At 45.0% G+C, this 120,274-nt stretch overlaps 2 protein-coding genes and 2 long non-coding RNA genes across 4 annotated transcripts; 2 read left to right on the top strand and 2 right to left on the bottom strand.

Annotated features, from left to right (window-relative positions):
• Nucleotides 1-4,541: 4,541 nt before the first annotated feature.
• Nucleotides 4,542-33,523, bottom strand: TIGAR (TP53 induced glycolysis regulatory phosphatase). Its single transcript, XM_045781249.2, has 6 exons — nt 33,353-33,523; nt 23,983-24,020; nt 20,079-20,197; nt 11,137-11,214; nt 7,501-7,611; nt 4,542-6,615 (listed from the first exon to the last, which is right to left on the bottom strand). The coding sequence occupies exons 1-6, from the start codon at nt 33,382-33,384 to the stop codon at nt 6,184-6,186; spliced, it is 810 nt and encodes a 269-aa protein (XP_045637205.1). The 5' UTR covers nt 33,385-33,523; the 3' UTR covers nt 4,542-6,183.
• Nucleotides 33,471-55,017, top strand: LOC148107746 (uncharacterized). The gene is made up of 3 exons (XR_015721592.1): nt 33,471-33,608; nt 44,399-44,494; nt 54,893-55,017. It is a non-coding gene; the product is annotated as an uncharacterized LOC148107746 (long non-coding RNA).
• Nucleotides 47,340-76,739, bottom strand: CCND2 (cyclin D2). The gene is made up of 5 exons (XM_045781158.2): nt 76,254-76,739; nt 74,226-74,441; nt 71,432-71,591; nt 62,114-62,262; nt 47,340-52,742 (listed from the first exon to the last, which is right to left on the bottom strand). Exons 1-5 carry the CDS (start codon nt 76,446-76,448, stop codon nt 52,593-52,595), a joined length of 870 nt encoding a protein of 289 aa, XP_045637114.1. The 5' UTR covers nt 76,449-76,739; the 3' UTR covers nt 47,340-52,592.
• LOC148107745 (uncharacterized) lies at nt 74,985-103,121 on the top strand. The gene is made up of 2 exons (XR_015721591.1): nt 74,985-75,149; nt 102,424-103,121. It is a non-coding gene; the product is annotated as an uncharacterized LOC148107745 (long non-coding RNA).
• Nucleotides 103,122-120,274: the final 17,153 nt, after the last annotated feature.

The following is a 120,274-nucleotide window of genomic DNA, read 5'->3' as shown; positions in this document are numbered from 1 at the left end:
AGCACACCAGCAATTGCACTCCTAGGTGGTTATCCAAGAGGAATGAAAACATATGTCCACAAAAGACTTGTAAAAAAAAAAAAAAAGTATTCTTAGCAGCATTTTCATAATAGCCCCCAAGCTGGAAATGGTCCATGTGCTCAACAACAGAATAGACTGTGGTACATTCCCACACTGGAATTCAATGCAGTAATAACAAGGAAGACCAAGGGACGCCTGGGTGGCTCAGCTGATTAAGCGTCTGCCTTCGGCTCAGCTCATGATCCCAGGAGAATCGGGCTCCTTGCTCAGCGGAGAGTCGGCTTCTCCCTCTCCCTCTGCCTCTCCCTCTGCCTGCCACTCTCGCTCACTCTCTGACAAATAAATAAATAATCTTTAAAAACAAACAAACAAGGAAGACCGAGATTAGCAATGAGCACACCTGGGCATCCAGAGCTTGGTTTCTAAACACTATTTCCACTAAAAGGAAGGAGGGTTTTGGAGAAAAAGCAGATTCCCAGGACTGGGACTGGGAAAGAATAATCTGCATCGGGAGCACCTTGCTATGCCAGAAAGTAAAGCAGTGCTTAGAGAACCATGGGAAGAAATCAACAGAGCACAAGAAACATCTTGAAAGGGCCCCCACAGGACAAATTTGGGACAATCTGAGCACAATAGAACAGTAGTACTGGATTCTGAGTCACTGAATACCCCTGAGTTCACAGTGCTATAAATAAATAGGTAGGGAAGAAGGAAACGTTCTCACTGTAGAATACCGACTAATAAATACGGAAACAAAAACAGAGTTAGAAAATAATCAGTGGAGACTAAGAGAGAGGGCAGAAATGCAACAAGGAACCACATAAATAGCAACTTCGTGGCAGACAGACTAGGAGATACATCATGGACTTCATGATGAGACAGACTCACGAAGGACACATCCTTTCTAGGGTAATTTGGACAAAAACATAACCTGAATCTAATAATAATGAGAAGCATCAGGAAAAAACAGTAAGTATATATATAATTTTTTTTTTTTAATAACAAGGTCAAGAAAGACAGGCTAAGAAACGATTCCCCATCAGAGCAGAAGGAAGAGACCTGACAGTTAAATGCAGCACGTGGTCGTAGGCTGGATGCTGGACTAGGGAAAAATTAGCCATAAGGAACATCAATGGAATAATTGGAAACATTTAGATATGGTCTGTGGATTAGATAATAGATTGTATCAATATCAAACTCTCTGATTTTGGTATTTATTCTGTGGCTTCTTATGAGAACATCTTTGCTCTTAGGAAACACACAAAGAGCACGACATCTCCACCTTACTCTCAGGTTTCAGGGGGAAAACACACACACACAGAGGGAATGACAAAGCGAATTTGATGAAAGGTAAGCAACTCGGGAATTTTGGTAAAGGATATATGGGAAGCCCTTGTATTATTCTTGCCACTTATCTGTAGGTTTGACCCATTAAGCCAAAAGGTTAGGAAACACACACACACATACATACATTACTAGAACTATTCTCCATTTAGGGTGAGCAAACAGCAGCTCAGGGGTATTGTATTAAGAGACCTGTTGAGGCACAAAACTACTACGAGCCAGGCCTAGAACTTGCACACAGGTCTTCTGACCACAAATCTTTCCTGGGTCACTGACTGCTCCCATCAGACAATGATCAATCAACAAACACTCTCCATAATCCTTATTGTAGGCCACAGGGCCACCCCACCTCCCCATCCCCTGAGCCCTTCTCTGCTACCACTCTCCCAACTCCCACTGCAGGTCAAACATGCAAAACAAGATCCCTCCCTCAGGGTTCTGCATTCTCTTGACTCCCTGCCTGGGTTGCTCTTCTCCCAGAGATCAGCAGAGCTTACTCCCACCCTTCAGAACTCTGAGAACACCTTAGAAAGCACTCTTGCACTTACCCTAAATAAAGCGGCATCCTCCCTCCTGTCTCAATTCCCCTTACCTTGCTCCATTTCTTTCTCCCACTGACCACACTCTGACATGTTACGTCTTTATCTGTCTTCCTTGACAGACTTCAGGTTCCACAAGGATGGAGACTTGGACTATTTTTTTGTTCATTGCTATATGTTTGCAGCTCTTATAATAGTTCTAATAGTTCTAATAATAGCCTGACATGTGGGTGCCATGCTTGGAAAGTATGTATTGAGTGACCAGATAAATTAACAAATGCATGGGATTCCAAATAAATTTGCAACTGAATTTTTCTGTAAACTGATTCTAAAATGTATATGGAAGACTAAAGGAGCACAAAATTAGCTAGGACAACTATAAAAATGAAACAGGAAAAATGGCACAAAAGTAGCCACATAGATCAATGCAACGGAATGGAGTCCAGAAATCAACCCACATATATATGGTCAATTAATCTACAACAAAGGAGGCAAGAACATGCCACAGGAAAAAGACAGTGTCTTCGACACATGGTGCTGGGAAAACTGCACAGCTACATGCAAAGGAAGGAAACTGCTTTCTTACACCACACACAGAAACAAACCCGAAATGGACTGAAGACCTCAAGTGAGACCTGAAGCCATAAAACTCCTAGAAGAAAATATAGGCAGTATTTTCTTTGACATCAGCCATAGAAACATTTTTCTAGATAGGCCTCCTCAGGCAAGAGAAACAAAAGAAAAATTAAACTACGGGGATATAGCAAAATAAAAAGTTTTTGCAAAGCAAAGAAACCATCAACAGAATGATAAGGCAACCTACCGAGTGGGAGAAGATATCTGCAAATGATATATCTGATAAGGGGTGAATATCTAAGATATAAAGAACTTATACAACCGGACACCAAAAAAATAAATAATCCAATTAAAAATTGGGCAGAAAACCTCAATAGATGTTTTTCCAAAGAAGACATACAAATGGCCAACAGACACATGAAAAGATGTTCAGCATCGCTAATCATTAGGAAAATACAAATCAAAATCACGATGAGGTATCACACCTGTGAGAATGGCTAAAATAAAAAAACACAGAAAACGACAAGTGTTAGTAAGGATATAGAGAAAAAGGAACCTCTGTGCATTGTTGGTAGGGATGCAAACTGATGCAGCCACCGTGGAAAACAATTTGGAGCTTCCTCAAAAAATGAAAAGTAGAATTACCATATGATCCAGTAATTCCACTACTGGGTATTTACCCAAAGAATATGAAAACACTAAATCAAAAAGATATATGCACCCCTATGTTTACTGCAGCATTATTTACAACAGCCAAGACATGGAAGCAGCCCAAGTGTCCATCGACAGATGAATGGATAAGAAGATGCTGTATATATATACACAATGGAATACTACTCAGCCATAGAAAAAGAGATCTTGCCATTTGCAACAACATGGATGGACCTAGAGGGTATAATGCTAAGTGAACTAAGTCAGACAAAGACAAATACCATATGATTTCACTCATATGTGAAATTCAAGAAACAAAACAAATGAACAAAGAAAAAAGAGACAAACAAAAAAACAGACTCTTAAGTATAGAGAACAAACAGATGGTTACCAGAGGGGAGGTGGGTGGGGGGATGGGGGAAATAGGTAAAGGGGATTATGAGTACACTTATCATGCTGAACACTGAGTAACTGTTGAATCACTATACTGTATACCTGAAACTAATAAAATACTATTATACTTCCATTTAAAAAAAAAAGAAAAAAGAAAATGAAACAAGAGGAGTTATGTACTCTACAGGATACCCAGTTACAAAGCTACAACTAAGTATGATACTGTTATGGGAATACATAGCTCACTAAAACAGAACCAAGCCCACCCACTCCAGCAAATATGGGCCCATGGAGGTATGAAGAGAGTAGAATCACAAATCAGTTGGAGAGACTCCTAATAATGACATTGGGGTAACTTTTTTACCACAAGGAAAAAATAAACAAAATTGAATTCTGATTGTATACCATACAAAAATAATCTCCAGATAATCTAAAGATCTAGCATTCAAAAAATAGTTTAAAAATATAAGAAAGTAGGAAGCCATTTTATGACCTCCTAGTAGGACATGATGATGGACACAATACAATGATCTGACTTAACAACGAAAAACATTTATATGGAAAAAATGCTTAATAAACATCATGTAAAAAGGCAAAACAAACTGGAAGATATTTGCAATGTTACCTCTGCAGCTCACTAAGGAAAAGCTAGAGTCCAACAGAAAAGCAGGCAAAGAGCATATACCAGTGATTCACCAGTGAGGGGATCCTGTCAATACACATGAGAAAAATGCCCAGACTCGTCAGGAATCACGTACAAGCTCATTAAAACAATGACATTACACTTTTCACTCATCAGGTTCACATAATGTCATCAGACAGCATCAAGTGTTGACAGAAATGTAAAAATAGGAACTTTAGAATATTGCTAGTGAGACCGAAAACCAGGCCGGCGACTTTGAAAATCCATTTGACTCTTGTCAAACTGGAGATGCACATTTTTTATGCCACGCTACCAAGAGAGATACAGAAGGCTGTTCCCTGAATATACCCAAATGTCTACTACAGGAGACCAAATGAACAAATGTGCCACATTTATTTAATAGAATACAGTGATAGTAAGTACATCCATACATAGCAACATAGATAGAACCCCATGATAGAGTACGTGAAAATACAGAATACAGATTGGTGGTATTTATGTACATTTGAAAAAACACCGAAGCAATACCGCTTCCTTAGGATCCTAGGAAATGGCCAGGAACGGATGAAAGTACGCACAGACGCACGCACGCCGTGGTGGCCTCTGAGAGTACAAGAGGGCACGGCACTGCGGGGGCTGGATAAAGGAACTGCACTTACATCTCAGTGTGTTACTTCTTAAAAGAGTAAAAAGGAAGAAGGGGGAAGTCAGGACTCCTGGATGGTGAGAATGCGGACATTTGTTATTATTCGTCCTTTCGATTGCCTTTTCAAGTTCTCACTTGTGGAGTCCTCCTTCTAGTGCTCAACCGCGTGCCCTCTTCCAACCTGGCAGGAGAGGAGCAGGGATGGACCCAATGAGAACACTGTTAACACTGAACTTTACACAGGACTTAACAAGCTGTCCACAGTAAATTTGGACTATATGTGATTTTGGCCTTAAACTGACAAACTTTAGTATTAATACTCTTGTAAGGGGAGATTCACAGCGTTCACCAGCATTATAACTTAAAAGCAAACCACATGGAAAACACTCATTCTGGTGAGGATTTTTGAGGGACCAATCTTGTGTACAAAATTCAGTTAACCCAAATCCCTTTGCTCCAGTGCCATCTGGTGGAAAAAAGAGGCAACTGTACCTTCCACAAAACCCCACAGTTGCGGTTACCCGAGCAACATTCTTTCCAAGAAAGCATCCCCCTTCCTTCTGAGGTTACTGTGTAGTATGCTAGGAACCATTTACACTCATCAGAGCCTTCCCCAAACTAAATTCTTCAGCCTGTAAGTTAGATGAGAAAGACCTGCTCTTCTATCTTCTTTTGCTCAGAGATTCCTTCTTCAATGTTTCTTAGTCAAGTGATGCTTTCCATTCTTCCTCACCAATCTGCAACCATAATCTCCATTCATCCACATTTCAAACCCTCTACCATAAAAAATTCTAACAGTTGATTCCTATATTTAAAAATTTTAGTGTCATTTTGCTTTATAGAAAACTGAGGATGGTTAAGAATTTTTAATTTAAAGGACTTTCAAAACACCATTATGTTCTCACTATAAATATGCAATAGGAATTATAAACAGCTCCTTCTTTTAAGCACTGGATGATATAGTAAAAAACATAGAGTATCTTACCAAGAGCCAATAAAACAAGCTGGATTTTTCAGATATTAAAGAAAAATAACAACATAAATGAAAAACAACAACATGGTTACAAGGTCATGAATCCCTCAATTTGCAATACTGAATTCCTTGATTCATTTACAATCCAGAGATGTAACGGAACAGGGTGGTAAATTACTTTGGAAAACGCCAACTGTACTCAAGACAAAAATAAGTCAATCCTAAATGCTTTTCCATTAGTGTTCTCTGGGGCCATGATTCCATTCAAGCTTTATACCCTACTGTAACAGCTTTTTAACTGTTTCCAAATCAGCACTAGCAGAGGATGGAAACAAATAAAGCCAAAGGCACTCCCTCAGAAGTTCAAAATCACTAGATTTTGATGTAGATTTAAATTTTAGCGAGTTTCAGTCCCTCCATTCAGATGATCCTGAAGGTACATACAAACACACTGAATTGTTGGCTTCACTTCTCTTCCTTTCTCAAAGTTTACGATAAAGAGACTAATCCCTGTGTTGGGACTGACTGACATAAATTCGGATTTGTTCAGAGTTGAGGGTAAGGAACACTTCAGGTCAGTCAGAAAATAATTGAACAGGCTTTTCATGTAAGCACCATGACTCACAACTAAGACACTGGCGACTAATCCTGGTATGCCGCTGTCTGAATTCGATTCAGAGCCACAGGTTTTTCCTAAAGGAAATATCTCAGCCAGAGAAGTTTCCAGACAGTTGCTTGGAGCTCCTTGGGAAAACTGTTCATTCTGACCTGCTTCTTGCAGGATCAGCTGACAAAGAATATCAAAAAAGTCTTTCCCACGCATTTTCACCTACAGGAAAAGAAATTAAAATATTAAGCGGCATTAATAATTGTCTTAAACATAATATAAAATATTTGACTGATTGGATTTTTCTACTATGTCAACATAAGTATTACACAAGCAGATGAAACTCTCTTTCTATTCATTTGACCAGCAGTAAATGCCTACCATACTTCTGGAATGATGGAAGCACAATGTCACCGTAAGCTATAATTTCTAATGCCTTACTTCCAAGCGCTTACAATCTAGTCAGGGCGATTTACAAGTAAAAACAAACCCAGGCAAGTGTTACCTAGGGAACTACATCTACAGCACATCGGTTCGGTTAAAGCAACCACCAACAAGGACACAAAATCTTGCCTTTACTAAACTAGTAGAAAGTCTTTCCAAGAAAATTATGAAAACAAAAAAAATAGGGGAAACTCCCCCCATAATGCCATTCAAAAGCGGAACACTCCAAAGAAAGGCAAGCGCAATGATGGGGTCACTTACAGGGCTAGAGACGCAGGAGGAGAGGCTTGAGGATTGCGAGCCTTGAATTATTTTGCCTCGACTGTTTCGCCTACCACTCGCCTTGAACAGCACTGCACTTGCTCTCCTGCCTACTACTACCACTGCTGAAGTTACTGGTGCAGGTTCAAAGACTTTTCTTCAAGTACCATCTAATAACACACGTCCTTTAAATCCAGTGTTGGCAATGACTGTCAACAGTATATAAGAAACACAGCTTAAAAAGGAAAAACAAACACTGCGCAGAGTTGTTTTATGAACCAAACAACTTTCAAACTGCTTAGCTAAGATTTAAAGACATCTCATTTACAAAAGAAACCCAATTTTAGCTACTTTGATGCTGGCAAGTTCATCCACGTGGGAACCTGTCCCAGGGCTACGTACCTGGTCTAAGGTCTCTCCTCCGGGTGGTGTGAACATAGGGCATTCTTCCCCAGCTGCTTTGGCCATTGCCCTTAGCTCACTTAGGGCCCGGCCTTCTGCAACCCCATATTTCTGCAATGGTCCAATAGACAAAAATGCCTCAAATGAATTTGTGATACAATGATTAAATACATGCTTGCAGCAAACTTGGAACAATCATTCTGCCAAGAAGTTTGGTTTCCTTCCACTTACTTTATTATATCTTTTAAACTGATAATGCGAACATACTCAGCAGAGGCTGCAAACCCTAGAACATACAGTTGACACCTTGAATGGGTTACATGGAACAACACACTCAAGGAAACAGTGGGGCTTTACTGGACAAATAGAGACTTGCACAGAGTCCAGGCCAAGAGACTAACATATGAGGTGCACCAAGTCAGCCACCTCACATCCACACGTACTTTCTCATTTGAGCCTAATAATAGCACTAGGAGATGGGTACTTTCATCTCCATATTATAAAGCTGAGTTTCAGAAAGGTTAAGCAACTGGCCTGTATTCCCACAGCCAATAATCAGCAAAGCTGAAATTCAAACACAGATCTGTGTGTTTTCAAAGGTCATTAGCTCTTTAGATTTGTAAAGAAGGAGCCGTATCAAAGGACAAAGAAGTCACAAAAGAAAGACAAATGACCAAGAAACACAGGAGATCTACCTCACCAGGAATCCATAATGTAAAAATTAAAATGGCACCTTTCAGAAGCAATTAAATTAGGACACCAAATGGACTACCAATTGCCAGTGTTTATGTAAGAAAAACTTTCTCCTACATCATTCATGGAAGTATAAACTGGCACAGCTTTTCTAGAAGGAAATTTAGCAATATGTATAAAAAGGCTTTAAAAAAAGTACACCCTCAACAATTCCACTCCTAGGAAATGTATTAGGTATGTGTATAAAGAACTACAAAGAGGTTTATTTTAACATTATTTACATCAGTGGAAAATCTAGTCACAACCTAGATGTCCACCAGCAGTAGCTATGCAATATCCGTATATTGGAATAATATAGTCACTAATTAGATGATCATATCCATGTGCATTTATTAGCACTGAAAAACAGGGAGAAAAGCTAGCTAAAAAACAACACATATAGGGGCACCTGGGTTGAGCATCTGACCCTTGATTTCCGCTCAGGTCATGATCTCAGGGTCATGAGACAAAGTAAGCCCCGTGTGAGGCTCCCCACTCAGTGGTGAGTCTGCTTTGAGATTCTCTCCCTCTCCCTCTTGCTCTGCCCCTCCCTCCACTTGCGCTCACTCCCCATCTCTCTAAAATAAATAAATAAATAAATCTTTAAAAAAAAAAAAACACCACATACAGTAGGGATACATTTAGAAAAATGCATACACGATCGGATAGACTGACAGACAAACACGAAAAAAAGTCAAGAGCACACATACCAAAATGTTCACAGTATTTGCGCATGGTAGAAATTTGTATTTGGAAAACTGTATTTTCCCCCCAAACTGTTCTTACTTTTAATTCCCTACAATGATAACACATTACTTGCATAATAAAATATTTAATAAAAAATTTAGAGATAAATCACTGTTTATGGTTTACACTGATGATGCCCAAAAACTCTAACATCACCATCAGACAGAAGTCCAACAACTAAATGTTCTTTTTTTATAAGACCATATGCACAATTGTCAGGTGCTCTTCAAATTCCCAAGTTCAAATTCTTACAACCTCAATTATAACTGGAACAACCTCTATTACAAAGGAGAACATTAAGAATCATTACTTGGTTTGTTTTTTCAAGAATGGGAACATCCACTCATTAAATATTCCAAATGCTATGCTGAAAAATGTCAGGCAATGAGGCCAGAGTGGTGAAAAGACCAGGAGGGACACACAGCTCCCCGCTCCTGCTGAGACTGCACTGTGGTGGGGTACTGAGCTAGAACAGTAGGGGGACAGCGCCATGATGGAAGGAACTACCGGACGCGGACACACCCAGCAGAGATGGCTAAGCTGCATTTGCGGGGCTGCAGATGGCCAAAGCCTTGGGGTGAATGGAAGTTGGCCAGGTTTGGAGAGCATGTATCCCAGGCAGAGGGGAGTACAGATTCAGAAGTTCAGTGAGGAAAGAGCACAGGATGTCTGGACAATGCTGAGAAGATCCACTAGAGGCCTATCACCACTGGTCCAGAACATGGAATCCAGGGCCAGGTGGCCTCAATTTGAATCTGAGCTGTGCTACACACACGCTCTATGACACTGGGCACAGACTTGACCTCTGTGCGCCTTGCTTTCTGCAACTGTAAAAATGAGGTTTTCAAATCTTCACAACATGGGAGTGTTGTGAAGATTAACAAACCTGCAGGGCTTGGAGCAGGGCCAGAGTGTGGGGAGCACCACGCAAATGCTCGCTAATATTATGAAGGCTGGGCACAGAGCACAGGGAAGAGGAAGGAGGCAGATGGAGGCAACAGATCATATCCTACAGCACGCTGACAAGCCAGGCTGCAGCTTGGACGGCCTCCCAAAGGTACAACAGAAACAGTGAACTGTTCTACACAGGTGCGCAGCAACCACGTTTTCCAGACTACTCTGGCTACAGCATGGAGGCTAGCTTAGAAAAGCGAACGCAAGTCGGAAGACAGGAGAGTCGCTGTTCCCGGTGAGCTAGGAGACGGAGGACGCTGCATGCAGCAGAACGGCAGCAGTGGGTTCGAACAGGGATGAGGCACTCCGGAGCTACTACACAGCAGAACTGACACGATGACAGTAGGATGTGCATGTGGGAGGCAAGTTCAAGTCAAGAACGTGTGGTAAAGCAGGGGCCGGGTAGAGAAAAGCAGTGCATTCCACTGAGCTGTGGGGCACACACTCAGGAGGAGAGGAGAGACTGAGAAGAGACAGCCCAGCCTATGATCACGCTCTCCCTACTGTGGGATGACAGGAGGCCTCACTCAGCGTTCCACTGAACTCACAATGCTTGTTTAGCACTGGGGCGCGGGTTCTCAGGCACAGAGCGAGCCTTTCCAAGCAGTAGCTCTGAGGAAGTTCCAGTGTATATTTTGGACGAGAACAGAGAACACACGCAAGTTATGAAAAGTAATTCTTTAGAGATGCCTCAGCCATTCAACATTTCTGTCCAGGTACAGAAGACATCACAAGGCTGCCAGGGACACTGGCCTGCTTACAGGCCTGTTATTAAAGAGCAAAAATTGCTGCTCTAGGAGATGTGGGGTCAAATCTCAGATCTGAAACTGAGGTGTGGCTTTAGCTAAATCACCACTGCAGCAAGATTCATTTCTGGTATAGAAAAGGGCATAAGAGAGTCTATTGAAGCTGGAAATTGGGAAGCAGGATGGGTAGGCTGAGAAGAGAACTTTGCCCTTTTACCTCAAACTCTTCTGTTCTAGTTCTTATGAGCAGACTTTGCTTTCATAATATAGGATGCCTACCTCACACAAATTTAATATTTAAATAAGATACTACGTATGAGCGTATGTAACAGCCACGGTCACACAGCAGGTTCTTAACATATGTTAGCTGATTCCACATCCCCATCAAGAATGCATCAGATAAACTCAGGTGGTTTACTGATAATTTATGGTGAAGAACAATATGTAAGTTACTTACTCTTTCTCGAAGTCTTGAATCATACTTTACTGTCAAATCTTTGCAAACTTTGCTCTTCTCCAAAATGCCATGCACCGTCTGAAAATGGAAAAACAACACTTGCTTTTCTCATAGAAACAGTCATTCTGGCCAAAATGTCAAAGTACATCATAGTAAAATCAAAAAGAATTAGAGAGGCTCCTGGGGGCTCAGTTGGTTAATTGACTGCTTTCAGCTCAGGTCATGATCTTAGGGTCCTGGGATCAAGCCCCACATCGGGCTCCCTGCTCAGCAGGGAGTCTGCTTCTCCCTATCCCTCTGCCCTCTCTCTCCCTCAGTCTCCCTCTCAAATAAATAAATAAAATCTTTAAAAAAAATAAAAGAACTAGAAATAATTATCCTTTGTGAAAGTTGCCTCTCTTCTGTACTGCTCACCCTTCGTCTCTTCACACAAATCTGGATATTTCCTTCTGAGCGATCTTCTAGTTCAGAGGTCAGCAAACTATAGCCCAAATCTAGACTGCGGCTTGTTGCTGTGAATGAAGACCTACAGAACACAACCACTTACATGTTGTCTGTGGCTGCTCTCACAGTACAACAGCAGAGTTGAACAGGTGTGACAGAGAGCATACAGCCCATAAAACTTAATATGTACTATCTGCCCCTTTATGGAAAAGGTTCCAGTTTATTAATTCTCCATTCAGGTGTGCCTAAATTGCTGTTAAACCCATCTACTGAGTCTTAATTTCAGTTACATTTTCGGTTCTAGAATTCTCAGCTTGGTTCTTGTACATCGTTTCCAGTTCTCTGCTGAAATTCTCAATGTCATTTTTTGGTCTGTGCATTCAATGGTTAAAGTCTATGTCTGGTAACCAGTTATCAAAGAAGTCCTGCAGCTGTTTCTGTTGTCTTTTGTTTGGGTTCAAGTTTGTTCACATTCCTTTCTCTCCTGGTGTGCCTGGTCATTTTTGATCGACAAGACAAGACATTGTATTTGCAAAACAAATTTAAATCCACAACCTGCCTTTTTAGTCCCCTCCCCACAAATTAAACATTGTCATCATTATGGTTCTATATTATCAATATTTGTTTACCTTTACCTTTACCAATGTCTTTGCTCACCAATCTTTTCTGAAACTCAGACCTCCCTTCTGGCATTTTCCTTCTTCAATTACCCTTTCAAAGTTTCTTGATAGCCGAAATGTCTTCATTATCACCTACTCTAGAAAACGTTTTACTGGGTATAAAACTCTAAATTAGTCTTTATTATCACTCAGTGCATTAAAAAAAAATTATTACTGACACAACTTTATTGATAGTCTAATACTGGCCATTAGTGGATGATGTCTGTCCTTCTTATTCTTTGGAGTTTTGTAATTTTGTTATTGTAAGCGTAGATATGGGTTTCTTTTTATTTATCTTGACTAGAATTTGTCACACTTTCTAGGTCTGTTATTTTTCAACAGTTCTATAAAACTATCAACTTGTGACTCCTTTGACCCCTTTCCCATTTTAATACCTCCTTCTGAAAGACACTAGACCTCATCATGTTCTTGATTTCCTATAAACTCTCGTATTTTTAATCTGTTTACTACATTGTGCTACATTTCAGTTACTATCTTACATTTATCTATGAGCTCATGATTATTTCACCCATGTTTAATCTATAATTTAGTACATCCACTGCGGTTCTCATTTTTTATTTATTAACTTGCTCTCTATTTGTAAACCAATTTTATTGAGATAATTTACAACAAAAAATATACCTATTTCTAAGTGTACAGTTCACTGAGTTTTAAAAAATGTATACACCTTTCTCAATACCACCAAAATCAAGATATGGAAGAATTCTGTCACCCGAAAAGATTCCTTTGTGTCCTTCCTAGTCAATTCCTCCCACTCCTGGCCCCTGGCAACCATGGATCTGTTTTATGTAACTGAAGATTAGATCTGTCTTTTCTAGAGTCTCCCATAAATGGAATCCTACAATATGTACTCTTCTGTGCTTCTTTTGTTCAGCATGTTTTTTTGGGACTCTTCCACGTTGTTGCTGAGCTGTTCCACCGTGTGAATGCATCACTGCTCATTTATCCATTCACCTACTGATGAACACAGGTGATCGATTCTTTGCTTATTATAAACAAAGGTGTTAAAAAAATTATATACAAGGCTTTCTGTAAACATATGTCATTTCTCTTAGATAAATTCTTAGGACGGAAATTGCTGGATCATATAATTAATGTATGGTAAACTTCAACTGTTTTCCAAAGTAGCTGTTCCAATTTACATTCTCACTAGCAATGTAGGAGTTCTAGTTGTTCCACATTCTGTTATCTTTTTTTTTAAGATGTTTTATTTATTTATTTATTTGAGAGAGAGAGAGAGAGAGAGAGAGAGAGAGAACATGAGAGGGGAGGGTCAGAGGGAGAAGCAGACTCCCTGCTGGGACTCCAGGATCATGACCTGAGCCTAAGGGCAGTTGCTTAACCAACTGAGCCACCCAGGGGCCCCTACATTCTTTTGTCTTTTTAATTTTTGGCGGTTTCAAATGTTTGTGTAGTAGTAGCTTAGCGTGGTTTTAATTTGCATTTCCATTAAGATCATTTCTGCTAAGCATCTTTTCATCTGCTTCCTGATCTTCCATATTCTCTTCTTTTGTAAAGTGCCTAGTCAAATTCAAATCTTCTGCTCATTTTGAAGTGGGTGTTAGTCTAATTACTAAGTTGAAAAAAATTTAGATAAATAATCCAGAGAATTTGCCAGATATATACACACACATACATTATATATGTAATATACACATTTATAATCTTCTCCCAATCTGCATCTTGTTTATGCTTTGTACTAAGAAACCTTTATGAAGACTTTTCTCTGTGTTTTCTAATAGAAGATATATAGATTTAGCTTTTAGATTTGTGCTAAGATCAACTATAAGTTAATTTTTGTGTTACAGGAGGTAAAGGCCAAAGTTCATGTTTTTCCATATGGATAGCCCATTGTTTCAGCACATTTTATTGAAAGGAATACCTTTCAAGTGCTGAATAACCTGGGCACCTTTGTCAAAACCCAATTGATTAAAAAAAAAAAATCTGACTTTCAAGGAAGATGGTAGAGTAGGAGGGACCTAACTAGGCTCACCTCCTCCCACGGATACAACTAGGTAACATTCACATCAGTTTAAGTAACCCAGAAAATGACCGAAAGACTGGCAGAACAAAATCACCAACAAAAGGTAGGGAAGGGGCCACACTGAGACGGGAGGAAGGGCAGAGACATGATGGGGAGTTAATCCGACCCACCCACGGGCCACCCACAGGAGGGAGAGAGCCAAAGGCCTGGAGAAGGAAGAGAAACAGTCACATCTGGAAGCCCACATGGGGAAGACAAATCCCTCATAACATTTGGCTTTGAAAACCAGAGGGTCCGAATTCTGTGAGTTCTTACAACCAGTGGGACTTAAAACCTGGAATTTTAAAAATCAACAGGATGGGCTCTGGGAGAACGCAGAGGGCAAGAGGAAGCTGAATCCAAGCCTTTAAAGAGAGAGCACAACAAACTGCCCAACCAGATAAAGCACAGAAGCAGCAGTTTGAAAACCGTCTGGGGCATACAGGCAGGGGAGTTATTTACTAATCTCAGAACAAGTCCAGAGGGGCAGCAGTCACAAGGAGACACCTCCAGGAACAAAGGAGCTGACATGCACCATCTCCCTCCCCTGCCCTGCAGCATACACACATGGCTGCCTGTGGGAACCAGCGAGGCAGATACTCACTACTTAACTTGCTAACATGGCCACCTCACCCTCCAGCACCTTATGGATCCACCACCTCCAGTACACTGTTGGCCCAGCCCATCCAGGGTGGTGCCACAGGCCTGTCAGTGTGTAAGTAGCCCCTACAGTGGCCAGCACCACTCCAAAGTGACTCCTGCCCTGTGGAGAGGGAAAGATAACCGCACACACCAGTCAGACTCTGGTCCCAGGAGTGGGCTGAAGGCAGACAACTAGTCTGACTGCAGGCCCTGCCCACCAATGAAAGCTTCTTGGAGGACAACACAGGGAAAGCACCCTGCAGCCTGGTGCTACCACAGCTCTGGCAAATGCCTGGTCTGACTCAGCTCAAGCCCACGGCAGCCCCGACTGGCCCACCAACAACACAAGGACCGAACCCTGCCCACAACAGACAAAGGGAACCTCTGCACATGACTGCACCGAAAGCAAAGGCGGCTCAGCCACCACAGCAGGGTGCCCACAGCACATAGGAGACACCCCTGAAGTGCCAGATGCTGGGCAACAGGGGATGTTGCACTACAGGGTACGACAGGACTCCTTTATAAGGCCACTACTTTCCACAGCAGGAGACATAGCTGACTTTCCTAACACATAGAAACAGACACAGAGAGTTACACAAAATGAAGAGACAGGGATGTGCCCCAAATGAAAGAAATCACAGCAAGAGACCTAGGTGAGATGGAGATAAGTAATATGCCTGATAGAGAATTTAAAATAATGCTCATAGAGATACTAACTGGAGTTGAGAAAAAAGTGGAGGACATCAGTAAGACCCTTAACACAGAGATAAAAAAAGAACCAATCAGAAATGAAGAACACACAAAATGAACTACTGGGACTTCATCAAAAAAACTTCTGCAAAGCAAAGGAAACAGTCAACAAAACTAAAAGGGAGCCTACAAAATGGGAGAAGAGATTTGCAAATGACATATCTGATAAACGGTTAGGATCCAAAATCTATAAAGAACTTATCAAACTCAACACCCAAAAAACAACCCAGTTAAGAAAAGGGCAAAAGCATGAACAGACACTTTTCCAAAAAAGACATGCAGATGGCCAAGAGAACACAAAAAGATGCTCATCATCACTCATCATCCGGGAACTACAAAGCAAAACCATGATGAGACACCATCTCACACACATTAGGATAGCTAAAATTAACATTAGAAACAAGTGTTGGTGAAGATGCAGAGAAAGGGGAACCCTCTTGCACTGTTGGTGGAAATGCAAACTGGTGCAGCCACTCTGGAGAAGAATATGGAGGTTCCTCAAAATGTTAAAAATAGAACTACCCTATGATCCAGCAATTGTACTACTAGGTACTTACCCAGAGGATACAAAAATACAGATTCAAAGGGGTACATGCACCCCAGTATAGCAGCATTATCCATAACAGCCAAATTATGAAGAGAGCCCAAATGTCCACTGACTGAAGAATGGACAAAGAAGATGTGGTATATACAATATAGATATTACTCAGCCATCAAAAAGAATGAAATCTTGACATTTGCAATGAAACCGATGGAGCTACAGTGTACTATGCTAAGTGAAATAAATCAGTCAGAGAAAGACAAATATCATATGATCTCACTCATATGTGGATAATTAAAGAAAGAAAACAGATAAACATATGGCAAGGGAGGAAAGAAAAAAGGAAAGAGAGAAACAAGCCATAAAGGACTCTTAAAGAGGGATGCCTGGGTGGCTCAGTCAGTTAAACATCTGCCTTCAGCTCAGGTCATGATCTCAGGGTCCTGGGATGGAGCCCTGCATCAGGCTCCCTGCTCATGGGGAGTCTGCTTCTCCCTCGCCTTCTGACCCTCCTCCCTGCTTGTGTTCTCTCTCAAATAAATAAAATCTTTAAGAGAGAACAAACTGAGGGTTTATGGAGGAAGGTGGGCAGGGATGGGCTAGATGGGTGATGAGTATAGGGCACTTGTTGTGAGGAGCACTGGGTGTTGTATATAAGTGATGAATCACTGAATTCTACTCCAGAAACCAATATTGCACTGTATGTTAACTACCTAAAATTTTTTAAAAAGAAAAAAATGAAGAACACAATAAATGAAATTTAAAATACACTAGATGGAATAAATAGTAGGCTAGAGGAAGCAGAAGAACAAATCAGTGACCTGGAAGACAGAGTAATGGAAAGTAATCGAGCTGAGCAGGTGAGAGAAAAAAATACACAAAATGAGAACAGACTTGGGGAACTCAGTGACACCATCAAGCATAATAACATTTGCATTATAATGCCAGAAGGAGATGAGAGAGAAAGGGGGTTAGAAAATGTATTTGAAGAAACAATAGCTGAAAACTTCCTGAATCTGGGGAAGGAAACAGAAATCCAGATCCAAGAGGCACAGAGATGTCCCCACCAATATTAACCCAAGGAAGGCCACACCAAGATACACAGTAATTAAAATGGCAAAAAGTACTGACAAGAGAGAAACTTAAAAGCAGCAAGGAAAGCAGTTACTTACAAGGGAAATCCCATAAGGCTATCAGCTGACTCTTTAGCAGAAAGTTTACAGGTCAGAAGAGAGTGGCATGATATATTCAAAGTGCTGAAATGAAAAAAATCTGCATCCAAGAATCTCTATCCATCAAGACTATCATTCAGAATAGAAGGAGAGATAAAGAGATTCCTAGAAAAACAAAAGTTAAAGGAATACATGATCATTTTACCAGCCCTATGAGAAATGTTGAAGGGGACTCAGAGTGGAAAGGATAGACCATAAGTAAGAGTAAGAAAAGTAGGAAGCACAGCAGCAGTAAAAATAAGTATATCTACAAAAATCAGTCAAGGGATTCACAAAATGAAAGGATACAAAGTATGATACCATACACCCAAAACATGGGGAGGAGAGGAGTAAAGAATGGGTTCAAACTTAAGTGACCATCAAGTTAATATGGACTGCTACATGCAGAAGATGTTATATACAAACCTAATGGTAACCACACATCAAAAACCAGTAACAGCTATGCAAAAAATAAAGAGAAAGGAATTCAAGTAAATCCTACAGAAAGTCAACTAATCATAAGAGAAGAGAAAGGGAAGAAAGGACCACCAAAACAAACATAAAACAAGTAACAAACTGGCAATATCTATCAATAATTACCTATCAGTAATTATTTATCAATAATTAGTTTGAAAGTAAACAGACTAAATGCTCCAATCAAAAGAAATATGGTGACAGAATACATAAAAAAACAAAACCCATCTATAAGCTGCCCACAAGAGACTCATTTCAGATGTAAAGACACATGCAGTTTGGAAGTGAGGGGATGGAGAAACATTTATCATGCAAATAGATGTCAAAAGAAAGCTGGAGTGCATACTTACATTGGACAAAATAGACTTTGAAACAAAAACTGTAACAAGAGACAAAGAAGAATACTATATAATAATAAACAGAACAATCCAATGGGAAGATATAACTATTGTAAATATTTAGGCACCCAACATGGGAGCACCCAAATACATAAAGGAGTTAATAGCAAACATAAAGGAAATAATTGATAGGAATACAATAATAGCTGGGGACTTTAACATACCACTTACATCAATGCACAGAGCTTCTAAACAGAAAATCAACAAGGAAACAGTGGCTTTGAATGACACACTGGACCAGATGGATTTAACAGATATATTCACAACATTTTATCCTAAAACAGCAGACTACACATCCTTTTCAAGTGTACATGGAACTCTCTCCAGAAAAGATCACATATTAGGGCACAAAACCAGTCTCGACAAATTCAGAAAGATCAAAGTCCTAATCCCTGCTGAGTGTGGTGCCTGACATGGGGCTCAATCCCACGACCCATGAGATCATGACCTGAACCCAAATCATGAGTCAGACACTTAACCAACTGAGCTACCCAGGCGCCCCCATTTTTCCGTTTTTAGTCTTTCTTCCTTAATTTTGGAATGTTCTGTTTCTATGACTTCATGTTCACTGACCTCTTCTTTAACAGTGTCTAAACTTCTAGTAATCCCCTCCTGTGAAATTTTCATTTCAGAATATTGTATTTTTTTTATCTCAAAAAGATGAATTTGGTTCTTTTTTTATCTTCTATTTCCTTCCTCATTATGTTCCTCTGAGCACAGATCAGCCTCACTATTAAGGTGTGATCTTTCTGAAGTTTCCACTATATGCTTGATGTATTTAACAAAATCTCTCCACTCTGGGTGGTAGGAACTCAAATCATTCCCAACCTGTGGGAGCTCTTGACATTGTCTGGCTTCTGGCTCCCCAGCAACTGTTCTCTCCCTAGCAGTTATGTTTTACACCAGGCCTCATACAATTTCACCTACGCACATGCAGACTCTAGTCCACCAAGGATTTCAGGGAATCCCTACCCATATTTCTAGAGTTCTTTCTCCGTGCAGCTCCCTCTTCCAGTACTCCGCCCCACAATCTTAGTTATTTAATATCCCCAAATTCCAAGCATTGTCTCCTCAACTCACTGAGGCCACTGGCTCTATCTGGATTCTCCTACCAGCATCGGTAAATTGCGTCAGGTGGAACACCAGGACAATCCAAGCACCCACCTCATTTGTTTCACTTCATTTGGGGATCACAGGCCCATACTGTCTGAAGTCCAATGTCTGCAAACAGCTGCTTCACAAATTTTATCCTGTTTCTCTAGTTGCTTATGCAGGGAGACTATATTCCAACCCTGTTATTCCCTCATGGGGAATTACTGCCTCCATGGAGTCCTTAGACATTTATTTGGTTCCTTTTTAATTCTCTGGGTTCATTTTTATAGTAATCTGTTCCCTAAAGATATTCCAATCATGTCTTTTATTTCTTTACAGTAACATAGTTGTTTTCTTTTTTAACTGTGTCTGGATTCCAATATTTGATGTCTTTGTGGGTTAAATTCTCCCGTCTGGTGTTTCTGCTGGCTCTCTCTCATAAACCCTGTCTTTTTAAAGATATTTTGTTAGACATTTTCCCCAACCTACTTTAACTTAAAAATTACCAAAATAAAATATAGTACAAAAGTAAAATAAAAAGAAAGAAGTTCTGTTGGTGGGGGAAGCAGAGGATTGGGGATGGTATCTGCGTGTGACTGAATTCCCTACAGACTCCCGAAGCAGTTTTCAAGGTTGTAATTATTGAGACTCTTGACTCATCAGGCTAAACCTTGACTTTAAACTTACCTGTTTTGTCCTCATGAGGTCACTGGAGAAAACATGAGTAAACTTCACATTATTAAGAAATACACCAGCAGCAGCTGCTTGTTTAAATCCAGTTTCTGAAAGAGGCTCATCTACTTGTCCTGTGGTAGTCAGAGGAGGAACAATAACATTCAAATATAAATATAACAGATGTAAATAAATCACATGTAAGAAAACATAAACAGAATTTATCTACATTTTATTAAAAGATTTCCTTGGGTACTTTTCTATATAACTTTTCAGAGAACGAAAAAAGCAAGTAAAATTAAGCTATAATCCAATAAAGGCTCACATATTCAAATGTTTCCCGAAAGAATGTCTGCCTAATGGGAATCAGATGATGATGAGAATTCAGTTGTCTCTAGTTCTCCCCTCTCTCATGTCTGCCCATCACTTCGTTAGCTGTATTTTATTAATGCTGGGTCTGATCTTATGTTCTCAACCCAGTTGTATTTGAAAGGTAGGACCCTCCCCTAAAAAGTTTCCCTTCTTTACCTTCACTGCCCAAATGTTCAATATTGTATTATTTCCTCTCACCCTTGTTCCCTTCCTCCTTCCTTCCTTCCTTTTCCTTTAAAAAAAACTTTGGAAACTTCATTTCCAGGAGATGGGCTGATTAAACACTCTGAAGGGTCCTCCTACTGCAAAAGAACTAAATGGGTGTGTGTGTGTGTGTGTGTGTGTGTATGTGTGCGTGTGCTGCTCACAGGATCTAAGGAAAATCTCTAAAAGGAAATGCAAAGCAACCAAAATACCCTGAGCTGAAATCTGAATATTAACATTAGGATATCAGCACAAGCAAGGGGGGCAGCTGGGGGACGGAGCCTGCTGCATGGCACAGAAAGGTAGGAGGACTGAACTCAGCATTCCTGGAAGCCAGAGATCCTACAAGGAAGCTAGTGTAGTCTCAGGTCAATAGTTAAATCAAATGCAAATACGCCTCAGAGCAAATCTGACTGAATAAAGGCTAACAAGTTTCCTACTAAGTTAGAGCAAATAATAGTTCAGTCAATAACTTAACATACAAGAAAATAATCCATCATGACTGAAAGCAGAAACAACAAAAAACAGAATCAGAATCATTTATACTTCGGACATTGAAATCAGCAGATATAGACTACAAACTGTGAATAAAACATAAAGACGTGAATCACAAAAATAAGCAAGTAACAGAAGCCATCAAAAACAACCAGACAGCTTTCCAAAAGAACCAGACAGATCTTTTAATACTGAAAAATATTATGAATTGCTGAGGAGGGAAACAATCCTTCAATGGATAAAGGGAGATTCAGTAACAGAAAGGCTTAATGAACTCAAAGACAGTGCTGAGGTATGACCCCACATGCAGGACAGACAAAGGACATGAAACACATCTCACATCTATTAGAGACATGAAGGGCAGAATGATATCCCCTAACATATATCTGACTGGAACTCCAGAAAGAAAATGGAAGAGAGAAAATATGAAGAGATAATGGCTGTGAATTTTCCAGAAATGACAGAAAACATAAATCTACAGATAAAGGAAACACAAAGCAGGATAAATTAAAAGAAAAAAAAATCCCCCCTAGATATATTAAGGGAAACTACAGAATACCAAAATCAAACAAAACATTTTAAAAGCAGTTGCAGAGAAAGACTGATTGCCTACTATGGAATATGATTTGGCTGAGAAAGACTTCTTAACAGGAGCAATGGAAGCCAAAAAAACCAGCACAATAATATCTTCTAAGCGCTAAGAGAACTGTGAGTCTAAATTATCTAGGCTAAGAAAGGTTGAATAGAATAAAAATAGAATTGTCTGGAATAGAAACAATTAAAACTATCTTTACCACCAACCAATCTGCCTAGGGGACCTTTCAAAGAAGATACTTCAGGGATGAAGGTCTGAGATGCAAAAGAAATGAGGAGGAGCGAAACTGGTAAATATATATGTAAATCTAAACAAACATTGTCTAAATAACAAATCAAATAATAATGCCTATGTTGTGCGATTAAACAAGGATAGGACTAAGATACTAAGCAATAGTCATATAAGTTCCTTATATTTTAGGGGGAAAGGAGATATTGATACTATACGTCATTAGATATGAATGGTAAAAATTTAAAGGTAACCATTGAAAGAATGGAAATAGTTTATCATTCCAAAGCCCGTAGGGAAGAAATGGAGGTGGAGGGAACAGAACCAAAATCACCTACATAGTATTTATGAGGTAACACTTAAGACATCAGCACCCAGAAAGGCTGAAAGGAAAGCAAGAGAAAAACATATACCGGGCAAATTCCAAACCCAAAACAGCTGGAGAAACTACATTACACTCTGAAATGCAAGACTTTATGACAAAAGTCTTAGGATTGTAAGGATACTATAAATAATCAATGATCCAATTCACTAGGAAGAAAGAACAATTTTTAAACTTGTATATGTGCCTAATAAAATAGTCTCTAACTAAATAAGAGCAGAACACATAAAGCACAAATTGACAGCATGTCAGGTACTAAATTATAAGTTGGCCATCACAATGGGAAATTCCACTCACCCATAAATTGGTATTTTGGTCATGCAGGCAAATTAGTAAATTTACAAATTAGCAAAGCATAGGAGATTTGAACAACAAAACAGAGGTTAATCATTTGACATATAACTCCAAACCCAACAATCAGAAAACACAGATTTTTCTCAAGCATACAATGGTGGGTTTATAAACACTGAGCATGTTAACAGATTTCAAAGAAGTATCATCAAATAAGCCATCTTGTCAGAATACAAAATGTAATTGGAAGCCAATCATAAAAGATGAAGAGCAAAAACAAAAGGCCCAGTCATCTGGAAATTTGCAAAATAGTTCTAAATAATTCATGGGTCACTGAAGAAATCATAGTGGAAATTTAAGACACCTGGTGCTGAATACCTATGAAATGACTACATATCAAAACTATAGTTATGCAACAAAAATGGTACTTGGAAATATATAAGCCTTGAATGCTTTAACTTAAAGAACCTAATAAGCATCGAACTGACACAAAACAAATGTCAAAACCAGGTGTGATCACAAAAACTTGCATTCCTGCTCCATTGTCAGCGTCTAATGAAATAAGACAGGTGAGCAGTACTAAAGGACAGGGTGGTAAGGGACAGAAGTACAGAGGCTAATTTGGGTGGGGCACATGTCACTGGAAAACAAAGGTTCATTTAATTATCAGACTAGTTTTCAGAAGAGGGAGTGGGGCCCACTGGGTATGAAAATCAGGTTCTGCAAACTCCAGATGTCCCTAACCAAAAAAATAAAACTAAATGCTTTTATAATCACAGCACAGAAATAGCCCGTCTGGCTAAGAGTTTACCCAAGATATTCTTTAAAAGCTAGACTTGCTGGATCATAGGGAGATTAAAAGATCTGAACCCAAATTAGCAGAACAAGGGAGGAAGAATCTGTTCAGAATAAAGTAACAATCCTGTGTGAGAACAGGAATTCTCATTTTAAACCTCTTCTTTGTTACCACTAAAAATAATATGACTATCTTAGCAGAAAAATACCATTAACACCAGCCAGCAAACTTCATGTTTCCAAATATGAAATCATTTTAAATCACAGCAGTTATATTTTAAGACCACTAGACTCAACATAACTCCTGAATCAGCTGACTGGGCCACTTGAAACTATCTATAAACAACTTAGGATCCTATTCTTTACGTTGGGTTCACTTAAGAGACTTATTCCTCTTGGTGACCATCTGCTCTGATCATATTTCTATGGCTATGACACTTTCTCTAATGCTATTCACAATACAGAGCTGCCCCCTGTCTACCCTTCCCCTCCCAAATCGGATTAACTCACATATCACATTAACACTAAAGGAGACAGCTAAAATAGAGTATACTAACCTTGAATTATTTTCTCCTTGTTAAATCTTGTTTCTCCACTAAAATAGAGAGGGTAGGGGGGAAAAAATAAACCTTTATTACCAAATTAGGTTATTTTTGAAATGAGAAAAAAAATCATCAATGAAAGGTAATGATATTCACCAACGTAGCATATAAACCCTGTAGTGTACTTCATAATCTAACCTGTAAACATAAAACTCGTTCTAAACTGCTATTTGCAATGGTCTACTCTAACGTATCTAGTTGATGAGCTCAGAACTTCATACTACCCCAAATTAAAACGTATATTAAGTCATGACCCAATCATAAGTAAACTGTAAGTAGAAAATTCTATTAAAATACATACACAATTTTTATTAAATTATCTTGTGAAAATAAATATGTTGACTAAAGCTCTTTTTACAAGTAGTAGGAGGAAACCCTGAGTCCGTCTGTGGCTTGACGGAATAAGCAAGTGCAAGGGAACCTGAATTCAGTGGGAAAGAGGTCCCCAAGCCTTCAGACACGCTGGCTTCTCCCAGTTCCTAGATCTCAAGCTGTTCCTTCTTGTAATGCTGACAACTATCTTGCAGACCATGCTGAAAAACTGAGGTTTGGGTACTATGCTTTGAAGAATTCAAAAACCAAACCAAACCAATTTTGAAGCCACCAGAAGAGGGAATGGACTGGGAACTTTATCACAAAATAACCACCAATTGAGGCTGAAGGGGAAAGAAAGTGGAGGGGGGTGTGCTGCCTGGACCAGACCGGATGGCAGGGTATATCCGAAACAAAAGCAAACAAATACATGAAAAGCTATCAAGAACTGAGTGGAAGGGGTGCCTGGGTGGCTCAGTCATTAAGCGTCTGCCTTCGGCTCAGGGCATGATCCTGGTGTTCTGGGATCGAGCCCATGTCAGGCTCTTCCGCTGGGAGCCTGCTTCTTCCTCTCCCACTCCCCCTGTGTTCCCTCTCTCGCTGGCTGTCTCTCTGTCTGTCGAAGGAATAAATAAAATCCTAAAAAAAAAAAAAAAAAAGAACTGAGTGGAAGATTCTTTGAGGCCTTTTTAGGTGCTAAGTACAGAGCCAGGCACTGGAAAAAGAGACACAAAGGACCGGTGGCAGACTGGGAGAGAGGAGTTGGCTTATTCTGTGTGGACACTGGACACAGAATTGGAAATGGTAGGTAAAAACAGTAGGTTTCTTCAGATCAAGCTGTTTCCTCATTTGGTATCAAATGCCCACATATTTATATATTTCAATGCCAATGAGAGGTGAAAGTCTTTTAAAGTAAACCTCATTGCCATATAGCAGGCTGAGGAACAAAACCACTCTGGCTGTATCCTCAGGAGCTTGAGTGCCTCTGTTCTTTGTCTGTAAAATGGGGACGATAAGAGCCCTATTTAAACAGGACTCTAGGGGGATCTGGGTGGCTCTGTTGGTTAAGTGTCCAACTCTTGATTTTGGCTCAGATCATCTCAGGGTTGTGGCATCAAGCCCACACTGGGCTCCCACTCAGGGGGTTGTCTGTTTGAGATTCTCTCTCTCCCTCTGCCCCTCCCTGCCCTCCTCACCTGTGTGCATGCTCTATGTCTCTCTCTAAAAATAAATAAATAAATCTTTAAACAGGACTCTTGGGGTAACTGAATGAATACAGGCCAGACAAACTGTTTATCGCAGGTAAAGTGTTCAAACACTGCTCAGCTTTTAGTAAGCACTCAACAGTTCTGTTTATAGGTCATTCTTGGACAGAGCTACACAGAAATCAAAGATTCAACAACACATTTTAAATCTTGTAAAAATTGTGAAATAAACAAATAACATACCATAAAGCCAACATTCAGGAGACCCCACCCAAGGTAAAAGATCACCGCCAGCCTCCTAGACCTTGTCTCTTTCTGATCACAATGTCCTCCCACCCCCAGTGGATCCACTACCTGGACATTTAGATCCCCACTTGCTTCGCCTTTCTTCACAGCTTTCCCAGCCATGTATAGCATAGATTAGTTCCCCTGTCATTGACCTTTATAATGAATTGCTTCTTACTGTATGTAGCCCTCTGTGTTGCTTCTGTTCTTTAACACTGTTTGCTAGATACATCAATGTTGTTGAGGGTGGCATACTTCTTACATTCTCATTATTGTGTAATATGCTTAAGAGCTTACCACAATGTATTTTTATGTTCTACTGTTGATATTTACATTGTTTCCAGTTTAGAGCTAAGCTGCTGTGAATATCTTTGTACAGAGTGCATCAAATTCTCTAGGGCAGTGGTTCTCAAAGTGTGGCCTCTGGATCAGCATCACTGGCATTGCCTGCAGATTTCTGGAAATGCAAATTCACAGGCCCCACCCCAGACCCCTGAATCAGAAACTCAGAGGTTGGGGTCCAGTTAATCTGTGTTTTAATAAATCCACCAGGTGATTCTGATGCACATTCATGTTTGAGAACCACTCAAGGACAGAAATGACTCTTTTTGTAAACAGTTATATTGGAATACAGTCACCCATGTGTTTCTATGTTGTTTATGGCTTCTTGCACACTATAATAGTAGGATTGGGCAGTTCAGACAGAGTGCATGGCTTGTAAAGCCTAAACTACTTCCTACCCTTTAATTAAAAGTTTGCTAACCCACACCTAGTGATATAGGCCTAGCATTAGAACTGCTGAGCCACAGAGTATGCAAACATTCAGCTTTACTAGGTATTACCAAAGTGGTCAGAGCAATTTACATCCCCCAGCAGCGTTCCACATCCTCTCCAACATTTAGTAATGTCAGAGTTTCCCATTTGTGCCAATTTGGCACTAGAACAGTTTATCTCAGTTTGATCTGAATTTGTATTTCCCTGATTACTGTGAAGGCTCATCACCCTTGTTCTTTTTTTTTTAAATAAGGCACTAGTTAAAAAACAAAACAAAACAAAAGCCCTCACATAGGGTTGATTTACACAAATCCAGAAAGCAACTCCATCAGACCTTAGAGTCAGAATCACAAACCCAGGCCTCTGCCTGGAACCCTGTCCCTTGTTTACAAAAACAGTTGTTTGCCAACCTCCGCCTAGAGCAGTGGTTTTCAAACTTGATCATGTATCAGAATCCCCAGGAGAGCTTATTAAAACATAGACTGCTGGACCAGGCCAATACGTTCTCATTCTTCAAGACCAAACACAGAGAGCCAGCTCTCTGTGGGAGCCTTCCCTTCCCAGCACATTTCCCCACCTACCTATTCCATTTAAACACCCCAATGCTATACTTCTATTTTACCCAGGACCCTTGTAAGTTACCACCTGTATGCTAATTAACTTTTTTAGTTGTGTGTCTACCCTGGTTCCAGCTCCTTAAAGGCACAGCCAGAGGTTGCCTCGCCCTAACATACTCATGACCTGGAGAAAGTCCTGGGAAATAACAGAACCTCAGTGTATGTACTCTGCCGATGGAAGGCCAGCCATCTGGAAATACCTATCAAAACAACAAATCTGGGGCGCCTGGATGGCACAGGGGATAAGCGTCTGCCTTCGGCTCAGGGCGTGATCCCGGCGTTATGGGATCGAGCCCCACATCGGGCTCCTCTGCTGTGAGCCTGCTTCTTCCTCTCCCACTCCCCCTGCTTGCGTTCCCTCTCTCGCTGGCTGTCTCTATCTCTGTCGAATAAATAAATAAAATCTTTAAAAAAACAAAACAAAACAAATCTGTTTGCCCTTTGATCCAGCAACCCTGTTACTGGGAATACTTGCATTCATTTTAAAACACTACCTGCCACAATATTATTTCTAATTCAAAAGATGGTAAATAACCTAAACGTCCGTTAATAGGGAACTGGTTACATTAACAAATAAATGGTGGTATAGCTACATAATGGAATACTATGTAACTGTGTCCCCTAAAAAGAGTGTGATTTATGTAAAGATATGGAAAAATCTCCAAAATACATTAAGAAGAAAAAGCAAGGTGCAGGTTAATAAAAAAAAAAATGTTACCTTTTTAGAAAGGCGGGAAATAAGAATAAACATTTGGACCTGCACACACAAAACAAAGAAAACACTGGAAGGATACATAAGAAATGACTAAATATGGGGCGCCTGGGTGGCACAGCAGTTAAGCGTCTGCCTTCGGCTCAGGGCGTGATCCTGGCGTTCTGGGATCGAGCCCCACATCAGGTTCCTCCGCTAGGAGCCTGCTTCTTCCTCTCCCGCTCCCCTGCTTGTGTTCCCACTCTCGTTGGCTGTCTCTATCTCTGTCGAATAAATAAATAAAATCTTAAAAAAAAAAAAAAGAAATGACTAAACATGATCATCTAAGGGGTGAAAGAAGAACAGGTTAAGAGTAGGGAGAATTGTTTTGATTTCTAAATATATGGATGCAGCTTTAAAAAAACGTATGACAGAGGTGCCTGGGTGGCTCGGTTGGTTGTGTCTGCGTTGGGCTCAGGTCGTGATCTCCAGGTCCTTGGATAGAGACCTACATCAGGCTCCCTCTCCCCCACCCCTGCTCATGCTCTCTCGCTCTCTCTCTCTCTCAAAAATATAAAATCTTTTTTTAAAAAAGTATGACAAATAAATGAAATTTCTCATAACTATTTACCAATTTGCCATTATTATCATTGCTGTGGTTAATATTAATGTCTTATACTCCAAAATTTATTCAGAATCACACAAAATCAATGTGAAAGAGGATATTATCTCTACCATTCAGACAGATAAAGCATCCAGGGCGAGGATGAAGAATTTGTTATTTTAATACAGAAAATGGTTGCCAGGGGCGCCTGGGTGGCTCAGTCATTAAGCATCTGCCTTCAGCTCAGGATCCCAGGGTCCTGGGATCGAGCCCCACATCAGGCTCCTCCACTGGGAGCCTGCTTCTTCCTCTCCCACTCCCCCTACTTGTGCTCCCTCTCGCTGCCTGTCTGTCTCTCTGTCAAATACATAAATAAAATCTTTAAAAAAAAAAAAAAAGAAAATGGTTCCCAAACATTGGATTCACTCAGCCTCATAATCTTGCTGACATCAAGAATAATAAAAGAACTGTTGTTATATACAAGTAATATCCTCTTAAGACAGTAGCTTTATAGCCAATTCAATTTCCAGCAAAATTCAAAGAACCCTTCCTATGCCATGTCTACTTCTATACAGGAACCTCAAAAGCTTTTGCCTACTTTATGCCAATCACAAGCTCTCCTGCTCATTTTATAAATTTAAAATCAAGGATGAGGAGAAATTTAATAATTTTGCTAGTCCAGGTTTTTACAAATCATACAAATTCAGCAGATGATAACTTTTTGTATGCTTGCTAAAAAGACAGCTCATGATTTTAGTTCAATCTCAATAGCTGATTTGATAAGATGCAGAATAATATAAAAGATTCTATTATCAAAATGTCATACTTTTAAAAAAATGGAATCTCAGTACTTCCTGACAGTTTTGTAATGGTACTGCCACACCATCCAACTATTTCTGACAAAGGGAGAAGAAAATAGCAATGATATAATGAAGGATTTTATTTAGCTGTAAGTCAACAGAGACTGCTGCTGACATTAATTATTGTATATTTACAATCACTGGCATTCTGCTGGGCATTTTTTGCCTTTAAATCACTTTATAAAAATTACAGAGCAGGAAACCTAGAAATAGAATTTTTTCCCCAAAACTTTCATAAATATTTAGTTTTACAGCTTTTACCAGCTTTATCAAGAGGTTTGTATAAATCCTGAAGGCAACTGTTTAAAGTCTGTTTTGGGAGTGGGAAAGAAAAGTAGATGGCTAAAATAGTTTTACTATTAATCTACTTCCCTTAACTAAAGTTTGGCTTGTGATAGCAGTACAGAAGGTAGAGGAAGCTGAAAGGTCAGTGGGATATATTTTGAAGGAGTCAGGATAACACCACTCATTTTCAAAATCTGCGGTGTGATCCATTTCCAAAACGGAACACCCGACTCTGCAAGAATCCAAATCCTTATGCCAAGAAGTTAAGTCTTATGACTGGCCATTTATAGGCCCTACAAATATGCATCATTCATTTTGTAGGTTATTACACTATTCTTCACTTCAAAAGATATCTTATTTTGTTAGCTCTGGTTTAGATTCTCTGGCATTTCTTTAGAAGTCATTTATAAAGCTTAATTTCCCAATCATATCCTTTAAATAATTCAAATTCAATCAACAAGTACTGTTTGCCACAAGACGGAGACAAATCATAGGAAATTGGTACAGTCGGGGGCCTATTTTCAAAATAGGTATGCTTTAGTGTACATGGAAATGCAAAGCCTCAGCTGATATTTAATCATGAATACAGCTTTATCTAATTCCTCTCTACCAATTAATCCATTCAAAAATATGGAAGATTTCAAGGGCTAACATAACACAGAGACTTTCACTAGATAAGTTGAGGGGAAAAAATGTAACACACCCAACTCATGATATGTTCTTGTTTATAAAGAAGCTAGTCTTAGTTGTAAACACTCTCCCAAATGATCAACCGTGTTCTCAGAAAAAAAATACCACAGTAACATGACAATCACATAGATGTTTATAAAAGCTTACAGGTGACCTAATATTTATTGTGCTTGCTTTATTAATGACCAGAACAATTACTGGCATTCAACAAAAAGTAACTGCCAATAGAGGTAGCGTAAGAAAAACAAACCGGTTCTGCTATCAATAACTTCACTAATTTATCATCTTTAAGTCAATAAAAGTAAATTTAATTTAGTTTGTAAAAAATTTTTTTTTTTTATTTCAAGAGCTAGCTAAAAATGGAAATAAAATGGGATGGTTTTGCCGGCAACTAATTGCAAACACACACAAATAATATTTCAAGGGAACTGGGGCCTTTCAATGGGTCGTGTAGGTGATGGAAATGCCAACCTACATATATTGGGGTTTTCAACAATGCTGTGCTACAAGATCATAAGAAGTTACAGTTTAATAATATTAAAAGACTTCAAATTTGAAATCTTGGATATTCTATTCCAAAAATGATACATACCCATAAGTATGATGAAGACAAACACACATGTAGTAACAGCACAAGATTCATAAAGGATTTGGTTGAACTTAAAGAAATTGCATTTCAAAAGATTTCTGGCATTATCTGAAGAGGCACCGTTCAATAACATCATCCATCTCCTAAAAAACACTGATCATGCCATCAGTTTCAAAGCATTTGACTATCTTAGTTATACAGCATCAGGTAACAGAAAAGGCTAGTGCTATTCCCAATAGTATGCTAAATGACCCCATCTTTGTGGATTCCAATAAGAGTCATCGTATTTCACTATGGTGACTATTATTAACCAAGTTTGAAATTGTTTCTTTTCCTGAAAGAATCTTCAATTCTTAGCTTGGAGAACTCAGAAGGGGAAAGAGGGATGATCCAAACAGAGTTAACCATAACCCTACCAATTATTTCAACACTTTAACTCCACTTTCCTACAAACAAAACAGAACAAAGCAAACTATTCTTATCACTCTTCACAATTATATTAGCGGAAATAAAAAGCAGCCACTAAAACGGTTGGTGATATTTCAGCAATCTACAAACACGAGGTTTTAACTCAATAAAATAGAAGGCAGAAAAGTACAGTGGTTGAGAGGATGGGCTGCAGAGTCATGCTCCTTTGGTTCAAAGGACCCCCATCTAGCCATTTGACGTCAAGCAAGTTACATGCCCTCTGCATCCCTTCTTCCCTCACCTGCTAAGTGAGGGGCAGTCCTCTCCTCACTGGATTGTTGTCAGAACTTAATTACAACAGTGCCTAGCACATAGTAATTTATAAAGACTTATTTCTAAATTGATTCTTCATTGGATTTAAGGCATCAATTTTTAAAATCAAGCCCTTTTTAAGAAGCAGGGAAGGGACAAAATCCAAATTCATATAACTACTGTCCAATAAGAATCAAAGGAGACATCACCTTACTTTTCAAGGGATGGTTTAATTCAGATTTCCTACAACTTCTGTCAGGCACTGTGCTGCCTGAATCAAGGCATCCAGAAAGTGTTGTAACACTGGAAAAATGAGGGCTCTATTTCCTGCTCTTCTACCAGTAAGCTATATGGCCTTAAGTAGGTCATAAAATGGTCATAAAGCATTCTATAAAATGGAGGGGTGGAGAAAGAAGAGACAGAGAGAAACTCGACTTCTGGTTTAGTCATCAAAATCCTGTGAGTCCTAAAGGGATAATTCTGAATTACTCACAAGATTATCCTCCTATAAAGGAAGAACAGGACCAAAAAAAAAAAAAAAAAAGATAGCAGTCAAAGTCAGCTTGACCAAGTTAAGTCCTATCAGTATTCCTTTTGAGCTCTGGAAAGTTAAAAATGGTATCTTATTTATCTGTATAACCCAGCATACTGGCACGCAGTGTTCAAAATGCTATACATAAAATCATACAAAACTATACAAAACATAAATATTGAGGATTAACTACATTTTTATTAGAGATGTCCTTAGAGAATCAGAAGTTATCTAATTCTTGAAATATATTTCTTCCCCTCCTGTGCGCTACACACTTTGCCTTCGACTCATTTAATTCTTACACTAGCCCAGTGAGGTAGGTATTACCATTACCCCATTTCATATATCAGGAAATTGAGGTCGTAAAGATTACGTCGGTTAACGGAAGCCCTGGTTACAAGGCTCCTCCTAGCCAGAGCCCGGATTCTAACCCAGGTCTATCTTGCTTGAAAAATCTGTGCCCTTAATCACCCTGAACTGCACGTCCATTAACACCCGGCCAACGAGCGTTCAGAAGGAAAAAGATAAGAGACATAAAGACATATCTGCCTTTAGCTCCACCATGTAATGTTATGATAAAAATATTTGTTCGGGGTGATGCGGTCGGCAGAGACGAGGGCGGAGGCCCTCTTCCTCTGCCAGCAATGTAATCTCCGGAGGGAAGAAATAAATCTCAGATCTGTGCCTGCGGCTGCCCTGGCAAGCGAAGGGGAACAGCAGATACGGAGAGAGTGGACAGCGGAAGGCAGCCGGCACAAAAATATCTGCCTTGGACGAGCCATCCCGCGAATTGTTTAGAATCCGCTGGGGAGCAGAAAGCGGCGCACAGCGACGTCCAGAGTCAAGGCTGTCTTTCTTCAGTTTTAACTCCGCCAAGTGGCTGCGAACCTTGACCGTTGACTCCTCCAGACCTCAGTGTGCTCATATGTAACGCGGGACTCACGACACTTAGGACCCGCCTTCCTCGCTCAGCGGTGCTAGCGGGGGAAGAGGGGACCAAGGGAGACGGCCCAGGACAAAACACCTACGAAACAGCCGGGTCCAAGCCAGCCCTCCGACGGTACAGCAAGCAGGGGAGCGGGGGGGAGACAGATCAGCGGGCTCTTCATCACTCCAGAACTCACTGACCAGAAGGCAAGAAGGGCGCCCTGCCATACTCACTGCCGGACAACGGTCAGAGCGAAGCGCGTCATCTTCCCGGCGCCCGGAGGGAAGGAAAGTGGTGGCCCCAGCTCGGCTCGCGCGCCCAGCAGCCTCCGGCGCGCCGCTTCTCCGCACTGCGGGACACCTCGCCCACACCACTTCCGCCAAGCCCCGCCGGCCGGCCGGCTCCGCCGCCATAGGCCGAGGCGGCCGTATACGTCATCCCTGGAAGGCCAGTCACGGCGGCGGGACGCCGGCAGGACCGCGGAGACTGGTAAGCGATGAGGCCCCGCCCAGGGCCGTGGCGCTTGCGCCCCTGCGCGCAGGCCTGCGATTGGCGCGAGGCAGGTGCGTGCGGGGCCCGCCCAGGAGTCCGTAGTGGAGGCGATTCTTGCCCGGGCAAGTTTGGATCCCGGAGATTCCGGGTAGATAAGGGAACCAGCGCAAGGTTTTGGGGCTGATTTCATTTGAAGCTGTAATGCAGCTAGTAGTCTTATCTCAGCGGTGTACAGCGTCAGACACATTGGGTCCTATGAGGTTTTACTGTTAACCCCTAACCCTGGGGATGTAGGGTCAGCAAAGGCTGGGGACTTAGACCCACCCAATTTCGGTCCGCGCGCGCGCCTTGAGAGACACACGCCGGTAGCAAACTTTAGTCAGGTTTGTTTTGAGCGCATTTCTAGACCAGGCCTCATTCTTGGCCTGCTGAGCCCGGTTTCACCAAAGACCCCTGCGGAGCTAATTTATCGAGAACCCCCTCACCTTTCCTTATCTAATCAAGCTCCTCTTCCTCTACCCTTATTTAATGGAGCTCCCCTTCCTCCATTCTTGGTTTCAAGTTCCTCTTCCCCCTCTCCTTTGACACCTAACTAACTTCCTCTTAGTTTCCATTCCCTCCCCTCACCCAGCCCCCTGTCTGTAAACCTCCGTTGGTCTCTGCCGTATTTGGAGTTGAATTCAGCCTTTCCTCCACATTGCAATAGTCTTGAGCCCAGTTGCAATTGACTTAAATAAAGTCTTCCCCCCGCCATTTTTTAAGGAGCATCTGGTGAATAATGTTTCTTTAACAGCTTTCAGGGCCTTGAGAGAGTTAATTAACCTCTCTGTAACATGATAAGTAAAATGGGGTAACAGGTGAAGCTTACTCGTGCTAACTTTACAATGACAGAGCTTGATAATGTTAACCTTTACATTGTTTTCCATCCATTTTTACTTAAATTCTCCTATTTGATAACGCATCCCCCCATTATATATGCCAAGACGGCTTTAGAGAAGTCAAGTGATGCATGGGATTTATAGGCACTCATTTCAAAACAGCTTCACATGTGTGATCACATTTGGCCCTCAGAACAAGTCTGAGGTAGACAGGTATCTTCACTTAAGATACGAAGAATCTGGCCTAGAGAGAAACTAAGCAATTACTCTAGGCTCACAGCTGGTCTGTGATGACGCAGGACTGGTTCAGTGATTCTCAAACCTACCCACACATTGGAACCATCTAGGACCTTTTGAGTGCCAGGCCACACCTCAGAAAAATTAAATCTGAATCTCTGCAGGAGGGATCCAGACATCAGTAATTTTTTTTTAATCCCCAGCTCTTTCCAATGCACGGTCAGCTTTGAGAACTAGAGGCTTATAAGGCAGTGCTTCTCCAACTTGAACAGGTGTACAAATCAGTTGGGGATCTAGTCAAAGTGATTCTGATTTAGTAGATCAGGAGTGGGGGCCAAATTCAGCATCTCTAACAAGCATCCAGGGAAACAGGCATTTTCGGAATGACGGTGGAGGGATAATTCAGAGGGTTCTAAAAGGAGGCCCAAATTACCATGGGAGTACAGTGCCTACACATAGTAGATAGTTCATATAAATATTTTGAACGCCTGAATGAATCAGTCCAATAGATTCTCCTGGAAGTTTGAACTGGAAAGGGGAAATTAATTAGGTAGTTATATGTGAGGGCTAAAGAGAAAAAGCATCAAGAGAAACCGTAAGATCGAGCAATGAGGAGCATGCAGACTGAAGCTGTGAAGAAACAGAAACCACAAATAATATAAGCTTGAGAACAGATTTACAGAGTAGGGAGTAAGAACAAGCAAAGATAATGTAAGGAATCAATAAATACACAGAAAGAAGCAGACACAAGTGTGTAATACAGAGACTACCCGGTCCCTAGTCCCTCCAGGTGCCATAATACCAGATACTTTGTAGGTTCTGTTTTACAATAAATCCTCTTTCTCTCTAAGGTAGTCTGAGTACATTTCTAAAGCTTAACTAAAAACAGACTTCCGCTTTGTCTCATTTAACACTCACAATAACTCTGCAAGGTATGAATTATTATTTTAATTTTATTTTTTTAAGATTTTATTTATTTGAGAGAGAGACAGAGAGAGAGATGGAGCATGATCAGTGGAGAGGGGCAGAGGGAGAGGGAGAGGCAGACTCCCCACTGAGCAGGGAACCCCATGTGGGGCTCCATCCCAAGACTCTGGGATCATGACCTAAGCTGAAGACAGCCGCTTAACCAACTGAACCACCCTGGCTCCCCTATTTTTATTTTACAGTTGAAGAAATAAAGGCACTGAACAGCTAACTAATTTCCCATCTCTCAAGATCTCAAAACTGAGTTTGACCCCAGGTAAGTATGCTCCAGGTGGTATCAAAACTTTAACTATGAAGAAAAGTACTGGCTCTGTTTCATTATTTCCCTGGCTCCTATCAAAATGTTTAAAAAACAGTAGGGACTCAATTAAAATTTGTTAAATGCATGAATGAGGAATATTTGTTATGATCAATTTCTCAAATGAATCAACATCTAAAAACTTATCTGATAAAATGGGAGATTATTAATTTAGGAGAAATTTAGAAAATTATAAAGCACCAGTATTAACTTAAAGAATTATGCAAGAAATATGTATAAAAAGAGTGTTTTCGGGGCGCCTGGGTGGCACAGCGGTTAAGCGTCTGCCTTCGGCTCAGGGCGTGATCCCGGTGTTATGGGATCGAGCCCCACATCAGGCTCCTCCGCTATGAGCCTGCTTCTTCCTCTCCCACTCCCCCTGCTTGTGTTCCCTCTCTCGCTGGCTGTCTCTGTCTCTGTCGAATAAATAAATAAAATCTTTAAAAAAAAAAAAGGAGTGTTTTCATTAACTTTAAGAATAAAAAAGAAAACCAGTTGAGAAATGAAGGATCTTTGAAAGAATGGACATAATCTTGCATTATTCACTCAACAGTTCCAAGATTGCTCTTCAGCTTCTAAAATGAACAGGGAGTTGGTTTAAACTTTGTTTAGATAGAAGCTAGGAATAACCACTGATAGACTTTTGTTGACAACCTATCAAATCACATATGCCCTTTTTTTAAAAAATGAAGAATAGTGCTTTGTTGTGGTATGCCATATGATAGAATTCTGAATTAGTTAGGATGGGCCAAGTTATGCTGAGGTAACAAATTAACCCTGAAGTTTTCCACAGCTTAACACATAAAAGTTTCTCTCTCGTGTAACATGTCTGACACGGATCAGAAAGGGGCTTTGCTCAGGGATTAGGGTTGACAGACATATCAACTGAAACACATAGATTCATGATTCCTGAGGCAGGAGAGGAGAACAATTGAATGTCTGGAACCAGTTCTTGGGGGCTTCCTCCATGCATTGTCCAGAGCTATTGGCATGGCCCTATTTAACTGCAAATGTAATGGGAAACATGGGCAACACATACATGTTTAGTGAATGGACAATGCCATATGGTGCATTTTGGAGTATCCTAGGATTCTGCCCTTAGCTCTCTTCTTCACTTCATGCATTCACCTAGGTGATCCTATCCAGTGTATAGATGTTTATATTGCCAGTCCACAATTTTCTAATCTCCTCTTTCATTTGTCCAGTTACCTACCCAGCATCTTCACTTGGATCTCCAGTGAGCATCCCAGGCTAACTTTGTCCACACAAAATCTTTTATTTTTACCTCGTAAGACTGCTCACTCCTCCTCAAGTCTTTCTCATCTCATGGCAATACCTCCTACCTAGTTGCCCACGTAATCCTAGATTCTTTACCTTAACCCAATGCTCTTCATCAGATTCGTCACAAATTTCTGTAGGCTAAATAATGCAGTGAGTGCTGGACTTTTAGTCATGTTTTCAAATAAAGGTTTAATTATAGTCTTCACTGAAAATGAGCCAAGGGTGAAAATGCTTGATCTACTCAGGATGTGGGATCAGGGAGGAGAGCGTGGGTTGGCATCAATTTCCAAATACTTTCAACAATAGCATTAAGGGTGAAATTAATTGGTACCAAATGCTGGCCTGCTGGTTAATTGGAGTTAGTGAAATTTCTATCCTTGTTTATAATTTTTTTTCACTATAGAGGTTTTTTTCTTATTCTGAGATTAAGACTGAAATAGTAATAGACTTAAATCTATAGGACTTCAAAGATCTTTAAATATATACATCTTTGAAATTTGTGGATATTCATTTTGTCAACTCATCCATGGTTGTTTTGTATAAATGCCTCATGTGTGCTTGGGAAGAATGTAGGTTCAGAACTCTATGTATGTCTGAATTGAGCTTATTTATTATGTTGTTCAAATCTTCATCAATCAATCAATAAATCTAAAAGCTAAAAAAATTTTTTTTTCTGGGTGCTGTATCACCGAGTTATGTGTTGAGTCCATCACTCTTCCTTGTGACCTTACTAGCTCCTATCCTAAGCTCCATCATCTTGTCTGGATGACTGTGGGAGTCTGTGCTCTTGTACACTATACACCGTCTCCTACTCAGCTACCAAGGAATATCTTTATAATCACATTGTGCCAGCCCCTTGCTGGAAGATTCTCTAATGGAGTCTCACAGCCACCAGAATAAATTCCCAACTCCTTACCCAGCTCCTACAAGGCCTACGTGACTTGGGCCCCCTGTAGGTCTCCAGTCTCTTTTCTCTGTTCACTCCCCTTCTTCACTAAGCCCTAGCTATAATGCTTCTTTCTTTTCCTAGACCATGACATGCTCATTCCTGTCTCAGGGTCTTTGCATTTTTTGTTCCTTCTGCTTACAAAGCCCTTTCCCAAGACCTTTGAGTGGTTATGTCCTTCTCAGCTTTCAGATCCTAACTCAAGGAACCTCCTCAAGAGGTCTTCCCTCAAGCAAAGTAGCCTGCCCAGTCACCATCTATCATCCTATTTTATCTGAAACTACACCACTTATTTACTGTTTTTACAGGTTTATCACCCATCTCTGCTAGAATGTAAATTCCTTGAGGCTAAGGATGACCTTGTTCTCTTTCATGTCTTCAGTGCCTAGAATAGTGCCAGACGCTTCGTAGGAACTCACTCAGTATTTGCCACCATTGGAAATCATGTTCCTAAAAAATATCTAATGATGTGGTAACATGATACAAGATTAAATAGGGGGAAAAAAAGGTAGGATAGAAAACTATTCACTGTAAGCCTGATATTATAAGAAAAAATACAGACATTTGAAAAAAGACAAGAAGAAACATGTTATTTGTGTCAAAGATTTCTGTAGGCAATATTTATAATGTTAAAAATGTTTATGCTGTTTGTATTACTAAAGGACTTTTTCCATAAATATATGCAAGATGCCTTTCACAAAGAAAACTATTCAGAGAGTAGATGAGAGAGAATGTATATAGTGTTCTCTGTGCAGCCACTCGCACATGCTAAGGCAAGCCAACTTAGTATTATTACCATTTAATACAGTAGAACTGAATATTCAAAAAGAAATCTGAGTTGATGAGTATGTGCATTCTCAGTATTCTGTTTACTTTTACGGAGTTTGACTCTGATTATGCCACTTTATGATTCTAAGATAAAGCTCTATAAGACCAGAATGGAGACAAGAACATTTTAAGACTAAATATGGACAGACGAAACTGACAGCAGATACCGGTACAAACTGAGAGACCCCAGGGCCAACTAAGAATTGTGGTTTTGCGACTACCCAAGTTATTTCTAACAACACGACTTTGCTTTTTCCCCTCTATTGCTCTTAAGTTGGAAATTATAGTGGCTTATGCAAATTTAATAATAAAAGAGAAAGTCTCGGACTTTTACTGGCAGGGATTTCCTTGCCCCACCCACTGTCATAATTGATTACATGCTGTACCCTGATGGAAAAACAGAATTTCTAGGCCAAAAGAAAATCACAAATACATGGTAAACCATCTGCTTTGTCCGGTGACTGAGAAATAATAATGTGACCGATGATCCGCACGAGAAGGGGCTGCCAGTCCAACTGTGCCCAGTCCTCCATCAGCTTGCTGTCTGAAGGTGGAGGGAGATTTGTTTTGGCAGCCACTCTGCCAACATCTGACATCTGTCATCCATGGTTCTCCATTATTGCTCGTTCCAAAAAAATCATATCTGTCCGTCAAATAGCTTTTCTACTGATGGACAGTCGAAGGATGCCTTCTCAGCCTGACGTGCTTCTGGGGAACTCCCCTTTATGTGAATACATGTATCCACTAATCCCTTTTCATGCCTTGCCTTTGAGCCTGCCACTTAGTGGGAAAAAGAACTCTCCCCAAGCCCCAGTTCATTGCTGTTTGGAAGAATGGCAGCAGCATGGAGAGGCTACTATGAAAGTTTTAAATGCTTACGGTTTTACTGCCATGGTATCAAGAGTGGTCTCCTCCATCAGGATCCACAGAGAAACGACATCCCCTTCCACCCCCGGCCTTTTGGGACATTAACATGTGCATATATAACACCTTTAAAAACAATCCATACAGCATTGACATGTTTGCGTGTATTCAGATTGGCTGATTCTTGTTCTTCCTATGTAGTACACTTGACATAGACTACCTCACTTAATCCTCGTAATCCAGCAAGGTTTCCCATTTTATAGAAGAACAAGCGAACTCAGAGCTCTCACTGCTCATCAGTGGAAGCCCTGGGATTCAAACGCAGATCTTCTTGCTTCAGTGAGACCCCTTCCGCTACAGCACCCAGACTCTCCCTGTCACAATACCTGTGACAGCTTTTATGAAACATACAAATGTATGGTACAGTCCGTAATACTCCAGGCAGATAGCAAGCACTGGGGGGTAGCGAGTGGGAAGGCCTAGGTTCTTGCTTTTGCCACAGCCCTGACAGAATGCTAAGGAAAAAAGAAGACCTTTAGGACCCTAAAATCTTGGCCTCTTGGCCCTAGGATCTGGAAAGACTTAGAGTATGAAGCAAGGAAGGCAGTAAGAAATGCCATATCAAAGCAAATCTTCCATAATGGCTTCATTTTGATTTTATGGAGACATATGGAAAATATAAGTGAATGATTGCTCTTGCTTTTTTTTCCAAAAAAAAAAAAAATGTTGTAACTTCTACATCCAATGTGGGGCTCTAACTCATGACCTGAGATCAAGAGTCACATGCTCTTCCAACTGAGCCACCCAGGCGTCCCTGAATGATTGCTTTGAGGCTATCTAAGGCATCAAGACTTCCCAGGAACTAAGCCATGAATGGAAAGCTGCAGAAACACTAGTTCTCAGACCACCTCAATGTCTCCACTGCGGGGCGATCCTAACCTCAGAATGGCATGCACTCTTGTAGGGCTGCTGGCTACTGCATTCCTGGTAGGGTAATACTTTTTGAAATAGTACTCAGTGTTTTTGCTCCAGTATTTTTCCCCCGTATTTTTTGGTCCTGTATCCTGTGTCTCCTTTTTCAGGGAAGGGAATGTGACAAGGAAGAGCCTAGGAAAAGAATCTCTGTCCCTGGAGGATAATGAAAGTAATCTTGACATAAACCAAGTCTTAAGTGACTGCTGAGAAGGCTCCTGCCCTGGATTAGAAAGGTTCTCCTAGCTGAGGGGAAGGGAGGGAGTATCAGGGGGTCCCCGAGAAACAAGGACAAACTAGTGATGCAGTTTTTTTTAAATGACATAAATTTTGGGGTTTGGGGAGGAGAGAGGAGGGGCTTCTCGTGGAGGTGAAGAGACCCCAGAAGAGGAGCAGCTGTGTAGCGCCCTGGACAGTCTTTTGGTTCCCATCCCCCAGCTTGGTGTGGGAACAGCAAAATATTTCTTTTACATTCCAGAGTAGCAGAAACGTCACCGAGAAAGGCCCAGTAGCAATGTTGGCAATTTTCTTGAAATCTTTCAGAATATGCAGCCTCTGCTGGTGATTCACATAAGCTAAGACCCAAATGCTACAAGCGTTCTTAGTTGGCTCCAGCTGCTAAAACAGGATACCATCGTCAGCTTAAACAGCTGACATTTGTTTCTCACAGGTCTGGAGGCTACAAGTCCAGGACTGGGTGCCAGCACAGTCAGGTGCTGGTGAGAGCCCTCTTCCGGGTGGCCGACTGCCCGCTTCTCTTCATATCCTCACGAGGTGGACAGAGAGAGCTGGCTAGCCCTCTGGCTTCTTCTTGTAAGGGCCCTAATCCTATTAGTGACCCAGTCACCTCCCAAAGTCCCCACCTCCAAATGGGATTACGTTTCAACCAATGAACTGGGGGCAGGGGGGGCACACAAACATTCAGGCCATAACACGTCCCAAATCAAGGATGAACAATCTAAGGGTGGTCCAGAGGTGTCCTAATCAGTAGAACCATAATCCACAAGAACTTCAGTTACCTGTATCTCAATTGATCACCAATACTTAGTTTCCTGAATTTCAGAAATGAGGATGTATTGGTGAAAATAGCAGTCTGTCAGTTATAACAATGCAAGTTAGTTCTGGGCCTCATTGAAATCGTGATAGGTATTTGGCTTACTGAAGCCATCTCAGAGACACTCCTCACCTCTGAATAAACAGGGGTACTGGCCTGCACCTCCTATCTTAAACAGCCCTGGGTCTGGCCATAGGATTAGGAGGCCTGTTGACTGCTTGTTGCTGACTCTAAAGATAAGAGACTCCTACCTTTGGAATATTTACCTGGAGGAATAAAAGCTTCATGCAGGTGGTAGAGACAGAGCCCTGTGCTGTTACAGCACTGGGGGGACAGAAGGTGTGAAGCATTTAGGGCCTGCTGTGTCTGCAACAGTCTGTATGGATGAGCTGCAAAATTTAGTCCAAGCTTTGCTTTCAATGTAAGTTGATGGCAAGGTTGCGAGGGAGTGGCCAATGCTCACACACTTCAAATTTTTTAGTGGCTACAAATATCAACCAAGAGACTTTAAGAATGTACTTACATCAGTATGCAAAGTCATTGATCCCAAAGGGGCTCTGCAGGCTTGAACTGGAGGCCTGAGGATCACATTTCCACCCCGCCCCTCCATCCCGCCCTGAATGCTGGGGCTAGGCAAACCTGATGGAGAATGGCCTGAGAGGCAGATTCTTCCAGTCAAAACTAGTTTTAGGGGAAAACAATTGCATTCCTGCATGTGTGAGTTCGGGCTGACAATCATAGTGGCTCCACATTCACAAACCACATATACTGAGAGGAACCTACCTGAACAGAACCACTGCCTCTCCATTGAGAGGCAAGGCAAAAATGCTGGGAAAGAAAATGCCACTTCCAGAGTATAAATCCACCAAAAACTTCTCCTTAGACTTCAGGCCCTTTTCTTTCTTCTTGGACTTTCCATCTGGTGATTTCAACCAGCAGCATCATCCAACCCACCCCACCCCAGCTGAAAGTCTCACTCTCTCAGCTCAATCCTCAGGAAATACAAATACATCAAGCAGCCCAGCGCGGCGGGAAATACCTAACACACCTGGGTTCCAGTCCTACTCTGATAATTTCCGGTGAGCTGTACGACCCTGCAGTCACTTAGCTACAAGACCAAGTATCCGATGCGTAGCGGGTTGTGCGCATTACATAGGGCACATGGGAAGCGCTCTTTCAAAACCACAAAATGCACTCAGCTGCTAACGATCTAAAACGTCTCCCTTAGCTCAGTGCCTAAGCTGGCTGGGTTGAGTAGCTAAACAACTGGTACCTGTCGGCGACGTTCATTTTTAAAAAGACGGAATTAGGTGCCTATCTCCCATGCCACCTCAGCCTGAGGACCGCTACCGTTCATCAGGCTCTGGCTGTGTGCCAGGCACACGGAAGTGCTCCAATGAATTCACTCAGGAGGTACTACTATCATTTCACCCCATTTCAGAGATGAAGGAACTGGCTCACTAAGGGGAGAAGTGACGTGGCCCAGGCCACAAAGCTAGTGGGTGGACTGACGGGGATTCCAGGGCAGGCAGCCCACGAGAGCACTGTGTTCTTTGCCACCATACTCAGTAGCAGGCGTCCTGTGACTTGTCTGTTTCTGCCATTAGCCACTGAGACCAAGCAGAGCAGGGACGTCATCGTTCCTGGAAAAGCAGGTGCTGAAGAAACAATTGTTGAAGGAGGTGTTTGGTGCAGAATGCCTGGCATCTGACCAGCCCTAGATGGTCTGTCGGAAGAACGAGCAGGGCCCAGGAGCCCTACGTGTCATTTTAATGGACGGGCTCACTGAAACAGCCATGTTGTACTTTGTCAACAGATCTCAAAATCTCACAGGTGCATCTTCTCGTGGGGACACTGAGGTACCATGAGAACAACAAGTGGCTACAAAAAAAACAGAAAGCTTATCTTGAACCCTGTCCGCTGGCCCACCTGCAGATCTCAGTGTGGACTGAGCACTGGGGTCTCGAAGGAATTTCAAAAATTTGGCCCGGCCCCCAGGTGTCTGATAACTAAAAACCCATCAAGAGAGAAAGGGGCTTATGAAGCCTCAGGAGCAGCAGGGGTCTCTCTTTGGGGCAGAAAAGTGGAGGGAGAGTCCCAGGCCTGTTCTGCTCCACCTGAGGCATACAGGGGTCCTACTTCACAGCAGACAGGTAAGGCAGACGCATTTCTGCAGCCGAGCTGCAGATGCAATAGGCGACATGCAGGTGGCGTCAAGGAGTGAATCTGGTTCAGTGGGTGCTGGGGGGCAGAGAAGGGGTCAGACCACCCTCAGCTGCAGCCCCGACTGCCCCTCAGGCTTGTGGTTGCCAGGACGCGGATTTACCAAGAGTAGTGAAAATCCCGACTTTAATGTGAAAGCTCTCATCTCACATTGGCAAGTAAGTCCAAGGCAATTTAAATCCTGGTGGGAGTTCAACTAAATATTAAATATGTCTGCAGGCTGCCAGTTTGCCATCACAGAGAAGAATCAGAAGTCATGAATCCCACCAGCCACTCCCAGATGGAGTCAGAATGTAACAGTAACCGATACAACTGGTAAGGGGTTATTCTCTCTCTCTCTCTCTCTCTCTCTCTCTCTCTCTTTTTTTTTTTTGCCTTTTCATTTTGTTGGTTTCCTTCACTGTGCAAATCCTTTTTTGGGTTGATGTAGTCTCATTTGTTTATTTTCACTTTTGTTGCCCTTTCCTGAAGAAACAGATCAAAAAAATATATTGTTAAGACCGCGAGAGTAGTAGTAGTAACCAAGAGAGAAGCAGGTGAGGGAACTGCTGGTCCCTCTGGTGGCCAGAGAGAGGGGTTCGTTCTGGGCAAGTCATTCTACACCTGGCTGCCGAAGGGTCTTTTTGGACGTTGTTCCCGTCTGTGGTGTTAGCGCCACCTAGTGGACTTCCCAGGAAGCACCTCATGTTTAGACCTCTAAGTTGACTCCTGACTCCTACGATGGCCAGCGGGTAGCCAGGGCTGGGGGTGACAAGTAAAAGCCAGAACCAAAGCTAAAGCAAATCACCACAAATGAAATGGAAGCCATGTTTTGGATAAAGCAGAAACTCAAGGCTCCAGTGGGATGCTGAGGTGGGTTTAGAGGGGACAGCAGAGGTCTTGTCTTGCTGTCCTCCCAGGCCACCCAGTGCTGCTTGACTGAGCCTGCAGTCAGAGCTGATCGACTCTGCTCCTCCTCCACGCGGGGGAGGCCCCCAGAGCCCAGAGTGTGAAAGCCACCAGTCATCATCTCGAAAGTGCCAGCCTTAGTTCTTTGAGTCTAGGAGAAATTAGGTAGGTGGGAATCCCAAATTAGTGTTCGTGGCTGAGTTCATCCTGTTTCATGAGGATGATGTCTGTCTGTGTTTATGGCATTTCAAATTCATTATATCATGTGTGTTCCTCAAGCTATTTGAATATTTTCCCTTCATTTTTAATTTGCATTACCCATTCACTTCCCACCCCTTTATTTTTGGAAAAGGTCAAACTGTTTCCACCGTAGTTTCCCAACTGTGCTGCATCTTACGGAAATGCTTTCCTAAAACCCATTTGCTTAAGAAAACCTGTCCTCTGTCTCCTCAGAAAGTGTCCCCTCCCACCCTTGGGTATCAGTTTACTCCATAGGCGTTGGCATTTGCTGTTAGAGCTCCATGCAATCTTGTAGGCGGTGTGCTTTGTTTCCCCCATTGAAAGCTCCTTAACCACGGGACACAGGTTTTGTCTTTTTGGCTTTTCCTTGAAGGCCCAGCATAGACCCTGCACACACGGGTGTTGGCTGTGGATGCCCAGCTTTTCCTGATAGGCTGAACCCTCACATCTATGGTCCCAAGCACTTTTGCTGTCGTTATTGCTATAAGAGCAGGGGAGGAAAAAAATCTGGTGCAATATTCAGTTTTGAATACTCGCTTCATGGCAGCATGTTGGGAATATTACTAAGCCAACTGGAACGTTGTGTTGGTGTTACCTCTGTGTGCTGCATAACAGTTCCAGATCTTTGGGAAGCCGTAAGAAATAGAAAAGTAGTCACTAGGAGCACAAAAGACCTGGGATTTCTAGTTCTTCACTCCATCATTAACTTCCACTTTCAGAAAGGGCGCTTTTGTCTCGGGTTTGAGATTTCGAGTGTAGGATGAGATGGCTCTGAGAGCACGTAAGGGGGCCCTTAGATTATCACCGGTCAGCTGTGTGGCATGGAGCGCCTGCTGTGAGCTCTCCCTTCCCACCCTTAAGCACCCGCAGTTCTGAATGGCAGAAGCCTGTGGTGTTACTGGATGGCATTTGGAAAAAGGAGCGGTGTTGCAGTGTTAGTAACAGATAGGCACCGATACTGCAGGGCAGATGGGGAGTAGGGGGGAGGCAGGGACCCGGCTGTACAACAGGTCATGCAGAAGAGCATTCCAAGGATGGTTAAGAGTGGCAACCAGGGCCCTTGGAAACTCCCAAGAGGCCTCACAGACTCCACTAGGCAGAAACCCAAGAAAAAAAGCTATCCCTGCTTCTCTCCAAGAATGGTGACTGTCAGTGGGGGGGGGGGGGGGGGGGTGGAGACAAAGGGAAATTTCTAGGGTCCTTGTAAGATTAGAAATCCTGTTAAGTGGAATTAGTTGAGAGTAACAGGCAATGTCTTAATCTGGATTTTCCCAATGACCAGTATTAATCTTACCGTTGCAGCTCAGGTCAGAATTAAACTAGGAAACAGCCTCCAGTGGCTTTGAGAGAGACAAGGAACGATAGAGAGCACGAATGTTTATAGCAACATCAAAATGGCTGTGAAGCCATTGCCCTTTGCATTATCCAACGCTTTTGTGAAAGAGGCTGGTCTGAGGAGCTGAGGCCCAGAAGCAGCTAGGACAAGGGCCTGGCAATTCATTTAAGTGTGGACTCTTCCACCCCTTCCTAGGCTCTGCCTCACCACCCCTCCCCAAGGGTAGTTATGGCCCAGTCCTCACAGGAGAGTTATAGACGGGGTCAGGAATCAGGTGGGAGCTGAGAGGAGCAGCAGACTGGAGCCAAGACACCTACAGAGGTGGAGTTCTCCAGAGACTGGAGATGGCACCCAGGGCCTCTGGCATCTCCCAAGGCAGGAGATACAACAAGAGTGAATAGCTGGCAATAATCAGGAACCAATAAGCCCAGTCACGATAGCAGGGACTTGCCCACGTCAGGAAGTTGGGCTGACGCTTCTGGTTTAATAGATGGCTCCCCGGGGGACCCAAAAGGGAGAAAAAAAGTCATCAACTATTGGTATTGTAATAACACAGATACACACGTAGAGTACCTTTCGGGTTAGGATTTGTGTTTTATGCCACTACCAATTGTTGCCTACAGAGTTCTGACATGAGAAAGACGCGTTCTATTCTGGGGGATGCTGGTCTATAAATAAGTCAAAGTGGCCAGAGGATTTAGGTCAAGGTGAGTTTATTGTCCAAATAGCATAACCTAATTGCATCCAAAACCATTTGCAAATCCATCTTTAAGCTGGTCAGAATAACAGGCCATTATTTTTTAAAATCACTTAACACTGAACAGACAGGACCTCTTAAAAGGCAGCTGACTATACCATGTCACCATCATAACCAATAAAACATTTTTTCCATACTTCCTAAAAACCTTTTGTTTATACTGATCATGCTACTTTAGCACTTGCTAGCATCCCGACCAAATAAACACCCACACCTCTTATAGAGTACATGGTGAGAGAATAACATGGGCTCGATATGGCATCACACTCATTTTAAAGCAAAAAAAAATTATAATAATAATAAAAGAAGTCCAAGACGAGAAACTGTAACTGAGAGAGAAAGAGATCTGAGGTACATGGTACAAGGGAAACATAATGGAAAAAATCCAATGGCCCAGTGATTTGCTGGGGACTTAAGAGTTGGCCAACAGTGAGAAACAAACCAATCAAAAAAACAAAACGAAAACTTTTTTTTTCTTTTTTTTTTTTTTAAGGACAGGCACCTGTCAAAATACATTGGATACTGTAATGGCTACAGTCAGTAAGGCACTTTTTTCCCCAAAGTAGGCTGCAGGCAAAGGAATCAACGTTGCAGCTACAGCGTGCATGTGTACATTTGCTGATGGCTTCTTGAAACCTGAGCCAAGAATCGGGTCTGATAGTCCAGCCAAGTCTAAAAGCAGAGACACACAAATGTAGGAGAATAGCTTCTGGCTGAAAGGACTGTTCTGGGTTGTTTAGAATCCAGAATCATGAAAAGCCACGTGGTATGAGAAAGTCATAAACCTCCTCCTGAATCTTCCTGCCCTATTTTGTACAAACGGACGACAGCATGAGCGGCTCTTCGAAACTGCTCCGAGCCCACGCCGATAGAAGCCTGCGCTCGTTCTATAGCTACAGTTTGTCGGCTGAAGGGGACTTTACTGTCTCAGCACTAATTTCCCTTTTAAAGCTATTCTCAGGGTTGGACTGTCTCAAAGATAAACAAAGAGGAATCCTTTTGGCTTAGAAGCCAACTGGCTTACTCAGACTTCCTCCCCATTCCTACCTCCCATTCCCACACTACCAATATTATCTTCTTGAACTAGAAAATCATTATTTACAGGATATAAGGTGCAAGTCTATTTCTTCTCCCAGCCCTGCCCTCTGCGGCCCATGGAGAGAAACTTCCCCCGCCCTCTTGTGAGCAATCATCCAGTCCTGCCTCATGCTCTTCACCTCTGTCCATCCTAGAGCTCCCCCGGGGCAGTGTGGAAAGGCCCGGAGGGTGCCAGACCACAGGAAAGCTACAACTGCTTCTGAAGAGAAGCCCATCCTGCTGGCAAAGGGCAGCCTCCTCTGAGCCACGCACGGCCCTGACCTGCCTGGGAAAAGCACAAGAGCCTCCTGTACAGAGCGTGTAGACCAAAGGGGATCTGGCTGCTGAGACCCAGTGAGCTCTTCAGTGGGGTCCTGGGGCAGTTCCAGAATAAAGCCTCCTCTGAGACAAGCCCCTTTCTCTGAGGAGCCCTCCTCTCAACACAGGAAGACATTCTACGGAGGGACCTGTCCCCTGCTCCCACCTGCAGGCTTCTTGGCTAATAGGAACCTGCATGGAATTGAATTATGCTTAGCATATATTTTTGGCATACTAGGACTTTCCCCCCTGGGATTTGGCCAAAATAGGGGAAGGAATAAAATTTGGCAGGCTTAGGGGAACAATTTAGCCCCCACTGATGGAGAAAAACAGTAACAACAATGACCCAAAAAACCAAAAACCAAAAACACAGAGAGGAGGAAGAACAGAGAGACAACAAAGTAGAAAAAGACCAGAGTAAGTCTGGAACCCCATTTGGGGGAGGTGAGACAAAGAAAAAATCCGTGGGGGGAGAGCTGAACTCCCTCTCACACAAGAACTCCTACCAAGGAAACCAAGATCTAAGGAGAGGGCATCAGCTACTCTAACCAATCCAAGCTTCCTTCTTTTAAGGAGGGAGTAGGCAGAAAAGCCAAACAACCTAGCACCTTCCCCATCAGCAACACCACACCTCCCATCACACCAGGCCCCGAGGACAAGAAGGAGAAAAGGTCAGAAGGCACCCAGGGCTCCAAGAAAACTGGGAAGTTACAGACTGCAGGGAGAGCCTGTAGGCCTGTTCCCTTCCTTTTCCGTCAGGTTCTGTTTGAGCTTAGGGACAGTCACTGTTAAGTGACTTTGGACCTTGCTTTCTTCAGGCTCCAAGACTCCCAAGGACTTAGGGACCACACCTCCTTCCATTCCGTGCTACTCCTCAAGGGCCTGAGAGAGTGTCCTATGCAAAGTGAGCTCTTGACAAAACCCTGGCTGCTCAGCTTTCCTCTCCAAAACTCCAGAATTCACCACCCACTGTCCTACCAGAAACTCCCTAGAATTTTAGGGTTGTGCTAACTCACCAAATCCTGAACCCTTCCAAACATACTTCAAGAGAGACTGACTCATCCGGAATGGCATCCCTGCAGAGCTGCAGCCTCTCCACCTCCCTCCCACTCCCACTCCAGTACTCATCTGACCTATTTTCCCCATCATGCCAATTCAATGCCATTTAAAACCTGAAAACCACTGAGTGCCGCTTAGCAGAGGGGCTGGCCCGCCGCGGTCCGAGACAGGTGGGAGAAAGCACCCTTGTGATCCCGCGTGCTGCAGATTCATATGCCCAGATTCAGATGTAGAAAAGCCTCTGAGATGCTCTTAAACTGGGGATGGCCATGTCAGGGAAGGGGAAAGAGAGACAAGCAGATGAAAGCCCTGCTTTAAGAAAGAACCACAAGATGAGGGTCTCCAAATAGCCTGCCGGAATTCTTTCCAATCTGTCTCCTGATACCTGGTACCTAAGTGCAAATTATGACTTCCTAGTTCACTGCGTAAATGTTTGTGCTGAACGTCTGCCCTGGGGGGGTGGGGGGAGGGGAAATCCCTTGGTTCAATTGTATTTTTTCCATCATGGTGAGGATACCGGAGTCAAAATGGAAGCCTAATGACCTTCATGACTGAAAAGGTCCTTGGGTGTCAGACCCAAGGGCGAAACCCACCCCACCCTCCACCTGAGAGGGGCTTGTGGCCTCCTCACCAACTTCTCCTTTCCCCGCACTAACGGCTCCCAAGCAGAAACTATGTGGTTGTGAGGTATTATGAAAACAAAAATGTGAAACGTTTTCTTTTGTAGCTATTGATTTTGTCCAGTAAACCTGAGGTAAAGAATGCTCTGTCTTTGAAGAATGTGATGGGGGGGGGGGGGGGAGAAAAAAAACCAAAAGGAAAAAACAAAAAACAAAACAAAACAAAAAAAAAAACCCATGAATACGCTACCAGAAGAAAAACTATGGAAGGGCTTTTCCAGTACGAAGAACTCCTATCTCAACCATCTACTTCAGGACTTGGAATTTAAGCAGTAAAATAATATATTATAAAAATGTTTATAAAATAGCAGCACACTCTGTGAAACATTACAGCTAGGTACTGTTAATGTGAATAGGATGAATGATCTTAGCTTCTTAGCAGCGCAAAAAAAAAATAATCATAAAAAACTGAACACAATAAAATGAAAAATAAGAGACCCTTAGATTTTTCTCCATCTTCAACCCTCATACTACGAAACAAGGCAGAATCTGTGTATAAAATAATTCTTCAAAGCAGCCCTGTTCTGGTTTTTCTAACTTAAAAAGGCAAATATTTTAATAGCTTCATTACCTGTCAATTATAATTGTGCAAAAAAAAAAAAAGTTGTTGCTCCAACCTCTTTGCTAACTGAATGCCTCTAAGAAGTGGAGAGGAAAAAAATTCAAGTACGCTGAATACAACTTTGCAATGAAATTAACGAAAAACGGAAAAGGGAACAAAATGCCACACTCTGATATTCAGCTGTCTGTCTGCACCAGCAATAACTTTTGTTTCCATGTCCAAAGGAGAAGTATAGAGGTGGGAATTAAGATCGTTCTTTGCCATCAAAATGGTAACAGATCTTTGTCTGTAGGCTTTTTGGAGGAATGTTGTGATGGGAATGTCAGTGGAAAGGGGTGTCTCTTGAGTCCTGGTAGGGATACCAGAACTGTGTACCAAAGAATGTCAGATACCAGAAGTGAATAGTCACCCGACGTGGGGCAGGAAGGGAGGAGCACAGGAGAAGAAGGGAGGAGTCTATTCAGCATGACTTGCATAAACCATCCCATCTATCCCTCGGGAACAATTTTTCAAAGTGCTTTTCGAATGGAATGGTTTATAACAATGCTAAACTGTGGACCAGACATGCCAATCAGCACCAAAAATCAGTTTTTTAATAAAGGATGCCAAGGTCACATTACCCTCTTGAATACATTAAGAGAAAAGATTCCATTCCAGATCCCACCCTTGGTCTCCATCTGCCTCCATTTCATATGAGTTTTGGTTATGGCCCAAAGCTAGATTGCCCCTTTTGATAAAAATATGGTGGTGTCTGCAATGAACCATGTTTGGAAGAAGAAGCAAAATGTCAAAAACACATGAAACCCAGAATCCAATCACCTGTGTCCAACTGGCAAAATAAAACATCTCTTTTAGGTAGCAGCTACTGTAGACAGCAAGAGTTCATAACTAGAGATTCAGCTATGCTCCGGACTGAGTAACAAACAGGTGGTCGAGAGCAAAGGTGCTTCTACATCCAAAATGGTTCAATCAGGTTGAGAGATTGTTTTGTACTCCCTCCCCATCATGTCCCTTATTTCTAATTCTTTCTTGAGTTCATTGCTTTGCAATCTAATTATGCCATAAATGGCATACGCAAGTTCCTTGAAATTATCCTACAAGGGGTGTGTACATGCTAGTTCATAACATGAAAAAAAAAAAGCCTCCTCTAATTTGTTCCCGTATTTGCAGGCGTACATTTTCTCTAGCTACTCTGCAAGTTTTCCTGTAAGCATTTTACTATTACTTTTAACATAACCAAACAATAACTGTTCGCATATACAAGGGATTCCCTTCTGTTGTACTTCAAATAGGCACCAAACGCTTTTAGTTATCCCGTTTTTATAGGACCTTTTTCTCTCACTTCTAAAAGATCTTTCAATATGATCTAGGTGGGGGCAGAATTTTTTTTTGTTTGTTTTTAAAGTTTCATCCTAAAACATAAAGAACAAAACACAACCAGAGAGAAGGAGAGAGCAGATGTGAACGCGTCTCTCCCATTCGGCCCGACTGCGTCCTCACAGGTCAATATCCCGCACGTCCGTAGGGGTGCTGGCCTGGTCCAGTTCATCCTCCGACTTGGACCCGTCCCCCTGGTCCTGACGGAACTGCTGCAGGCTGTTGAGCAGCACCACCTCAATCTGCTCCTGGCAGGCTTTGAGGCAGTCCTAGAAGGAGAACGGGTCAGACCAGAGCTGTTAGCAAGATCAACAGTGTGCAGAGCATCGATGAAGAAAATATACGCGATTTCAGCCTCGCGGGCTACGTGTGGGTTTCCCAGTAGAAAGATGTGCTCTGGCAGTGCCGTGGGACCACACTGCTCTAAGTGGGCACCCCCTGGTTGAAAAGGCAGAATCCCGGCCCATTCCAGATCAGTCGAAACAGAATCAGTACTTTAGCAGCAGCCCAGCTGAGACGAATGCACATGAGAATCTGGCCAAGACGCTGAGCCGTTTACGGACACGCAGCACCAGGTAATCAAAGTGCCAACTGGGGGCTTTCTGCTTTGGACACTGGGAGGTGACAGAGAAAAAGCGAAGGCCAGCACCACAGACAGAGCTACAAAGCCAGGCAAGTGTAGACCTGAGGGATGGATAAGAAGAGAATGCATTGACGTGTACTCACAGAAACTGCCTAAGTTCTTAACAAGAAAAACTCCCATTTTTCGGCTTATCACCCTCAATTCTCGCAGAACTACAACACGGAATGTTGACAGAACTCTGGACGTTTGAGCTGTCCAATTTGGAATAAGTAAGAATTTGCAGCATTGTCTGATAGCCTATATTTGGTAGGGAAAATTCAGAGTAAGTTGGCCCCAGGCAGAAGCTTCTGTTAGCGGGGCGCCATGGAATGCACAGCAATTCACGGGTGTCGCTAGGGAGGGGCTGGCTCCTAGCAGCAAGGGGGTTGCGGGCTAGGGCTAAAGAAAATGGCTCGTAGCAGATATGCTCCCCCTGCCACCTCTGCAAGGCTACGTTTCTACACTCAAGCGGCATACACATGTGGAAAGTATGTTAAATCGACTCGGCTGCGGTCTTCCCACAGCTTAACCTAGGCTTCCCTTTTGTTTGTTTCACGGTGCAATTTTCACTGCCTGGAGGCTACCGTTCGCCAAGCACAAAAGCATCACCTCTATTTTCCGAAGATCTGAAGTGAAGCTGGACTAACTACTCAGGGACACAGTTTCCACGCCCCCAAATGTTCTATTCCTTCCATTCCACGTTTCAAACTACAGCTTTCTACAAAGCTGAAGATTAGGAACCACAGCTGCCCGATGGCTAAGGGTAGAGACGGAGCATCCCCCAGAATGTAAGACACATGAAAAAAGGGAGGGTAGTATTTGCGACCGGCCCACCCTACTTACAGGCAGCAATGAAGTGAGTTTCCTCCACTTCTCGGAACTGTCCCCCAACTTGTAAAATAAGGATGAGTAACACCCATAGGGCAAAGGTCAACTCTTGACCTGAGATAATATATATAAGGTGCTAAATTCAATAAATGAATGCCATTTCTTGTGAATAACAATAAACCCATCCTGGAGTCTGAAAGAATTCTTTCGGTTTCTTTAAGATGAGGTATGGATAAGCATTTGTTCCCAATTGGTGAAGGCAGCACTGTGCATCTGGCTGGGGGGGGGGGCGGGGGGGGTTGGAGCATGGAATAAGACAGACAGAACCCAGCCACAGGGATCTCCCCGCCACCTGGAGCAGTCGGCGACTGGCACCATCTCTCAAACTTCTGTGGCATGCCCTGGTCACGTCCTCTACCCTGTCCGATCTCCTAACTATTGACTGGAAACCCTCCCTGTGCTCCTCCTCCAAAGTCCACACCCAGGGCTGGGCTCCCAGGTCACTCACCACTCGCCCCACAAGCTCGGGGTGAAGGCTAAAGGCATCATGTTTCTAAGGGCACTTCCATTTCAATAGAGGACATCGGAAAACCCGAAAGCCTTACGATCTAAAGAGAACTGATCTGAAATAAAGATAAAGCTGGTGTAGGCAAACAAGGCAAAGACCATAGGCAAACGACTCTCGACCGACTTCCTTGGGAAGGTCATGCATCAGAGGTGGACGGTAGGGCCCACTGTCAGTTCTCCTTCCAAAGCCGGAATAGGTGGCTTGTTCTCCATTTGAGTGTCATCAGAAGAAGCCAGCTTGTTCTGAGAGCCCACGCTGGTGGCATTAACACTATCCCCAAACACCCCATCTCACGTCTTGGGCGCCCTCCGCCCTGCCTCATTCCCCTGAACGCCTCACTGAGAAATGAGGGACTGCAGAATTTAAATGAGTATTAGTTTCCTCTTTCTTTTTTCTCGCAGAGAAGAATGAGTTGAATCCAGCCAGTTGTGACGGGATGCCCCTCCGCTACAGAGGTCCTTCAGGAGCTGTTGAAGGCCGTGTTTAAAAGGTTTTTTCTAGGAGGCAGGGGGATGGTAACTCCACGCTTGCCTCCATGGATGACAAATCCTATCCAAAGCATAGGGCGTGAAGAGCTTCCCCCACTGCCCCCCGAAGTATAATTAACATACGTGTTATGTTAGTTTCAGGTGTGGCATAAAGGGGTTTTGTTCTCTAAAGAGGATGGCAGGAGTCCCAGCTGATTGAGGGACTGTGTGTGTGTGTGTGTGTGTGTAGGGAAGGGACAGACAATAGCTCTGAACCACTAAATTAAAAAAGAAATGCCAGTCAGGTGTCAGCAATGAGGCCTCTTTAACAAGAGGGTTTCCTGTGGCACAGCCATTTGGGGAAGACTCCCTGATGTGAAGGTGAAGGTTGTGTGGAAGACCCTGTCCCCCCAACGAGAAGCCTAGTGCCTTGAGGAGGTCATCAAGGTCAGCCACCTTCCACCCCAAAACTATGACCAACTCGGGACCGCATGATTATCGCTGCATTAGCCACACCAGCATCCCTGAGAAAGATTGCCCTCCACGAGTAGACAGAGCTCAAGTAAGAGAAAGAACCTGATCGGGGACCGTATTAGAGTCTTTGCTTTTGGGTCGCCAACGATTCTGTTCCTGGCATCCAGCCTTCCCTTCCAAGAGCCTGAAACCTCAAAGAATAGTTCTGGAAAAAGTCCTACAGGGAAGGCTGGGACATTGGGCAGTCATCTCCACTGGACTTTCAGAGCCATGGGACTCAAGAGACGATGCCTCAAGTGTCACATTTATGTAAATTCCAGCCAAGAACACGTGTACTGGCTTCCCTGAATAAAGTGATGGATGGTTCCATATAGAACACTTTCCTTGGCCCCGTTTTCATTTCAATCTAAACAGTGACTGATGATGGCCTGCTCTTGATCTTTGATACCTCCTACTTTAAGAGATAAATAACTACAGCAGTTACCCCAGAAATGACCCTGAACCCCACCCCCTGCTCTCTTCTAGAGTCATCTGGGACCGGGCAGGAAGCTAAACCTCTCTGGGGTCAATCATGTCCCTCGCTCCTGGAAAGCTCTCTGGGGCCTCTGCCTAACAACCCTCCTTCAGGTTCCCCTTCTCCACAGCTCTGCTATTATCAGCTTGAGTTTTAAGTGCAGATCGCCCATCCTTAACTGCATAAAAAACTTAAGGGCAAGCACCTGTCTTGTAAGAACAATGTCAAACAGTCTACTCTGTGATGGTGGAGACAGAGAGACCAGCACCCCCTACCTTGAGACTAAACTCACTGTCTGTATTTTAATACCCTCCTTTAGCATCCTTAGGAACCATTCTTGGACTTGCAAAGAGCACTCGAGTTTTCTGTGAGCTGATGGAAAGTGAAGGGGCAGGGAAATGTGTGGCGGTGCTATTACCTGCAACCAGACATGCCCACCTGACACAGCTCCACTCCCGCCCAAGGAGTTCCCACTCTGCTGAGCAGCAGGGCAGGACAGCGCACGGGACTGGGGTGCGGGGAGCAGTGACCTGGAGAGAGGAGGAACCCTGCCTCAGACCCAGCGGGGCTGCTAGTGCTGGAAGGTCAAGCTAAGAGAAGGAAATAAAAGAGGGAGGCAAGTTCAAAGGCCCAAAATGAAGAGGAGGCAAAGCTGGAGAAGAGCAGAATCATAGTATTTCCAAAGCGCAGAATCACAAGACTCGACACAGAGGCAATTACAGAATCGGGGGATTTGGGGGTCCGAGGGCGTCTGGAGCTCAAACAGCCACACGCCCGCATTATACAGCTAGAGAACGGAACTAAAGCCTACTTGTCTCGCGGTTACATCGAGTTAAAAGCTGAGCCTGGCTTTAAACGGGCAAGCCTCCAGCTTCAGAACTCCTTCCCCTGAGACCCTCTGGTTCTTCCCAGCTCTAAGGAAAGACAGACAGGGCAGAGAATCTCCAAGAAAGGGAGACGTAGCCCTAGGGGCTGGGGGGCAGGGGGGGGGCGGAATGACAGCTCGTCCCCTGAAAAGATGCTACGTGCATGCAAAGTGCATGGGCTCTGGGACCTCTGCTTTCCGGCAGCCTCCGAAAGCACCAGTCATTGTGTTAAGATGCCCCAAATTAAGCTGATTAAAAGGAAAGCCATAATGCTCGTCTGTCAGCCCGGACAGGTGGCACTCCACAGTGCTGGAGGTCGGGCAAACCTCCAACTCTGATGATGATAGGCTCCCTCCCTGGCCCCTGCCCCCCAGCCCCGGAGCCCTGACAGCAGTGTTTGTGATCTCCAGCTCGTTACACGGGCCTCCGACTTCCTCTGCGTGCTGGCTCAGGCTCTGCGCCCTGCACCCTCCTCGGCCTCCATGAATGGGCTGACGGAACTCCTACCATTAGCCCTCAGTGTAACTGCATCACGCCATTGTCACCACACACGCACTGCACTCAACAGGGGGACAAAGGGCTGAATGAGCCCCAGACCCGCGGCCAACTCAGGCAGAGACAACTTAGGAAACTATCTCATTCTTCCTTTCTTCACAGGCTGTTTGGCTTATTTCCTTGCATACCAAATGAAGCCCGCAGAAGAAATAAGACAGGAGAGGGAAGCATGAGCCTCCAGTTCTATTCCGTCCCCCAGCCCGCCCCCAGCCTCCCCTCCGGCCACTCTTCACAAGGTTCTTGACCACAGGCCCCGTCAGGTCCACAAAGGACAGCCCCAGCCGTATAGAGGCCCTTGGGAGAAGGTGTGCCAGGAGGGGGTGGGTGCTTCTCACTAAGGAGGACAAAGACACAGTGCTGGGGACCAGGACCAAAGCATGGAGTCAAAATCCAGACTTCTCCCCCTGCACAGCGAATGGGTTTATAACAGCTCCCTGACAACCAAGATCCTAACATGCCAGGATGACCCCAAGGCAGGGGTATCCTGGAATCTTGTCTGGGCGATATTTAAGAACGGGACAGAGTTCTGATGTAACCCAGGTAGAAAAGGATGAACATAGGGACCGGGTGACTAGCGTCTGCTTCTGCTGAATTATCTCCCAATAGCTTCACAGCATCGTCACAGCCTGTGAGCCTGACTTCTGCATTTTTATTAGTCAGTTTGTAAAACCGTATCACGTGAAGGTGATGTGTTTTGCTCAGGCCCCTGGCATGTAATTAAGGATAAGAAATATAGGGCTTTCCAAAAGACCTGGGGAGACCAAAGACTTAGAAACACACTCTAAGCCCATCTGCCTGGCCTTTGTGTCCTCCGTTCCTTCCTTCCTGCTTCCCTCCCTCTTTAGCATCATTCCCAAGGCTCTGCCAGGGGCTCTGGATAAAGAGCGCAGTAAAAGTTGGGTCTTGTTCAAGAGGCTCTATAGACAAGTGACCAGTGAGATAAACGCTGGCACAAAGCACGAGCCGAGTGCCGAGGGGACGGAAGAGGAACCCCGACTCTGCCCGGCGAAGCACGGAAGGTTCACCGGGGAACCAGGACGCTCGATCCCTCCTCTCAAACTCACCCTTGGCAACGGAAGCCCCGGTAGAAGTTTCCCCAAAGCCAGAACCGCCTCGCTGGCTGGCGTCTGTTTTTAGCAACACTTATGACTGGAAGGAAAAAGTACTTAAAATATACCACCCTCTGAGACTTTTATTCCCTGTAAAACTGTCAGGCTTCTCACTCAGCTTTCTCTTTGGAATGAAGCGTTCCGGTTTATTTTGGCAACCAGAGGGAGCAACAAAGACCGACTTTCTCAGAGCCGCATGGGTCCCTCCTATCAAAGCTATCTGCCGCTGGCTAGGGAGCCAGAGAAACTTGTCTGCCTGTCCCAGAGGAAGCAAGGGGACCCTCTTTCCCCAGTCTGATCCCTGACAAGGCATGGACAGAGAACACCGTGAGCTTGAGGAGATCACGAATAACCAGGTGCATGGTGCAGGCACAGAACTACAGGGACTCCAGGTCCTGGTTCCCATTTGCCCTATTCCTCCGGAGCCAGTGTGGCAGAACGTGGTCCTGTGCACCTGACTTCTCCATGGGAGAAGGACTCAGGACCCTGTGAGCATTTCGGAGTGTGGGTCTGAGAGCACTGTGTGTGTGTGTTTTAATTGTGGCAAAATAAACTAAACATAACATCTATGTAACCATTTTTAAGTGTACAGTGGCATTAAGTATATTCACTTCGTCATGCAACCATCTCCACGATCCATCTCCAGAACGTTCTCATCATCCCAAAGTGAAACTCCATACCCATTAAAGAACTCCCCGTTCCTCCCACCCCCTGGCCCTGGTAACCCTCATTTTACTTTCTGTCTCCATGAACTTGACTATGCGAAGAATCTGGCTTCTTTCACTTAGCATGTTTTCAAGACTCATCCATGTTGTAGCGCGTGTCAGGAGTTCACTTCCTTTTTAAGGCGACCTAATATTCCACTGCACATACATACCGCGTTTTATTTCTCCATTCCAAGGACCTTTTCTATCGCCAAGTGCCCTCTGCCAGGAGGCGTGCATCTCACGTTAGGCCTAGTGAGCTCCTTCCTCTGGGCTGCTTTCCTCCTGCATTTGGACTTCATAACACCTCAGCAATCATTTGCTGATGATCTTTATTTGCTAGGATTCTGCATGCTTTACTTGTGATTTGCCCTACAGTCGCCGAGCTCCTTAAGTCAGGAACATCATCTCCTATTTTCCATACATGGCCCACCCGTCCCAATTCCTGCGTTGGTTCCATCCACGCCTTGCTCATTGTGCAAGTCTGCAACAAGTGAGCCTTTAAGAAATACTTCCAGAAATAAATGGAGAGCTAAGTGCTCGCAACACACCACTTCTTGACTCACGAAATGGTAAATGGGCTCAGGAAGCAAAAGTTGCCTCCCTCCAGAAACTAATGCTTTCTGAATTCCAGTCCTTTTCTTTTTGTTCACGCTGAGCCTCCATACTTCAGAGAACATGGCCTGATGGATGGGAGGAGACCTACAGCACTTGGAAGTCAGGCACAAGTGGCCAGCCTAGCCCAATGTTGCTCAAGCCTTTTTACTAAGAACATTCCTGGGGGGCAGTGAGCAAGCCTCTGGGGCCCAGGGGCAAGCTTAGAACTCACAGAGGTCTCAAACTGTTGTCTGAAAAAGTGCTGTGTGGAGTTTCCATCCTCCTCTGTTCATGCTTGGTTGTTAATATTAAAATGCTGAACCGGAAGCCCACTGGTAAGAATGAGGCACACATGCATCTCCAGTTCCACAGCTGGGACGTACGAGACCTCTATCCATTTACCCCAGTCTGCAGCTACCTTGGATGCACTGGCTACATGGTGTCTGAAAGGGGCAAGTGGTTTCTCCTGTGTAAGATGAGAAATCGGTTTGCAGTCCTAAAAAGCGGCCGAAGAGACTCGGTGGCACCTCAGGAGTGACCTCTGTCCATTTGAAACCAGTAAGGGGTGATAAACGGACATGTGGGAGAAGGCCAGAGACCCGTGGGGGCCACCAGCCAATCAGGGCAGGGCTATAAATATCTGAAAGAGGTTACAGTGCCTGGGGGTCAAACTGCTGTCGCAGGCTTTTTTGTCTCTGGGGGTCGAAGAAGAACCAACCCTAAGCTGGTTGCTGTTGGGGGTGCTTTTTGTAAGGCAGCCTTAATAGGAGATATTCGGAAAAGGAAGGAAGCTTATCATTTCTATAAATGTTAAGTTCTGTCCCAGATTTGCCTCTGGAGGTTTAGACAAGCCCTCTTCACATGAAGCACGCTGGAGGGGTCTTCTCGATTTATATTTTGGATACCATGTAGTACATGGTAGTACAGGCCTTTGTGAAAAGCCTATGTTTTGGACCTAGAATTTTCAAAGCATATCTAAGAACTCCTTCAGAATAGGACCCTGAGTTTGTTCCATGAGGCCCTTCAACACCTCCCTGCACTATTTGCTTGAGATGGTAATAAAGGCCAAGGCAAAATACAGATGGGGAGGTGAGAAAGCCAGCAAGCTGCAGCCGTGGGCTCTCCGAGTGGTCAACCTTCTGTTCAGCATCCCCGACGGGGCATCAGCCACAGGCCTGTAAGCCACGGTATCTCTTAACTCAATCTATTCCCACAGCGGGGCCTTCGGAATCTCCCTGGAACATCCAGAGGGGGGCACGGGGAAGTTCCCCTACATCTTGAGCTTCTCCATGGTGACACATGAGGGCCTCCCAGCTGCCAGACCTCTCAGCTGCCCTTAAAGCAGAGGCCTTTCTCAAACAAAAAGATTCAGGAGCTCCAGCAAGTGTGCAGTGTGAGTTCCTGGGGGAGGTGGGGGGGTTGTCAGAGCTTCCAGGTTCTGGTCCCAGCTCTGGTACTGCCCTCCCCCTCCCCCAGCAGGTTACCTCAGCCCTCTCTACACCTCCCATGGAAAGCCTCCACTGGAAGAGGCAGGAGCCGCCTCTCTGACCTCTCAGAGCCTCCCTGGCTCAGACCTTCTAAGGACTGCCATTTCCTACCAGCTGAATCAGAGCCTCACTTGACCCTGGTCTCTCAAGACCTTTCTTCTACAGAGCTTCAAAATCTGGCAAGCAGAATTACAGCCTCTGGGCAGTCCACGGGGCACAAGAATGGAAAAATCTATAGCTAATAATAGTTCCTTGAATTACTATGACTCTTTTTATTCTTTTAGAAGTACTTCTTAATCCATTACCACATTAAACAAAAGGGAAGTGAGAGGCGGGTGGGGTTGAGAGGTGTGTCAAGGCCAGACACCGTCCTCGAGGGGGGGCACCTCTTGGATCCCCACCGCCCCCAGTGCCACAGAGCCAGGCTCCAGCCCTCTCTCCACTGTGTCTCCGCCTGAGTGGGTGTAAGCAGAGCGCGACACTGTGGGGGAGAAGCAGCCTGAGGACATGTACATAAATGGAAATGAAGCAACATTTCAGACCCACGGGGAAGCCCACACCACAAAGGAAAATTAGTAAACAGCCTTCCTCCCACCTTGTATCTGCTTGCCAGGTTCTTTTCTCTATTTTACGGCACACAGGCTTTCAAAACCATCGGAGGAAGCCTCATCTATTGAATTTTGTACTACCTTGGATGCTGATCTTGGAAAACAGAAACCACCACCACCAAAAAAGAAAAAAACAAAAACAAAAAACACCTCCAACACAGCATCATCAAGCCAAGTGTCTTTTTCCCTGAGCTGAGAAAAGAGACATCTGGTTTTAACCAAGAAGACGCCGTCCACCTACCACATCCGTGTTGGTGATCTTGGCCAGCAGATCGACCAGGGCATCGCCAGTGAGCGAGCTCACATCCTCATCCTGCTGGAGCCCACAGATGGCAGCTCCCACACTTCCAGTTGCAATCATCGATGGCGGGTACATGGCGAACTTAAAATCTGCGAGAACGAGAGGCAGAAGGTCAAGATCTGGGGGCTCCCCAGCCTGAAGATATTCCAGAAATAGGATGGTGAAAGGTCAGCTGCACAGGTGATCCTTCACCCTACAGACACATCCCCTCCTGAGTCGTCCTTCACAAGACACCCTTTATTTATTTGCCATCACTGTGGTGGGTCCAGAACTAAAATGGGGAGACTGAGACAGAGAAGGTGGAGAGCCTATCTGAGGGCACACAGTAAATTCTCAGGCAGGGGACTCAGGTCCCACAATCGTGTCTGGGGTTAGCACGTGCAAGGGGCAGGAAGGTGAGTGAGATATATTCTCCTCTGAGGGTCATGGTGGGAGCAGAGCAGGGAGGTCTGAGATGAGTCCAGAAGGTAACATATGTGCCATACAAATGAGACAGAACAAGGGATCTAGATGGTGGAAGGCAGAAAAGTATAAGCAGGTAAAATTTTATGAAGAACAATAATCCTGATGTGATCTTGCCCTATTATTTTGTGGACCATCAAGGACTAATATGGCCAAAAACAAAGGATGATTTTATTTACAAAAAAAAAAAAAAAAAAAGGCAAGTGGGAGAAGCAGTAATGGAGGGGATGAAGGCCAAGTTTCACACAATCCCCAACTTCTAGCCCAATACCAAGGATCCTTAGAACACGAAGAGAAAGCAGGTACCCAGTATTAACCTAATCAGATGGATGACTTGGTTTAGATTTTATGGCTCTTGGGCCCAAAGGTCCCATTTTCCTGCTGGAAAAAAAGAGTGGTTTGCCACTCTTCCCTCATCCACTTTCATTTCTCCAAAAGCAAGCAGAGGGGATGTTCCCATGCTCCTACGCTCCTGTGAGGGCTCAGCTTGGGAGACTAAACACCTCAGTTTCCTCTGAGTGCTCCCACAAAGAGGCTGGGTAACCAAGATCACCTACTTTCCCAGTTATCAGGAGAAGAACACCACACCTGACTCCTGTATGCTTCTAATAGCGAATGACCCAGACGTACGGTCCCGTCCACGCTCTATGCCAGTTAATCCTTACATCCACCGTACAAGCTGCACGTGGTGGATGAGAAAGGGCAGGCTTCTGCGAGCTGAAAGCGCCCTTCCCCTTGCCTTGTGCTGATATGGTAAAGACGTTACGCCCTCACTCACTTTGGTCAGTCCTGGAGTGGAGCAAATCCTCCACAGTGAACCTCTGGTTCTAGCTTTACTCCAGAATTTACTGCCTATAGCTGTACAAGGGGGTGGACATGGGAGGGAGATACACGGGGGGACATGGGTCACACTTCCAATTCCAGCATCACCATGAGGTTGACCTATAAAAACAGTGTGACCTAATATTTCCCTTTCTTGCTGTCCAATGCCCTATTAAGCCACACATTCCATTAAAGCACTTTTATAGGTGACCCCATTGTCCAGCATCAAGTTGCTGGTGTTCTTAGCAACACTGCTGATTCACTGAACCATGCACACACCTCCCATCTTGGCCGAATCCCATGAATAGAGCAAGCCTGGCCTTCTGTCAGTCTGTCTTTCTCCTTGGCTTTCTCTCCTGAGCCCACTCACCATTTCGACCTCTTCAGGGATGTGTATTACAGCGTTCTGCCCCAAGCCTGCTGTCCACTAACTCCTCCCGAGCCTTCTCTCTCCTCATGGATGCTGCCAAAGGCAGCCTCCCTGCCTCCTGCTCTGCTGTAGGTCTCCTCCACATGGGCTCACAGGAGTGTTTCTCTGCCCAATAACCTCGTTAGCTCCCCCCTGTGACATTCACAATGCAGACGAGGCAGCCAGCCCATGGCCTTGGGCCCACAAAGGCCCTGGGTGGGAGCATCTGGCAGGGAGCGACAGGAGGATATCCCTGGCCCTCCCTTTCCTCTGCCCCAGGCCTCCGACCAGGAAGCACACCTCACACATGCCTATCTTTTGTTGTCCCATTGCACGCAAAACTGACTCCTAATTTTAGCAAACTAATTAACTTCTGGAAGCCAGGGGGTATATACGGGTGGTCCCAGGCTGCAGCAGGTGCTAAAGTTGCCAGAAGGACTGTACCTCCCCCTTCTTGTTTTGCTAGGAAAATGCTGAGGAGCATCCTCCTGGGGATACTGTCCCCTGCCTCCCAGAAGTGGGGAGCACCGTGTACAAGAACCTAGCTGCCTCTTGGCAGCTCACACTGGGTAGTGCTCCCCCTGCCAGGGAAGAGCTGCGGGAAGCCGGGCGGCCGCAGCACTGCCGCTCTGCCACACACTGCGGTAGCAAACCAGGGTCTTCCTCGAGATTCCGGAGCAACTGCTAGGCTCTCCTCCAGGTAAGTCCAAAGGAGGTGACATTAGCACTACAAGCCAGGTCCAGACTGTGGGACCTTGGGTGAGTCACTTCCTCCCCCAGCCCCTGACATTCCATTTGTCTAATAAAGGGTGGGGTTGGATCAGTGTTTTTCTGACTTCCAGTTGCAGCTCACTGTTGGGTCATGAAACCCATCTGTGGGTTGTTTTTGTTGCTGTTTAACTGAACAGAACAGGATAGATAGTATCAGGAAGTAATCACGTAGTAAGAATAAATACTGTCTTGAGAAACTTTTGTAGCAGTCTGATGTCCATTTATGTGTATCCTGAGTTGTGTTATAAAATGTATTTCTTTCTTCAAGGTTTAGGTCAAAAAGTCAAAGACCGTGGGCTGGCTAATCCCCCAGGTGCCTTCCGGCTCTATTTTGCTTTTCCTTAAGGATCTAGAATGAGAACCACTCCCAAGAAAAGAAGAAGCAAGCATCCATAGAACAGAGCATGGCTTCCACTGGCCTGCAAAGTCACAAGGCATCTCTCCCCACAGAGAGAAGTACCAGTTCCGCAAGACCTCGGGGGCTGCCCCGGAACCCTGCTCAGGGACACCCCCCTTTCTGTTGGTAGGGGAAACAACAGAAAAACACCAGAATAAAACATCTGAAGGGTCATGTCCTTGTACTAGCTCTAGTTACCTAACCTCTGTACTCACCCGTGGAAAGTTTCGCCCAACCCACTCAGCCACTCCTGGAAACCTTACTTTGGCTATGTAACTGGATTGAAAAGTGTTCAAATTTATCCACTTGGGCAGGGGGAGTGGGCAGAAAAATCAAATGTCATGACCAAGATTACAACCTTCCAGAAATATATGAATAAATGTTATGTAAACGTTCCCACTGTGGAGATGGAAGAAATACAAGTAATTTTGTAAAACTTTCTCCTAATATTATTTTTTTCAGCAAAAATAAAATACCAAGTAAAAATCCCTCAGAAATCTCTACATCTCTTGGTCAAAAATACCAACAAGCTCTATCTTGGTGCAAAAAGCATATTCAGGAGCGAGGGCCTATCTCTACCCTCCATTGCCCACCTGGAATGATAAGAGGTGACTTCCTGAAACCCCTCCTTCTTCTGCAGCAGAGCGAGAGGCAATTAACTGACCAGTGATCCATTCCAACAGAGTCATCACCAAGTGTTCCTCCCTGTTCCAGGCAGCATGGATTCATCCCCACCCCCCACCCCAGATGTAAAAACGTAGTAAGAGAACACACCACAGTGCATTCTAATTGGCTAGGTGCATACCATATGGGGAGCCGATAAAGAAACTTTTCAAAAGAAAGGGGGTGCTCAGGGGAACAGGAGCATGAAGATACTTGGGAGGACTCTCTGAGGACATGGGAAGAATGGCCAAGCACCTCCAAGAACTGGAAGGTAGAGTATGGGGAGGCAGATGTCCTACCACCAACCAGCTGTGTGAAGACGGGCAAGTTACCTGACCTCTCTGAGCCACCATCTTCTTACAAGCACATCAGAATAAGTGTACCCGACTCCAAGGGTTGTTCTGAGGAAAGGACTAAAATAATCCATGTAAAAACACAGTGCCTGGCTCCTGGTAAGCAAGCAGGGTCCTAGCACTATTCTGACCATGGGAACCTTCTATGGGACTGTGAAGGGTAATCCTGACAGCTGGGAGATGCTGTTCAGCATCGGCAGGCGTGAGGAGGAAGGTGCCCCGCATCCCTGGGCTACAGGCGGATGCTGACAGCAGGCCAAGCATGCCGAGACTGCCAGGAAGAATGAGGGCTCTGTGCTGCCTGGAGAATCTTTCACTATCACTTGTGTTCTGTGTCCCAGAAATGACCTCATCAAGTCCCCGAAGCCTCATGCTGGTTTGCCAGGAGTGGGAGAAACTGAGGGCCCCCATACCATGAATGGAAGACAGAAGTCGGCCACTCCCTTCCTAATGTCCCCATATTCCCTCAGGTGTGGTTCGCCCAGAGCCAAGGAACAATGCCCACATACTAGAAGCTTGTGACACGACCTCCTCCCTCCTGGGGAGGTGGTAGAGGCAAGGGGCACACCTTAGGGGAATCCCAGCTCTATTGGTTGCTTACTCATCCAAGTAGTCGTGGTGAGGTATTAATAAAAACCAATGTAAAACACATCGGTTTCAAAACACTTCCTTTTACAAGTGAAGTCAATGAATTCTTTTTCTTTTTCTTGGGAGGAGGAGAGAGTGTGTGAGTGTAAGTAGGGAGAGGGGCAAGACGGGGCAGAGAAAGAGGGAGAGAGAATCTTAAGCAGGCTCCACACCCAGCATGGAGCCCAACCTGAGGTCATAACCCGAGCCAAAATCAAGAGTCAGACACTTCACCGACTGAGCCACCCAGACGCTCTGAATCAATGAATTCTTGCCTTATTTAATGCCGAATCCTGGGCCTGGGGTTAAGGTCGAGACCTTTGGACTGTGGACCCAGTGCTTTTTATAACTTACCAAAATGTGAAGAGCTCCTCAAGGCCACCTCCCACCTCCCATGAAGGAATACAGGGTGATTTTCCTAACAGAAGTGCAAGAAAAGCCCCCAAAAGCAAGCCCCGGCTCAGGGGTCAGAGAGATAGGTGGTAGCCAAGCTGTGTGACTTGCACAGCCCACCTAACTTCCCAAGACCGCCACAGGCACTCCTAGGGCCCCACTGGGCTCCTTAATCTGGGCAAGGGCAGCGAGGGCCCCATATTCATCAACTTGGTATCTGCACGCCTTGGTAAGATTTCACTGAAGGAAGAGCTCTGAGCTAAGCTGGTTTGACACCACAGATTAGATGGCCCTGCACATAAATTTAGCGCGGATTGTTTTGGCTATATGGTGACGGAGACCTTGAAGTCCAAGACTGACCGCTTTGCTTTGGATCACCACTAGGGGGCAAGAGAGACTTGCTCTAAGGCTGAAGAGAAACAGGGAAGCCACAGTCTCCCATTTCCCCTCATCTCTCCCCTTCCTCCAACCTGCAGCAAGGTGAAAGTTAAAAAGGCCAGGATCCCAGTTGCTCATTGGCCAACCAATGATGTGGGCAGCACACACGTCATCTACCACCCCCAGAAGAGGATCCGCACATGGGGCAGGACTGCCACGCCTAGCTGATGCCAATGTAATGCCAAAGGGCTCGGTGGGAGGAGGAGGGGAGGGAAGCAAGCAGCCTGCTCCTTGGCCATATGGGAAGTGAGAGAACCCTGTCCCACTGCCTGTCCCCACAGGGTGCACTTGCCGGCTTGCCGGAGAACGGCCACTTCCCCTTCCCCTCGGCTCCCCGCCCTGTCAGGGGCAGAGCCAGTACAGGGGCGTAGAGATGGGAAGGTGGGTTAAATTCTTCCCACCTGGCAACCACCAGGGCACACCTTCCTTTTTGAATAAGGGGTCGAGTCACCTACCCTCTCTGGGGCCCGGCTATGATTATACCTCATGATGGAAGGTCATGAAGCATCTTCAGGGAAAGCCAGGAAGACAAGGAACACAAGAGTTATCATCATTTCTGGGGCTCGGGCCTTGGGGTCGGGGCCCTAGGCAAAAAGAGGGACATGCAGGGTGCCACCGGTCGGGAGGTTAAGCACCTCCACCCCACCCCCACACCAAGTTCAAAACTCAATGTCACTGGCTTTTCTAGAGTAACTGGAATCATCTGTTGAGCATGATATCATGCATCAAGAATCTTCCAGTGCCAGAGTGCGATCCTGAGTCATCTTCCGTGGTCCTCTTCTTTCCTCATCTGCACACTCTACCATCAGAGCTACAACCAGGGGCACACTAAGGCTCAGTTCTGCTTTCCCAGGATCCAAAGCTCCAGGAAAGGGGACGCCAGGGGCTGGCAGTTACGAAGGTCTGCTTCTCACCCCAGTGCCTCCACAGACCACAACTGGCCCTGACAGGGACACCGGGCAGTTTGAGGCGGTCTCTCCCACCAGAAGCCATTTTGAGCTGAGGAGGGAGGCGGAAGGAGGGCACCTCTCCGCCTGGCCATCTTACCCTCTAGCTGGTAAGGAAAACTGCGGCTTAACTCCCCTTCTCACGGCCCCTCTCTGCTCTCCTGCCCTCTCTCTCTTCCCCTTTCACACACACACATGCACTCCCCACACAGACTAGGGAAATACTGCCAGCTCTTTCACAACCAACTTTTCCCATAAACTAGCCATACAGCTTCAAGGTTTGGCTACCACCTCCTTGGGACCCACTACAGGCCTGAAAGACCCCGGCTACAGGTGCTCTTCAGCTTCAGGGCAGAACATTCAGGGCTGGGGAACCGGGATGGAGCTGTGAGGTGCACAGAGCAGCCGGGACGGTCTCAGTGTCACCACCTACCTTTGGTTCTCCCTTACCTTGGGCCCCCTGCTTGCCAGACGGTCCTAGGCACTCAACAATCTGCCACACCCTGGCCCCAAAGTGCAGCATCTCCTCTAACTGGAAGATGTTTCCTCCAAGAAAAGCAGCCCTTGGCTTTCATACTGTCGGGCCAACTGCTATAAAACTCCACACAGTGAAAACGCTATGCAACCCAGTCATTCATACAGACTTAAGCACAGATCGAGAAAGAAAAGCCTTGTGAGACACCCATCCTTCCCAGCCTCAGGAAACTTCTGAGAACCCCCCTCTGCTCTGACCAGTCTACACCTAAGGCTTAGTATTGGGCTTGTGGTTTTCATTCGGTTGGAGTTATTCCTTCTATCTTTCCTCACTTCCTGTCCAAGGCTGGCTCAAGTCTCCCAAAAGGCAGTCTTTGTGACTTCCCATGCCACCCCTCAGACCTCTGTCCTCAGGGCCCGAGTCCCAGGCTCCTTACTTTGGCCCCAAAGTTGGCAGCCACCCCAAGGATCTAGGCAACAAGTCCAGAAGTGGGGGATGGGATCCCCAATTTTAGAGAGTGGGCCTTTACAGAATATGGGGATCTATCCATGCCTGGGTAATTCCACCCACCAACTCTACCCCAGTCAGAGATGAGAATGGAGGGAATGGGTGGAGAGACCCCAAAAGATCTGTCAGTCAAGAGACAAGGTCAGAGCAGAACTCTGGCTAACAGCTGGGCAATGGGGGAGCTCAGGGTCAGGGGGTCAGCTGTCCTAGGGCCAGAGAAAAAAGGACTGGTTGACCCCTCCCCCACAGTGAATCATGACAATGGAAAGGAAGGGACAGCCGGGCCTGGGAGACAAAATGACAAGTCAATGAGGGGCTGACCTCTAGGGCCCCAGGCCAGACAGCAGGAGAAGAGAGGAAGCAAAAGAATGGCTACTGTCTAAAAGGCAACAAGGTATCCATGGGGGGCTCCGAAGAATGGCCCCCTCGGGGCTGCGGGAAGGAAGGGCAGTTTACTCTCCCACAAAGGGGCACAGGGCACATACACACACCATGGGACGGGTCTGGATCTGGAAGGGCAGGACTACAGAAAACCAGCAGGACAAAACCTGTGCCCGAGAACTAAATGTGGGTGTCTGGGAATCTTACATTTAAGCCAGTGAAGGCAGAGCAAGGGGTCCTGCTGGATTTGGATGAATCTGCAAGTGGGAGACGGTGGCATTTTCAATTAGTACCACAACACACTGCCTACCCATTCCTTGGTTCACAAAGTAACTCCATGCACAGCCTCTCTTTCTGATTTTGGTTTTCCTAACCACCCTGAAAGGCTGTTAAGATCATGTATCCACAGGCGTGTTTTGCAGATGGAAGCTGAGGTTCAGAGAGGTTAAGCAGCCTATCCAAGGTCATCCAGTGAGAAGTAGCAAAGCCTGACCTTTTGACTGAGAACAGAGCACATACACTCTTGCATACTGTGTGACCCATCTGTACTTACACATGAATACCATGTAACAAGGTATTTAAAGAAGTTAACCCCCCGAGTCCCAACTATAAAATTCAACAACTCTTGGCAAACTGGGGCTGAGCCCTCTGCACCCCAGCCCTCCCCACTCCCCCACCAACCTCGCACCCCCAAACCAAAGATCTGCCCAGATGGCCAGTTCTTTACCTACGATGTCTCTCTCCTGGATGATTAAGGTTCCAGGGTCTCTCCCATGGCCACTACCAAGAAAAAAAATGGTAGAAACTGGCCAAGGTTCAGTTTAATGAGACAGTGTCAAAAGCACTGCCTTTAGTTTATTAGGGAAACGCAAAGCAAATGGGCCAATAAGAACTATGTATCAATTGTGGGATCAACAGCATGGGTGGAAAGCTTTTAACATGAAAAAAAAACAGTGTGATTGCTATGTTAAAGCTTGCAACCAAATTCAAAACACCCTCACTTGAAGCGAAGGCACCAGAATTTAGGGCTTAGAACGTGAGTCCTTGCTGAGAGCCAGCCAGGTTTACTCCCCCATCCAGCAGAGGGAACAGCTACTCCTATGTGCCCTACAGTAAAAAGAACTCCTTTGGCCTCCCTTACTGCTTATCAGGGCAAGCCACCTATTTATCTTGACAGTGTTCCTTTAACCTATATTTGCCCCCACCCCCCAAATTTCCTCTTGGGCTTATCTCCAAGCCATCCTTTTCCTCAAAAGATTAAAGATTTAAACACAACCAGAGAGCAGTATATATAATCTTCAAAGAGCACTTTAGACATCATAAAGAACTATTTTAACAGGCACTATTTTTTTTCCCTTACCACACCTGTCCTCATAAACCATTTATGAGTTTAGCAGAGAAAAAAGAACGTACCAGCTCAGATAAAGTCAGGAAAACACAGGCAGGGCATGAAACCTGGTACTCTAGGTTACCTGGGTCCACTCATCTCCTAAAACCCTCAGGCCCATGCCCGCTAGTACGCCCATCTGCCTCCCCTTGACCACCCCCCCAAAGGGCTCTTCAGCCTGTGTCCGCCCCTCCCAAGGCCCCCTCCAGCTCCAGCCTGCTCCTACCAGTGGCACACAGAGCAATGAAGGTCTGCGCGTGCTTGCGGATCAGAGACAGCTTCTCGCTCGGCTGGGGCAGCTTACGAAGGATGTGCTCGATGAAGTCGTGAGGAGTGACGGCCGCCAGGTTCCACTTCAATTTCCCCAGCACCACCAGCTCCCACTCCTGGGGAGGAAGGGAGGGAGGAAGAGTATAAAACCTAAAGACTGAGCTGGTGTCCAGGACAGGGGGGTTGGGATGCAGACCCGTTTTAAGGATGCTCATGAGGACGCTGCTGGATGGGAAAACGGGCCCACTTGTCCAAGTGCCCCCCCAAAGCTTGGAAGTTGTTGACGTCTCTTCTTAGGCTTCCAATGGCAGGTGCGACCGACAATAGTGAGAGCCCATGTAGCTGTTGCCAAGAATCTACTTTCTCCTATTTCTTTTCCTGTTGGTCTCCCCCATCCCCCACCAACCCTGACTTGCAGGCAGTGCTGTTGCCTGCCCACCCAGAAAGCTGCACCTACAAAAAGATACCGCCAAGGTCACCGTGGCCCTTAGGTAGTAATTTATTGTCTATGTCTCTATCACTGGATTAATAGTCTTTTTAATCCCCATGGAAAAATGATGCACACAGATAAAGCTCAAAATAAGGTTCCGGGGCCCAGCTCCTTGGCAACCAATTAGCTGACTTGTAGTTGGTGCCAAAAAGTGCCATTTTTCTCTGCTTTAAAACTTTCCCCTCCACACAAAATGCAGAAGTCTTGGGGAAAGGACACTCAGCCACAGAGTGCCCTTTCACCTAAATGTTTCACAGGCCTTTGTCATCGTGACTGAAGGACCCACTGGATGGTGAGTAGCAACCCCATGGTGCAGGGGGAGGTGATTGGGGCAAAGTGAAGTGCTTGTGCATGGTCAACGGAATCCCTCCGTTCAATGCCAAGGAGGGACAATGCAACCCCGTCTCTCATGGGCTTCTCACCACCAGCCCACCTCATGAGAAACAACTTCTCTCCCTTACCGGAATACCTTTGGGGACTTGTGCTCAAAATAAAACAAGCCAGAAAGGAAACCTTAAAAGTATGTGCAATCAGAGGGAAATCAGGCCTAACAACGGTCTTCAGGAGGAGGAGAGGCAGAGGCCAGGGTGCCTGTGCACCCTGCTCCCCCATTCACTCTAAGAACCCCCAGGCTCTTTTCCATTTGCTAAGCCAGCAACCAGAGCCCCAACCCCTCTCCTGTAGCACCAAGTGGCTATGTGATCTGGGGTGACTCCCTTCCCCTAGCTGGGCCTCAGCTTTCTCTGATGTAAAACAGGACTCATCCAGATCCCAGCTTCTGGGATCAAGAGATACGGAGTGGAAAAGAGGCAGGGTTTTTACAGAGCAATATTCATTAGCTTGGCAGGTCCTGGATAAAATTGGGGTGTCCTGAAGAGCACCATGGTCCACCATCATCACGCTGAAACAAATGAACCACACAGAAGATTCATTTTCTTGGTCTCCCATGAGAAAAACAAACTGGTAACGAATTCTAACAATTTTTCCTTTACATGCTTTAAAGTCTGCCTTGGCTTTTTACAGAGGGTTGGGATGAGAAAAAAAAAAAAAAGACAAAATTACTAAATAACCAGTGTCTTCTAAGATGGCTTGAAATTCCAGCCCTTTCTTCTCACAGGGGAATGTGAGTATAAACCTCTCGTCTTGTACTATTATTAAAGGAAGCAGATCTCCCAGAAGAAAGCACCTTTCTGGGCCTCCCGGACCAAACCAGAAGCAGCTGAAATCTGGCAGCGGTTCAAAGGTGAAGTCATTCATGCCCCTCTCGACATTCCCCGCAATTCCTCCCCCATCCTTGCACATGTCTGCCACTAGATGGCAGCACAGCCCCAGAAAGGAAGGCCTCTCACAAAGAGCTCAGTTCAAACAGCCAGTCCTAGCCCTGTGGACTTTGTGCAGGCCTTGCCAGTAAGGAGGGGGAAGGGCGGGGGGGGGGGGGGCTTTTCCAAACAGCGCAGAGAAAGGTGTATAGACCACGGAAGGTGGGCCTGGCAACCACTCTACCATTCCACACTGCTGCAACATGGACGCCTTAAGTGTGAGGCTGCAGGGAAAAAGAGTTAGGTTGGGTAGGAAAAAGGTTTGCTAGCAGAATAACAGAGTCAAGACAGGACCCCTGTCATCAGATAGAGGTCACAGCCCCACTGGAGCTAGGAACCCAGGCCTCAGATTCCTCCAATAAAAGGCCAAATTTTAGCTTGGCTCAAAAGTCAATGAGCTGATATTTAGTGAACAGCTACTATGTACAGGTATCTTGAGAGTTTATAGATAGTACCTTTGAACTCTAGATTCTTAGGAGACACGTCACAACACACTCCTCTATCATGTGAAGACATTCCTACCATGTGAGAAGTCCAACTATTTTCTCAGAATTCAGTGGTTGAAAATTTGGAATTTAATTAAAATGTTATCACTGTGTTCCAGGTCTCCCCTACACACACACCCCCCCACACACACACACACACGCATGCACGCTCACGCACACACAACTGTAAATGAATTTCACCGCCACAAATGTCTTGGAGGATCTTATGCATGAATGTAGCCTCAGTGCTTAGCACAGTGCCTGGCACACAGTAGGAACACAAAAAATTTTCATATTAAAAGCGCTGTCTCCCAGAAGTGTGGAAATTCCAGCGGTGTGGTAATTTGGGATCCAAAGGATTTGTTTGGGGAGCACTGGGTGGAAGCTTATCAGGCCTGGAGACAGCAAAGAGGGAAGGACAAACAGAAAGGGGGGAAGAAAGGAGAGGATTATTACCAGCAGCTCCTGAGGCTTGATGGAGTTGTCAGTATAAATGCACAACTTCTCTGCGGTCAGAGGGATGGTCTCTTTGAGCTTGGAGGCCAGGAACATGCAGACAGCACCCAGGAGCTGCAGATGGGTCTTAGGAGTTGGGACCCCAGCCAAGAAGCGGTCCAGGTAATTCATGGCCAAAGGGAAGACCTCCTCCTCGCACTTCTGTTCCTCGCAGACCTACAATGGGAGCGGGAAAGGGTTGGGGTGGGGGGGAATAGTATCAGGAAAAGACAAAAAAAAAAAAAATGAAAAGGCATAACCTATGGAAACAAGCAAAAATATTTAATTTTTTAGTGGGGAGGGGGAGGGGAGTAGAATATGTGATAAGAATAAAGATGAGGAAAACGGGGTAAATCTAAATAGTCCATCCGTGCTGGGTAATCCCCAGGAACGTAAAAAAAGAGGTAAATTGAAGATCCGAACCCGGGAGGCAAACAAATACGCAGTAGCCGCCCGGCTCGGCGACGCTCCCTTTGGCTACTGACTTCTTTGCTCACTCTAACTCACTCACACTCTCTTTTTTGGATTTCGTCATCTTTTCAAAAAATCAATAAAAATATTCTGGAAGCTCCGGGGGTCTTCTTCTTGGTCTCATTCGGACCCTCGAACCCTGCTCTATCATTCCCGACAATTGGAAAAAATGTCCGGGGGGGTCCCTGCGGCCCAGGCGCCGCTATTGGGGGGGTGGGTGGGGAGAGGTGGGGAAGAGAGGGGGAGGGAGGAGAGGAGGAAGAGCCGCAGCCTCGGCGGCTGGACTCGGAGCATGGGGAGACGGTTTCAAAAAATAATTAAAAATCGAGGAAATATCCTAGAAAAGCCCTTTTGGCGTGAAAACCCCAAAGAGGATCCAGACTTCCCGAAACGGAGGTTTCGAGTGCCGGAAAGGTCTGTATCTCGACCCCTGGGGCTTTGGATCCCGAGGGGAAACTTGGAGGGGTGACCGCCGCGGCGGGAGTGTCCGGCTGCGGCCCACAAGGGCAGAAACTGGGGATCGTGGAGACGAGCTGGGGGAAAGCCGAGGAACGGGGAGCCGCCGGAGAGAGGCACGGGGGACTCTGACCTCTCCTTTAGGGGTGCCCCGACATCCCCCCCTACACACACCTCCTCCCCCCTTCCTACCCCACCCAAATCTCCGCACCGAGGAAACTGGAAAGCCAAACTGTAAGTAACCTTCGTGAAGTGGGGGTTGGGGGAGAGGGCACTATTACAAGTGGGGTGGCCGGGATAATGGGGTGCGAGGGGGGAGCGGGCGACGTTTTCCAGCCTTTCCAACCGGAGTTTGCAAAGCAACATGGCGAAACCACGGCAGGTCCAGAGCTGTGCATACGTGGGCACACGGCTTGCTCGGCAAAGATTTGGAGCAAGGGTAAAGAAGTGGTTCTTTTGGGTTCCCCTAAAACACAGGTTTCTTCATTGCGACTTCCGGGGCTCCTGAATTCTCCGTTTCTCTCCTCCTCCCTCCTCCCCCTCCCTCTCCCCCCCCCCTTAAGTGCCAACGCGGAGTCGCGACCACATGCGGGGACCTAAGGCTAGGACGAATTTGCTCTGGCCTTTGGGGGGCTGCTTTTTTTTTTTTTTTTTTTTTTTTACTTTGGGGCCCCGATTTCACACTCCTACCCCCTTCTTCACTGCACCGAAAGCAGCCGCAGCTTCGCAAAAGACAGGTCGGGATGGGGGTGGGAAGAAGAGGCAGCCACATGCAGGCACACGCGCGCGGGATGCTCCCCCACCCCCGCCCCAGGACAGCCTCATTTCTCCCAGATTTTCCTCCTCCCTCTCCTTTCACCCTCCCCTCCCCCACTTAGTCTGGCATCCTGCAGGAACAGAAATGAAGCCACGCGTCTCGCCAAAGGGCGCGGGGTAACCTCGCGCACGGGATCGGGGAGGCGAGCGCGGAGCCTGCCCTCTCCCAGTTTTAGGGTCCCTGCGCTGGGGGGGGGGTGACCGAGTATCCGGATGGGGACAGACGGAGTCTGTCTGCAGACCTACCTCCAGCATCCAGGTGGCCACCATCCTACGCATGTAGGGCTGGATGTCCTTCTGCACGCATTTGAAGTAGGAGCACTGGGGAAGGTAGCGCTCCTCGATGGTGAGCAAGTTCTGCAAAACGCGGTCATCGTAGAGCAGGTTGGCGTCTGGCACGGCCCTGCGGACCGGGTCCACCTCGCAGCACAGCAACTCCATGGCCAGCCGGGTGCCCGCTCGCTCCCCTGCTTTCTCCGGACTGGAAAAGTTGGGGGTTTTTTGGAGGGGGGAGGGGAGAGGGTTCCCCTCACCTCCTTCCTTTGGATAAATAGGGGGTTTTCGAGAGAAAAGTTATGGGACAGAGAGAGAGGCTGGGGGAGAGGAGAGGAAAGGGTTGGGCGGTGGGAGAGGAGAGCCTCGGGGGCTGCTAACTCTGCCTGCCCTCCCCTTCAAACTTGTCTCGCTCTCCCCTGCTCGCTCTTCTCTGCTCTGCGAGGCAGTGACGCAAACTGGCTGGGCAGTTAGTTCTCCTCCCTCTCGCCTCGCTCCCCTCTCCGGTTCCTCCTCCCCTTCCCTCCCCTCCCGTCCCTCCCCTCCTCCTTTCAATCTCTCCCTCCCTCCCTCCTTTCCCCTCTTGTTATTAAGGAGAACAGCAGCTGGCCCGACCTAACTTCAAACGCGGTCCCCCGCCCCCCCACCCCTCTCCTTAGCTCTCCGAGGCCCTCTCCCTCCATCCAGCCCTGCATGCCAGGGGCCCCGGCTAGGGGAACCCACAAAAAAAACGCACCGATTCCTATTTATTCCCTCTAATTTCGCACATTCTGTGGGTGTAGCATGCCAAAATACGACCCTCCAACTTTGGCTTTCTCAGAATTGATCTTTCCACTCCTGCCCATGTATGTAAGATCCGAGAATGACGGGCAGATCGCTTGGAGATGGGGTCGGCTCATGCAATTTAGAAACAGATCCCTTAAGCGAAGACTAAGGAGGGCGATTTTAGAAAATAGCAACCTTGGATATCCAGAGATAAAGGCTCTGTCCCGGACTTTTGAGTTCCTGATCACTTCGAGGCTGTTTGAAAAGCCCGATTAAAGGGGCCAGAACAACGTCCCCCCCCCCCACCCCCCACCCCCGCATGTGTGTGTGGAAAGGAAGAAGAGGAAGGGGTGGGTGTTAGGAGGGAGGGGGCGGCTTCTCCGACGTGATAGAATGTGACCCTAGAACAGAAACCCTCCCCTTATTGGGGGCGCTACGGGCGCCACGGGGAGCAGCAGAGAGGCGCCCAGGGCTGCCGCAGGCCGGGGGGCAGGGCTACCATAGGTTCCTCCGCGGCCCGCGGCCACGCAGGAAAAACCCGCTTCCTCGCCCCTGCATCTGCTGACAAGCCGCCCGAGGTGTCTGCGCCGAGCGTGGCCACACTGATACAGCTTTCTAGGAAATAGCCCGGGAGGGGGAGGGGAGGGGGGCGAGGGAGGGATTAGGTTTGGCTCCCCCTCTCTCCCCCTGCGCAAACAACACCACCCCTTCCTTTCCCCGGAGGCCCAAGACTTCCACCCTGTGTCCTTCGCTCGAATCCTCGCCGACCCCTCCGGGTTCACGCCTCACCCGCCAGGCAGCGCTTTCTCCCCGGGAGCGGGATTGCAGTGGAGACGCTGCCAGCGCAGTCGGCTCTGACATGTGCTCAAATGCATCCCCGGGTCAAGGTTGCTTTTACAGGGGATATAGTGGCGTTTCCTCACCTCCTTCCTCCCTCCACCCCACCCCTCAACTTTCAGTGTTATTTCACTTTGGGGGGAAGGCGAGAGGGCCCAGGGCCCCCCAGCAAGTTGGCCGAGCTGGCACGTGCAGGGAGCATGGCGTGGGTCAGGGCTCGGGACACACCGTGGTCAACCGAGCACCTCCTTCATCGAGAAAGGGGGCCCGAACCGGGGCGAGGAGAGCTAGCGGGGAGGGGGGGGCGGGCTGGGTGAGCTGTACACTCGGTTCCCTGAAGGGGGGGGGAGAGTGGAATAGAGAAGGCGGGGAGTGAATAAACCAGAGGTGCTAGCGATTAACTCAGGCCCCGGGGCCAGCCCCTTTAAACGAGGGTGGGGCGGAAGGGGTGGGGGGAGGGAAGGGGGGGGATATCGCTTTAAAAGGGTGAGTAAGAGTTTGGGGCGCCGTCTCCCCTCCCTCTATTTGCATAGCCAATAGCTCTGGGGCTCCTGCTACTGCGCGCTGATTGTTACCGGGCAGATTACTTTTTTCTTTTTTTTTTTTTCTTTTTTTTCTTTTTTTTTTTTTTTTTTTTTTTTTTTTTTTTAGTAGGACGCGTTCCCCGCTACATCAAAAGGAAGCCAAGGGAGGGCGGAGGGAGAGCGGGGACTGGGGAGGGCGAGGGCTGGGGAGAGGCCGGGGCGCCTGCGACCTTATCAATAGCCGAGGGAATTAGTATCCAATCTACCGTAGGTAAAGAAAGGGGAGGGAAGGGGGAGGGGGAGGAAAATGTCTAATTGCTGTGGAAGCCATTAGCTTTCGGGAAGAAAAAAGCTCACTGAGGAACCCAAGTTGCAACTCAAAATGAAACAGTCCTGCGCAGCGGATGACACTCAGGCTGAGCACGGTGTTCCTCGGAATAGAGTCGGTCCCTAACAATTACCTATTGATTTTAGTCAACTTGGACTTCCCGACTCAAGCTTGAGTCACTCCGGATAAATATATTAACTTATATTTTAAGACCCCATAAAGGAATTACTCAAACTTCACCTCAGCCACCTATGAGCGGTTCAAAGAAAGCTGCTGGGGAGGGGGGGCGGTGGGAGTGAGAGAGGTATTTTTAAAGTATAAATCTAGCCCGACAGGCAAGGACAGAAGTCGGCGAAGGCTTCCAGCCTCTTGACATCACTTGATAACTAACCCTGCACGGTCTTCTCTCCACCTCCCTGCAGGGAAAGCATCCCCAGCTCTGGGGCTCCAGAAGTGGGGAGGAGGGGGGAGGGGAAGAGGCGGGTGGTCGTCCTCCGGGCCTGGCCCACCCTGGGGAGAGAGCCTGGGTGGCGACGTCTCAAATCTCAGAAGCGAGCCGAGGGCCCTCTGGCCCCTTCCCTCCCCTATACCCCCACCCCTACCCCCGTCTGGCTTCCCGGAGAAATTCCGGCGGGGCGAGGGACTGGGGGAGCTGTAGCCGCGAAGGGGAGGGGCGCGGGCGGGTGCCCCCTCTCCCCGCGGCCTCTCCATTCACCCAGACCCACGAGTGCGGATGCTTCCCGCGTGGCAGGCTCGCCTCTTCAAGTTCCCCCATTCACTTCCCCTTCCTATTACGGACTGTTCCCGAACACTAACCTCGCATCGAATCCGTCCCCTAGTCGGGTTTCAGTCTCCAATGCATGGGGTGGGGCGTGAGAGGGTGCGGAGGTTGGCAGGAATGTCTCCGGGAGGCTTGGACTGGAAACTGAGTTTTCCCTTTTGGTCGCCACTCCGACCATGTGTTAAAACCTTAATTTTGCTTGTTAAAAAGTACTGCGCCTAGCACGCGGGAAAAGGCACGTTGCCTTCTGGGCAAACGTGTGCATTTTCTTTGAGTATAGACTCAGGTTTAGAGAAAAAAAACCCAAGGTCCTGTGCTCTGACTTTTAAGACAAAACTGGTCACTGTGGAAAAAAAGGGGAAAAAATAATGTTGGTTCTTCCTTATCCCCTTTCCACCCTCAAGGGGAAAAAAAGTCCTGTCCTTTATAGGATCAGTGATAAACTAAAGTGAACTAAGTTTTATTGGACTTTTATTCCCTTCCGTGCCGGCTCCCCACCCCCTATTCCCCGCGTTTTGGAGTTTCGGTTGGAAAGTGTACAAAACCCTGTAGGTGTAGGGTGCAGCAGGGTGTTGGGTGTTTATAGGCACATTTCTGCAGGAACCTGCAAACGCTAAGCACACATACTCCCAAGCTCACCTGGCAGATGCCGGCGGGCCAGGTGATCACGCTGTCGGCTCAAAGCTTCAGAGCCGCACGAGTTCGAGCCCCATGCCTCGGCGCAGGGGCGCTCTGGCCGGGGTGGGGGAAGGGGAGTGAGTTCAGGCTCGGGAATGGAGACCACCGCCCTCCCCCTAAGTCTTCCAAAGAGTTGGGCTGTGTCTCTGTTTCTCCACTGAGGGATGATCAGACAATGAAAATCAAAAACCCGACGGTTACTTAAAAGTAGGTGGCAAATGCCCTACTCTCAGCTCCTGGCTCTCCGGACACCAGAAAAGAACTAGAGAAGGTACAGAAAGAGAAATGGCGGGGGGGGGGGGGAGAGGGGGGTCACAGGAAGGAGTGAAAGCCAACTGGAAAAACTTGCGAAAGGAAGAGGACAGGTCGGGATGGAGGGCGTAAGGCAAGGAAGGTGGGTGGGGACGATCCGACGGAAGGCTTCCCAACGCCCGGGCCCTGGGACTGCAGGTGTGAATACGCTTCCGGGACCCTGTCGCCGCCCCCCGCCCCCCACCGGTGGCCTCTCTGGGTCTCTCCCGATCCAGCGGGGGGCAGCGTCGGGCCCTGCCTGTGTATTAAGACTGCCTTTTCGGTGTGTTTCAGCTCGGACTGGGGCTGTGTGCCTGAGGCAGCAGATGCGATAGGCGTGGGTCAGGAAGGCTTGCGCCTGCCGTCTGTTCACCCACCTAGCATCTCACTCCCCTCCCTTGGAAAAAAAAAATAAAAAAATAAAAAGACCCGAACTTCCCCCTCTTCCTGTCTGATTCAGCTGCAAGACACGCCTCACGAGGCCGAAAATAGCTCTGGAAATGCATTAGCTTTCTAAAAGTGAATCTTCCAATAAGATTTGGGGCGGGGGGCGCCTGGCTCGCGGCGTCTGCGGGGCCCTGCTTCCCCGGAGGAAAAGGAATCGGCAGTCTCGGTGCTTCGCCCTCCCCCCGGCGCGCCCGGGAGGGGGCCGCTGGGCGGCGGAATCGTGCCTCCGCTCGGGGAGCCACCACGCGGCTTTTTCGCGGAATTTTGACGTCACCCACACGTGGGGGGAAGGGGCTGGGAGAGCGAGAGGAAGCGGCGGGGGAGGGGGCCGGCGGGCGGGGAAGCGGCGCGGGGCGGCGGCTGTGTGTCCGGCACCTCGCGGTGGGGGCGCGAGCCGCGGGGCAGGTCCCCGGACCACTGTCGGCCCGCGGGGTAGGAGAGGCGGTGCGGCCTGCCGGTGGGCCGGGGCAGCGACCCTCCTTCCGCACCCTCCCCTCCCCGCGCGCCCGCCGCCGCCGCCTGCCACCCCCTTGGAGTTTATTTTTTCACTTCGAAATCGGGAGCAGCTCTTGGCTGCCGAAAAGGCTCATTTCTGAGGGTCGTGGTCCAGCTATCGACTCCATATCGACATCAGACTGAATATCGCGATTGCTGGCCGCGACGCACAGCGGCTCAGCTCTCCACCCTGTCTCCAGTGAAGGAGACGGGAATGTGCTTTTTTGTTCGGGTCATGAGTTCTGCGTTTACTTTCACACCAGGAATTTTTTCACGCGCGACATATTCCTCCCCGCCCCCCGCCCCATTCATTATTTAAACACCGGCTGGGTTGGCTGATGCTCTAATAATTACATGTAAGATCTATCTCCCGAAGATGAATGTGAGCGATATTGGATGAATATTACCGTGCGAGGAGAAAATACGTCTAGAAATCTGCTTGTCCAAAGAGTTCCACAAATAGACGGGCAAAAGTACAGGGCGACTCCCCTCCCACTCGCTGGGTACCCATGTGGTGTCGGTACTCATGAAGAACCTTCTAGACTGCAGGGGCTGGGAGCTGCAACTGCAGAGAGAGCCCATGCACCTTCAGTTTCCCCTGAATTTGGGCAAAGTCCTTTTAATCTTTCAGTCGGGGGTGGGAGTGATATCTAAAATATGTCATTTTCTGAACCCACAGTGACAATTCTGGTTATATGCTGAAATTTACAAGAAGCTGTAGTGGGAATATTTGGGAGAAAAAGAATAAACGTGAACCAGCTTTTCCCTCAATGAGGTAGACTGTTGAAGGAATCAGATGCAGAAAGCTGGGGGCTTCTTTGAAAATGTGGATTTGAGGTGGAATTATTTGTTTCAAATGTAAAGGAGAAGCTTTCTGTTCCAATCAGTTGTGAAGTGTTTAAGTGTTTCTTTTGTAAGATGACAGCGTTTGATTTTGAGTATTACTTTCTTCATTCGTTTTAGTGCATTCCCTCTATTGTTAACTAATTATTTATTCTTTTTCGTTTAATGGTTGCTGATCTGACCCAAGACACTCTGTTTTGTTTCTTTTGAAGAAAAAAAAAGAGTTAAAATTAGTGATAATGTTAATACTTGCTGTTGAAGCTCAGTCTGAGTGAACTGTATTTGAGAGGGCTTGCTTTTTGGTGCCTGATGTGATGGGCACTTGGTTTGTGTATACAAAGGTAAAAAAATAGAATAAATTATTGGGGAAAGAAAAAAAGGAAAGAGCCAAGGGAAGTGTTTTAAAAACTTAAAAGATGAATGTCCTTTAAATTTTGCTGCTGCTTAATTTCAGACACCTAAGTTGTGGGAGGTCAAGTTAAGCACTTTGCAAATCTAAATTCTTAGTAAAATGTCAAGACTACCCCCAACTGAATTTTTTTTTGAGCAATAGTCATTTTTATTTGTTTTCTAAATACTTCAATTTTGTCCAAGTTCATTCATTGCCCTTTAAAATGTTCACTTCCCGGGTGCGATTGAATATTCTTTTGATTTCATGGTTTTATTCAGCTGTGTATCAGTTACAACCAAATTGAAGTGGTATAAAATATTTCTAATAAATATCCCTTATTTCATATTTTATTTTGCAATCTTTAAACACAAGGATTGCCAGCATCCGTTAGTACAGTTTATAACATACTTCTACAACATGCTAAGTTCATATTCTCCAAACTTTTATGAACTAATTAGTAAAAACCGGAGAAATAGTTTTCTTGTTGAGCCTTTTTGGGGTTGTTTTGTTGTTGTTGTTGTTGTTGTTGTTTTTGTTGTGGTGTTTTGTTTTGTTTTGTTTTGTTTTGTTTTTTGCTGGTGGCACATTTCAAGAGGCAGATTGAAAATTTTTCTAAACTTATTTTCTTGGTGGTCCTTTTGTTGGCATAAAAAGGAATGAGTTTTAAAATGTGAAACAGGTTGTTTTTTAAATTTTGTAATCTTCAAAATGTATACCTCTGGAGAGAGATATTCTTTCTATTTTAGGGTTGACCTGAAAGCAAGCAGTTTGTATAAGTGTGCTAGACAATCCAAGTTAGGTTGGATTTAGACTCAGGAGGAATGCATTTCCTCTTTGCTCAGCCTTAAGTAAGGGCATCTGCTTTTACATGAACTTGAAACAAAGTCCGTGCCTATGCATTATGTCAACAACTTAGAAAAGCACAAATCCAGAGCAGAGGGGTTTATGTGGAAGGTGAAATTAGAGCAGAAAATCCTAATTTATTTCTGCTGTTAGTCATCTCAGATCACACTTTCATTGTGGTCCCATTAACTATAAACCAAATACGTCTTTCTTTGTGGTGTACAGAGGTGAGTTCCTTCAAGCCCTATTTAGTGATGATGATGATGATGATGATAATTCTGTCTCCTTTCAGTGAGTGTGTGTGAACCTTTACATTCTTTTTCTTTAAAAATTGTCATCAAATTGTAAGACAAAAATTATGAATGCTATGTTAAGTTTTTGTCCTGGACATTCAATATTGCACTTTTGAAAATAAAAAGTCAAAAAATAAATAAATAAATAAATAAATAAAATTTACTCTACCTATTGCTTAGAGGGAGAGAAAACCACACAAGATTAAAAAGGAATAAGAAAATTCTTTTGCCTAACTTCCAAATGCTTTCCTTCATCGTGCCCACATATGTTTCCGTTTTTGAGACCAGCCAGTCAGTCCGTCAGGCAAATGCAAAGACCCAGGACCAAAAAACTCTTTCCTGGTGTCAAGAAAGATGTCCTGAAGCAAATGGTTTGGGTTAGTTTACATAAGGTTTCAGATGAAATGTCTTACATATGGCCACCAATTATTTCAAGATCATGAAACATCATTTTTAAAAAAAATATTTTGAGAGAAGGGAGTCTAGACCTGGTGTACAGGCCATTTTGTGTGGGGGTCTTCCTGAAGTCATTTAAACTCAGGAAATTTAGTTGTATCAGGTAGCAGTGCATGAGATCTCTACTGTGTCATTCTAATAAACTGGGCGAATAGTTTTTTTACCCCCCACTTCTAAATACATATTCTTCTAATTTTTCTCTTTTTAAATAAAATGGTATATCTAATTGTAAATTTCCCTAACCAAGTACTGTATAAGGCTCAAATTTACTTGCCTTTATACAAGAAAAGTTCGTATAAATAGTCTGTGGTGTAATTACCAGCAATTTGTTGTCGTCTAGCAGATGACTTTAGTAAATCAGTAATGGCACTCCGGTGAAATCGGCTACATTTGGGATGAAAATCACACGTACCTCAAGAAATCAAAGTCGTACCTTCCATTTAGATACTTAAGAGTTTACCTAGGCTGTCTGAATGTTTCACTGAGTGGAAATCTTTCAGCTTTAGGAAAGCCTTGTTCTCTACTATAGTTTAGATGCTCGGTCTTACTTGGACACAGAGGAATATCCTGTAGGACCTCATGACATTTTGTCCAATCACAGAATACGCCTCTGTGTTTAGGAGTCTGCGATTGCAATTCTATGTAGTATTCACGCTGAGCAATCACATATGTGTTAAACTGATAACATCACAAGTCTGTGCACAGATGTATCAAAGCAGATCGGGGGGTGTGCTTCAAATTTGTAAGGTAGAATTTTAATGGTTTCAATGGAGGAGTCAAATAGGCGGAGATTTCTGTGCTTTGGAGAATGCCTTTAGCGTTTGTGATTTATTCCTTCATTTTTAAAAGTAAAAACTGAGTTCTTAACCATGTGCCAAAGAGTGTGCTAGGCATCGGAAATGTTGTGGGCATAATAGTTAGACACTCAATGAATATTTTGGAAGGCAGGCATTAGGGAAAAAGAGTTGAAGAATAAGGTTCCTAACCCTGAAAATCACATTTTCTAGTGATTAAGCATGAGAAATGAGTGCTTTAAACATAATAAAACTATAGAACAAAAGGCACAGAATGAGATGCCGTGTTTTTACCCATCTTACACAACCTATCTGAGGCAGGGACGTGGAATTTATCTTCTCTTTTAAACTCGGTCCAATCAAGTAGTTATTACTTGAATTGCACGGTGTTTTTTACAATGTTCTTAAATTATTCTCAAATTATGTTCTTAATTTGTTTACACTCTGTTGGGACTAGTTGGTTGGATGTCTGGATTACATGTTCGGGGTTTGGTTAGTCCTTTTAAAGTTGCCAAAGATGGAGCTGCTTTCTTGGTCCATTTGAGAGCATTCCTTTCTTTGAGTAGCTGTATTTCCCAGAGCATCTGTTTCTCGTCTGAATGAATCCTCTCTGAATCCGACAGGGCATCGATTAGTGTTTCACTCCTTTGGTTAGGAAGTGGAGGTCAGAGTAGATCATTTACTTGTCCCAAGTACCCCAGACGTTGACAGAGCAGAATATAGACCTCTACTTAGTAGCCTGGGTGTCTTCTAAAATTGATGCAGAAAATATTGTCCTTGCCACAGCATCATGCTGGTGAAATGGCACCAGGCTAGAATTCAGAATATTTGCACTCTGGTTCCTACTTTACCACCAAGCAGCACTGTGACCTGCAGATGCCTTAAATGTTTCTATTTCTCAAGTTCCTCATCTACAAACTTAGCTAGCTGTAGTAAATGATCACTAAGTTCCCTTTCGGCATTAAATGTTGGTTATGTCCCCATGGCTTTATCATCATCATCACCGTCATCAATAGGAATTTTATCTTATAGCATCTTTTATATATTTTATGTTTTATATAACAATTCTTAAATTGTGAATTGAGGTATAGTCTCACTCCCCACGTATCTTGGGAGATGTTAACTCATCCCAGATTGGAACCTTTTAAATTCAGTTCCCTATATAGGTGGGCACTTCGATGCATGTTGTCAGCCGATAGAGAATGATGTTTTCCTAATCCTAAATTGATAGAATAGGATGGCAGTCTTCATATATATATGAAATGTAGGGGGGCGCCTGGGTGGCTCAGTTGGTTAAGCAGCCGACTCTTGATCTCAGCTCCGCTCTTGATCTCAGGGTCATCAGTTCTAGCCCTGCAATGGGCTGCGTGCTGGGTGTGGAGCCGACTTCAAATATATATGTGTGTGCACCGTACACACATAATGTAAAAATATATGGGGAATGTAAAAATATATGGAATATATACCAGAGTGCTTAAGGAAATCCCAGCACATGGGTTAAACTAACCAAATGCTTTATTCCTACAACTCAAACACAGACTCCATTCGAGCATATATAAACATATAGTTTTGAATGGACCCTAACGTGCATGTCCTTCTTTAGGTGGCTACGTGACAGCTCAGAACCTTATGGGCATCTTTAAATAAAGCATATCCTGAGCTACATGGAGCTCAGGTGCCTCAGGTGGCTACTTTGGTGAAAAGGGAATACAGCAAATTTCCAGAGTTGCCGTCTTGACACAGGACATCCCTCCTTGCTTTCTGGCATGTCCTAATAAACTAGGAATAAGCAAGTAAAACTTTCTGCTGTGTTCCACTTTTCTTCATCACTTTTCATTGCTTTGAACATGTGAGGGACTTCATTCATTGGGATTCTTTGTACTCCAATGAAATCTACTTAGACTTAAATTATTTGCGTTATAACATTATGTGTTTATAGACATGTTTCCTTCTTAAAATGTGGCTACTGAGAAAGAGAAACTTGTAACGAATAAACAATTACACTTGGAGGGGCACCTGGGTGGCACAGTGGTTAAGCGTCTGCCTTCGGCTCAGGGCGTGATCCCGGCATTATGGGATCGAGTCCCACATCAGGTTCCTCCGCTATGAGCCTGCTTCTTTCTCTCCCACTCCCCCTGCTTGTGTTCCCTCTCTCGCTGGCTGTCTCTATCTCTGTCGAATAAATAAATAAAATCTTTAAAAAAAAAAATTACACTTGGAATAGTTTCTAGACAGTGTTCTACATTATTTTTTTAATGTATGATATATGATGTCATGAAGAGAGCACTGGACTTAGGGATGGAAGAGGTGGGTTCTAGTCCCCATTGTGCTGCAAACTGTGTAACTTGGGGCAAGATTTATATGGGATGACAACATTTTAGGGTTGGAAGGGAACTCCATGGGTCTCAGTCTATACCCCGTCTATCACAGAGGAACCTCTTTAGTGTCCCTGCCAGATAAAGATGGTGCCTTTGATCAAACATTTCTGCTGATGAGAACCACATGTCCTATAAGGTATCCTCATTGTCTATTATATATTTATATATTGCTTTCTGAGGTTGAACAAAATACTTCATCAGCATCTGAACTTAGCAGCATTGGTGTCTACTTACTATTGGTAGGCCTTGAACTAGGTCCTTTGCCATATAAGATCTTCCCAAGAACCATGTACCATTAGGATCCTGAGGGATGATAGGTTAAATGACTGGAAGGTCACACAGCCAGTTAGGGGCCCAGAACTTTCTGCTTCCTGGCAATTTGTGCCCACAAATGGTGTCTTTGGCCACTGACATAAGGCAGATTGGCCATCTCCATCATTTATGCTGATGGTTGATCAGATATTTGAGGATGCCATCCCTTCACCATTTTCCCCCGGGCTAGACGACCCTTTCTCTTCAGCTACTCAGTTGGAAGCTAGCCCCTCATTAGCAGGCTGTCCTCCTCTAGATCTGACTAGTTTGCTGATATCCATCTTAAAGTGTGGTATCTTTCTTAATGTGTGGCTAATGAGAAAGAGCAATGTGGAGCAACTTCAGAATCGTGCAGACCATTAAAGTGGTTACAAGAAAACACACGAGAGCCATGGACTGCCATTTGCCTCCCCTCACCCACTTTTCTGGTACCACTTTTCTGACATCCCCAGTGCTATTGAGGCAGACTAGTCTAGATGGGAAAGAGAAAATGGTATCCCATCTCCTGGAGGCTGATTTTATTAATGAAACCCAAAATCGCACTCCATTTTCTCATCTATAAATTGGGTGAATTAAACTACAGATGATCTTATCTTATGTTTTGTAGCCCCAGGGAACAAAACTAGCATCTCTGATAAAACAGTAAAAGGAGGACGATTTCTGCTCATATAATGAGCTTTCTCTGCAAACCATTCCAACATGGCAAGGGATACCTCCAGTGACTAAATAAAGGACCTCATTAGGGCTGTTACAAGAGGACTGATGAATCACTTATTTGCTCTGAACCTAGGTTTCCTCATCTTTTGTTTGTAAAGAGTAAAGGCAGTGTGCTTAGCCCAGTACTCTGGCATATAGTAAGTGCTGAGATCAAATTAAGTGAGGTTTATTATTATTATCAACCTGTAATGTTACATTTTCTTTTAATACTCATTAACATAAACCTCAAACCATTAAAATACACAATGCTCTTCCATGTACCAACTACCTTACTTTGGTAGACAATGGACTTGATGTGTAAGGTTCTTTCCGCTTCTGCGATTGTCTGGATGGGTTTTCCCCTGTCCTTTCTATTCAGGTTGGAAGATTACCTCTTAGTATGTGTCTGTCTGAGGACAAGATAATTTGGAGTTTAGGATGGACCAGTTTGTGATGTTGGCAGCCACCACTGAGTAACTGATCCATGGTGGTGGTAAAAAGTGGGTCGAGACACCCCAGAGCTGAGATCTGGTGTAGAAATGTTCATGATACCTTGGGGCGCCTGGGTAGCGCAGTCGTTAAAGCGTCTGCCTTCGGCTCAGGGCGTGATCCCGGCGTTCCAGGATCAAGTCCCACATCGGGCTCCTCCGCTGGGAGCCTGCTTCTTCCTCTCACTCGCCTACTGTGTTCCCTCTCTCGCTGGCTGTCTCTCTGTCACATAAATAAATAAAATCTTAAAAAAAAGAAAAGAAATGTTCATGATTTCATAGAGCGTATGAAATACATTAATAATCCCATGTACTAGAGCTGAGCCAATTCTGAGAGAATATGACCAGTGGTGGCTGCCAACATCACAAACTGGTGCATCCTAAACGCCAAATTATCTTGTCCTTAGAGAGACACATACTAAGAGGTAATCTTCCAACCTGAATAGAAAGGACAGGGGAAAACCCATCCAGACAATCGCAGAAGCGGAAAGAACCTTACACATCAAGTCCATTGTCTACCAAAGTAAGGTAGTTGGTACATGGAAGAGCATAGTGTATTTTAATGGCTTGATATTTATTTTAATGAGTATTAAAAGAAAATGTAACATATCAAACTCATAATTTGGCAAAAACAATAGTAGTATTTAGAAAAAGGATCAATTATTTATTTATTTTTATTTATTTATTTATTTTAAAGATTTTATATATTTATTTGACAGAGAGAGAGACAGCCAGCGAGAGAGGGAACACAAGCAGGGGGAGTGGGAGAGGAAGAAGCAGTCTCCCAGCGGAGGAGCCTGATGTGGGACTCGATCCCATAATGCCAGGATCACGTCCTGAGCCGAAGGCAGACGCTTAACCGCTGTGCCACCCAGGCACCCCAAGGATCAATTTTTTAAAAATTAACGAAGTGATATATAGATATGGGGGTTTAAAAATCAGAAAAGTTGTATACAAAAAATTAAAATTTGGGAAACGAACTCCAAACTGCAGTTCTTCCTTGGAAAACTAAGAGATAGCAGTTCAGTTACACCTACAATCACAGAGCATATTAGTGACAGTGCTGGGACTAAGGTAGCAACCCTCACTTTAAAAACTAAAGAAGTATGCATGGATCTTTTCATTTAAGCTATATCATTACAATTCCCCTCATCTTCTTGTTTCTTCTGTCAGTATTTTATTGTGTTTCCAAATTTATTCTGTTCTCTAACTGGCTTTAGATACTTACTGCTCATTTTATTTTTAAAGCTATTCCCTACTTTGAACTTTTGAACTGGGTGCCTTGCTTTTTACCAGACCATACTGCCTATGACTTTTGCCTCTCCAGGTAGGTTTTTCTTTTGTCCTGTCACCTTTTCAAACTTCTCTGCCTTTAAAGGCAGAGAAATGTTATTATTTGACTTATTTAGCAGTTCTCTGGGAAAGCTCCAATCTCAGGGTTTGTCACTATTTGACCTGACTCAGAGCTTGCTCTCCATGAACTGCCTTATTCCCAGCATGTTTGTCCAAAACAATCAGTGGCAGTTGTTTAACATTCCAACCACTCGAGGTGGCAATACCCATTGGGGTTAATAAGAGGCTGGCCAAAAATATTAAAAGGAAACACTGGAACATGTGCTGTCCCTAGGGACTTTGAAAAGCTCTGAATGTTCTTGGGAATCTAGAAGGCCACATTCATGTGTATGGCTTTGCATATGCCCAGGAAAGACCTGAGAAAGCCCTAATTACTTGCCACCAGGTGATCTGTGCAAACAGAAAGTGATAGCTAAGGTAGAGTTTTAAACTGCCTGCCAGATTGTTGAAGGTGTGCCCATACATACACTAGAGTTCCTTGGTAAAGGCTCAGAGACATATTGGTTCAAACTGGTTCAAGGCATTTAAGGAAATCTCTGTCTAATCATTATTTGACCATGAAGCAAGCTAAACAGAGACATCCATGTTTGGGCATGACCAAGAATACAGATTTTACAGAATTAGTCCAGGAAAGTCACTAAGTAAACAAACAGCAACAAAAACAATAAACCTAGTAGTGCGTGTGTGAGAGTGGTGGTGGGAGTATCTGACTTGCTGAGTTGCTACCTTATATTATTTGAAATGTCTAGTTTTCAGTAAAAAAAATTATGAGACTCTCATCTATGGAACATAAGAACTAGGATGATCGGTAGGGGAAGAAAGGGATAAAGAAAGGGGGGGTAATCAGAAGGGGGAATGAAACATGAGAGACTATGGACTATGAGAAACAAACTGAGGGCCTCAGAGGGGAGGGGGGTGGGGGAATGGGATAGGCTGGTGATGGGTAGTAAGGAGGGCACGTATTGCATAGTGCACTGGGTGTTATACACAACTAACGAATCATCGAGCCTTACATCGGAAACTGGGGCACCACTGTATGGTGACTAACATAATATAATAAAAAATCATTTAAAAAAATTATGAGACACAGAAAAACAGGAAAATACGGCCAATATGCAGGGTAAGAACCAATCAATAGAAACCATTCCTGAGGCAATTAATTAATTCCTGAGGCTATTAATATTAATAACCAGATATTACATTTATTAGACAAAGATATTAAATCAGTTATTTAAAATATAAATATGTTCAAAGCACTAAAAGAAACCATCTCTAAAGAGGTAAAGTATAAAAAATAGAAAATATCAATAAAGAGAAAAATTATTAAAAAGAACCAAATATAAATTCTGGAGTTGAAAAGTATAATAACTAAATTGAAAAACTCACTAGGTGGCTCAAGCTACAGATTTGAACTAATGGAAGACGGAACCAACAACTTTGAAGATAAGTCAATTGAGATTACCCAGTCTGAGAAACAGAAAGAAAAGGAAGAAAAATGAGCAGTCCCAAAGACCTGTGGGGTATCACTAAATATACCAACATACACATAATGGGAGTCCCAGAAGGAGAGGAAAGGGGCAGAAAAAAATATTTGGAGAAATAGTGGCTGAACATTTCCCAAATTTATTTTAAAACATTAATCGGGCGGGGGGGGGTGCCTGGGTGGCTCAGTCGTTAAGCTTCTGCGTTTAGCTCAGGGCATGATCCCAGGGTCCTGGGATCCAGCCCCACATTGGGCTCCCTGCTCCTCTGGGAGCCTGCTTCTTCCTCTACAACTCCCCCTGCTTGTGTTCCCTCTCTCACTGGCTGTCTCTCTCTCTCCGTCAAATGAATAAATAAAATCTTAAAAAAAAAAATTAATCTAGGGATGCCTGAGTGGCTCAGTCAGTTAAGTGTCTGCCTTTGGCTCAGGTTATGATCCCAGGGTCCTGGGATCAAGTCCCACATTGGGATCCTTACTCAACAGAGAGCCTGCTTCTCCCTCTGCCTTCTGCTCCCCCTGCTTGTGCTTTCTCTCATTTTCTCTCTCTGACAAATAAATAAATAAAATCTTAAAAAAAAAAAACCCAAAACATTAATCTACACATCCAAGAAGCTCAACAAACTCTAAGTAGAATAAACTTAAGGATAATCACACTTACACACATCATAGTCAAATTTTCAAGACAAAGAAAGAATCTTGAAAACAGCAAGAAAATAGCAATTCATCATATACAAGGGCGCCTCAATAAGTTTAACAGCTGACTTCTTATCAGAAACCATGAAGGCCAGAGGCAGTGGGATAACATGTTCATGGTGCTAAGAGAAAGACTGTTAACCAAGAATTCTCTATCTGGCAAACCTATCCTTCCAAAATAAAGGAACGGTTAAGATATTTTCAAATAAACAAAAACAGAGAGTTTGTTGCTAGCAGAACTTCTGTACAAGAAATATTTAAGGGAGTTCTTGTGGTTTAAATGAAAGGACACTAGATAGTAACTCAAATCCACACAAATAAATAAAAAGCACTGGTGAATGTAACCACATAGGTAAATATAAGAGACAATATAGAAGTAGTTGTGGTTTTTTGTAACAACTTTCTTCTACCTAATTTAAAAGCCAGCTGCATAAAGTAATAATTATAAAAGTGTGCTGATAGGCTTATAATGTATAAAGATGTAATTTGTATGATGATAATAGCACAAAGGAGCAAAAGGGAACAGCCTATATTGGAGTAAAATTTTTGTGTACTATTGAAATTAAGTTGATATTAATCCAAACCACATTCTTTTAAATTAAAATGTTAATTGTAATCTCTAAGACACCCACTAAGAAAAGAATTTTTAAAAAGGAAATGAAAGAAAAATGAAACAAAAGAATTTTAAATAGCACACTAGATAATACATTTTTATACAAAAGAAGACATCAGTGGGAAAATAGAAGAACAAAAAAGGCATAATACATATAAAAAACAAATAACAAAATGGCAGATATAAATCTGACCTTATCAGTAATTACATTAAATGTAAATGTACTAAACACTCCAATCAAAAGGAAATCATTGGCAGAATAGATAAAGAAACATGATCCAACTATATGCTCTCTACGAGAGACAAACTTCAGCTGCAAAGACACAAATAAGTTTAAAGTAAAAAGATGGAAAAATATACAGCAAACACTAACCAAAAGACAGCTGAAGTGGCTGTACTAATACCTGAAAAAATAGACTTTGAGACAAAAATTGTTAGTACACCACACAAAAAAAGAACAATTTATAATGATAAAAGGGACAATTCATCCAAAGACCTAACAATTATAAATATATGTGCACCTAATATAAGAGCCCCCAAAATACATGGAAAAAAATCTCTTTTGTATTAAGCAGAAAACTGCTCCCATTGCTTTTATTCCTCAGTCTTATTTCTGCTCTCTGGAGCCTCACACAAAGTAGATCTAATCCCTATGTGACTTGAGAGTTTTTCAGATGTTTAAAGCCAACTCTCATGTCTTTTCTCACTTTTAATTTTGTAATGTGACCTTTATACTATATATATGTCATATTTATATCATATATATACATATACAGATATAGATAGATATATATGTATATATACATATATATTTTTTTACAATTTGGTTATGTTCTCTAATAAGGCAAGTTACTGCCATGTTAAGAGTGGAACCCACTTTCATAGAATTTCAGAGTTGGAAGGAAACTAAGATTATTTTTTCCAAACCTCTAATTTTATAGATGAGTAAATGGAAGCCCAAGCTGGTTAGATCATTGAACTGGTTAATGGCAGACCAACATCCATAATCTTGATTTCCAAACTCCTCGTCTAGTGCTTATTCCAACATTTTCCTCATATGATTGCTTTCCCCACTTTGGATACTAAGAAGGGTTGCTGGCTCTGGGTGAGTGAGCAACTAACTTTTCTTTCTTCCCTCTTCTTTCAGTGGAATTTGGCATCCTTCATCTCAAATTTGCTGTAGAAGAAAAAAAAAGCTAAGAGTAATGGAAGGAACTACACTGGGTATTAAGAGACGTGGATGCTCATGTGTTTTTGGTCACTAACCAACTTCTGAGACCTTGGTTAAGTCACTTCAAAAAATAATAAGAACTATTATCTATTCAGCACTATTTACCAGGCACTGTGCTAGGCACTTTATCCACAAGCCTCTCTCTATGTAAGTGTTCAAATGTGTCTCCTGTCTTGTCGGTAAAATAAACAGGTTGTATTACATGTTGTTCACTGTCTCATCCAGTTCCAGAATTGAGCGATTGTGAGGAGGTATTTTATTAGGATAATCTTCTAGCTCCTGAGGCCCCACCTTTCTCCCCCTCCTTCTCGTTTCCCAGCTGACAGTGTAAGGTCACTGTTGAATAAATGCTCTAGACTTGTCACTATAGTGATTCCCTGGGTTGTGGCTTCTCACGCTCTACTCTTCCAGAGGACTTTACATTTTCCACAGGAATTGGCTTTACTCTCACTGGTCCCTTTCAGGGTTTCTAGGGTTGTATTTTCAGCCCCCTTCTCTCTTTGGATTCTCCTCATTGGCCTTTGATTCAATCTGGTGGCTTCTTATTTCACCTGTGGGCCAGAGAAGTCAACTTGGAAAAGGTGACTCAGCTTCTATAGAAGTAGCAGACTTGACCCACAGCTGTCTGATGTCATTGCCTTTGCCATCTCTGCTATGATTCCTGTCTCTAAAAGTGCATTTGATCTAGGGGCGCCTGGGTGACTCAGTCATTTAAGTGTCCAACTCTTGATCTCAGTTCAGGTCATGGTCTCGGGGTTGTGAGATTGAGCCCCTGCCCATGTCAGGCTCCATGCTGCTTAAGATTCTCTCTCTCCCTCTCTCTCTGCCCTCCTCCCCACCAAATAAATACATCAATCAATCAATCAATCTTCGCTTGATCTAATTTTTTTGCATTTGCTTAAGAACTAACTCAAACCCTATTTTTTCTATCATCACCTCACTCTGGCCAAATGCTCTTCCCTCTCAATTTAGCTGGCATGTGTTATCTGCACCACAGCAGGGGCCACCTTGGGACTTATGCCTTGGGAGACTCTATGGCTTAGTGGATATGAAGGTGGAGTCTGGAATCAGTGGGCCAAAGTATGAATCCTGGCCGTACTACTTATTTGCTGTACAACCTGAGGAAAATTAGTTAACTTCTCTGGACTTCAGTTTCCTCAACTACAAACTGGAGATGCTGGTAGCACCTACGTCATAGGGCTCTTGTGCAGATAAATGTATAAAGACAAGTAGAATGGTGCCTAACACAGGAAAGAAGTACTCAAGTTGACTCCATCACCAGATGTAGGGATGAACCCTCACTGGCTTGAGCTGATCAACATAATCCCGTCTGTCTTGCCAGAGTGATTGAGCCCAGACGAACATCCAGGACTGTAGTTTGATGATGTGGTCTCAGATGTGAGAGTGGAATTGCTGGGGCCATTTTTTTCTACTAACAGGAAGCCAGCCGGAGAACAAAGCTGACACATACAGTACAGCAGCACTGAGAAAGTCGAAGAGAACTGGGCTCACAGCTCTAATCAAGTATCTCCTGAAGTGCCTCAACCTCTTGAATTTTCCATTGCTCCAGCCAATTAAAAAATTTAGTATTTAGGCTACTTTATTAGTGTTTTATTTTTAAAAATCATTTGCAACTAAAAATATCCTAATTGGTACTCCACATTATTATTAGTAGTAGTAGTATTACCTTCCTGTGTGTATTCAACCCTTTGTCATTAGATTGTAATGGCCTTTGAAACAGGAACTAACTTACTAAGCACTGTGTTGCCATGCCACTTAGCATGGTGCTGGCACATTGCAGGTTCTCATTCACCTACGGTTCATGCCACGGTATTCATTCCCCTGATATTTATGGACTTTGAGCATCTATAAGGCAGAAAGAGAAGGTGGCCAGAGTCCCAGGTAGAGTGATTCCCTGTTGCTTCTTCATCTTCTTACTGCATCATAATAAGAAGAAAGTAAAATACTTCATAGATTAGCTGAACCTTACTAAGCTCTAGGCATAGTACACACAGAATGATCTTTTTTCCTCTTGGTCACCTATGGCTACTATTATTATGCCTTGTTACTGATGCTTGGGGAGATTTGGAGAGAGACTCTATCCATGTCTTTAAGTTCTCATTCCAACTTAGAGCAAACAAAACTAGAAATCGTAGATGATGCATTATGATGTGGCTTACACAGAAAAGATGATGTAGAGCTCTGTATCACACCCATGCTAAAAAAGAGGCTTAGGACTGGGGTACCTGGCTGGCTCAGTCAGTAGAGATTACAACTCTTGATCTCAGGGTCAGGAGTTCAAGTCCCATGTTGGGTGCTGAGCCTACTTAAAAAAAAAAAACAGAAAAAAACAAAAAACTTGGGACTGATATCAAGAGATTGGTAAATAAATGCACATTAACTACAAAGAAATATTTAGTGTACATATGATTCATTTTTTTAATGATTTCTCCCAGCATTTTCAGAGAACCCATTACCTGCTCAATTGCATCACAGAGATCTTTACTTTTTGGGTGTTTTTTTTTTTTTTTGTCTTGAGTAAGAGTTTAAAACCTAAATAAGATCATGCCAAACATACTATTCAGTAACTTGATTTTTTTCAGTTAACAATAATCTCTTGGAGTCTTTTTATGCCAGTCCATATAGATCTACTTCATTCATTGTAAAGATATTTTTTTTATTATTCATTTGAGAGAGACAGAGAGACAGAGCACAAGCAGAGGGAGAAGGAGAAGCAAACTCCCTTCTGAGCAGGGAGCCCAACGTGGGGCTCCATCCCAGGACCTGTGGATCACGACCTGAGCCAAAGGCAGATGCTTAATCATCTGAGCCACCCAGTGCCCCAACTTCATTCATTGTAAATGCAGAATGGTTTTCAACAGTAAGAATGTATCATAACGTAACTACTGACAATCAATAGGCATTCAGGCACCCTCTCTCACCAATTTTGCCTTTATAAAGAATGTTCTATCCAGCATCGTTGTACTCGGCTTCTTTGAACATTCAAGTGTCCATAGGAGAATAAAAATCTTGGGGTCTTAATTCTATAAATTAAGCGGTCTGAGATAGAAAGTGAACATCTTAAAGTTCCTATCTTCAGCAACCTTACAGTCTACAGGGGATCAGACACATACACACATAGTTTTCACATTAATATAAGGGAGAGGGAGAGGCGATCACCTCCATGTTATGGGAGTGCAGGAAGAGAGAGAGGAAGGGGTTCAGTTGAGTGGATGAATGACAAGGCTTCATGGAGGAGGCGGCACTTGAGTCTGGGCTTGGCGGATGAGAAGGCTCTGATGTTTGGTCTGCTTATCTTCTTATCATTGCCTGGCGATGTGCCTGTTATTCATCTGGACTCTTTGTTAGACCATTTGGTTGGATAGTGGCAGAGATGGAAGGGAAGGATACTCTGGAGAAAGGAGACAAAGCTCAGGAACAAAAGTGGGAAAAGGCACAGCATGCTCAGAGGGCTAAGAGCCAGCTGGTGGGGCTAGAGCATCTGGAGAACTGGTCACCTCGGGGGAGTGAGGGGATGGAGAGATATCAAAGGCATGGACTAAAAAGCACTCAAGAGGGATTTAGATTTGCCTGGAAGAAATTTTTCTCCAGGGTGTGTGATGAAGGTTGGGTAGAGAATTTAAGGACAGAGCAGACAGCTTTCTGATTGGGGTGATAGGAGCCAGATAGATGGATCCATGCTGTTCCAGGTAATCCAGCAGCTCCAGGTTTTACTGAATCTGTTAGTATGGGAGTCTTCATGCTTCACGTTTGGGGATTAGTCCATGCCTTTGATATCTCTCCATCCCCTCACTCCCCCGAGGTGACCAGTTCTCCAGATGCTCTAGTCCCACCAGCCGGCTCTTAGCCCTCTGAGCACACCATGCATTTTCCCACTTTGGGGATTGTTTCTGCTTTGCATTGAAGTAAAATAGCTATGTGGAAGAAAAACTGCAAAGTTTTAGAAAAAAGAAAGAAAGAAAGAAAGAAAGAAAGAAAGAAAGAAAGAAAGACCCCACCTACTTTTAGCTGCCACCGTGTCCACATCCATAAAAATCCTCTCTCTGCCCGTGGATTTCAAAATGCACTTTATCTCATTTGTTCCATAAAACATCAGATGCGACTTTAATGGCCTAACCCCAAAAAGGTAACTTGACAGCCCTCAAACATTCAGCAGCATTCCAAATAACCTTTTGCTGGAGCCAGCCTTCTCCGGGGCCATGTGGATGTCAGACACACACAACGTGAGTCACGCTGACATAGCTGGGATGCCTGGATTGCGATGGAATCTCAGAGGTACCAATCGCAGGCCAGAGAGACGCCATTGGCTGGAAGAAACAATGCCAGAGTGTTCACATCTCTGCAGAAGGAGGGGTGTTGATGGTGTTGGGAATGATGATTGCAGCCAGAGGAGGAGGATGGCCCTGAAACAGGATGGGCACAGGCTGGTAACGCTAGCCCACTGGGCAGATGAATTCCAGAGGCTCAGGCCATGGTCATGCCCTTCTTTCCCTGACCCCTCCACCCCAACCAGAAAAATGAAGAAGGTACAGATTTTCCTTAAAATGACTTCCTGAACCGAATGCCCTGATGTCTTCTGCATTTTAGAAATCCAGAGTTGATAACCACCGCCAGAATGTATGAAGCACCCCATCTACCAGGCACCCTGCTAAGGCATCTTACACATAACTCATTTAATTCTCACAACTCCATGGTGAGATAACTTTCACTTTTCCCATTTTACCAAGAAGGAAACTGAGGCTAGGGAGGATTAGACATTAACCCGAATCCCAGAGTCAGTAACTGGCAGGCTCAGGACTTGAACCATAGTTTTTAAAAAGCAGAGGCCTGAGCTTCTGGCCACAGCATTCAAAGCCACGTGGCCGGTCCCTGTGATCTGTGTCACCCACAGCAACTACTTTCCCAGATGGTGGAGCTCTGAGTGTGGGAAAGCAAGAAAAGTTCTAAAGGGGATTCTTTTTACTCCCCTGGTTTCCTGGGGGGTCGAATAGGCGTGTTTACACATGCTGTTCATTCAGCACTTCAGTTCCGTGGCTGAGCTGTGCGAGGAGACCCCGGGCAAGGCACGGTGAGGGAGGGCAAGGATGTCCCGGATGTGGCCACTCTCCGGAGGGGTTGCAGACTGCAGGCAACGTGGCAGGCGCCTGCCCTGGGCAGGCGGGGTTGCGGGGATTCTTCTATCTACAGTGAGTTTGGTCATCACTTTTCTAGCCAAGGTCTGTCTGTATTTGTCTTTCTTCAAAGATTTTTTTTCTTTATGGTGTAAGCCTTTTCCTGCCATACTATATGCCAAGTGCGGTGCTAAATCATTCACGGTAGAGCCATTCGTATGGTCCCTATTATTAGTCCCATTTTCAGAAGATGAAGAAACTGGTCCTCAGAGACATTAAGTGGTGTCTCCAATGTCTGCCTGATTCGGTACCCTGCTCTCTTAACCATTATAACAATACCATACCAACAGTGCCCCGCAGGGCACCTGGGTGGCTCAGTCAGTTAGGCATCTGCCTTTGGCTCAGGTCATGATCCCAGTGTCCTGGGATGGAGCCCTGCATTGGACTCCCTGCCCATTGGGGAGTCTGCTTCTCTCTGCCCCTCTCCCTGAGCGTGCTCTCTCTCTCTAATAAATAAATAAAATCTTTAAAAAAAAAAGGTGCCTCGAACCTTACAAGGCACTGTTTCAAGTACTTCTTTTATAGTAACTCATTCAGTACTCACAACACTATGATAAGGACTACTCTTAATAAATGGGTAAACTGAGGCACAGAGAGATTGTATCATTTGTCCAAGCTCACCCAGCTGATAAGTGGCAGGGCTGGGATTACATTTGACCACTTACATTTTGTGATAAAATAAGAAGACATTCCTCAGTTTTTGTTTTGCTTTCCACTTGAACTCTCCCGTGACAGCTTGGACCGGAATGTCAGGGTGCTGAGATGAGAGTCTCTGAGCTCGGCTGGGAGGGGGTGCCAGTGATGGCTGCATCCCTGCAGCTCGGGGATGGGGGCGGTGGAGATGGCAGCCACGAGCCAGAGGCCCTGCCAGGGAAGGCCGCGAAGCCCACTGGTGGGCTGGCACCCCCATGCTGGGCAGTGCACAGGGACGAGTCGTGGCTTCTAGAAGACCAGCAGAACACGGCCTTTGGGAGAGGAGAAAACCCAAGGGAAGCGCTGGCATGACCTCAGCATTCAGATCTGAGAAGGGCTGTTCTGTGGGATAGGGGTGCAGGCAGCAGCTCTCCCAGGAGCCGGGCAAGAAAAAGCAGCTTTCTGTTTAGGTGGCAGCAGGGAGGGTTCAGGGAGAAAGAGGGAGACATTCCCGACAGGCCTCAGAGCCTGTGCCCAGAGGAGGGGCCTGGAGAGGGAGGGGATGGGCCACCCTTAAGCTGACCTCTGCCTTCTGAAACCCTATCCGTCTTCGGAGCGTTGATGCCTCTGTCACCTCCTCCATGAAGCCCTCCCTGATTGACCATTCCCCACACACCTGTAGAACCCAGTTTCATTCAGGGCCCAGAGAGCCTGGGTACTGTGAGGTCTAGGCCAGTCTACGTTCATTCAGGGCAGGGGTCCCCAAAAGGCTGAGACCAGTAATTCAGGTGATAGATACCTCAGACACTCTGGGAGCGTTCTTCCCAGTAACCCCATTCTTACAGCAAATATGCCCTCTCTGCGGTTCCCTCAGCCTTGGGTGGATGCCTGTCACCTCTCTGGTGTGGTGTCTCCTGGCATTAGCAGCTTCTTGCATACATACAGTTCTCAGATGCTCCTTGCTGAGCTCCTTACTGAGCACTTCCCATGTGCTGAGCATGACTGAAACAGCTTCCCAGGGCTGATCTCATTTAATCCCCGCAACAATCCTGTGAGTCAATGTTATTATCACAGTGCGTTGCAGAGAAGGAGACAGAGACCCAAGTCCTTGGTGGCTAAGGAGCATGCCGGGACTCAAGCACAATGTTGAAACCTTGGGCGTCAAAGTCTGGGATTTGTTTCTGACTTGTCCTCAACAAAAAGGAGTCAGGAACCTTCCTATGCCTTTGTGTATCTCTTAGAGCTCCCAGCAAGTGCCTGTACTTGTAGTTGTTCAATAAATGTTGGTTTATTGACTGTACAAAGACATTTATAGTCTGCTTTTTCTATAATCAGCGTGAAAGTACTTTTGAGAGGGCGAAATAGTGTCAAATCCTTGCTAGACAAATTCAGGTACTTCTTAAAGAAGTGAGAGATTTGTAAGCAGTGTCCTAGGAAATTTTATTCACAGTCATTAGGGTAGCTGTGATATAATAAAAAATAGATATTTGGTCTTCATCCCTGGTTCCTGACACAGAGTTCCTAAATCCCTTGGAATTTCCTGGGTGAGAGGAGTGATAGGAGCATTCTTTATTCTAATAAGACCACACTTAGTGGCCCCAAATAGCTTCTGGATGGGGACCCATTACCAAAAAGACCCAGGTATGATCAGAGGGTTGGAACTTTGAGCCCCTTCTCCCAGCCTCCTGGGAGGGGAGAGGGGCTAGAGATTCAGTCAATCACCAATAGCCAGCAATTTAATCACTTGTGCCTAGGAGGGGGGAACACCTCAACTCCATGGGAACAGAAGCTTCTGTGCTCAGGATTCTTCCAGACCTCACCCTATGGGCCTCTTCATCTGCCTGTTTATTTGCATCCTTTATAATATCATTTTTCATCAACTGGTAATAGTAAGTAAACTGTTGTTGAGTTCTGTGAGCCATTCTAGCAAATGATGAAACCTGAGAAGGGTCTTTTGGGAACCCCTGAATTTATAGCTGGTCAGTCAGGAGTACACTTGGCAACCTGGAGCTCGGGACTGGCATCAGATGGAGGGCAGTCTGGCCGGCCTGAGCCCTTAACCCATGGCATCTGTGCAAACTCTGGGAATTGAATTTTAGGGCACCCAATTAGTGGGAGAATTGGTTAGTTTGGGGGGAAAGCCCCCACATTTTGTGTCAGAAAGGGTTGTGTGTAAAGATAGTTCCTAATCGCAAACAGAAAAGGGAAAAACGGTTGGGAAAGAGGGGTACAGGGAGATGACCCCATTTCAGCAAATCAAAACCACTTTATTAACTGCTCTTCCCTCTCTGTCTTCCACTTGTAGGAGACTACACAGTAAAACTGGCTCATACCAGGATTGATGTTGAAGATGCACCTTCCAGAAGACGCCAAGGCACCATTGTCCACTTGACTTGATCTCTGCCTGTCTGTCTACATCTCCAGTCCTGGACAGTAAGACTGGGTGCCCAGTGGTGCCCAGAAGAATCCCCTGAGATCACCAAGAAGCTTGCATTCATCTCTCTGTGCTTGCTAAGATAGGAAATTAGCCTCTTGGTTTTGGGAGATTTTTTATAAGAAGAATTGAAACATAAAGAACTTTTTTCAAGTTAACATCCAGTTCATAAAAATGATGTTTGGAAGAACTTCTCCAAATGCTGCATGTTTTGGCCAATCGACCTTTTACTGTAACCAGAAAATCGGAAGCCATAAATAAATTAGGGAAAAGGGTATACACTTCACCAAAAGATTCATTGCTTATCTAGACACTTTATCTTGGTACTTCCTTAAGTTGAGAGCACTTCTGGCACATTCTAAATGGTTTCACTCACTTGCGAGTGAGCTTTATGTATTCCATTCAGAAAATCTGGTGAAGTAACTCACATTCTGAGGAGTTGACATTTCATAAATCACTTTCCTTCATGTAAAATGAGAAAAGTGATACCTGCCTGAATGGATTCACTTATTTCCTATATGGTAAGATACAACATGTGCAAAAAAAAAAAAAAAAAAAAAAAGCTTTTGGTCACCATAGAAATGTAAAGAAGCTGCTGTTAAAATCTGTCTTTGAAAAGGTAAGAAAAAAATCTGGTGGAGTGTACTTGATTTTTAAAAATCATATTGTGTTAAAGCTGAAAGGGGTATTTATGTCTCTTTTCCTCACTTTAAAGATCAGGAGACAGCAGCCTAGAAAAAATTATGTGACTTGGTCACATCGAAAAGCCTTGCCTGTGTCAGGCTGTCCAGTTTCAAGATTTTTCCCATTACTGTGCATCTTCCTTGTATCCAAAATATTTGGCAGTCCCTGGTTAGGACTATTTGGTCCTCAGGGGCTGTCGTGGATGTTTACTCATTTGTTGACTCCCCTTTTGTATTTTTCCCTTTTATTATTGAAAAATTTCAAACAGAAAATAGAGAATATAATATAAATAACTCCCAGTGCCCCTTACTCAGCTTTTACAATTATTAACATATGACCAATCTTCTTTTTTCTGTACCTATCTTCAGCTCCCCCTCCTGCACAGATGATTTTAAAGCAAATCCGAACATCATGTAATATAATCTGTAAATACTCCATGTGTAACTGTATAAGAACCCTCTCACACGTGTATCTATATCTGTATCTACAATACAGTTATTGCAACTAACACAAAATAATGATAAATCCTTAATATCATCAAAATCCTGCAGTTTTCTGTTCACTGTTCTGTGTGTGTGTGTGTGTGTGTGTGTGTGTGTTTCTCTTTTGCAGTTGATTTATTAGAATCAGGATCCAAACAAAGCTGGAAATCAGGTTTCAGGTATCAGGTGGAATGATCAGCTGATCATTCAAAGTTCTTGCACTGGAATGTTTGCAAACAAGGGGGAATAAATTCCGGGCTAAGAATACTTTGTAATAATCATGGATCACATTTACATATGCCTTTACACTTCATAAACTGCTTTGAGCCACGGCATTGGTGTCAGATAGGGTAGACAGGTATCATTTGCCTCAGACAGAGGAAACTAAGGATAGGCGTTTGTACAGGATCCAATTAATGGTCAAGCCAAGACCACCCAAGTTGCCTGACTAGGCTCTTCTGACTGCAACAAAGTAACATTATAACCATAGACACTCATTAACCTTCACAGCAACACTAGGAAATAGGTGCCTTTATTCTCACTCTGCCGATGAAGAATCACAGGCACAGAGGGGCTGAAACATTTTCTCAAGGTCACCCAGCACCAGCATTTATACCCAGGTCTTTCTGATTCCAGAGCTCAAGCTGGTAATTTCTGTAATATACAATATTTCATTGCAAGGCAACTGTAATTTTCAGTGTTGAAAATTCACCTATTGACTTTATCTTTCTTCCCTTTCCCAATTGGGCTTTGATTATGAAAATTGCATTCAAAACAATTTCTACTTTTCAGACATTGCATCAACGTGGAGGTGATTTCCCTTTATCTGAAGTTCTACACGACTCCCAGCTAAATAATTAAGAGCTGAAAATAAATCCTAGGCTCCGGACCTGTCTGCCCCAACCTCACACAGCCAATGGCTAGCGACACACAGTCCCCGCCTTGGCCTGGCCCTGCTCACTCTGTCTTGTGCTTTCAGGAGCAATCAAAGCCCTTTTTAGAAAATATTTCCTGGGCTTCTGTGGCCTCGGGTGGACAGAGTTTTCCACTAGGCTTTTTTTTTCCCCCAGCCACACTGGCCCTTAAGAAGATGTTACTCAAGGCTCCACACCTACTTCAAACATTTTTAGGGGCCCTGGCTGGGGCCTTGTGCACGATTGCCAGGAACCCTACAGAGAGGAGGAGCCCAGTTTTGGGCCTTGCCTTGGTCACAGTGTTTACTGAGAGCTCCAGAGGCCTGCTGTCAGTGTGGCGATTCTTTTTCTCACACTTCCCCAGACAGCATATTCTCGTTAGGCAGCTGTAGCTCGCAGGGCCGTCTTTCTGCCCCGGTTGCTTTTCCCATGTTTGTATCCCTGGTGGGATTGCCCCCCCTTCCTTTTTTTAAGGGCTTTCTCCCTAAGTCTCTCTGTCATGGAACAGCTGTGCTCTGATATTAGATAGAATGTTTCCTGTGCTCACCACAAGCTTATGAACAAAAGGGTTTTAAGAACCCTGATAAATGAACAAGGTCTCTGGGAAGATGAAATGTTACCAACATTTCAAACAATCACAATCCTTGTGCATCTCGAAGGCTTTGCCCTTTCAAAGCAGTGCCGGGCGGGTATTTGGTTGTGGAGCCTTGGAGACTGGGAATTTTTTTTTCAGTCTCCCCATCGACCTGACATGGGAAAGTCGGCCAGAAGATGGCCCTTCACCGGCATCAAAGCCCCAAGCTTGCTTTCTCATCGGCTGTTTGTCTCGGGGTGAGGCCCCTCTGGAGGGTTTCGGGGAATTTGGTCGGTGAGGAGAGCAGGGCAGGGCTTTCTGGTTTCTGTTATCTTCCAGGTGCTGCTGTGGTTCTAACCTCGCCTGAAGGCACAAACCATCCCTGACTTACTAGGGTTCGAGTCACAATTCTTCAGCTGGATGATGGTGTCAAAGCCATACCCATTCGTTTAGAAACGGTACTTCTGATTTTGAATTGTGATCTTTTCCCAGGCTCGAGATATACAGTGTGACACTCTCTGGTGACGCTGGTCAGTGGCAGTGAACGGCAGCGCCCAGTCAGCCGTGTGATCCCAGGGCCAGCAACTGATACATTGACAACCAGTTCTGGACCCAGACAGCTATTCGGATTTTCACTGTCAACACAGTAGTCAATCAATTACATGAGATATTCAACCCCTTATTTTAAAGAGGCTTTGTGTTAGATGATCTTGCTCAACTGTAGGCTAAAGTCAGTGTCTGAGCACGTGTAAGGTAGGCTTGGCTAAGCTATGATGTTTGGGAGGTTAAGTGTATTAAATGCATTTTCGACTTACTAAGTTTTCAACTTACGATGGGTAACTGGGATGTAGCCCCATTGTAGATTGAGGAAGATCTATACTGGTAGCCACTCTGGATTACAAGCTAGCTATCTGCAGGTGTTGTGCTGAGCACTGGACATTATCTGAGTCCATCCGCAAAGCAATCCTATGAAGTCTGTATGTATCACCACTAACTTTCAAATGAGGACTCCGAGGCTTAAGGAAGTGAAGCCCTTGGCCCAAGGTCATTGCAAGTGAGGCATAGAGTCAGTATTTGAACCCAGACTTGTGGGACTCCAAAGCCTCTGCCTTCTTGGAGAAAAGTGGCATCCCTGAGTGTCTGGCCAGGGGTGATGGGACAGGGTTTTCCCAGACTGTTCTGCTGCCCTACTTATATTCAAGACTTCATTCCGAACTGAGGGGCTCTCCCATCTTTAAACTCTTCTCCTCACCCCCATCCCCACCTCCCATCCATACCCTCTCAAGTGTCTTCCTCAAGTCTCCATTTTAGTGCTCTCCAGACCCAAGGAGACTAGCTTTGGTTTACTCACAGCCCAGTTACTCACTCCCCAATCCCAGTTTCTTCCCAGTACTGCTTTACATGGGAACAGAAAGGTCAAGGCTTGAAGTAAAATGACAGATGGAAAGAAAAGCCTCTCCCAGCCCGTGGAGCTCCGTGAAATCCTTCATTATGGGATTTCCCTTGTCAGGGCTGCGAGGAGAAGCCTGAAGGCTCACGGCAAAAATCTATAACACATAAAGGCACTGTATATACAGGGCATTGCTCATCACCGTGGAAACATCTGACAAGCAGTCCCAAGGGTGGGGGCAGCGGGGTGATGGGGAGGAGGAGGGGGGAGAGGAGAGGAAAGAAAAGAGGAAAATGACCAGCATCATGATTTCATTTCCTGCCTGTTGGCCCAGTGCCTGCTCTCCTTCACAGAGATCCAAAGAAGTCTTTTCAAAATGCAGCCAGAAGGATTTAGGCTAGACCAAAGAAGAACATCAAAGCCGACCTGAGCCTAGACCCAGGCTTAGATCATCAAGGCATGTCCTTCTCTGGCAGTCTCTAAGACTAGGTTCAGACTCATCATTTGGGGGAGTTTAAGGATGGGACCCGCACAGAGGCAGGGGCGTGGACTCCACGGTTTTGGTCCTGTGCATTAAGGAATGAGTAGTCATGGGTTGTCTTTGGAGGCATTCTCTTCCCAAGTTAGAGGGGGTTCAAATCAGTAAGTCTACACAAGAAGCTGCCAGGAGGTGGGCACCTGTGGGGCAAAGCCCAGAAACTCCCATCTCTAGCCATACATGGTACACACCTTTTCTCTTCTGCCCTCATTCTTCCCAATCTTTTCTAATTTCCTGTATACTTTGAAGCTTCCCATTACCCCCATGGAAAAAGACAGACAAAGCCTATTTCCTTCTGGGAAGTTCACATTGATAAAGAAAAAGACTTGCCCAGGACGCAAAGTTGATCACAAATCACGTGTCTTCAGCAAGCTTGAGAGGGGCTTCATTCTTGTGGGGAGATGGGGGGCACGTTCCAGAGCCTAAACATGGTGAGGCTGCCCAAGTATGAACTGCTTTCCCGCCACTGGGCCATGTGCCCCCTAAATGGGACACCTCCAGGCTCTTGGATGCAAGAGGAGGCTATGAAATGAGCAAAGACATTTTCACAGCGAGCTCAGGGAGTGCACTGTGCCACCTAGAGAAGGTATGGTGGGGGCGGTGGGGCATGAGAAGGTTCCACGGGTTCCAGACCAGCTAATTAGCAATGGAACCTTGGACCAGTCATTTTACTCCCTCTGGTCTCTGTTTCTCCTTTGGCCTAAAGGGGTTAATCTGAATTATCCTGCTTGGGAAACCATAAGGCTCAAGCGAAATAAAATTTGGGACATTCTTTGAAAGGTTGAAAGTGACATTAAGTGTTGTTTTCCTGCATGTCAGGGAGCAGAGAAATAGGAACCCACAATAGGCCACCCCACCCCTTCTGCCCCAATTTGCCAAGCCTCTGTAGTGGCAGTGGCCGTGCCCTGCTGGGAGCTGTGGGAGGAGAGGGCTCCAGCAGGCAGCAGTAGTTGGAACTGTGGCTGGCCGAACCACCCTCCTCCCTCCTTGCCCAGCCTGCTCCAAACCCCAGGAAAGTCAGAGTTTCTTTGGAAACTTAAGCTGTGCCTGCTGGACCAGACTGGGATGGGGGTGGGGGCTGCACTCTGCCAAATGGTGGGCAAGGAGTGGAGTGACAGCTGGAGGGTAGAGAGCTGGAGGGAGTGAGGAGCCCTTCTCCTGCCAGCCTGTGTTAGGCCAACCGCTGCCTGCTCACAGCGTAGGCAAAGCACGGGGGCTCTGAGCGGGGGCAGGGCGAAGTTCAGGGAGCCTGTGTGTGGGATGCTGGAAAGGTCTGGGGCCAGCAGGCAGGGCATACGGTGCACACTGCCCATCGAAACCAGAAGGAGGATTGGGTCCAGCCTGGCAGTCCCTGTCTTGCTTTTCCTCCACTGGAGGAGGCTTCTTGCTCGGCTAGAATCACAGGAAAGACCGCGGGCTCACCTGCTGCTCTTGGGGTACAAAGACCCCTTCCAACCCTCCCCGCTGACTCCCACTCCCCACTTCACAAGCACACACGCGCACGTGTGCACACACACACACATAGTCCCACCCTCAGGAGGACACCGAAATGGAGACAACTTTCCTGTTTGCTCCTGTGGGCACATGTGTGTGCCCATTCTGTCTCCATTCTCCCTCCTGCCTGGCCACCTAGCTGAGCAGGAGGGCTCACAGTGCATGGCCAGTGACATGGAATTGACAGAAAAGTCTGTCTGAGGTGTGACTGCTGTCACTTGGTGCATTGGGACACAGTGCTGTCCTTCACAACGTTGGGGATGGGTTTGTATAGCCTGGCCCCTGACATGAACTGGCCTCTCGTGAAAGAGCCCATGTCCCCTTCTGCAGGACACAACATTGTAAGACCCATTTCAATAAAAACAAAAATGTACAGTTACTTCTACACATGGCAGGTGAACCGATGTCATTGGTGTCACAGGCCCAAGGAGTCCCCAGGATTTGTCTCATCCCCACCCACACCCCCACTGCTGGTCTTGGGACAGTGACTTTGCCTCCCTGGGGCCTCGGCTTTTTCATCCTGGAAAGGAGGAAGATGGGCCAGGTTTCCCTCCAGAAGGACAGCTCAGTAATAGCAGGAGGAATAATTATGTTAACATTATTGGCGATATAATATATATATGGTACTACATCATATATAGGATCCCACGTATCCTTCACTTTTTTCTTTTTTTTTCTTTTTTTTAAAGATTTTATTTATTTATTCGACAGAGACAGAGACAGCCAGCGAGAGAGGGAACACAAGCAGGGGGAGTGGGAGAGGAAGAAGCAGGCTCATACCAGAGGAGCCTGATGTGGGGCTTGATCCCATAACGCCGGGATCATGCCCTGAGCCGAAGGCAGACGCTTAACCGCTGTGCCACCCAGGCGCCCCCTTTTTTTTTTTCACTTTTTTCTTTTAATCCGCACCAAAAATGTATAATTTTAGTTGGTAAAGTCTTCACTCTCGATTCCTATTCTGTATCTATCACCTCATCAAATTTTCCCAAACTGCCAGGACTGCCTCCCAGCCCCCCAACCTCTGGACCCCTGCTTTCTTGGAATATTGCAGCGGCCTGAAGGGTGCCCTTCTCCACAGCTGCCACCTCTACCCTCTTGGTTCTTCTGAGACCGAGGTTCCCCCAGCCTGAAACCCCACCGCCTTGCAGACAAAGTCCAGGCTGGTGAAGCCTACGAGACCCGCCCCAGGCCACAGTGTACGTGCAGGCTACGAAGTAACGAGTGTTTATTATTGCTAGTGGTTGTTCTGTTATCCCGCCTTTCTTGCAGATGAGCAGACGGAGTCCTGGAGAGGAAAGGAACTCGCTCATGCAACTGGTGACCAGAACCCACTCTTGGTGACTCCAAAACTCGTGCCCTTTCCTCCGGGCCATGCTGTCTCTTTCTGCTGCCTCATTCCCTCCACTTCTCACTCCCCTTTACCTAATTATTCCTGCACGTTGGAGGAGCTACATTTAAAGCCTCTGGATTCTTTTCCGCAGGGTGTTCCTTCTGGCTAGTGTGAAACTCACATGTCTGCCCAGGAAACTCCTATTCATGCTCCAGATTCTTGCTCAAGCATTTCATCTTTTGTGAAATCTTCCCAGACTTCTCGAAAGTTGTTCCTTCCTCTGCTTAACACTGTCTTTTCATCCTGCTCTAAGTCTCTCCTATCACCCAGTCACCACTGAAGGGCTTGGCTGCCTCTTCTAGGGACCTGTGAGCACTTCAGGGTGGGGCCAGGTTTAATTTGTCATTGTTCCCCTCACCCCAGTCCCCGTGCCGAACAGTTTTTCAAAACGCTAAGTCCTTTACATCGACTATCTTACTTAACTTTCCTGTAACTCGCTAAGTTATTATTTTCCCCACTTTTCCAGATGAGCAGATTGAGTGGGAGGGAGGTTATAATCAGGCTGGGGAGGTGCCTCAGATTCGTTCGTTTGGAAGCTGGGTTTCGCTATGCATTTTTTCTACTTTACACATTGTGTGTTTGGGGGGTGGCTATTACAATTACATGGACTAAAGCCCTCCCTTGGTGCTGCTTCTACAGGGAAGTTAAGTCATTTGCCCAAGATCACGTGGGTGGCAAGTAGCAGAGGTGGTACTTGAACTCTGGGTAGTTGCTGGACGAGACCTAGATGGCTGCCAGGACGCCCTTAGTGAGAAGTCGTTAGGTAATGAGTCATTAGCACACAGTTTACAAGAAGAAACCCATAGGACTCATTTTTTTTTTTCTAGCTTATAGGTTCATAGGGGAAATAAGTCATTAAAATGTGCATAATGACACATGCAAAAAGGACACACCCGACAGGTGCATAAAATAGCAATTGGGCAGAAATCTCCGTGTGAAGGGAGCTGGGAAGGTCGGATGGTTTCTGGGTAAAAGGGAATATGGCTCAAAATTGTGATGAAGAGGAGAGACGTGCTGTCCTGTTAAGCTGCAGCCTACCTACCATGTGGGTTCCAGGTTCTCCATCTGCACAAAGTGGGGGTTGGATTTAATGGTCTCACAGTCCCCTTCCCGCATTGATACCTTATGACTCTGGTTTTGTTTTCAAAGCCAAGGAAATATTAAACAGATACAGACTGCACTTAGACTCTCTGCAATTCCCGTGACTTTTTAAAAACTTCTCAGAGAACAGCCGCTTAGACATTTCTACATAATTGCCTGATTTGAGACTTGTCTGTGGCCAGATCTCATCAGGACTCAGCTTTCCTCCATCCCAGTCCAGGGACTGCATGGATTTTCACGTTCAGTGGAGTCAGGAAAGTCAGCTGCAGGAAAGGGGGAAAAATCATTGAGTCTCCACAACCAAACGGAATTTGTTTGGGGTTCTTCGTGATTTTGCATTATCTGGGCCAACTCTTCTTGAGGTTGGTGTGGATAATCCACTACTTTTATCTGGCAGTTGTGGGCAACCAACTGCGGATAGAGGAAAAAGCTGTGTGTTTCACAGGCAGCTGAGAGGGCCCTTCTCAAGGAGGCACGGAGAGCTCAATCCTAGGCTGTTTTCTCGCTTTTGCTCGGAGCCACAAGTTGAGCATTGCACAGGGTGGTGGGGAGTCTGGTCGCTTCCCAGAAGCCAGCCCACCCCACCCCCTTTGGAGAGTAAGAGGGTGATGAATTTAATGATTTTGGTTCCAAGCCCAACCATGGCTGTGTCGGGGCGAAGGTTACCAGTACTCAGAGTCTAGGGGAGTAGCAGCTGCCTGGAAAACCCACGGAGCTGCCAAGCGTCTTCCATCCGAGGATCCCAGCGCACTTGGAGGGAAAAGGCACAGAGGGAATGGGGGAAGGGGTGGCCCGGGGGATGCTGGGAAAAGGCTGCTGATAGGAACCAGCTCTGCTGAAGCTCTGGGCACAGTGACTGCTGAGGGGGAAAGAGTTAGGCAGGTGGGAGGTGGTGACCGTGGACTGTGCCCCTGAACACTGCCTAAGAGGATGGCTGATGCTACGAGAGTCCCCACGCCTACTGTGGGCCACTCTTCCACAGAGGAAATCGTTTTAAACATGAGTTTAGCAAATTGTTCATTTGTGCCAGGTGGAGGTGGTTTACAAAGAATACCAATTTCATATGCTTTGACGTGGATTAAAAATGAAATTTGGGGTGGTAAATTTGGAGCCCATCTTTACAAAAGTGTTGAAGAAGATTCTAAAAAGGGAACACATGCATGCCCGTGGTCTTTCCTGCTCTCACTCCTGCCTCTGTCTCCTCTTCCTCAGTGCAAGGAAAGCACAGCAATGGGTTATGGGAGGAGGAGGGAGCAGGAAGAGGGCCTGGGTGGGTTCACGGCCATGTCTGGATTTGCTCCCTCTCCTCTTTTGGGTCTACTGAGCCTCCTGGGATTCCATAACTCAGTCCCCTTGCCCATTTGGGGAGCTGGGTGACCTTTCCCAAGGACTGGGCCAGCCAGTTTCTCCCAGCCTGGACTCCTCCTCCTGGGGCTAGATGTGCCTGCCATTGGACAGGCTAATTCATGTGATTCCTGCTTAATATCTTGGCTCCCAAGATCCAGTATCACCTCCTCACACAGTAGTGGCTTCAACTAGCTTATGGGAAAGACAGTGCATTTGGGGTGTTCTGATCCAGAGTGTGGACGAAGAAGAAAGCTCTATGTTTCTAACAGAGAAAATGCTACTGGACACTGCCCCACCTCCCCCTCCCCGTGTGGGATATACCAGGAGTCTTTTCTAGGATCAGTGTTAGAGATGGGGATGAGAGGGACAGAAAACAAAGGGGCAAGCATCCATGTTCCCCATAGCTCATAGCGTCTTGCCAGACACAGATGTAAAATGAAGCTCTTGAAACACAGAGGATGGGGGATTTTCACATCCTTCCGACAGGTGGCCAGAGGAATCAGGGAAGCTTAGAAGAGAATTTGATTCAGAATTCAAAGGACAGTAGGATTTTGGTAAAGAGAGATAGGGGATGGCACTCCGAGGCACAGAAATATTTGAGCAAAGGCATGGGAACAGGAAACGTTGTGTGTCAGGAATGGCACATGTTATGTTTCACCAAACCACAGATGTTTAGGGGAGTGGGTGATTAGAGGTAGGGTCCAAGTGAGAGGGTGAAAATTTTGTTGGCAATACAGGGGGCTCCTGCCGAATTACGGAAGGTCCTGGTTTCACCATATAGATTTTGGATTTTATTCTCTGGGCCCTATGGACCCACTCAATGTCATGGGTTTGAATGAAACTGTCTGCATTTGTTCGTACCTTTCAATCTTGTGAAGACTGCAGAGAGCCAGGAGCTCAGCCTGGTCAAAGCTAACCAGCCCAGGTGAGCAATGACCTTGTGGCTATAACTGTCTTCATTAGCCCCATGCTCTAAAGAGCCCAGGTGGGGGCAGGCATGGATCTACTGGGAGTGGGGGGCAAGATGGCTGGCAGAACCAAAAGGTACCTGAATTTCAGCTAAGCCAGATTGAGGCCCAGAAGCAACTTGGTAGTTCAGTGTGAAAAGAACAGTAGGACCCAATGCTCCTAGTCAGGATACCCAGGCTCCTACTGGCTCTGCCACTAATAAGGTAAGTATGTTTAGATGGAGAATTCATTCAGCACACATGTATTGAGCACATACTGCATGCTAGGCCCTGGGCGAGACATGGAAATCCAAAAAGAACGAGACCCAGTCCCCATCCGCAGGCATGCTCACAGTTCAGACAGATAAATAGGTTGTTCAATGCACTGTCATAACTGTCCTTATGTTCCTTCCACCCATGGCTGTCTGTGACCCTTTGTTCTCTATGTTGGTTTCTACAAACCAGACTTAGATGATGGCCAGGTCGCTGGGCCACCGGGTACAACTCCCTGGGCTGTCTTCTCTCCAAGTGAGAGAAGGCAGGCACCTAGGCACCCAGCTTTCTGAACTCCTTCAGTCCATAGGCATCTTCCCCGCACAGCCACAAGGAACCTGGCTCTTGCTCCTCGCTGGGAATCAGAATTTGAACAGAAGCTGTCAGTTTAGGGCGTGCAGTGTACAAATGGATGCATTCCATACACATGCCGGAAAAGGCCTGGATTCCCCCTATAGCTCTTATCCCCTGGTGTGGCCTGAAAAGGGGAGTCTTGCTGTAATTTTTCTCGAAGATTATGGCTGCCTTCCAGATACATGGACTCCCAAGGGTCAAGTAAAATCCCACTGCTTTAATGAGGAGCCAGGACACACAGACCCCAGCAGAACAGAGAGTGCCTTGGGCTCAAAAAAATACAGACAGGCTCTGTAATAAGGAAAGTACCCAAGACCCAGGGCAGAAGTCTACCACCCAGTCTGACTCAGCCTTGCTGTTTGCTGCTTCCCAGGCCACATCCCAAACAAGATTCTACCTCGCTGCCACTCCCTTTTTGTCTTTGCTCCTTCCTACTCCTGGGGTCTGCACCTGGGCTAGTCACCACCTTGGAAGTGCCATACCCTTCTGTTCATCCCTGCATCTCCGGGCAAACCCGACTTCCAAGAAGTTTTCTGGACAAATCCTCGGTGATACCACTCACTCCATTTCTCAGTACCCACTCAGTACTCACTCTCTTTGGCCTCCCTTCACCTGGTGTCACCTCTCCGTGCCTCATTCTGCACTATGTGACTAGGAAGGGGACTGACACCCCCATCAACTAGGGTAATGGTGTCTTCCTGCGGTACACATATATGGGGGTGGGGGTGTGTGAGATAAATGGGTTTGGGAAGAAGATGGCAAACTTCTATTTATTTTTAAAAATGCCATTGTAAGGCAGGGATTTTCAGTAATAATGTATCAACATTGGTTTATCAATTGGGACAAATCTGCCTTGCTAAATAAAGACTTAATAATAGGGGAAACTGGGTATGGGGTATATGCGAACTCTCTGAACTATCTTTATACATTCTCTATAAATCTAAACGTTTTCTCAAATCCAAATTTTTTTGAAAAAATAAAATGTAAAATTATCCATATTTTCCATATGTTTTATGATGTACACATAAATGTTTCCATAAAGGTACAACATAGTTGAAACATAGGTTCAGCTGCAAGATGGTGGGACTCAACTACATAAAAGCATCTGGAGGCCAGTGGCTCCTCTCTGGGGTGAGGTCTTTTCTCCACCAGGCTGTCCAGAGACCCAGGCTCCTTCTCTGCTGTCTCCTCACCATTGCTAGAACTTCTCCTACTCCGTGGAGTCCAAGGTGGCTGGCTACCAAGCCCACACTCTGGAGGGCAGCATGGGGGAGGTGAGGACAAGGGGCAGGTTCCAGAATTTACACATTGCTTCCCCTCAAATCCCATTGACCAGTACTTGATCCAGATAGCTATCTGCTCTGGGAATGGGAAGTGTAGTTTTCGTTTCGGATGGCCATGTGTTTAATCCTATAGAAGAAAGGAAAAGGGGTAATAGGAGGCAGCTGGCATTCTTTGCCACAGTTGATAATTTTATTTCACTTAAGACTTAAAAATAGTTAGATGTTCGTATATTGAGGGATAAAAATATATTTTTTTAAACTGAGAGGGGTATAAATCCAACAAGTTTAGGCTGCCAGTTTAAGCACTAGCAAGGGGTCAGGTTGCATTTCTAACTCAGGCTTTCTGGACTCTGACCCATGATTTTTTAAAAAGATTTATTTATTTATTTGAGAGAGAGAGAGCAAGGGGAGGGTCAGAGGGAGAAGGAGAGAGAAAATCTCAAGCAGATTTGCCACTGAGCATGGAGCCTAATGCAGGGCTCAGTCGTGGGACCCTGAGATCATGACCTGAGCCAAAATCAAGAGTCGGACGCCCAAATGACTGAGCCACCCAGGCTCCCCACGATCCGTGGTTTTACTCCAAGGTCCAATCGAGTCTGAATAACATGTGTAAGTTTCTCTGCTGTCAGGTACCAGACACTCCAAAGCATCCCCTCCTTTGGATCTGTTTCCTAGTTCCCTGGATCAATGTCTCTGTATGCAAGAAGCCTATCTGTTTTCTTTGGAGGATCTTTATTTCAGTCGGGAGGACTAGGGAGTGAGGAAGAGGGGCGAGGAAGGACAAGGACAGCGTCTGCGAGAGATGCGCAGACAGAGAAAGAAACAATGCCAGATAAAGGAGGAAAGTGATAAAGAGAGAGTGGCTAGACATTGGGCTTGGAGCCCAGGAGAAAAGACTGCAGAGGGGAGAGGAGCCAAGAAGAGGGAAGGCCCACAGAGCAAGTCTGGCCCAAAAGGAAGTGGACATTTATCTGGGGGCCTGTGAGGCCACTTACCCTCTGATGGTGGGGAAGGCCAGCAGTGCACAGGCTGACTGGGAAGTTCTGCTCCCAGCCGATGACTGCGGACTTACCCAGCTTGCTTTGCCAAGGTTGTTCTGCTCCAGAGGTCATCTGAGAAGGGAAGAGAGGAAGGGCTATTTCATAGAGTGGAGGAGAGAGTCCAGTCACTTCTCTATTTCCCCTGTGCCCACCGTCTGCACACATGGGACAGATTTTGTGCAGACCTTGCATTATTTGTATAGGTGGGTTCCTTTCTGTGTCTTTCCTGTCTCCCAGGAAACCACATATGCCTCAAATACTCCCCCCTCTCCTCTTGGTGCTTAGGGAAACAGAGGTTCAAGCCAAGTGGAATGGGATCACTTAAGTGCCAGAGATGATTTCCACCTGGGGGGAGTGAGGTGGGCTTCATGGAGGAGGTGTCAGTCTTGAAGGAAAGGAAGAGACTCTAATAAGTTGAGATAGGATGAGGAGGAAGGATGTTCATGGCAGAGGGAACCCTGTGATCAAAGGCAGGAAGCACAGAGCATACTAAAGGAGCAAGGAGGAAGGAAGAAGGAGGGAGGAGAGTACCAGGAAGCTGGGGTTGTTCCTTGTACTGGTAACAAAAATGTAACAAAGTGACTTCCCTCAAGTTACAATTGATAAACAAAGCTCTGTGTTTCATGTTCTGTCTGTAGGAGATAGGGTCAGGACCAGGTGTTAGGACTCATGGTCTGACAATGGGCAGCATTCTGTAAACCCCACTGTCCCAGAAACCCAGGGCATGTGGCTTTCATATCTGCAGAGAGATGATTCCTTCTCACCCAAAGGGCCACAGTTTTCCAAGTCCTGGCCACTGGGGTCATCCCAGCCACCATGGAGTAGTTGGTAAAGGAGAGCAGAGCTGTTGAACAAGTAATCAAACTTACTGGTAGTCAGTCAACCAACAAATAATTGTCTTCTCACTCCCTTCCCACTGGCTTCTGTGCCACTCTCTACATTTTCTTGAACCTCTCATTCCATTAACTTGCATGACATAAGGTGCTGCCCTGATGGTGCTCTTTCTGTCCTTTTGCTCTTTCCTTTCCCTCACTCACCACACCAGTGGCTTTGCCCCATTGCTTTCTTCCTCCCTGCACACTCCATTGATTTTTATACACTCTCATGGCTTTAATGGTCACTTCTATAATAGAGATATTTCTCTGCAGAGGTTGTGTATTGGTTGAAATTTTTTTTGGCAGCAAGCAACAGAGACCTTGACTCTGCTGGCTTAAATAAGGAGAACATTTATTATTACATGGCAAGGAGTCCTGAGGTCGTTCCTGGGGTTGAATAATTTGATAGATTGATGATATCATCAGAGACCATTTCTTTCCATCTTTCTGCTCTGTCATCCTTAGCATGTTGCCTTCAGTCTTGGCCCCTCATGGTCTCAAAGTGGCTGCAGCAGTTTCAGGCAGTCTATCTCATAGAGTCACATCTAGACAAAAGGAAGACTCTCTTTTCATCTTTCTTTTTTTTTTTTTTAAGAGATGAATCCTAAAAATGTTTAGAATCCTCTTTGCAAGCGTATTTTATTGTCCGGAACTGTATTACATTACCAAATTTAAATCCTGGTACGGGGAATGAAATTATCTGTGACTATTTGGGCTAGTCAGGATTCACACACAATGCTAGGGTCTAAGGCTGGTTTAGGGTCTAATTTCCTCTGCAAAGTTGACCACTCTACGTGTGAACAAAAGTGGGGTACAGTTAGCTAAGAAGAAGGAGAAATGGTTGTTGGATAATCAAGGGTGTTTGCCACAGGTGTGACCAAACCTTTGTCTCCCACCCAGAAGTTTCTCCTAAATCCAGTCCTGTGTCTTCATACCTTCTGGTATTTCTATTTAGATGTTTTCAAGACCTCAAGTTTGACATGCCTCCAGTTGAGTACCTTCCTCAGAACAACTCCCCCTCCCGACCTCTCATTTGCCATGAGCCCATCATTCTCATAGTCTCCCAGGTTGGACACTTTCTGCTGGTCTTTGTCCTCCTCCTTTTCCTTGTCCCCATATCAGTCACTAATAAGAATACCAGTACAGTTGAGAGTAAAAGGGAGATTTGTTCGATGCGAATGCCCAAGTCAACCAGAGATGGCAAATTGTTTTTCTCGTGTATACCTACTTCAATTAAATAGCAACAGCAACCTGGAGCCTCGTGTAAGACAGACTCCCAGGCAAGTCTGGGCTCTGGGAGAAAGAGTAACTTGGACACTGGAGAATAAACTAGTGAGATGCAAGCCATGTATTTGGTAGCCCTGTGCTGGGAGTGGATTAGGGAAGTTAAAGGGGTTGACTCTGTGGGAAAAGTAACAGCAATAAGAAGATTAATACTGACTAACATCCACTGAGCACAAACTATAGAGCAGGCATTGTGGTGAGGACTTGACCCGGGTTGTCCCATTTGATAATCCCAATAACCCTGAAAGGTAAGTACCATTATTACTACCATGGAAGGAACTAAATTTTGATTAAGTAACTTGCTCGAGATTATATAGCTAACAAGCGGAAGACACAGGATTCAACGAGGCTCATCAGACTCCACAGCCCTTGTTAACCGAGTAACCAGGGTACTGGATCAGCCTCTTCATGCCCCTCACTAAGGCATCCCTCTCAAACCAGAAATGTGCACACAAACTAGCTGTGGGTCTTATTATATATTATTTATTTATTTATTTATTTATTTATTTATTTATTTACTTATTTACTTATTTACTTACTTATTTTAGAGGGGGGAGAGGGCAGAAGAAGGAGAGAGAATCTTCAGCAGGGCTCAATCACACAACCCTGAGATCATGCCTAAGCTAAAACCAAGAGTCAGACACTTAACCAGCTGAGCCACCCAGGTGCCCCAACTGAAGGTTCTTATTAAGATGCAGGTTCTGATTAAGTGCATCTGGGTAGGGTCTGAGATTTTGAATTTCTAATACATTCCCAGGAAACGTCGATGCTGGGGGTCCATGGACCACACCTTAAGCAGCAAGGCCCTGGAAAACAAGCCTCATCAGTGCAGGGTCTTTTCAGCCTCCCATACCCCCAAAGAACACAGCTCATCTGTTTCCTAGTCTACCTTGCAGTGAGATGTCTGCATTGAATGTATGCAGAGTGATATATGCCATTTACACACCTGGTCCATAGATACCTCCCATGAAATCTTCATTTCACTCTTCTGTTCCCCATTGTGGCAGTTGCATGTCGACAGCCAGGCATCCTTGAGTGTCATGTTGAAGATGGCAGAGCCTCTGCCAGCCTGGGTCATTGAAAGATATGGAGTAGCCCCCCTCCCCACTGTCAGGTGGATTTTAAGGGAAACAGAAACTTCTCTTGTCTTAAGCCACTGAAATTTGGGGCTCTCACTGCTATAGTAGCTAGCATTCTCTTAACTAATATGTTCGCCACTTTTCAGATGAGGAAGCTGAGGTCCAGAACAGTAAAGTGATCTTTCTAGGAACATGAACCAGCTAAAGAGGGAGATGGAACCAGAATCCAAGTAGTCCAACTCTTGCCACTGGCCTCTCCCTCAACCACAGTGGGGACTCGCCTCATGTCTTCTCAAGGCTTTTCCATGTTGCCTACTCCGTGCGCTTTCTTTTTATCTTCTGGGGCTGATGCTGGGGCAGAAAGTGGGAGAGCAAGAGAGAGGCAGGCAGAGTAGAGAGACCCAGCTGTGAGAAGGAACAACCCTAAGAATGTTGATGATAAGCCAGGGTGCTGCCAGCCAAGGATTCCTCTGATTGTTTTCCCTGTAGCTTTTACGATTGAACTCTATGACAGGATTTTCTGTCATTCAGATCCATGCTACACCTCTCTCAGAAATAGGGCTGGCATCCCTGCAACAGTTGGGGTTTAGTGGGGATCTTCAACCTAAAGAGGGAGACTGAGCTCCAAGGATCTCCTAAGAACAGAGTGGAAGGACTCTTGCCGCTGAATCAA

This window comes from Ursus americanus, chromosome 25 (assembly GCF_024610735.1).
Source record: "Ursus americanus isolate L20-20 chromosome 25, mUrsAme1.1.p, whole genome shotgun sequence".
NCBI classification, from domain to species: domain Eukaryota; kingdom Metazoa; phylum Chordata; class Mammalia; order Carnivora; family Ursidae; genus Ursus; species Ursus americanus.
Note: the sequence above shows the minus strand (reverse complement) of the source record. Positions and strands in the feature narration are given on the sequence as shown.

What these genes read in the sequence shown, in the direction of transcription:
- CCND2 (XM_045781158.2), bottom strand. Translation starts at nt 76,448, where the DNA reads ATGGAGTTGCTGTGCTGCGAGGTGGACCCGGTCCGCAGGGCCGTGCCA. An exon ending in CATTGCTCTGTGTGCCACTG is followed by an intron (nt 62,263 to 71,431) that starts GTAGGAGCAGGC and finishes TCGTTCTCGCAG; the next exon opens with ATTTTAAGTTCGCCATGTAC. An exon ending in AGATCACCAACACGGATGTG is followed by an intron (nt 52,743 to 62,113) that starts GTAGGTGGACGG and finishes TTCTCCTTCTAG; the next exon opens with GACTGCCTCAAAGCCTGCCA.
- TIGAR (XM_045781249.2), bottom strand. Translation starts at nt 33,384, where the DNA reads ATGACGCGCTTCGCTCTGACCGTTGTCCGGCA. An exon ending in ACCTCATGAGGACAAAACAG is followed by an intron (nt 11,215 to 20,078) that starts GTAAGTTTAAAG and finishes TTCCATTTTCAG; the next exon opens with ACGGTGCATGGCATTTTGGA. An exon ending in ATTCAAGACTTCGAGAAAGA is followed by an intron (nt 7,612 to 11,136) that starts GTAAGTAACTTA and finishes GGACCATTGCAG; the next exon opens with AAATATGGGGTTGCAGAAGG.